The 144,179-nt window shown below is 35.0% G+C and overlaps 1 long non-coding RNA gene across 3 annotated transcripts; it reads right to left on the reverse strand.

Moving 5' to 3' along the window:
- Nucleotides 1-38,978: 38,978 nt before the first annotated feature.
- Nucleotides 38,979-88,430, reverse strand: LOC134471197 (uncharacterized). 3 transcript variants are annotated; one of them, XR_010040506.1, is made up of 5 exons: nucleotides 88,200-88,430; nucleotides 88,000-88,077; nucleotides 86,419-86,663; nucleotides 60,953-61,102; nucleotides 38,979-40,511 (listed from the first exon to the last, which is right to left on the reverse strand). It is a non-coding gene; the product is annotated as an uncharacterized LOC134471197 (long non-coding RNA). The 3 variants fall into 3 exon arrangements; XR_010040509.1 differs by lacking the exons at nucleotides 38,979-40,511; nucleotides 60,953-61,102 and adding an exon at nucleotides 84,508-85,206 and having other exon boundaries at nucleotides 88,200-88,426; XR_010040508.1 differs by lacking the exons at nucleotides 38,979-40,511; nucleotides 60,953-61,102 and having other exon boundaries at nucleotides 86,361-86,663; nucleotides 88,200-88,421.
- Nucleotides 88,431-144,179: the final 55,749 nt, after the last annotated feature.

The raw sequence follows: 144,179 nt of genomic DNA on the forward strand, positions 1-144,179 counted from the left end.
GAAGTAATAGCAGAAAATTTATCAAGCATTGCAAGAGAATCCGACATGCCAGTAAGTGAGGCATATTGTTTTGGTTACTTTTCTTTCATAGCTGAGACAAAATACCTGACATCCAAACTTAGGAAATCAAAGGTTTATTTAGCTTACAGTTTTTGGAGATTTCAGTGCATACTCAGTTGGCTGTAAGGAAGGATTATGTGGCTGATGGGCAACCTATTCATAGCAGCAACAAGCATCAAGAGTGAACAGGGTGAAAGGGAGAAAGTCACACCTTCTTTCCTCCCTTATATTGTATGTGAGTTACCTACCCCTCGGTGGGTGAAGCACTCACACCACCAATCCCAATGCTAGACACCAAACCAATCAGAAACACTAGAATCAGAACCCTAGAAAGGCCCACATCCTGTGACTGCATGAAATTTGGGGAAGACATTTAAGCAAATCATAACACATATAGAACTCCAATTAGCAATAATCAAAATAAATCTACACCCAGACATATAATAAAGATCCCAGAAATTCAGCAAAAGAACAGAATATTAAAAGCAATTATAGAAAAAAAATCACCTATAAAGGAAAGCCCATCAGAATCACAGCACACTTTTCAACACAGATCCTCAACTGAAAAAGAGTTTTAAGTGAATTATTTCAAGTCTTGAAAGAAAACAACTTCCACCCAGAGGGATGTGCTCTATCTTTCAAAATTAATGGAGAAATAAGACACTTTCATAACAAAAAACAACTGAAGAAACTAATGTCAACCAAACTAACACTACAAAGGATACTGAAAGATATTCTAGACAGAGATAAAAATGACCACAACTTCAAGAACAACAACAAAATGAAACCACCAAGCAGAGCAAGCAATAGAGGTAATTAGTAGGGAAACAACATGATAAAGATAAGCCAATACGTATCAGCTATAACCATCCATGTAAATGGCCTCAAATCACCAGAATGGATCAAAAACAAGATCCAATAGTATGCTGTCTACAAAAACATATTTAACTCAAAAAAAAATACATACACTAAAAGTCAAAGGAGGGAAAACAGTACTCCTTATAATAGGAATCAAAAAAAAAAAAAAAAACAGGCATAGCTATTCTGTTTTCAGACAATGTGAACTTCAAACCAAGAATGACCAAAAGAGATAAATGAGGTCACTACATTCTTATTAGGGAAAAAACTCTGAGAAAAGGAGATAACAATCATAAATATATATATGCACCAAATATTGGAGTACTCTAATATATAGGCAAATATTAATAGACATGAAAAATCAAATGAATGGTACACAGTTTTAATTGGGGAACTTTACACCACATTTTCACATATAAATAGATCAACTAGAAAAAAAATCAGCAAATAAATATCAGAACTAAATCAAACATGTGGATAAATGGACTTAATAGATGCTTAAAGAGTGTTCCATGCAATAATATCAGGATATACATTCTTCTTAGCTGCACATGGACATTTTCTAAAATAGAGCATATACAAGACCATGGAACCTGCTTAAGTAAGTACAAAATAATTGAAATTATCACATGTATATTTTCTGACCATGGTGCAATGAAATTAGAAACTAATGGCAAAAGAAACAACAAAATCTCCATAAACACATGAAAATTAAATAATACTTTCCTGAAAAACCAATGGGTCACAGATGAATTTGAAGAAGAAATTAAGCAATATCTACAGCTAAATGAAAATGCAGATACAACATATCAGAACTTGCAGGACACAATGTAAGCAGTCCTCAGAGGGAAATTTATAGCTGTGAATTTTTACATCAGGGAACAGAATAAGCACAAATAAATAAACCTAATGTTGCGTCTCAAGCTTCTAGAAAAAGAAGAGGAAGTCAAGCCCAAAGCCATTAGAAGGAAAGAAATTATAAATATCAGAGCAGAAGTTAATTTAGACTAAGAAAACAAAACAAAGAATTAGTGAATCAAAGTGCTGGTTTTTGAAAGAATAAATAAAATTGAAAAGCCATTAGCCAAATTATCAAAAAAGGAAACAAAAGACTCAAATTCATGCAAAGAGGAGTGTAAAAGGTGAAATCACTACAGATCCTGTGAAAATTCAGAAGACCATCAACATGTACTTTGAAAATCATTATTCTCATAAGATGGGAAGCATAGAAGAAATAGATTCTTAGATGTATGTGAATTACCAAAGCTGAATCAAGAGGTTATAAAAATTCTGAATAACCCAATATCAATCAATGAAATTAAAAATATAATTAAAAACCTATGAACAAAAAGGACCAGATGCAGGCAGATTCTCTGCTGAATTCTAGAAGAAATTTTGAGAAGATTTAATATCAACACTACTCAAACTCTTTAATGAAACTTAAAGAGAAGCAATACTCCCCAACTTATTCCTAGAGGTAACAATTACCTTGATACCAAAATCAGATAAAGACCCAAACAAAAATCTCCTTAATGAACATAGATGCAAACATTTTCGATAAATTACTAGCAAACAGAATGCATCAAATCATGAAGAAAATTATACACCATGACCAAGTGTAGTTCACCTCAGGAATGCAGAGATGTTTCAACATACACAGGTCAATAAATGTAATACACCATATCAACTGAGCCAAGGACTAAAATGACATGTTCATTTCAATAGATGCAAAAAGGCTTTTCACAAAGTTCAATACTCATTCATAATAAAAGCCTTGCAGAAAATCAGAATAGATGATCCTTATCTGAATACAATAAAAGCCATCTATAACAAACCAACAAACACTAAATGGAGGAAAATTCAAAGCTTTTACTCTAAAGTCAGGAAAAAAACAAGGAGGTTCACTATCACCACTCCTATTCAATATATTTCTGGAAACACTAGGCAGAGTAATTAGACAAGAGAGAAAAAGCTTTTATGCTGTCTTTGCTTCTCGCTGGTGACTCTGTCTCTGGTGGTACACATCCATGCCATCTGAGCACATCATGGCCATGCCTTGAAAAATTGAGGAAATCAATTTCCTGCTCACAGCTGGCAGAAGGATGCCAAATCTGTCAAGATAAAGAAGAACAAAGATAATGTGAAATTTAAAGTTCAGTGCCCCTGATGTCTTTATAACTTGGTCATCGCAGACAAAGAAAAGGCAGAGAAACTTAAGCAGCCTTTGCCCCAGGATTGACGGTACAGGAGTGAAACGAACCAGCTGAACTATGTGAAGTACACACCTTTGACAAAGGGCCAAACATGTTCACTGGAAGAAAGGTAGCTCTTTAATAAATGGTGCTGGAAAAATTGGCTCACCACATGCTGAAGACTAAAACTAGACCTGTGTCTGTAACCATGCACTAAACTAAAGTCAAAATGAATCAAAGATCTAGATATTAAAACAGAAACACTAAATCCAGTGATAAAGAAAATAGGTGGGAATATGGGAGACATAGATGTAAGTAGATAATTATTGAACAAAACCCAGACTACACAGAAAACACTTCAATGAATCAACAATTGTGATTTAATATTATTAAAAAGTTTTTGCACAGCAGAAGAAACCACCAACAAAGTGAAAAGAAAACCCACAGAGTGCAAAATTAAATTAGTCAGTTGTCCCTCAGACAAAAGACTTCTACCTAGATAGAACACATAAAGGATTGAAAAACTCAGACCTACAAATTTAAAGACCCAATACAAACCTGGGCATCTGAGATGAATACACTTCAGATGAAGAAATACAAATGGCAAATAAATAAATCAAAAATTGTCAGACATCATTGATCATTCAAGAGATGCAATTTAAAACAGCATTGAAATTTCTTTTCAACCCAGAAAGAATGGCGATCATCAAGAAATCAACCAACAACAAATGCTGAAGGAGCTGTGGGGGAAAAGGAACTCTTCGCTGTTGATGGGAGTGTAGACTGGTACAAACAGTGAAAATCAATGTGCATATTCCACACAGAAACTAAGATTAAAGGTCTCAGGCTATTCCCCTACCAGGTATCCTGCCAGAAGAATGAAAAACATCACAATATATGTGCAGGAATGTGTATAAGCAGCACAATTTGTTATAACTGAATCTAGGAAACCACTCAAATGTCTATCAAACAAGGAATGGATTTAAAAGATGTGGCATTTTTAAACAATGGAGTACTGTTCAGCCTTAAAGAAGGACAAACTTCAGACTTTCACAAATAAATGAATGCAACTTAAGACCATATTCACATGTGTAAACATTGAGAACATACTCACATGTGTAAACATTGTGTTGTCTCCCTGGTGTAAGAAACTGAAAGAGTGAATAAGGTCTAAAATCTGCAGTAGATACTGTGAAATGGGAAGGAATTATTAAAAGTAAAAAGGAACTAGGATGAATAACAGGGCGAAGGACAGTAAGGAAAAATGAAGTTATATTATTAGTATTAGTAAGGAAGTTATACTATTAGTGTCTCTTAGTTCATCAAAAAGGAAGTTTTGCAGATATAGACATGTAAAATTATTCTGATTATATGAGTATTAACTGTTCTTTTTCAAGAACCAATGCAATTAGTAGTACATCTGAGCAATGCTTTTGAAAGTAATATACAATGTTACAACCACTGTTAAATTCCTATCATCTTGTTTTGCAAACTTCTACTGCTATTGTTTTGGGTTTGTTGTTGTTTTTTTTTTTTTGTTCCTTGCTGTTTGTTTTTCTTTTTCTGTGTCTTATTTTCTATTAAATAAATAAAAATTAGTAGAACCAATAAATAAATAAAATACAATAAAACAATGCGATTTGCTAATAGTCTTTTGCCAAAATCAATTGAAGACATTATTATGCTTCTGTCTTGTATCCTGAGCAACTACTTTTAATGATAACATCATGTAACATATTAACTACCATGGTTCTATTATTTTGTGAAATTCTATTCTACTTTTCCCCATAAAAAGTATTGTAGTAAAATATTAATCATTAGTCATTAACCCCCCACAAAATGTTGTCTATCGCTTATTCCAGCGTTCTTGCTGTTTTCTTTTTTAAATTTTTTTATTAGTATATGCTTGTGAAGCATAGTAATTGCATTCATGCTGGGGAATGGGTACATATGCATATTGCAATTCGATCACTGTTATTCTGTCTTTTTTGAGTCCCTTTCTCAGGTCTGCAGAGTCAGTCTCTCTATTTCGTACCATCTCTCTTATTTTGTGCTTGATGTTATTTATAGTTTGGGGTCCCTTCTATTAAATTGTGAAGCAGTGGTAGAAGTCATCTTTTGTGAGTTTCTTTAGTTGCACTGTCATGGCTGCCTGGGTGTCCTGACTCTATTTAAAACATTGACCTCTCAGGATCATTTTGACTTCGCAGAAAAGCCAGAAGTGACAAGGTGCCAGATTCAGTGAATAAGGTGGTTGGAGACCTCACTCTCCTATTTGGACTTGCAGAAATTGTCAGAATGCTCTACATTGATTCAGACATGAGATAACCACAAAAACACACTCATACATGAAGACTTCCAGAACTGCTTTAGAAAGTGGAAAGAATAATTATATAAGAAAGTTCAAAGCAACAGGGAGTATTTTAAATGAGTTAATGACAGCACTTCTTAGACCTCTAATATTCTTATTCTTAATTTAAGCATTTATTTTGTTTGGTTGACAATAAAATTGAGGTCCAGTTAATATAAAGTGCTCTGAGTGACAGCAAATTACTATACACATGACTTGTACTTTTCTAAGAATTTGAAAGTTTTAACCAATTGAATATTTACAATATCCATAGCATATTTACTATTAGTATCCCATTTTATGTCCCATTGATTGAGGTCACATAGCTAATAAGTGAAAGAGATGAAACTTAAATTAGGTGGTCTATATCTAATATCCAGGGTTTTAACCACTAAGCCATGCTGCTTTTTAAGCAAACAAAATGTTAGCTTTAAGCCTGTTAAACATTTAGAGAATTGGCATCTTGTAAATGACATTTTAGCAAGCAGTCATCTAAGAGTTACAAATTAAGACTAAGAACTAGAAGAAGGGTAGCACAGGAGAGCAGGAAATCACCTAATCACTCCGTTCCTGCTCTGTACCTGTGAACCTCTACAGAAAAAAACTACCTGCAATTCCAACTTGTACTGAAAGTTACTCAGGTTTGATTAATTAGGCTTATTTTATTAGGTTGGTCTATTATGTTTTAGGTGTATTAGCTATTGCATTAATAAGCAAGCATCAAACAAAAGTAAATTAATTCCTTTGAATCTGCTGAAGTAGTAGGTCTTGGAAAGTAAGAGCAGGAAAGACCAGAAATCAATTTCCCTGAAATAATGTAGTCATAATACCTGAACTCACTATGAATTTTTAAAATTACACTGTCTTTCAATTACTCCTAAATGTTCTCAGGGCAAAAGAATACTTTTGTTGTGATTAAATTAAGTTGCCTCACTTTTCTGTGTGTTAGCTCAGATTACAGTGTACAACGATCGTCTAAGATCTGATGAAAACAGCTCCTTTTCTGAAAATTAGCACTTATTTTTGCTTAGGTCTATTAGCAGGGACTAAGCAATGCTGCGGTGACTAGATATCCCCAAATTTCAGGGCCCTAACACACTGCAAATGTATTTATTTCTTACACGTGGTCTTCACAGTTTCACTGGAGTTCTCATCTGCTTGGAATCTAAACGGATAGAGGATCCACTAGCCCATAGTTGATCTCTCTACAAATGAACCTGTGTTATCCCCTGCCACAAAGGAAGGGAGAATTGGAGGGCCACTTACTAACCCTTTTGTACTTTGGCCTATATATGAAACACAATTTTATGTACAGTTTACTGACCCAAATTAGTACTTTTCTCATCTTAATATTACTCCAGGTGTGCAGCAGGAAAAGAACAAAGTTTGCCTGCATTTTAGAAATCCGTATCATGGTGAACTTGTACAGATCCATATTATGCAGACCAGGATATAGAAGGTCTGATATCAAATATCCCAGTGTGATGCACCTACTACTGCCCTTGCTGTAATGATAGACCACAAAATGAGGATGCTAAGTATTATGTTGGCAACTATATGTAAGAATCTAACTGTGAAAGACAACAGTGTAACCAAAGTATTATCAGTTGCAGTTTGTAATTAAGAAATCTGAAATTCAGATAATTTAGCAATTCATTTAAGATCTTCCAATTAAGAAGTGATGGATGCTTTACTTAGAGTTCATTCTTGCTTCAAAGTTTTGTGAAATACTAGCTGTGGTAACACACTACAGTGAATGTTCAAATATAATATATGTACATATTTGAATCTATATCTATATCTATATCTATATATATATATGACAATAACAGATATATTTCCATTGACTCCCCACAAAATATACACCTTTTCTTTAAATTCTCATTCTATTGTTCCTGCCACTTTCCAAAAACAGTTCTGAAAGTCTTCTTTTGTGATTATCTTTCACTGTATTATTGTGGCTGCCTAGACTGTTTTCACAAAAATTGCCTTAAACATTTTGGGTCAATTCAGGACATTAAGGCAGCCATGAAAACACAATCACCAAAAAGGACTTCCAAATCTGTTTCAGAAAAATGCCAAGAACTAGGGGACACATGGGTTCAAAAAGAGGGGTAATGATTTTTAGTGGACTATGGGCAGTATTTTTTACAATGATATTTTAAAATCGGTTTCTGCATACATTCACTATTTGTTGATCACACACTGTACTGCATTTCTTTCTCTAAACCTAAGAGACCTGTCTGGAAATTCAAAGCAATGCAAATTAGACACAATTACTATGTGCAAATAGAAGTCTGGAAAGATCTCTTAAAGAACTTACTGCTGGAATAGTTAATGGGTACACAAAAGTTACTCAACTACATTTTCTTAGCATTTTCCTGTTGATGATAATTATATTGCTACTCCATTTGGAGTTTATGACAGTTAAGCTTCATTGTAAACTTCATGCACTGCAGAACTGTCTAGATATTTAGTAAAGTACAGTTCTGGTACTGTTGCCCTTATCATTCTACTGTGAGGCTTCTGTTTTGGGGCCAGAACCCCTGAAAAATGTAAGCCAACTAACTTCTCCTCCTTTACAGTGTGGGAATAAGGTATGGAAATGCTGACCAGTGCAGAGCTTATACTTCACACAAAGGTATAGAGCTTATGCATCCATCATCTTAACACTGACTTAACCTTGGAGAATACACATTTTAATATTCTGCGACAGATGAGGAAGCTGAGGTTCAATGGAATTGAACTGCTTTGAAATAGAGTACAGTTCACAATGGAAAAATATCTAAGGTTTTCATTTACTTCATTACTAAAAATAGAACTCAGATCATTTGCACTGGGCTATCCCTCTGGTTACTTTATTTTAATTTTAAGACAGGGTCTTATTAAGTCACTAACTTACCCAGGTTGGACCTGAACTTGTGATCCTCCTCCTCAGCCTCCCAGAGTGCTGGGATGGCAGGCATTTGCCACAACACCTGGCTTGAATTTGCACATTTTTAGAATAGAATCCACAAGTTTTGAACTATATTTGACAACTCTTTCTTGAAGTTTCTTAGCAGTCTAGAGTAAGCTAAGGGGACACCATGATAGACTCCCCACTTAGTAAAGATGTGTTATATATGTATGCAAATCCCCACAAGGAATGTAACATTATGTCATGCAAACATCTACTAATAAAAAACAAAAACAGAAGAAATAATGGTAACAATCCAGCCTCACCTCTAGCCAGATAACACTATTTAAAAAGCTGAATCGCTGAATCTCTCTGAAAGTTGGTGCTTTTTTTTTTTTTTTTTTTTTTAATTCAGTGACTCAAGCACTTGCCTGGCAAGCATGAAGTTGTGAATTCAATCCCCTATACCAAAAGAAAAAAAAAAAGATTGGTGCATTTATCTCTTGTAAACTTACTGTCCAACCTCACTGATTATTAAAGTTTTAAAGGAAATTAGATACAAGAAGGAATCTGGGCCACAGAAGGATTTTTTATTTTTCTACAGCCAGTGAAATACCAGTGAGAGCCACTTTTTTTTTTATTTAAGGAGAAAAAGGAGAAAAAAAAAAAAACAGGGTACAAGTAATACAAAATTTAAAAAATAAACAGTAAGAAATCACTAGTTAATAGATTATATATTCTCATCTTAGAAATAGTTGTTCAAGTTACAAAATTGAAGCATATAAAGTGGATTTTCAAACAGAGAGAGTACAAACACTTTTGTTCAATGATCCAGAAAACACTCATTAATATGGTTATCTATCTTATATACTTAAACATATATGCAGTTATAACCTTTAGAGCACCTTCTTTTCTTTTCTTTTCTTTTCTTTTCTTTTCTTTTCTTTTCTTTTCTTTTCTTTTCTTTTCTTTTGTACAATGACAAATACACATTTTTGGGTCACTTTAACCATGGAGCACATAAGGAGCAAAGCACCACAGTTGAGGTGCTTACTTCGTGACTGTACCCCATCTCTGCTGACAAAATAGAGAAGGGATTGTTTTACCTCACTGTAACCACTGGACATCATGAATATAAGAAGGCAAATTAGTGACAATGTTTTATGACAATATTTGTGTTAGACCTTTCTCCCACCCAGTCTAGAGGCTGTTTCATAGAAACACAATACAAAGGAATTTGAGCTGATCAGTTCTGATAACCAGGGAGCCCAGTTACTAGTCTGCTAGATTCTCATAGCAGTGACTTCTTTAGGGTTCCAATAAACATGCCAAATCACATTCTCGCTCTGTAACAATTTCCTTACATGGAGCTGAGTGCCAAGGGTCTCTTTGGGGCTACAAGGTAACAGATTTGCAGGTTACAATGGTCACATTTTCAAATGGTGGATGCAAAAGTTTGTTACACAACTTTAGGAGGAAACATTTTTTAAAAAGCCAATTGAAAGAGATTGTAGAAAATATACGGTGCTTTCACAATTCATTCTCTTAACAAGCATTAAATTTACTTATGTGTAAAATCCTGTCATGTCTGCTTCGGCAATGATGAAAAATGGTTCAGTTGGACAGATACAAATGTTTATTGGACAGTAAATGTCTGTCAGGATTAACAGGTGTTGCCACTGTCTTTGTCCAGAGAAGATGTAATCATCCTGCTTTTCATCATCTGTTGTTTTTTTAATTTCCTCTTGCACTGAGAATCCCATACTACATACACAATTGTATTACTGTATTACTGTCATATATATATATATATATATATATATATATATATATATATACATATATATATATATACACACACACACACACACACACACACACACACACACACACACATTAACAGCAGTTTGGATGCTAGGGCGAGTCATACTTTTAAAATAAAGGGAAAAGATCATACTTTCCAAAGAATTGTTTGGAAGTACTGAAGAAAATGTATACATCCATTCGCATACAGTGAAAATCATGACACAAACAATATTTCCATTTCAAATTAAAAATACTCAATAATTCTCATTATTTTGTAACTTCTAATGGATTATTACAAAGAACTGTGTGACTGCAGGTTCATGAAGGCTTAAAAGGGCCTGGGTATGCGATGAAAGGAGTTAACCACAAAACTCCTACCTGGAATTGAGTAGGCTGCCTGGTTTCTGCGAGCCTCGGTTTCTTCATCTAAAGAAGAGGTTGGAAATACTTGTTCACAAGGAGCAGGGAATAAAACATGAAGTCACTATGGTGCAGAGTCTGTGTAAATTATAGATTAGAATGTAAAACATTAGTTATTAGTATATATTATATAAAATGACATATCTGTCCAAATCCTCCATTCTAACCCTCTCCTCCTTTCTGGAGCTTGGACAGCAGATATTTTGGAGGATATAAGTATATACTGGGGATCTCCTGTGGAGAAGAGCATGATGCCACACTTACAAGGTTAAATTTTTTGAAATGTAGTATCAGCCTATGCAAAGGACTCAGTTTAGGAAACATAGCCTATCTGACATGATTCTCTAACCATTGGTGCATAAGGCTATCAAGCACCATGACCATGGATTGCGTTTTGAATTCCTGTCCCTCAAAATCAGGCAACAAATTCTCAAGAGATCTTTTCCTAACCTCTGCTCTCCCCAGCCTCCCTTGGGTTAGGTAACCTTTCTCTAGTCCACACCTAAGTTAAAGTTTTATTTATATTTATGTCTCTCTCTACAGACCACTGGTTCATTGACAGCAGAATTATAATCTCAGTTCTTTTTTTATCGTATTGCCTACGCTCTTGCTGGTATAGATAAAGCATTTCAGTAAATGTTCGGGAAGGATTAAAAACTTAAAAGGATTTGTTGGAAATAATAATTTTTAGTCTTTAGAAATGTGTCCTTTCTGTTATTGAACACATAAAAGACATTGTTAGATATTCTTTTCCTATCAAAAACCAAATAATGAAAATTATAATAAAAATTTCCTGTTATTTTGTTAGAAAAAGAATTAGATACAACCAATTAAGTTCTGACACCTATAATGTCAGTCTGATATCATTAACAACAACCATCTCAATTTTGTTGCTTTTATCACACGACCTCCCTAAAGTGTTGACTAACAGTATCTGTCTCAATGAGGAAATCTGTAGGTTCATGCTTATAGTATGGTGCATGAAAAAATGTGATGCATATTAAAACTTTTATCACTGTCAAAGTAGAGTGGAAAAGATAACATTTCCTTATATAGTAAGTGAATGGATGCATAGGTAAATGAATGAGAATAGTGATAGCAAAAACAGAAGAAAAATTGCAATAAATATGTAGTAAAATGACACCTATATATACCCATATCTACATACACATATTCTATAATTTATATATGATTATTTTATCTCACTCTGGAAATAAATAATTATAAAAATGTGTATTAATACACAAGAAGGAACCAGTTTGCTTTGGAGACAGATTAAGATGTAAGAACAACACTTTTCACCATGTAATTCATCAGTTCGCATCAGTTAACAAATCTTGTTATTTGTTAACATCTTGTGATGCTTTCCCATTTATTTGCCTTTTTGTGGTTTCTTTCCCAACTCTGAGTTCTTAGGAAAGGAGGATGAAAGTTTACTTGAGCTCGGCGGTAGACACACCTGTGTGATGTCTTCCTGTTTTCATATTTTCACATGGGGTACTTATTGTTCTGATTCTGTTTCACATTGTTCACGTGGACTTCACTACTCACCTCATGATACTGCTTTAAAGATTAAATAGAATTTTCAAACACTTCATGAGGCTAACAGGACACAAGCTACGGGGTAGATGTTCACAGCAGCTCCTTTCTCAAAGTAGACACTAATGAATGCATGTGAAATAATATGAAATTGTGTTGGGCTACTTGTGCACAAAAGATATTTCCACCTATATGAAGGGATAAACACTTATTGAGTATTAATTATGTAAACGTTATAGAACTCTTTCCTTTTCTAACCTTCATCCCTTACTAACCGTCAGTAAGGTTAGTAGCATAAACCTCTGCAGTCAGAGAAAGATGTGATTAACGTATTACAAATATTTGTTTTTCTTCTTAAATTCCATAAAAGCATAATTTTTCAAAATGTGGTTAGTTAGTATACAATCTCTGTATCAATATTAGTCTAAACATCAGCCAGGATGTTAACATGTTTTCTATGTCAGTCACAGAAATATCCACATGGAAAAATATCAAAAGCAATAGATGTATACCATTCTTATAAAAGGCAGAGATCACTGATCTCCCTTTCTCTTCCTCTCTCTCTCTCTTTTTTTTTCTTTCTTTCCTGCTGATGTTCACACATGCCAAGACATTTGGTTAGAACACATGTAAAAACACTGGTATAGTGTCTATATGGTGGCCTAAGACTTAAAGTTTTTAGAAAATAGAGAAACACGTACCTCTGAAATGTTTCTTAGGATACTCATCAAGGCCAACAATCATCAGAACTACACATTAAGCAGCATGTATTTTCAACAGTCTCACATCTTCCTTCTGGGAACTTCCCTGTTATCATTTCACGTATTCCCAACGATGGTCAACATTCTTTGTGTAAAATACAAGTTCTGAAGTTAAAAAACTTAGGTTTGGCATCAGTCACTACTACATACTAGTGTATGAGCATGCACATGGAGAAGCCAACTCCTTAAGCCTTGGTTTCACATCTGTTAAATTAGGTAAGTTAGCTCTATATTGTTTACTTCCTATCAAATTTTCGAATAGTGAAAAATATACCTCTCATTCAAGCATGCAGTAAGACAACAAAGCTTTATCTAACTTGATAATGATGAAAGAAGCATGGATAGTGCTGGTCTAAAGAAGGCTTAAAGAAACTGAGTAGGCAAAGCTTTGAAAGAAAAGGACAAAGGTTGAAGTAAGATTACTACATAACTTTTACAGTCATCGTTTCCACTGAATGCAAGGCCTATATATGTCTACTGTAAAAAATACATCTCAAAATGTATAATTTTATAGGATCATGGTGCTAGTCAGTAGTATGACAATCAGAAGTACTTTCACCTAGAGAAGTGAATAATTCTTAGGCAAACTTATCAGACAAGGCTCCAGTAAAGCTTTGCATATACGTGAAATAATTCTATTGTTATATCCTTTCCAAATTTGGCACAATATTTAACAAATATTCTTAAATGTGAATTTCACATTTCATTATTATTATAATTGCTATTATTTGTATCAAAACAATCATTTTTATTTTTAAGGAGTTTAGAAGTCTGTGTGCATGACTTTCATTTAAAAAAAAAAATCCATGATGAAAATCGTTCAGCTAGAGATGAGGAAAGAGTTTCAAAGCTGTAAGAAGATTGAACATATAATGAAAATACACAGAAACACAAATTATTTTCTGAAGAAGTTTTGAACAATACAAGGACAAATTGAAGTCAGCAACTTCATACAATTCTGCCCAGGAAGAAATAAAAGACATGGATAAAATCTTGCTTCCTGTATGTAGCCAGCAAACCAATAATCAGAAAAAAATGGACTCTTTGAACAGAAGAATTAGACATAGACAATTAGTACTCAAGTAACTCATCATGCTTGGAGAATTAAAAGAGTTTATTGTAAGAAAAAAACAGTACAGAGAAAACCAATGAAAGATGACAGTGGGGAAGTGAGATACAGTGAACTTGTGAAATATTCTCCCTCATATTCACAGAAATTGCAAATAAATTGTCACATGGCATTAGAGGGAAAGGTAACTAACTAGAAGCCAAGACACCTAATTTCTAGAATTCATTCAGTAAATGACTAACAGCAATTATTTCAAGCAGTACCTAAGTGGCCACAATTTTCTACCTGTAAAATGAGTGTCTCTGGGCTTCATGAAGTTCATGCACTATATAGTACATTGAAATGCTGGAAAAGTAGATTTTGAGACAGAGTTTTTAAGTGTACATCCGGGGAAAACAGTTGGGATGTGAAGTGAAAATATCAAGGGCCTGACAGAATGGTTGAGCCATGATGCAAGGCCAGAGGAAGCCTTGGTGAGCTCCATTGAAAGTTCTAAAAGCCCAAAAGTCCCTCAGAGTAGTTCTAAGTTAGGCTGCCATGGACAAGCTCTTACTCTACACTGACCAACCATGGGTTTCTTCAGAACAGGATGTAACTTTGAGCAAAGTGGCTTTATGGGTGGCACGCTGCCTTGAGGGCTGGCAGTAAAGGCCCCTGGCTAATATCAACTTTCAACAATAAGGAAAAGAAGTCTTTGGAGGGAATCTTGGATGGCTCCTCAGAGACCATCATAAGGAACCTGATAGTTATTCATATTCTGTCAGGGTCCTGTCTTCAACCCTTTCCCTACTCTGATTCAACTACATGAAATTACATACAGATTCTCGAATTGCATTAAAAATATGCTTTCTTACCAACCCCTAGCTCTAATAACGCTGTGGTCTTAGCAGCTATTATGTCTTCTAGATGCTTTCTAGAACATTCCAGTTGTGGTCTAAGTTGCCTATTGTGTACTCACTATGTTGATATTCATCATTCTATTTTAATGAATCAGACTGTCCTTAAATTATATCAACCAGGACTTTACTCATCTTCCTAGAGCGTGAGGTGGACATACAAATAATAAATGTTTCTTTGTTTAAGATCAATAGATAAATATGAGAATTTCAGAGACAATGACTCAGAATGAGATTGCAAATATCTCAACGTGTAAGTTAAAGAACCTATCCTGAAAAGTGAAAAGATTTTTTAAAAAAATAAGGGGGAAGAGAAAATACCAGTTTAGCAAGCACACTTTCACCACTGAATGGTCTCCATAAAATCATGGATTGGTGCTACCTTACCAGAACCCTGGCAGAGTCAGTCACAGTGGAGGTAGGGGTTCGATTGGTAGGTGTGGGGCTATCTAGCACTCAAGATTTTTTTTCCATTACTCTGCCTCTTAGTGCTATAGTCTAATCTTGAACTTTGATTTCTTTTCCTCTATTGGTCTCCTTTGGCTTTAGAATTCAAAAAAAAAAAAAAAAAAAAAAGAACAAACACAAAAAGTTTTATGCATGTCTTCACTATTGCCTAACCCATAAGCAGAAACCTAGAATTAATGTTTTGCACAAAGTTATTAAAATGCCCCTGCTCCTGATCTTTCAAGAATTCTAACCATACAAGTTTATTTGAGAAATATTTTCTAATGGATTTTCATAGTACTTTTTCCTTTACTCAAGTGTTTTCAAATGTTTAATCCTTTTTATCATTAAAATATCTCAGTGTGGGTCCACTAATGTCTACATTTTTCATACAGAACAGCATACTTGGACAAATAGCAAAAAATGTGCTTAAGGTCACACACAGCTGGGTTTAACCTAGTTCTAAACAGAGTTGTTTGAATTCAAAGTCCATTATCTTTCCATTTTACCTATCTTGGATAAGAGTCCTGCCATATTTCTTTTTGTTGTTTGTTTTGTTTTTGTTTTTTCATTTTATTTTGTTTGGTTTCATGGGTTTTTTTTTGTTTTGTTTTTGTTTTTTTGAGGCAGGGTCTTACTAAGCAGCTTGGGCCTATCTTGAGCTCACTTTGTAGCCCAGGCTGGTCTTGAACTTGCAATGATCCCCCTGCCTCAGCCTTCTAAGTGCCTCAGCCTCCTAAGGGATTACAGGTGTGAGCCACCATGCCTGGGCTCCTGTTCTATGTCATTTTAAATCCACTATTAGACATATTTATTTGTTATTTGTAGATTTTGATGCTCAAATAATTACAAGATAAATATTCTGAATGCAATATGAGTTTGATGACTTAAAAGTAGAAAAAATAGCAGTAGCTATAATGCCACAACATTCACTGGTTTAAATTCTTATCTTTTCTACTTTTTTTCAAAAACCTCAAAGCAATATTATGAAAAAATCAGATGAAAAAATCAAGGCTCTGAAGATCAAGCTCTTTTCTGAAGACCAATTATGGAAAAAACACAATTTGAACTCAATTCTTTCTGTCTCCAAAGCTTCTCATCCTTAAATGATACCCACTGTTATATTTATGTACCTTCTAGGTTTCAAACTTTCATCCTCCTTCACACTTAGAAAATAGCATCAACAAGTTTATATCTGTCCAAATTGCTCTGGTCCCTTGTGGGAACTGAAGTCAGGTCCCCACCTGCCATTCTAAGTGAGATTGCTAGATTCAGAGCTATGCATCATTTAAGATCATTAGTGTAAAATCAATAGCTGCAGGAAATAATTGTAGCTATTCCTGCGACCTTGCCCCCTGTGGTACTTCATCCTTGAAGGTTATTTAATTAAAGTCCAAGCATGATGGGTTAGCCGTGGGGTGGTGTATAAAGTGGAATTGACACAACAACACAGGGAAACAACTTTCACTGCTAGAATAATTTGGGAATAGAAGGACTCATAATACTTGAAACCAGACTCTCTAGGATTCTGTGCTTCTGATGGTTAGATTCTCTCCAGCATTTGTAAGAAAGGATGCCTACATCACAAATAGGAAGTTGTTATTTAGAAATGTCATTTGGAATGGTCCTGCATCCTAAACTCTCAGCCTATAACAAAATCAAATGAGATTGATTGACTTCCAGGAGTTCGTATTTGAATAACGACAAATGACCCAATAGTTAAGCAGTAGGTTTAGGCTGCTGAAACAAAATAAATAAGGTGAAGTGTTTTAAACAACAGAAGCATATTTTGCACCGTTCTGGAGGGTGAGAGTTTAAAGTCAGGATATCAGCATGGTGAGTTTCTTGGGAAGGTTCACTAATGAGTGTGAGACTGCTGACATTTCTATCCTCACATAAAGTTTAGGGAGCCGAAGAGGTCGCCGGAGTCTTTACCTAAAGGCACTAAAATTCCAGTGAGAATTCACCCTTACAGACCCACTGTCTCTCAAAAGCTCTACATTTAGCATCATCATATTGGAGTTAGATTCCCAACATACATGTTACCATGAGACACAGAATTCAGTCCTCTGGATAACACAAGTCAGGTATCTTGTGATTTGACAGCTCCATAAGCATCATAGCAGCATATATCTTCCAACTATCTCAGTTCTGTCAAATCTGGTCAATTTTGAAGCATTAGTAAATTTGAGGATTTGTCCCACAACAACTCCCTCCTAAATTCAGGTAACAGCCTATCTTCTATTCCAGAGTCACTGGTTTCCAGTACCATGGTTCACACTTCCTTTGGCAATGTTTGCTTGGCTTCCAAAGGGATTATGTTGCATCTTTCCGTTAATATCGCTGCCATTCTGTCCTTGCATAACACTTTTAATTGCTTAGTTCCAAGCATAAACTCAGTACTCACTTTATTAAAATTCACAACAGAGTAAAAACATCCAGTAAAAACATCCATTTATTCAATTGTTACTTCAATAAACACTTATTGAGAGTGTAGTAAGAAGTGGCACAGTCAGTTGTAGCTTTTTACTACTACCTAAATAATTAAATATAAAGCATGTTTCACTATCAGAATGAATTCTGGTTTCATTTAATTAATATAGCAGACAATTTCAATATTCCCTCCCTGTCTTGTATTATTTAAAATACTATGGATATAATAAGAAGCAAAACAGATGAAGTTATGTTTCCTGAGAGATCTACATTCCTACCACGGAGACAGACAACAAACTGGAGAAATAAAATGAGAAAATAAATAAATAAATAAATAAATAAATAAATAATTGACAGTATTTAAAAGTTCCACTAAAAACAATGCTAATTAATATAATCAGTGATTGTAATTAGTGTGGAGTGTCTTACTGCTGGGGTGGTCAAGGAAAAGCACAGTAAAAAAGTGAGTGCAGATCAAACCTTTTATAGGATATTGAAGGCACAGCAAAAACAAACATTAACCTGCGGGAGTCTCTTCAAGTGTAAGGCCCGGTCTCATCTCAAAGCCTGCACCTCTGCCATAGGGCCTTGCATGTATCTTTTGCAGTGTCAACTTGACAAAGAGATACATGTCCTAAAACTCACTTCCCTGTGTGAACCAGGTTACAATTTCCTGGATAAAATTTGTGCATTCAAATGCAAAGTGGGGAGGTTCCATTTCCTCTTAAATGTCATTGAGCAGGCTAGGAATCAGAGATGAATTGTCTCCTTACCTCTACTCCCTCTGTGACATTGTTTTTGTTTTTGTTTTTTGCTGATTGCTGGCTTGCTTACCACCAACTTCCTCTGCAGGCTACCATGACAGATTTGGGAGGAATTTTCATAGACATCTCCTTGAACCTCTCCTTGATGATCCTACCTGGCAGATGGATCTGGTTGATAGCCAAGATACCCCTATACCCCTTGATGTGTCTAAATATGGCTACATTGAAAAGAAATCTGCAGAAACCTCTTGAGTCCTCCGTGTTCTCCACGCAAAATATTAATTTCTCATTCTTTTCCAATAATATGCTATCACACTTATTGTAACTCTGCTTCTCCTACAGATGTTAATACTGATCTTAGAAGCAGTCCTAAAGTATCATAGTCTTAAGGGTAAAATAAAAGATTTATTTGCTAATGAGTAAAATTTAAAGCCACTCACACTGCAAGTACTGGTAGCCGAGTGTGGGGAATTCAGGGCAGGCAACAGAGAAAAACAGCTATTTGAATTATTTACCAGTTATCTGGAATCAAATATCTAGCAAAAAGCTTGAGAGACCATAAACAATTTAGGGGAATTAAAATGTATAAAACTATAAAGCTGGTTGGTTGTTAGAAAGTACATCCAAGCACGTATAAAAAGGAAAATGAGCAAAAGTTGAAATGGTTAGAGAAAGATTTTGTTTTAATGTTTTCAAAAACTAGAAAAGTTTTGGCAATATTTTCCCCCCATATAGGCAACTAAATACTAGCAAAATTGTTCAAATCAACCTTTCCAGTCTCTGGAAATAAACCAAAGAATTTTAACAATATGAGAAGCATTCATATAAAAACAAACAAATACACCAAAAACTAACAATAAAACAAACCAAACAAGAAAACAACAGCAACAGTAAAAGCCCAGCTGCTCAAATTCACCAAGAAGAGTAAAGATCCGTGATATCTTATCATAGTGTGCTTTCACTCTGGCTCACCAGCACCACAGCAATTTCATAAACCAAGTCTTGGAACCACAGGACAGACAAGGTTTGGGGCACTTTTTAAAAACTTCATTCCCAGACCACTGTTACTATTTGATGGATTGCAATTTCCTGGTAGAGCCCTATTCAAAGACTTGGATATTATTTGAACTGACTCAAAACTGATCCAATGGGAAAAAGCATATTCACAACATTTATGGAAACCAATCATTAATAATCATGCAAAATACACGTCATCTAAATTTATGAAGAAGTTGAGGGCAAACAAGAGCTGTGATAAAAACTTACAAGTGATGCCCAGGAAAAAAGATGTTCATGAGAAGTCATGAAAATTCTAACGTGTTCTTTAAAAGTTGATAGGCCAAATTCATGTACAGGAACATGCCTGTGCTTAGAAGAATCTCAAGGAGCATCAGCTTCTAATCTCAAAATATCACTGATGCAGAAAAGGAAGGATAAGACAGGTTAGCAAATGGCTAAAGCATGTCTCATAACACAGAGCCTTTCAGCAGACAGTGCAAGACTTGTGGACCTCAGACTCTAGGGGAGTCTCCGACCAGTCCTTAACTGATTACTAAGCTAACTAAGCATAGGCCTTATGGCAACTACAGACTCGATAAAATTTGTTCAAGAAAGTCATTGAACAAATAGTGGCAACAATAATAATAGAACAGCAATAACAAACCCTGGGAAGGAGTGACATCTGATTTCAAGAATTGCTGTATTATGTAAAATGTCCAGTTTTCAGTGAAAACTTTTAAGCATACAAAGGAATAAAAAAGGATGTTTCATACAAAGGAAAATAGTCGTTTAATACTGGCACTGAAAATTACCAATTCTGGAACTTGGTAAACAAATGGTTTAAATCAGTTGCTGTCCACATGTTCAAAGAATGCAACGGATAAGAGTATGCAAAATGTTTGAAAGGCATAAAAATGGTACCAAAACTGAACATTATCAGAATTATAAATACTTTTAAAATAAGCAAATAAAGATTCTTAAATTTAAAAGTACAAAAATTGAAATAAAATATTATATAGAAAGATCTAAGAACAAATTTGAGGTGGGAAAAGCATCAACACATCTTAAGGCAAGTCATTTGAGATTATCCGTATTGGGAAATAGAAATCAAAGAATGAAAACAGTACACAGAGGTTCTTTGGAGAGTCTTCTCTTGACTATGTCCCCTCTGAGTTAATTCATCATCTGAGAAGACAGATGAGAATGAGAAAAATCAAGCTATTATACAAACTGACCTGAAGTCTTAGTGGCAAAAGAAAAAAGGGCTCATTCTACTGGTCAAGAAGACTTGGCAAGATTTGTGCATTCAAGGTCTTCTGCTCTGCAACATATATTCATAACCCTTATCCCAGTTCTCAGGGTTGATGAAGCAAGAAGGTCAAGGTGGGTAGAAATTAACTGGAGAGCAAAAGTCCCGTAGAACTGCAGCCTTAACTCAGTCAGGCTAAAATTTGACACCTGCCCATGTTTCAGTCAGGCCACACTTACGGATTCTTGTAGATCTAACAGTCCAGAAACATAAAATGATGGGTTTTCTCTTCCTCTAGTAATCTGTTTTTCAAAGTTGCTACAATTTGAAGGTCTCTAGACAAACATATGTGTCATTCCAATATGGAACTATGATGGAACCAAGTGGAACTTTTAAAACATGCTCAGGTCATGGGATTCTGCTTTATTGAATGGATCAATGAGCAAATTCATATCTCAAGAGTACATTTCAGCTCACTCTCGTGTATGTGTCTCTCTCACTATGTGATGTCTTGAAGCCTCATGAAACTCAACAGAATCCCTCCAAGTGAGAAGGTCCTCACTAAAAGCTAAACGTATACCAACATCAGATTTTGGAATCACCAGCCTCCAGAACCATGAGCTAACTAAATTTCGGTTCATTATAAATTGCCTAGTCTCAGGAGTTTTGATTCAGCAACAGAAAATAGACTAAGCTAAATATAACACGGGAAACAAAACTTTATTTAGCTAAAAATCTCCTTGTTGCCATAGAAATGACTTTGCTTTTGCCACTGCTCAGGCTGTCAAAATACCCCTTGCTAAATAAAGAAAGGACTAGATTGGGTAGAAAGAAAGCTTTGAACAAGCAACACTGCAGAACGTAAAGCCAGAGTCCTGGGATGAGGATCATTTGTCTGGTTGTTATTAAATTTTATTTAAGTTGGGCATTTAGGAGATTTCTTAACACAGGTAATGTAAACTTCAGAAGTGCTTACCTAGATGGAAATTTAAATGAAGGAGAGTATCCAGAAACAGAAATCTAAGTGGAAAGATGTAGGTGAAGATGGAAATTAAAGAGTCCTGGCACACACACAATGTTAGGGTTTGGGATTTAAGACTGTAGCTCCCTACAAGTACAGTCTCGGTAGAACTGAGATTTCCACTCAGGAAAATGAGGACCAAAGGGAGAAATGCCAGGTTTCTGAACAGAAAGGAGAGCAGGAAATTATTGAGAGAGTGTTGTGGTCCTCTCTAATGTTTGTCATTTTGTCCTGTAAAGAAGAAAAGGATGATTTTCAAATCCCTGTGGAGAATGGGGTTCAGGTTATGACTATTTCCTGAAAGGGGATTTGCCCTTCCCATGCTGGAGATATTTATGTGAAAATTACCTCAGTCATTCTCAAAATAGCTACCAGGGCCTGGACATCCTTTATAAATGGCTAGAATGGGAGACAAACTAACCTAAGAATTACTGTTCAGCAAATGAGAGATAAAGATGTGAGATCACCAGAGGAGATTGTTGAAACCTTATGTTAGTGCTTCTGTTTGGGACTTTTACTGTGGCTAAACAAAATGTACATTAATCAATCAATGTGCTCTGTAAAGCTAAATAGTTACGGCTAGGTTTCATTTTTACCGCTCCTTATGTCTTCCATAAGAAGTGAGCTATACATTTTCAGTGACCTTGGATTTATGTCTGGTTAGGTCAATAAACTCTGCCAGGAAATTTTCCTCTGAGATTTAAATTGACAATAAAATTTGCTGTCACTTCCAATGCTAATGGGACTTGGCTGCAACTTTAGGGTTTCATTTAACCACATTCAAAAACTAGGTTTAGTAATGAACAGGATAGTGCTAATATTCTCATTTTAGCCTTTGCTTTTGTCATTTTCCACTGTAAAATTAATTGTCATGATTCATAGAAGGATACCAAGTTCAGAGGCAAGGATTTTAAGCCACATCCATGCTTGGCAATCAGAACCAGAATAACTTCTTCATGGTTGCAGGGATTGTCTTATCCCCTCTCTTACATTCACAAAGATATATTTATCATAGTCTAAAGTCTGTTTTAAATATCAGTTTTATGAGTGAACAGATAAGACAATTATGGCTAAATTACAGGGGAATGAGTTAATGTTTAGTATGTTTTATTTCATACAGATTCTTCATATAATATAGCAAATACTCATACATAGTGTTGCTTCCAAAAACAATTAACATGTAGTTGTTAGTAATAAAATGGCATATTAAATGTCTGTATAATGCTCTATTACATAATTAATTTAACTCATCACTTTACATATTGGGAGGCTTTATATTATTTCTTATTATTCCAGCAACATTAGGTATAACTTTGTTCACAAAAATAAACATCATTGTTAACATGTGAATAACAATACAGTAAATATATTCCTATCCTCACGTAATACCAGAACAATCTTCTTACAAAAATACATTTTTCTAGTTTTTTAAAAAAATATTTTTTTATGGAAAATGTTTTCAGGCTTAAATTTTACTCCACTGAAGAGTTTGTTTCGTTTTTTATTTTTCTTAGGAAAATTTGCAATTCTTTTCACATTATTAATGTATACATTGTATTTCTCAGAAATTGTTAGAGATCATTACAAACTCTGGAAGTTGTTTATAAGATTGAAATTCAGACAAATAGCTTTTCCGTATTCCTGGCTGATTTACAGAGAGAAAATTACTTGACTAGGGGAGATACACGTTAGAAGGTTGGTATTATTTGAGTTGACACATTTTATACATGTATCAGTTTACTAATTTGCCAAAGAAGGAATACATTTTGGGCACCTTCTCCCTAATAAACCTTCAGAAATTTTTCTTTACTCCTAGATTTTAATGTCATTTACAATAAAATACTCACCATTACAGAGAAACTTCTTTATTGTCTGAACTGATTGTATAACCTAGCGGTTTCTACGACAGCAGTGAATACCATGACTACGTGTTCTTTGTTCAGATATGGACTTAATATCTGAATCCAAAACTAAGCACAAGGAAACTGAACTTAAATATGTTGGATTAGTTATAAGCTACATGTCTCCCATTTTATTCTATTTTTACATAACAACTTCAGGATGTATAAACCAATTTTAGTTGTATAATACATAGACTGGTATTGGAAATTCAATTTATGAATGGTATAATGACTATTTTATCAGTCAAAACCATTAAGTTTGTAGGTGTCGTCAAAGGTGGGGTACAAACTGAAGAATGAAGAATGTTAGTGGTTATGCAACTTTTCAGATAATTTTCAATTGTACCAATTTTCAATGGTAACACGTTACATGATATGCCAAACACTTCATTTTATTCATCTCTTTATCTCCTTTGCCAGTCTTCTTCTTTGGAAGAGTAACTTCATTTTACTATTATGTCATTTTATATTTATCATCCTCTATGCCAAGTGTCATAAAGTACACATGAAAATTTAAGCCAATCAAATGAATCTAACAATGACTGGTATTCATGGTGTGAGACAGTCCACAGAGCAAACGGCAGGTTACCCTTCAGGTGCTCCAAAGTCACTGCTGGATAATCAGGCAGCGGAAGGGAGTTATGTTAGGCAAACTAACCCAAGACGACGAACCACATTCTATCATTTTAATTTCAAAAGTTAAATAGAAAACCAAATCTAGCCACATATAGTAATTATTATATCAACAGTGAAACGTTAAACTACCACTAAATCAAGAAGTACAGAAATTGGTAACCCATTCATATTAAACAAATGCTAGGTTTTAATTAGTAATCAAGAATCAAGAATGCATTCTTCAGTTAAACAAAAAATTATATTAATTCCAAATTAAATTTACAAGGTTAAGGACTTAAAATTAAAGGGAAAAAACTAAATATAGGCTTCTTCCAGGATCAAAAAATACTTGCTAAACCATAAAACAGTAGCATCTTCTGTTACATATGTGTAATGTTAAGCAAATATTATTTCAACAGCTTAGTGCCTCTCTCCACTTATCTTAAATCCCATTCACAGCTAATGCTTCCTTATTGCGATTATTTAATTCTGCTTTCTTTTGTGGGGAATTGAAGGGAAAGTAGTTAAGGTTGACTGTGATTTATCAGAGGTAGAGTTTGGAAATGTTAAGGAACTCCAGCTTCAGTTTGGTATGGTTTTAACAATGAAGTCAGGCCATTCAACGTTGCTGACTTCCAAAGAGTATTTGTGTATTCTACCTCTGTTCTTCACAAACATCTGAGTTCTTCATATTTTGAGTCACTTTGTTCCTCACTAGCTCTCATTTCTCTGTCTCAGATAAATGTGCTCTTTGAACTTAGTCTTTTAGTCTTTAATCTTCTATCCCACAGACCTCATGTGGGACATCAGTCTTCGTCCCCAGAATCTCCTTTGAGGATTTCTTGTATTTCAACAGATGGGGATCAGTGATAAACTACATGATTACACATATTTCGGTTTAAAAGTGTGCTCATTTTTAATTTTTAACGCTACCTAAGTTCACAGAAAACTCCAAATTCTCAAATGTATAGCATTCAACTTTTGAAACTTTTACATTTTAAAAAGAAAAACAATGATTGCTAACATAGATCATTATATCTGAAATCACACAAGGATTACAAAACTGAAAAAGCATCACTAGACAATTGTTTTGTGCAATTTCTTAAACAGATGTGTGGATACTCAGCAATGAATTTGGTTTCATCTGACTAGAATATTTAATAAATGCTGACATCAACAACATAAAAATAAGATTCTAGAAGGCTCAGATATAGATAACAAATAAATACATGCTTTCTGATTATTACAGAATATGCAGTCAGAATCCAGTCCTACCCAAATATAACCCATCACTGACTCAAGTTCCTTTAAATTGCTGTTTGTGAATGCCTTTCCTGAGAATTGTCTTTATTCTAAGTATATCTTTCAATTAGTTAAGAGTTGCAAGGAAAAAAATCTCTTACCTTAGCAAAGTTAATTTTAGCTATTACAAGCCATGTTCAGAATGCAAAATTTTAATGAAGGCTGCTGCTGTGGCAACCAGAAAGGACTTCATAGGGAGAGAAGAGCACATGAATTAAATTCTCCTTCATGACCTTGGGAAGTCAGTTCACCACTTATAATCTCACAATCTTCATTCAGCTCTAAGGCGGACATAATGATATTCCCAGCCTTGATTATGTGAACCAAATTTACGATTTAAATAAATGTGCATATTAAGACATAATAGCTGATGCTCACTAGAGTCTTTAAAATGGTAAAATAGTAGCTATTTTTTTATCCCTGTTAATATTTATAACAGCAGCTGTATAACAGAACTATATTTTGGTCAAAAAGAAAGCACCATATTTATTCACTCTGTAAAATTAAGTTGTTTGAATAGGTTTTTATAATGTATAAGCTTCTTTCCTACATGTTTATTTTCCTGAAACATTGAGTACATGCTACTTTTCTTCAAGGAAATAGTTTAATAGAACTAAAAATACTGTACCTAGATGAAGAAAGCAATCTTAATTCAAACTTCTCTGATGTGATCACCTATACTAAATGGTTTATTTTTAATCCTATTAATTTGATTCTTTTCTCTGAGAAAGGTAATTTAGTAGAGCAGTGAGAATTATAAAATCTTGACTCACACTACCTTCAGAGTTTACTAGCCCCAAGATCTTAGATCACCTATCCTATCTCACTTTATGGTCATCTCAGGCAATGTGGAGATTATAGTAGTGTCTTAATTACCCTCCCTGTTGCAGAGACAAACTACTCAACACTGCAATTTAAAGAAAGAAAGATTTATTTAGCTTGCAGTTTGCAGAGGTTTCAGTCCATAATCAGCTGGCTCCAAGGTAGAGTAGCTTTGCAAAGGGGCATTACAGAAGAGAACCATTTCACGCCAATCAGAAAACACCAAAAGCAGCAAAAGACAAGACAAGACTGTTCCAAATATTGTATCAAGGCTACAGGGATTAGGGCAGTGCCAAACCAATCAGTCAACTGACTGAGTGATCATTACCCTTAATATTAACACCCTTAATCCTCTCATTACACCATGAATCAGTCACACATTCTAGACTCATTCACCTCTGAAAAGCCCCACCTATGATTGCATGAAGTTTCAAGGGAACATCTATACAGAAACCATAACAAGCAATCTCTCTTCATAGGGATTTTGCTATAGCTAGATTAATCAATATTTTAAAGAGGCTAAAACAAAACTCGCTTGAAATAGCTAACCAAGAATTAAATGATTGCTTCAATTTTTAAGAATTATATCACGACTTTCTATCCTGTATTGCCTGTGTACAACTGAGATTCTCAAGCAGAAAAATGTGGAGAAAGAAATCAGAGAGTACAGCCTTCTGTAGTTTCCAACCAACGCTATTTCAAATAAGAATTTCAGCAATGTGTATCTGAGACACAGACAAATGAAATTCTATCTTCAGTCAGCTCAAAGGCAGAATGGAAGATCTGAAGTCACATTGATTGGAAACTCTCATATTACTTGGTAGGCTTTATCACACTGTTATGTGTCCCAATTGACATTTCTGTCAAGAAGTTCAAAAGTTAATTTCTTTGTGGGGTGAGTGTAGATGTGAACCAGAAGTACAGGGTGTTATACTCTGTACATATCTAGGGAGAAAACGTTGTAAATGTAATTAACCCAGAGTGATATTTCTCAGGTTTGCACCAATGACAGATGAGCCCAGATAACATCTCACTGTAGGCGCTGGTCTTTTGCCTTGTGAGATAGCAACATGCCTGATCTCCACCTACTATTAGTGATAGCATCTTTCTCTCTCCCAGTTATGGCAACAAAAAATTTCTCCAGATGCTGTCAAGTGTAACCTGGGAGCCAAATTTCCACCGAGTGGAGATCAGCTGATCTAGATATATAAAAAATGGTCTAGTAAGTTAACATTTGAATAAACTACAAGAAACTATAAATATGTTCAATATAATTAGTCGCAAGCTCTCTATACAAAAACCTTAAATGAAAATCACCAATTAGAATAAACCAAGCAATTAAAATATTAACACAACCTAAACAAGTAATAGAAACATTAATGATGAAGGATGGTTGGATATGAAGACATCATTTATACAAAACATAATGCTGGTATGTCAAATCAAGATACAAAGGCTTAACATGCTGCAGATATTAGAATATTTTTACAATATGTCAAGATAACTATTTTTATAATATATAAAAATGACTTTCTAATTTATTGATGAAAAGTACTTGTTAAATGTTTAGATCAGTTTATGTAATAATGTAAGTGAGAACTAAAGCAAGTTCTATGTGGTAAACAACCACAAGGAAAAGGTTAGAAAAAACCAAAATGAGAATGATTTCAAAATGCTAAATTATGTTTACTTAATTAGCTGATATATTAAGTATCAGACAGAGGCTGTTTTGATTGATCACATCAAGGTCACTGGTGACCCTAACATGAAAAATTCTAGTAAAGTGACACAATAGGGGACCAGACTGACATGGACTGCATACTGCAGAAGATGAGATGTTGTTAAGACAACTCATAAGAAATTCCAAGAAATTTCACCACGAAAGCTATTAAAGACCAATCATTAGATATTTTCTCAAAGATGATTTTGCTGTTTCTAAAATAGATTAATAATACAATAAATTCTTTTGCTGATGGTAGTAATTCAGCACAAAGTGAGCAAGGCAAAGGAAAAATAAGGAAGTGAAAGAATATGAATAAATAAATTTTTAACAGAGATGAAATACTCAAGAGAAAAATCACGCTGGGATGTAGTGCACCAACAGGGCTAGAGACCTTTGAGATGAGCCCAGGTCTGCCATTTTAATAAGAAAATATGATCATAGAGGCATTTACATTTGTAAATTTGGGTAGAAATGAGGAAATACTTTTCACGTTGTGCAAATTGTTAGGAAGGTAGAGTGTGAGCTGGAACAAGAGGGTAGAAGGTTTCTAAAAGATTTAAAGAAAAACAAAAGATAATGAGGCAAAATTAGAAATTACTTTGTGCTGAAAAACCTGGAGATTTTAAATCAGGTACTAACAAAGAATGATTTAATGTTAGGCATATTGAGAAGAAGAAATGAGTAAGGCGGTCTTGCAGATTCAAATGTTTATATATTCAGGCATGAGAAATGGACAGTTAGTATCCTTTCGTCTTGATCTGTATTTGGTGTTATGCCTGGTATATATTTCAAAACATTGATCTGTGTGCTCTTGATGTCATTTCTGTACTCCTGATCCTTCAGTGGTGGCCCAATGGTCCCTTTTTCCTCTTTCTTCAACCAAAAAAATAACCTAAAAGACCACAGATCCAAGAGCCAAGTAGAAAGATTCAGATGATAAGAAATGACATGAGTTGTGAACTGCTTGTAACTTCCCACCAGCAGAAAGGCCTGCATTGATTGGAAGGGTGGGAGGCTTGTACTCCCTGGGGTAAAGAATGAGAAACTGTATACAAAATTCTTGTTCTTTGCCCAATAAGAACTGAATTTAACTACCTAGGAATGTCCTTATCATTTAGAAAGCATAAAAATACTGCCCTGTTATGCACACTTATTTGATTATTGTCATTTTGATTATTTAATGATTGTCAATATTTGTACTCATAGGTTTTGATAACACTGTACAAGGTAAATTTTTTTTATACCAGGAATTGAACTCACGACCTTGTGCTTGTCAGACAGGTGCTTATGCCACTGAGCTAAATCCCCATCCCTGTGCAAAGTAAGTTTTGCATGTGCTTCTGACTTTACATATAATGTGTCCCTTTGTTTCATCCTAAAAATATAAACTCCAATATATATATATATATATATATATATATATATATATATATTTTTTTTTCCAGCAGTGAACGTGACAGCTGTTTCCTAATTGACAGAATTATTTTGAGTAGTTTCTCATAAATATTGAGCAAGGATATATGGCTTGTGTGGGACTGCTATATTTTGTAATTAATTTACATTTCTTTCTATTTGTGGTCTATTAGTTCCCAATTTATTTAAGAAAATCAAAAGATACTTAAAGTGCATTACTGCAATCATTCCATTACAATCTACTTGAATCTACTCTGAGGGTGATTCAACCACTCACTTTAGAGACACATAGAGGTTAGGACAGGGTAGATGCCCAGGTTGCATTTTGCTTCCTTTGCTATCGGGTTGTTTTAGCCCAGATAGTGTTAACAGTCATTTGAAGAGAGACACATAGGAAGCACTTTCATCTTCCATAGGAAATGAGCCCTCTTTTAAAACTTGTGGCTAAATGCTGACACAAATTTCAAGGAGCACCCAAGGAAAAGCTGTTTTTCTCTCCAAATTATCTTGTCCCATAACTGGTGGCTTCTCTGCATCGGTTTGTCCAATCTGATTCCTCCTGCTGTCTGTGTTCCACACATTCTTCAATTAGTCCTAAGTAAAATTTCTCACTTTCTAATGGTGTTTAATTATGCTCATTCTAGTTTCAGCTTAATATATTGTTTACATATATTAAGATCACATTTGGATCAACTCTTTTTAATGTTGATCATATCCACTTTATTTTAATTTATAATGTTTCTACTATTTCTGTTTCATAAACTTCTGCTCCCACTTCATGTGAACTTTCTCTATTAAAAAATAATCTAGTGACATGTAGTTTCTCATAGTTTACTCTATGAACCGTTTCACTGAAAAACAGCTCTGACTGTTTATTTTTTGGCATTGTTCTTCTTCATCCATTGTTCTTCCTCACTCAGTGTGCAAAGTTTTGGGTGTCTATTTTTTTTTTTTACTGTGGTCAAAATGAGTAAAACTCCTCTTTGCTTGCTGAGAATAGATGTTCTAGGCATTCAGAAGCTGTTGAAAAACTGGGATGGGCAAGGAGAAAAGTCACTTCTGAGACTATCACCTGCTTTCCTAGCTCCAGGTTTCACTATGGAATAGCTTCATTTGCAGATCTAACCGGAAGCCAGAAGTTTGCATCTCTTTTTCTTCTCACTTGTTCTGCTACATGTGTGGTGGTTCAGTGATTCTGATTTTTTCTTCATCCCAGCAGTCATGCTGAGGGTTCTCCCTAGGAAGTCAGGTCACCAGTGTCTCGATCATTGGGATCAACTCATAGAAGGGAGAAAACTGCAGAAAAGAAAATATACCTAGTAGATTAATTTTCATTATGCACATTTCATTCTAAACTTTTTACTCATTTCATTTGGTCCCCAATGAACTGTTAAGAATTATTATTTAAGCCATTTTGCAGGTAAGGAAAAGAATTTCTTTCTTGGTGCCTCTAGAGTGCTACAGCAGTCTATGACAAACTCAACAGATTTTTATATTTTCTCAAAGGGAGACTGGCACTTCCAACATCAAGGTACAGGCAGATTGTGTATCTAGTGAAGGCCCACTTCCTGGGTCACAGGTGGCACCATCTCTGCATTTGCCAATAGTCCATGAAATGATCAAGAGTCCTGTACTAATTTTATATTAAAGGTCTTAATTCTAGTCCTGAGGGTGGAGTTGCTCCAAATTGCCTCCCAAAAGCCTTATTCCTAAATACTATGGCATTTGGGGTCAGGATTTCAATGTGAATCGACAAGGCATAATATTCAGTCCATTGCACACACATAGATTTACTATATTGCCAAGTTCGAAAGATCAACTTTTAGCATTTTAATTTACTATTTATTCTAAGCCAAATCTTGTCCCCAAGGAAAAAGCAAAAGAATGACCTTTGGGCAGATTTTTCCCAGACTTAGGTAACATTCTTTGTATTCCTCTGTGTTTGTGAGATTCTACAAAATTCTCTCCAGGCAGCTTGAATTGTGGACAGGAAACAGTTTTCCAGTGAAGAAAGGTGTCATTCAGGCAGGTATATCAAATAGGTCATGTTTCCAACGCAAGCGATAGCTACTCACTTTGCAAACTTGAAGGTATATATCTGCCTAGATTAGTAATTTTTACTCAGGTCCCTTCCCCATCAGCTTCTTGTGAGTGATGTGATGGTGATATTTGGTAGTGCCAGACACTGTCACACTTTACTCTCTGGTAGAACTGGTCAACCTATTTTTTTCTTAATCTCTCACTATGCCTTATATATCCTTTCTCAATTCATTCTGTGGACAAAAAAATGATATCAATATTTAATCAAATGTGACCTGAAAGATTTTGAAAGTTCCTTGAAGATAGAAAAAAGTGTTTATGAGAAACAGGTATCTAAGACAAGATATTGGGGAGTTGGAACGATTTGAAGGTTCCTGAATTAGAGAATCACTTGATGAGTTCAAGTCTAGGAACCATGTGGGTAAAAGGTATCAGTGTTTTTAGTGATATTTGCTAATAAATATTCATAGATTATTATCATATATATATATATATATATATATATATAACAAGATAGTATAAGGTCAAAAAGAATGAGTCTGCAGATTTGCTTCTATCGTTAGCTAATTTATTGTTCCTAAAGTCACTTCCATTCCTTTTGTAAAGCAAGACCTGCACTAATTTGTAAGACTCCTCCAATCTCTATAACAATATGAATCTGAGATAAGTATCACTCAAGCTAGAGTGCACTAAAAGAGTAGTACAAGCTGACAGAATCTCTAAGTGGCAAAAGGATAAGAGAATAAATGATTCATGAGTCAAAGAAAGGAAAGAAGCCAATTTACCTTGTTTGCTGAGTTTTAAGAAAATTTCTGAAATCCTTTTTTCCAGTTAAAAATTGTATGTGAGAGCTAATTTTCATTTTGTAGACATTTACCCATCGTGAAACTTGTTTCAGTAATTATTTTAGGCATTAAAATGCTAAAATGCCTTGTACAGAGCTTTTACTGTTATACGCTGGGATCAAGGGAGACATTTATGGAGATTTCACTGGGCCGAGGGTTTAAAGAACAAGTCATATGGAACTGCTGTCTTGGGGTAGATGAACTGATAGCTATAACTGGGGAGTAGCCTAAGAACTAAGCATGAAGGTTCCGTGTAGTAAACAGAATTAAAGACTCTTCCAAGTATTTTGTTCTATCTCCATAACAGAATAATGAACCAGGGGACAGAATAGGAATGAGGGGAGGGATCATTAAGCATATAAAGGACAAGGAAAAGACACCAAACAAATAATATCAACTAGAAATTCATGTGGTCCATTTGTGCTAAGTATTCTAAACAACTAGAAAATAGTGTCACTATAGAGTTGAACAATAAAGTTGAAGAATAAATCTAATTTAAGTTGGGTAGCCAACCTGAAAACTCGAGATATAAGCTGAGTCAGGAATGGTGAGTCATGGCAGCTGGCTGCAGTGCTGGGAGCCCAGATCAGCAAGTCTGAAGGACAGTGCCAGAGGAAGGAGCCTGGGCTGGAATCAACCTTGCACATTTAAAGCAACTGTATCTCCAGAACTCACTTCCTTGCCCTGAGAATGCCAGACATCACTTTAAAAGTCTTAGTAAGATTCATTTACTTTTAAACTACTTCCTTATCTAAAGACTTTGTATATTGACCAACTCATTATAAAAGCAAATGTAACAAAACAACGCCTGGATCCTCCAGAAATCTGAAGACAAACAAAACAAAACAAAACACTATTATAAGTTTAATGTTTCAAGTGTTGGGTCTGGTTGCCTATTTACAGAAATACTCTAAATATCCATTTTTTAAATATTGTTGACTAATAAAATATTCAGTCTTTTCATAGATTTTTTTTCCCAAAAAATATTTCCAGGAATTAAAAAATGCTTACCATTCTGTGGATCTGAGCTGAGATTGCTTTCATCTGTAGCGCCCCCTGGCGACATAGTAGATTCCCCACACTAGTTTCTACTGCCTTTGTCATCCATCTTTCTGGATGCTTCCTCCTGTTTCCTAGGATGGTTATAGAAAATTATCTGAAACTTGATGGCTTAAAATATCAGAAACTCATTTTCCTAAGGTTATAGAGAAATCCACACACTGTGCCATAGCAAGTTGTCTGTGGGGTCCTATTTCCTGGAGATTCTAGAGACATTTAGAAGACGATTACACCATGGGAAATGTCTTGTTCATCTTTAACTGTGCACATTTCCTTGCTTCTTTTTGCTTCTATTGGCTTTCACTAGACTCATGGTTGCAACACTCTTACCTCCCTTCAGTGGTCACAATGCATTGTCTTCTCACACGTGGAATCAAGTTTAAGGTCAACCCAAGTAATCCAGTGTTAAATTTAATGGAATCTGCAAGGAATCTTTTTCCATATAAGGTAGCATTTACAATTTCTAGTAACTAAATTCTGATATTGCAATGGCAAGCAGAAACACAAAAATGACACCTAGGATTTGGAAGCAGATTGAGATTTACATTATTTACATTAATGGGTACGGGTCTGGATCATTCCCAAAATATCAGGCCCTGATCGTTGGTGATCTGGGGCTTAAATGGGATAAGCAAGTAGGAAGTAAGGAGGCAGGATGGCTTGTCAATTGCGGATTGGTTTTTACAATGTGCATCATAGTGAATTTCTATTCATCAGTAACTAGCCATATCTAAGACACAGAAGCAACCAGAACTGGAACAGGAATTATTTCCTGGGCAACTAAGAAATTGAAATATACTGGCTGATGAAGGGGGCAGTGCTTTTTCTGCTACAGTGTTTGAGTATCTTTTTGCATATGAGATCTTCTCTCTCATATTCCTCTATTGATCTGCTATCCAAAGTGAATTACCTTGTTTCTTTTATATTTCTTACAAGTAGTTTCCTGCAGAATAGCTGTCACTAATTACAGAGTTTTCCCCCCTTATATCAAAGACTTACAGATATAAACTGAATCACAAGGAGAGAATGGGATCCAAGTTGAATTTAAAGCCAATATTTCCTCTACTACTCTTCTTCTAAGTTAAAAGAAGAAGAATAAGAAGGGTTCGCTCCATTACATAATATTTACTTCTTATTCACAGTTTCAGTTCCCTACTACTTCAGCTAGCTGAGATCAACCATGGTACAAAAATATCAAATGGGAAATTGTAGGAATAAATTCATAAATTTCCAATAACTTTTAGTGCACTGTTTGTTGTATTTGTTCTATTTTATTATCTGCTACTCTTGTTCATCTTTAACTGTGCCTAACCTAAACTTCATTATGAGTATATGTGCATAGAAAAAAGTATAATAAATATAGGCTTTGGTATGTCTGTTGATTCAGACATTGATGGGGGTCTTGGCATGTAACCACACAGTTAGCAAAAACAATTCTAATGCTTTGTCATATAAAGGCTTTTTGTCTTCTTTTGTCTTTCCCAGTACTGGGCTTTGCTACATCCTTCTACTCATCAGAAACACTATAGGAGAGAGATTATTTTTATTAATAGGAACATATATTTTATTGCAGTAGAGAGAGAGTATTCCTGTTAGCAGAATATGCAAAATAGAGTTCTGAATGACAGAACACCCCATTGATACTCCATAGAAAAGACTCTTTGGAGACACCAAGTATGTTTGCTTTAACTATGGCTTCCCACATATTTTTATTTCTGCTGTTAGTTACAGTATTTTGTTTATAAAAACTTGAAAAGTCACTCAAGTTACGCAGGCACTGAGTATTCACTGTACGAGTAAAAATATTTTAGAGTACAATGATTGCAAACATCCTGCAAAAATATTAAGGCAGGGCCTTCTCTGTGTTTCAGAGTATCATTAAAAAGGAAAGATGACCACATAGTTATGAGCTTACAAGATCTTGAGAAAAGATGCATAGTAAGAGCATAAAAATACAAGAAAATCTATGCAGTCACGACTCAGAGAGATATAACCTTGATTAGCAACCAAAGTATCAGCTCACACCAAGTATATATCTTATTTTGTTTACAGAAGCTTTTCTATGCCTTCACAGCAAAAAGATCTAAATGTACATCAGACCTGTTGGTCAGAATTTTTATTACAATTTACCCCATGAACATCCAGCTTGACTTCCTTTGAGGCAAGTGCCCGTTTAAAGACCTATCTACTGTGGAAAATAGATTCACATACCACTAGACAGCCCTCACAGATGCTTAAAGACCTAGTGGTAAAGAGTTAGAGCTGGAAATCTCATAGAAGGTAGAAAGGGCATTCCACATATTTAGAGCTTAGGCTACGCAGAGCACCTACTTACTCAGAGATCATGTAAATCAGCCCCATATTGCATTGGTGTGAGTTTAGTTTATAGATCTCATTCCCTCTTGGCATGACAGCCTGAGCTCAGCTGTATAACGTATGCTTGGGAAGTGGGAGCTGTGCACACAGTCTGCTCCTGACTGGAATGAGGTACCCTTAGAGAGAATGAGGCAACGTGTTAAACCTTTAACATGAGCCGAATGCTGCGTCAGCACTGAGTTAGGAGCTCTCCTTGGTGCTGTTAGATACACATGGCAAGGTTTCATTCTCATCATGTTTATTGCTCTAGCATTGCCTAAGGGGGTTATAAAAACTAGTAGGGGCCTGTGTAATTTTTCTGGCATGGCTAAGAGAATAGCCTTGAACTTGGAGACCGATCTCTGAGCACCAAGTGGTAATGGGCTATCATTCACGCCATTCCTTCTTGGCTGCATTAAATAACACTTTGGTATTTAGCCATAATTCACCATCTGCAGAGGCTGTGTCAGAGGGGAGGGGGGAGTTCACTCAGTCTGACTGCAATTTCAAACACAAATGTGGTGAAGAACAGTCTTGCTGAGCCTACAAAAATTATTATTCTAAACACAGCTTTTTTTCATTTGTGTAAATGTTGGATCCTGCACTTAAAGAAGAAAGGGAAAAAAAAGTGACTGAGACCAGGGAGATGGATGTGTCTCAGAATAGTGGGAGTGAGGCACATTTATTTTTTCCTTTAGTAAGATGATTTTTCCTGCTGGAGAAAACCATATTTGAATATAGAAACAGAATGTGGATGTAATGTCCTGAGAGAGGCTTTGAAAGGCAGTCATTCCATTTCAGAGAGACATAACATTAGAATTCATAATTTTAAAGTGGGCCAAGGCTCTATAGGTGGAAGGGTTTCCTGTCCCTGTGGAACATCTACTCTGCCCTTGAGCTCCAGGCCTAGGACTGCCAGACATCCCCTCTCTATACTGACAGAGCAGCTTATTCTGATGAGCTATATAAGATAAAAGAAGAGAAACTAGATGTGCTGTGAGATCAAAATATAAAGAATATTTTTTGCTTGTCAGGATTTGTAAAAAAATAAAAAATCATTATTAATATATGTTTTACATGCAGGCAATATAATAGTTTAACAATAATAATAATTATTATAATCACAATTTTACAATTGATTTGAATCCAAGTAATACTTCTACCTGAAAAAAAAATCCCAAAGATAATTATATTAGCTTTCCTGATTTTGGTTCCTTCAACTGTCACAGAAAGATATTAATGTGTACAAGCTACTGTGATAATTAAATTGAGTGCTGTCCATAAAGTACTTAGCACAGGAACTGAGAAAAAATGAACATGACTTAGCTCAGCTTGATTTGCTTCCTGCCTTTTCTGCTGTCCTCATTTTGAACCAACGTACCATTTTCATTACTCTGCTGACAAAAGAGCCCTTAAAAAAAAGAAAGAAAAAACTCATCCGATATTTTCCAGACATTTGACTATGGCTTCTTATGCTTCCACCAACCAATCTCTCGACCTCAACACTCACTTTACCTGAGTAATGTTTTTCACATTTAGATCTCACCTTTTAAGGATTCCTCAAATAAGCACCTTTGATATTTCTCTAACTATAGAACAGATGAGATTCTATGTTTCATTTTTTTCTTAATACCTTTCAATGATCTGCTACTGTACCTTTTAAAGTATTGCTTAATATAGACTTCACAATATTTTTTAAAGTACTAGTCTCTTAAGCTATACTAAAAGCTTTATGAAGGACAAAAAAAATTCATGGACGTTTTTCATGAGTTGTACATGAGTAAACCCCATAACTAGGATTTAAGAGTTACTTGCTAAATGCTAAGGAGTTAGATTATAGTTCCATTTTTGTATGTTATTCATAGGAAGAGCATCAGTAAGCATTACTCACCTCGAGCGATATGGTACCTACATAGCAAATGATTTTTTGGGGTCACCACAAGCAGTTAGGAGCCCCCAAAATCAGAACTGTCTCTTTCCTATGGTCATTTTGAAATGTGCACTGTCTGATCTGTAACAAATTGTCACAGACTGAGCATTTAAATAGCAGAAATATATTTTTTACAGTTGTAGAAGGTGCAAATCTAACATCAAAGCCTGGGAGGTCCAAGATCTAGAAATTTTTTTTTTTTTTTTTGGTTTTCAGGTGGTGTTTCCTCAGTATATTGTCACATGGTATAAAACAAAACAAAACAAAACAAAAAAAAAAACAGCCATCTCTCATCTCTTCTCATAAGGGAGCTAATCTTACTTATAAAGGCTCCACTTCCAGACAAAACCACCTTCTGAAGATTCCCACTTGCCAGTGGTAACACACCATGGGGTTTCACAATGGAATATTCAGTGCATAACATGTGTAACACACTAAAGAGCCCATGGTGGAGAAAGTATCTGTGAGTCCATTAGGGCCACACTAGTTCTCCTGGCAGGAAGGACTCTTACATGTTTTCTCAGCTCAGCTTTGATTAGTTTTATGCACTTGGTAAAACATAGTCAAAAGGTTCCCATCAAGATTCAGCCTTCCTGGTAATGTGGATTTGTTCTTAACTAGCTCTCTGCATTTCAAGCTCATATTTAACCATGAGCATTAGCTTCCTGAGTAACAAAAGTAACACAGAATTTGACAATGTTAATCATGAAACATCATGTACCTGATACATAAACTATCTATTTTATATGCCTTTTAAATAAGACCTGTGTATTTTTGTTTCTGTATGTCCAGTGTCTGCAAGAGTAACTAGCACGTGGTAACAATTCAAATAGTTTTGAATTAATGAATGCATGAATTAAGTGCTCAGCATAAACTGATAACACATTTTGTAATGATATGAGAAATGAATTTATTAGGTGTCGATTACAGATATGATTCATTTAATAACGTTTAATTTATACAACAATTTGATAAAGAACTATCTCGAATTTACAAATAATAATACCGATCAAGTCCATACTTCCTTTAACACAAGATAGAGCTGACCTGAAATTTCATGACTCCAAGAAAGACACTGACTGAACTTTTCAGTAAATTCCAGTGTAGATGATAACACACCCAGCAACTATATTTACAAAGTGATATAAAAGCACATTTAATGATCACTAAAATTTTCTTGAACAGGAGAAAAATTTCCAAAGAAGTGATTTTATTCTGATCCTGAAAAACTAAAAAGCAGGTAAACAGACAACAAGCACCAGAGGACATTTCCAGGAAAAAGAAAATTTCTAATATGAAAGTTTGTTTCAGTCATTTGTCACATCTGAGCAAGCTGTGGAAGTTTCACATGGCTGGCAGGCAGAACTTAGGTGAGGAATCATAGGAGATGAAGTTATCAGGAAGCAGATGAGAAGGGGTTTCATACATTTAAGTACTGGGTGATCCACTATAAACATTTAAGCTCCTGATGGTACACAGATGCTTTTAATTAATTTTTATAATTATATTCAGTTATAGCATAGAAATGAGTTTAGAAAGAACACCATGGAAGTGACTGAAGACTAGGAAAAAAGATTCATTCCTCAATGAGGGATGAGTGATTATTCTAGTGAGGCTGAGTAGCTGGGGTGGGACATGGATTCATTTTTAAATGTTCAGGAAAAAAAATCAACACAGTGTAGTTGGTATCATTTTGTCTAAATTATACATGGATCACTTCAGAGTTAAAAAAAAGGAAGTGTTTTATCTAGGTGCAGAGGAACATCAGACCAGATGGACCCCAAAGCTTGAGTCCTACCCAAAACCAGTTTAGCCACCCAGGCAATTGGAAATTGTAATCTCTGATGGAGACCACCATTCTCCGCAAAGCCACCAGAATCTTCTCCAGATGGCAAGCAGATTTCCCTGTTTCTAATACCAGATGCTGTGCAAGACACTTCAAATTAATAAATGAGAATTATCTTAGCAAATCAATTTCCAGATACTTCGTTAAGTAACCATTAAGAGTCGTAATATCAACATTTAAATCAAATCCCGATTACCTGTTTCTTTATATATCATATCATTTTATGACATTACAGACAGGGTTTTACTGTGGTTAAATGAGTTTTAAAAATCTTCTTCATTGGCTCCTCAAAGACAATCACTTCTTTTTGTATATTTTCCATTGACAAGAATAAACAAATCTTTAAAAACATAATGAGTCAGGATTTTCTATCTGTGGTGTGTAAGTGGCTCCAAAGGACTCCAGAAGGTCTCATTTGAGGGTTATTACTTCTTTCAGCCCCTCGGGGAAGCATTCTGTAAATAATTGTTTCCCTACTTTATACGAATACCCTGGTGTTCCAGGCATGGGCCAAGACCAGGGAATAACTTCTGAACTGGGAGGATTTGGCTGATTAACTTTCCATTAAATGCTTCCTGACTCCATGCTGAAACCTCAGGAATCAAGCTGAGAGCTCAGAAAAAAGGAAACAACCCGAATGCTTCTCTGGTAATTAACATCACCAGGTGACAAATTAATACTACCTGGTTGTTCCCATAAACAATGATAACAGGGAGAACTAGCTTCCAGCTCTTAGCCTCCTGGTTATTTTTCTACAACTACTATTTCTTTAAAGACAGAAAGATGAAGGAGGGGCTGGCTGGTTTTTCCTCTAGCTGTAGGCAATTGTGATGCCTGAAAGGTGCAAAAAGTTCTTTTAGAGAAAACGCTGGCCTCAGATGAAGATAAATACATTATCGCCTGTGGAAAAAAAGGTGAATGTGAGATACATATATAGATGATACAGATATAGATACTTATCTATATATATATATATATATATATATATATATATATGTATTTTTTCCAACTATAGAATTGTTAGGAATGCAGATCCAGAAATTCTGTTTTTACAGTATTCATGAGAAATCCCTGTAACAGACTCTGGCACATCCTTGAAGAATCAGAGCTCAGTACAAAACAGTTATATTTATCAGGTAGTTAGATCCAAACAATTTAGGAAGCGGTTACGTTCTAACAACTTAGTAACTCTTTCCTAAGAAATGATACTACTGAGAAAGAATGTACAGTGATAGAGGGAAATTTGAATTTCTTCAAGTTAGTAATTCATCCAAAGTTTAACATGCCAAATATAGTTACATTTTTCTAACCGTTTGGAATGCCCTGATATACCTCCCAGAGTTTGGTGTAGTATGCCTCCACACACTGTTTGGGAATTAAGGATATAAGCAGCAATAAAGTCAGAAACATCAAACTGACTTAGATTCCCAGTCTGTTTACTGCCAGAAAAAGGTTGGATGCTTAAGAATGAGGAATTGCCAACCCTTAAGAATGAGAGATTACACAATCCACAGGGACTTCTCAAGGCAGGTATTATCATCTCCATTTCATGAAGAAAGTTTTGAAGTTCTAAAAATAACCAGATTCTGGTTACAGAAGTAAGAAATGTTGAACTCATAACTTGGATTTAGGTCTTTTTTACTCAAAAATCCATTGTTTTTCAAAGAATGCCTATACATGCACAGTGAATATTCAGAACTAATTACTATTTGTCTTTGATATTTTTTCAACATAGATAATTGCAATAAATAAAGATTCTCCCCGGGAAACTGGTGGTGATTTTTAACTTTAAATATATGCTAAAATATATATGGTAATGATGATCACTGACTGCAGGAACCATAAAAGTCCATCTACATATTCAGAACAAAATATTGTTAACATCATTAGTGTAACAAAAGGAAAAACATGTTCCATTGATTGCAGTTTCAAAGTGCAGTATATATGAAACTATCCAGAGTTCCTTTCCAAATTTCAGTTCTGTGATAGTTAATTTTGATTGTCAATTTCACTGGCTTGACAGATACCTAAGAGATTAACGGGGGTGGGGGGAGGGACACAAACACACACACACACACACACACACACACACACACACACACACACACACACCTGAGTTTTATTCACTTAACAGTTTACCCTGAGTGTTAATTCAGGCCCACATTTGTTTAACTACTGACTATCCCATGTTGTTGGGCAGGTTGATCATTTCAGCTAGGCAATTCTTGTATGGAATGAATTTCTGAAAATTACCCTGTTTATATTTCCTGTTATAAAATGAATGAAAAACTGTGCAATTTTGGGCCATCTTGTGTTTAAATTATTAGACTGGTCAGTGGTTGCTGGGTGAGGTCATAGGGTTAGGAACGTTAGGTCATAGGGTTAGGACATCTGCTCCCTGTTCTCTTCCTCTCTGGCTTGTCCCTTCATTCTGCTGCTCAGCTGGCGTGATGTGAGCTGCTCCCTGCTCCCCTGGAAGCCTCTCTGCCAGGACACTGCTGCCCTGGAGCCAGACAATCATTTACCTATTAAAACTCTGAAAACATAAGGTGCCATAAATCTTTTTCTCCTTTAAATTGTTTATGTCAAGTATTTTGTCCTAGCGATGGAAAAGGTGTTTAATAATTGTAATAATGAAAGGAAAAGAAAGTGTTCAAAAGGGCAGAACTACTGAGATAGGAGAAGGGAAAAAAGGAAGAAAGGAAAAGATTACATGTGTGTGGGTAAACATACAAGTGTATGTACACATATGTATGCTAGGTAGATAGCTATACTATTAATCTTAGTTCGTCAAAAAGAACAGTTTGTGCTGTTGTTTGATTGATCACTTCTGTGTCTAGATTTTGTAAGCTGAACAACTAGTTCTGAGATAAAAGTATCTTAGTTAATTCCCTATTTTTTCTTTTTTGAAATTCTGCATCATTTCTATAGTTTCATTCTGTTTTGCTTAAAGAAAAAAAAAAAAAAAAAAAAAAGAACCTTTGTATCAGAGAAGGTAAGTTGTTGCTGTGACTGTGATTGACCATGGCGTGCAGAAGCCTTTGGAACTAGTTTGCAAGGAGACGTGCAGAAAGGTTTGCAGATGCATATGCAAGAAAGAGGTCCTAGAACCCACCGAGCAGAGCCTAGGGGGTGATTTTGGTGAGAGCTCAGAGACCAGAATGGGGATAGGAATACAAGCAATAAAGTTTGTGCGCAAGAGGTTTCAGATCAGAATGAGAATTCATGAGGATTAAACTACAGGACATACGTGTTACATTTTGGCAAATATTTTGTCTGGATTTTCTCTATATCCTAAAGATTTGTGGGAGGTCATCAACTAAGTATGTGCTAGAAAAAATTTCAAGGCAATACGATATTCAAGCCATGGCACCAGTACAGCCGGCTGCTTTTAACTAAATTAATAGAATCACAGTATGACTACTAAAAATTGATGTTTGTGTTAAACTAGAACGATTGGACATTAAGGAGAAGTAACTGAAATCATTTAATGTTGAACACACGGCAGTCTGATTAACAGCTTGTCTCAGATCTTGACCTTCAGCTCAACCATTTCCTCAGAGCTTCCTACAAGTTACTCCAATATGACTTCCCCACTCTCCCTTCAATTTCAAAAATAGAGCCTTTCATTCCCTTCCCCAAGAAAGAGGGTTGGATGGTTGTCATTGAGACAACAAACCCTGGACCAAAATTCTCCTGTTTTAAAAATGTTTCTGGCTTCTCCCCACCTCTCTGACCTCTCTCAGGAAATTTCATTTTTTAGCCCTTATCGTGAAAGTCTGATTATACTACTTTTCTTTGTCAATAGAGCTTGATTGGCTTTCAAAAAGTCAAGACTTGAAAATTATAAAAGACTCTATTTCCTGAGAGGGCTATTCTGGCAATCTCACATGTCCCTCCTTCTTCCTAAGACCACCAAATGAATCTTTCTGTACTGCTAAAAATAATAAAGCTAACACATGTATTACCGTCAGAATTTTACCACATGTATAAATACATACCTTATTTATTGTTGATATTGCATCCACTTATTTTAAATATTTTGGTCATTATGTAAAAATGAGATGAGTTTTTTAAACAGCTGTGATTTAAGGATATGAAGCAAGTCCTTAGTAAACCCTTGCCTTAAAATAGCAAGAGAAATATTGGCTTTCTCAGCTGGAGACTTTAGAAAGGGCAGGCCCACATTATTCTAGTTTCTGTTAGTGGCCTAAATTAATTTCTGTCTATGCCATGAAACACATATTCTAGGAGATAATAATGAGCCTTACAACAAAGTTTCTTTCATCAAACATTAGAAATAACAGTGAATAAAATCCTTTACCGTGGATGCCACAAAACAATGTGAATATGAAAAAAAAAATATTAAAGTGCTTTTTCTGGAAATACTCATGGAATTACTTTCCCACAAAGTATCTTGAATGACTGACCTTCTACATAAAAGTAAACAAGAAATAAAGAAATAATACTTTCTATTTCTTATACACTCTGATATAATAACCTTAACAACTAAAACTGCATTGTGTACTTTTTCATTGAATCCTTTCAAATATTTTAAACATCTCCATGTGTGTAGAACACAAGGAAAGCATAGCAAAAATATGAAGTATTTGGTCAATTTTCTTTCTTACATTAAAAACTCCTTTCAAAATTTTATCTATGAATACATAAGTATAATGTAATAGCAACAGAGAAGACTGTGTTATATCATACGTTTGGTGACTACATTTTTAATTACATTATTGCTTTCTTCTTGATATGCCTGCTTCTCTATCCACATCATGTACCAGCACGGGTGTAGATATTACAAATCTTTACAGTGTGTAACAGCTTCCTGTGCACCCGACCACAGTTTTCTCCAGACATAGATATATAGATATATACATAAACATAGACATAGATATATACATAGATATATAGATGTAGATGTAGGCATAATCATAGGTGTAGGCACAGGCATAGGTGTAGCTGAGGTGTGAGCATATACATAGATACAAACAAAGATGTCTTAAAAACAATACTGGAATCCTCATTTAAGAAAAACCAGTGCTGTAATTCCAAGTAGGAGTGCCGCCATAAGTTCAAAACTAGGCTAAACTATACAATGAAATCCTGTATCAAAAATAAAAAGAAGAAAAAGATGATAAAGAATATGATGATGATGATGACAGAGAAGGAAGCTGACGAGGGAGGAAGAGGAGAAAGAGAAGAGGAGGAGAAAGAAAAGAAAATCTAGTGCTCTTGATTTCAGATAAAACAATTCAACAAAAATCCAAAATATCTATGCTTTAAAATTGAAAATCGACACAGTAAAGCCTTTAGCTAAGTTTCTAAAAGAGAATAATATTTTCTGTTCTATATTAATGTCAAGATATATTTTGGACAAAGGATATAACTCACTGGCACAAGCATCTGCCTGGCAAGTATAAGGTACTAAGTTCAATTCCTATATCAGTGAAACAGATATTTTATTTTCTGTATTATATTAAATGACAGGTTGTTTTACAAATAAATGTTTCTTTAGGTAAAATAAAATATGGCACATAATCACAAATACATGCATAAAATTAGTTCTTAGTTTATAAAAAATGAAATCATATTTTTATAGTTTATGTTTATTTTGTTAGTCACACTATTGATATCCTATGGAAATTCCTCCAAATCTAATTGACATATCTCAGATTCAGTTATTGGAAGCTCATTATTCCCCTGCTGATAGACATTCACTGTATTATTGCTTTGTTTCCACTATAAATGTATGGTAATAAGTGTATTTACAAGCAGTTGTTATATACTTCAGATTTATCTATTTGGGGTAAATTTCCAGAAGTGAGATTTCTGGGGCAAGAAACAAATTGCTGTGGTTTCATTGGGGCCCCTTCCTTTCGTGTTTTGGCAGTAAGATGGCATTAAGAATTGAGATCATTAAATCTGACTGGGGTATGAGAGCTTCTCACAATCAGTGGGTTAAAGCTTTGAAAAGGCTTCACACCGCAACTAGCTCTCACCTGCCCTTCCACCTTCTTCCAGGTGAGGATCAAGTGTCACTGCCCTCAGAGGATGCAGAATAGAAGGGAGCATCTCAAAAGTAGACAATGGACAACTAGACAGCAAAACTTGTTGATGCCTTCATCTGGGACTTCATAGTCACAACAATATAAGAAAATCAATTCTGTCATTTATCAATTTCCATGTATGACATTCTATGTTATAGCATCATACATGAATTAAGATATACGTACAGTACACAAGTTAATATATCTCACTGGTTTGCTTTTCTGAAAGAATGAAACAATTCTAATTCCTGCAATCAATACAAAACAATAGCCATTTTTCTGCAGTCATTACATTAGTTGATAATTTAACTCTTTAGTGAAGTCTTCTATATTTTAAAATACAAACGCTTATTGCTTAGTATTTCTCTGAGTTTTAAAAACATTTTTCTATCTCTATATTCTAGGGCATTATGAATATTTTAAAAATCATCCATTAATATGTGCTGTCCAATTTTCTCTTTGTCTTTTCAAAAGGCTGTAAAGGCTAATTATATATGAAAGAATCACATTTTGACAACAGGGACATATTTGTACCAAAACTTTGTCCACTGTCACTACATACGACAACTTTTCCACACATCAAGTGTTTTTTAGCTTTAATTTTATGACTCCAGGTTATCCAAATATGATTACTTTTTACTACACATTCAATTTTGTAGTTATTTTTATTTTATTAAAGTTTTATTCCATTTGACCTTCATTTGGTATATATTAAAGCACAAATTGAAGTTTATTTTCATCCAGTATGTCAACACCATTCACTAAACTTGTTATTCTTCACACTGTTTTGACTGAACTCTCAGTTACAGGTACACCACTTTCTTATATACAAAGAGATACAATCTGAACTATCCGTGAGGTTCTAGAAAGGTGCCAGCTGACCCCTCTAACATCAGTCTGTTCACTTTACCCCCAATTGCATATTGTGTGGAGAGGGGAAGTAACTCTCAGTGAGTTTTCATATTTTTACTAACTAATCTACCTCTTCTCAGATATTTGTTCTGCTATATAAATATTATGACATTTTTGACTAGCTTTTAAAAAGAACCTCACTATGTAAAAAAAATAAAGGCTTCAACATATATTTGTTACTGTGAATAAAGTAACTTGTGATTGGTAAAACAATCCCAGCTCAATCACACTGATGCAATTGCAAAACCAAAACGCTATACCTTTCTATTACCATGAACAGTCTTCTGTGATGCTTACAAATTTAATAGTAGCTACTATCATTTTTCAGAAACAAAGAAGTGAGACTAGAAGCAGGGTTATTTTGTATAAGATCATGTATGTCATTTGGGGAAATATCCTTTCATTCTTTATTCATTGTAAGTATCTCCAAATGGCTTTTATAGTTCCATCCTTAAGCCAGCAAATAGCTTTTCCTTAACTATGTACTAAGAATTTTCCAGAATCAGCATGAAAACACTCATGCACCTTCAGAAAAACAAGGTCAGGCAGCTTTGAAACATGAAAGTGATGCAGAGTCTATTTTCCAGGAAGAAAAGAAATTAATTTTGGGTAAAATATTACCTTTAGCAGGACACTCACTCTGGTTACCATTATCTGTATACTGACCGACCATGGTAATAAATTTTCATAACTCCTGAGATACAGTATGTATCAAAAATCTTTTGCATGAAAAACAGAATCCAATTATTAAAATTAAGAATTGTTTACCTCAAAATGGGAAGTATAAATTCGGAACTACTGGCTTCCAAAAATTGGTCAACAAAAACCTTAGTATACGTGTCCACATTATCAAAACCAAGAGACTTACATGGTATGATTTGGGAAGTGAATGCCTGTCCAAGTGAATGCCTCTTATCCCAACATAATCAATAAAGAAATCTCTCTTCACTTGCAGTGAAATTTCAGTCAAGATGAAAAATCAATCATGCTATTCAGAGAGACAGTTGAGGTATGGCATGCCTTTTAGGCATACAGAGTTGATCTAGGTTCTCACTGTGAAGAGTTACGGTATTATTAGCAGAATACTAAAGGAGAAATACTCCAAAAAAAGAATCACATATTAAATGTCATTATCATTGGTAGAAACATTTCCTCTGAAAACAAAAGCTATTCTAATATTCTAGCAAAATGGCCTAGTGCTAAAGAGGAGAGAAGAAAAATATGGAGATTGGTCTACAATTTCTGTCCCTGAAAATAAATACCTGAGTATTTAAGCTTCTTCTACAAGTAAATATTTTAAAAGTACCACAGTAATGAGACCACTTATATCCAACTTTCAATACAAAGATCTGATAGTTCTTATAAGAAAACTCAAAATGATTCATATTTGCTCCTTTTCGTTTGTTTTTTCATGATATTATCACATTCATGGAATAGAAATAGTATCTCATAATAGTACAGCAAATATGCCACTGCTTGAGGTCATTTAAACATTTTTTCATTAGAAAAAGTCATATAGCATATAGTTAGATATTATAACATGCATAATCTTAGTAGTACTTTTTACTGTTTCATTATCACAACAGTAACTTCTAAGGTGCAAAATATTTCATCATCCTCAAGGGGGACCCTGAACCCATTAATCAGTTACTCCTTGTGTTTCTCAGAAAATACATAACCAGCAGAATTCACTGTAAGAAACTGGCCCACATTCTTATAAAACCTGGAAAGTTCTGTGGTCTGCAGTTTGCAAGCACCATCCCAGTTCCAGTGGGAGTCCCAAAGGCTAAGATCCAGGAGGGCTGATAGTATCCATTCCAGTCTGAGTCAGAAGACTTGGAATAGACAGTCAGAGAAAAGTGTGCTTTGCTGAATCTGTCATCCTATTCCAGCCTTCCACAGATTGTATCAGGGCTGTCAAATACTGTGCATTGCTTTTACATGGCCCACTATTTTAAATGTCATCCTTATGAACACACAGAATAATGTTTAACAACGTATCAGGTTACTCCATGTTCTGGTAAATTTGACAAGGGAAATAAACTCCCATATTTCCACTTCTTTGAAAAATCATTAAATGTTTTTCCACAAAAATAAAATAAAGTATATGTATTTGTGACTAGCTGCTTAATTTTCTTCAAGTGTTTATTTCTTTTTAAAGTGAGAAATATTTCAGGATATTTTATTTATTCACTTTTCCATTAGTAGACAGTAATTTTCTGTCTTCTGGTGGTGTTGAAAAATACCTTTATGAATATTTCTTTGTGCACTTTGGAGAGTATATACCAAAAAGTTGAATTATTTTAGGTTGTATACTTATTCTAGATTTAAACTTCTGAAATTCTACTAAACTATATTCCAGAGAGTATATAACATTATATATTCCCATCAGCAACATATAGCAATTCCAATTTTACCCTTTGCTTGTCCACACATATTCTTCATTTTAAATAAAGACGAAGTTTTTATATCAGACATGAAATATGTACATTTTCCTTCTATAAGATCATGTTATCTGGGAAAAGAGACTCACTTCTCATTTTTCAATATAGTTGTAATTTACTTTTAATTAGCAAATTAATTGATTGGCTAATTATTTAACACAAGTGTTCTGCCTACCACTTGCAATAAACTTTCATACACAGGTACCAAATTGTTAAGCAGAAGTATCATTTGGTGTTTGTCTTAAACCTAAGAAAGATTTCATGTTTACTAGTATGTATTATGGGAGCCATGAGCTTTTCATAAATTCCTTTCATTGGTTTGAGAAAGTTTCATTTTATTTCTAGTTTGAGCAATTTTGTTTTAAAAAATGTATTTGGTTCAGGCAAACATTTTTCTCATAATAAGATTTTGGGTAGCAAAGAAAAGTTGATTCTAAGACTCATGAATAATAAAAAATAGTGAATCCATTTAATGGCTGGATTAATCATGAATGCAAAATTAAGATAGATTTACATTTAGAACGACAAGAGAATTATAGTTGTGAAAGATTAAACTCTCCTAGGTATATGTGAGCATAATTTAAGTACAACATAGTATTTTTCTCCAGTTTTTACTAACTCCCTACATTATGCATAAAAATAATCATATGTAGGTGTTCTAGGAACACCCCAGCTGCAGTCTCGCTGACAGCCAGCATCAACTGCTGAGGAGGTGAAGAAGCTTTCATGACAATTTCCACCCAAACCATCATCTGTTGCTAACTGTGTGAAACTGATTAAGGCTGTGCTCAGTAAATTTCCAGAGGGATAAATAAATGATTATAGTCACTTGAAGCCATTGAGTTTCAGGATAACCTGTTACACAATAGTAGATAAATGGTAAAGAAAAACAATAAAAATATTCTCCCTATGCACAGTTGATAAGGAGTGTGTTAGCAAAACTACCATATGAAGAAGGAAGGACATCATGTCAGGATAGGGGAAAGTTGTTTTCTTTCAGTAGGCATTCAATCTAACATGCACAAGCCAGATCAAACAAACAAAAGAGATAGACTTGAGTGCAAAATAGTCCCCAGTCTGCAAAGCCCAAGCTGAGAAAAATAGACTTACAGGGAGCAAGCAGTGGTACAGTGGTAGGGTACAAGAGCAGTGTTAGGAGCACAGAAAAGGAAGCGAGAAATTCTGCATAAAGACAAGGGAAGGAAAAATATTCAAAATTTTTAAAAAAGGTTTGCATTTGAAAAACTGTAAAACGGATTACTAAAATCACTACTATCCAGTTCAAAAGAACAACAGGTATATATTAAAAATTTAAATATTAACATATGTGGTTCTAAGACCTTTAAAAAGCCAGATACAGTGTCAGTGTTGGGGATATGTAAGGACAGCAAGAAATAGCAAGGGATGACATTTGTTGCCTTTTAAAGGAATTTCGATAGTATAATGTGACAGAAGAAATCACTGAGATGAATATTAGAATAACATATTAAATGAACATCAAGATAATCCTAAAAGTGATGGATATGTGCAGAACAGGACGATTATTTGCTCAGGTATCGTTTCAGGTCACACTCTCTTTCCCACCAAGTGATAAGGGAGACAGTCATTGTAAGAGATTTTTGGAAAGAGACTGTTCACTCACATGTATTTATAATAGGAAACTTAAGTTAGGTTAGGTGAAAACAACCCCAATTTTCTATCAAGTGATACTCTTTCTAATTCTTTTTCCTGTCTCTATACTCTTCTCTTTACTACTTTACGCATATTACTTCTAATTTTAAAAAACAAAAATATTAGTATTTGTTTATCCACACAAAATAAAGTTTACTTCAAAGCAGGATGGAATGGTGCCCACAAATCAACGTACTCACAAACAAATGCAATAGTAAATGTCTATGATGAAGTCACCATGCTGAAACTTGGAGGCACACTTCCCAAAATGATCTTGTTTCTATTCCTATGAAAGTACTCTTGTTCACCTGTCCTGGAAATCTTATTAAACCAAAAGTCAAAAATTATCTTCACACTTGTGAATTCCACTGTTCCATTCTTTCCATGTCAAAATCCTCCACTAATGCTCATGTGCTGGTAGCGAAAAATAGGGATATGATTTTCAAATAAACAACAGATTCGCTAGAATGCTACACAAAAGAGCTGACAAACAGCCTCTTCTTGTGAGGCACTAGAACTCAGAGGCCTGTATAAAATATTATTACCAACGTACTTCTGTATATATTTGCTACCAATAACACAATTAGCAATAACAGCCATCTTCATCAGGCACTGCATGCTGGAAAATGATCTTAGCTTATGATCTTATTTCATGCTGATAATTCATTGAATGCACCAGTAAGGTATTTCTCTTTCTCTTAGGCTGCTCCCTCTTGGAATCTGGCCCTACGAAGTAAAGAAGCTCAGACCACATTGCAGTCACATGTGAGGATACTGGTCAATACTCAGCAGAGTCCCAGTGAGCAAAAGAGTGTCAACCTCCAGGCCTGTGTGCCAATGAGCCTTCAGATGGTATTAACCTCTCATCCTGTAGTCTTCCAATAAGGCCTTAAAAATCATGGTCCACAGTTTAATATCTCTGTTACTCCCTCTCTAAATTCCCGATTCACAGAAACAAGAGAATGTTTTTGACAACTTTCCAATTGAGTAATAAAAAAGTAATGAATATTATCACTGTAGGATAAGGGCATTTTATTTTCATTATTTGCTGAATATTCTGCTTCCTCCGGTACGTTTCTTTAGGTCCAACTCCAAATCTTATCATGGTTTGCCTGTTCTGCTCTAAGGACTCGCGTTGGCATTAATCTCAAGAGATGACCATTTGCTCAGTGAAGGAGACAAAGAACCACATGGAAAGTAGAGAAAGTCATTCTCTTAAGTGTGTGTTTCCTCTCTTTATCCAAGTCCCTTTACAGAAGTCAGTGCTCACACAAGCAAGCGAGCTAAGTTGTTCATTTATTACTGAAAATGAGGACTATAAAAATTACATAAAGAAAGTGAACCACAGTCTGGAGCTGATTTAAGAGATATTTTTAGAAGAAGAATATTGAGCCAAAAGTACTTTTACAACAACTACTAAGACAAAAGAATGTTCTGTTTTTCCCTGACATTATTTTTAGCAATGGCAGTCTCTTAAACCAATGCTTTCTAGCAATGAAAAAGCCCAGAACCCAGAATGTTTCCTATTCTTAAACTTCATGGTCTGTGCATGAGCACCTTCTGAATTACTGTGAGCTCCTGCTTGGTTCTATGTACAGAAAGCACAGAAGCAAGCATTTCTGAGACAGCAGAAATTCTTTCCCTTCCCTACTGCTGTGTATTGCTGGTGTCTTAGTTACTTTCCTCTCATTGTTGAGACAAAATGTTCAGTGCTTAAAATTAAGGGAGGAAAGGTTTATTTAGCTCACAGTTTGTGGAGGTTTCAGTTGTAATCAACTGCCTCCAGCTGGCACTTCGTGGCAGTTAAGACAGCAAAAGTAGCAAGGGGAGAGACCGAGTCTCTTCCTTGTTAGGGTTGGCATAGCACTCAACCATCTCAGTGTCCTGTTTTTGCACTCACTGAGGATGTTTACAAAGTGAGGACTCTGACTCCCTGCTGAGTCCCTTAGTTAAGCTTATAAATTTCTCATATTAACACACTGAATCAATCATTACAACATTCTAGGGCATGAACACCCATCCTAAGGCATATTCCTCCAATGAAGAACTGCCCAGTCCCTTAGTTAAGCTTCTAAACTACTCAAGTTGAAACAACGTATCAAGGATTACATCAGATTTCTTCTCTGCACTTTGAACTTGGTGAGGAGCCACTGAAATGCTGTGCAATACAAGTCTGTCCTTTCTCTCTTAGAACTATTGAGATAAAATTACTGAGTGATTATGAGATCATGGTCCACCGGCATCATTTACAGACAAATGGCAAAAGAGTATAGGCTCATAGGAGCCTTCAGGATAGGGAAGCTCAGCTCCCTCTCTTTAAGTTAGGATGAATTCTTAATGTCATTTATATTCCATAACTTCAGGATTCATCCGAGTTCCTCTTTCATATACTGATTCCCATACTGTCTTAAAAACCTTTTAGTGGTGCATGTTTTTAATAAATCTATTGTCAAAAATATTAACCAAAAGGACTACTTCTTCCTAGGGTAAAGCGTATCAGCAGCTTTGCTGAAGAAGAGACATAAAGCAAAGGCACTATTTTAATGCTTCAAACTAATATTCTTTCAAAATATGTTCTAATTCCTCTAGGGTGTTACAACGATGTAGCAGAAACAGAGCCCCATCAGGCACACAGAATATGAGTCCAACAATGAAAAAGCATAGTGAAAAATAACAAGGTAATTGCCTTTTCTCAAACAACTGTGTTTTTTTCCTTTAAGTTGTTTATAGCAATAAGAAGACAGATAATCCTACCCTTGTGAGCACTGTAATATATTTGAATGATCATAAGTTTTGAGGTCAGTTTGTGATGTTAATTTTGATTCATAATTTAATATCTGGAGCATTCTGTTCAACTTTTACCTTTAAGAGACACAGTTTCTTCACTTGCAAAATGGATCCAATGACAGCTACTGTCTTGCGCACTTTTTGTTATTGTGACAAATACCTGAGATAAATATCTCAAAGGAAGAAATGTTTCTTTGAGCTCAAAGCTTTAGAAATTTCACTCTATGGTTGGATGGTTCCAAAGTAAACACATTAGGGAAGAAGGTGGAGAGAAACTGCTTACCTCATGATAGTTGGGCAATCTGGAGAGCAAGGGACAGCTCTAGAGGACAGCACAGGGACCAGGAATTCCCTTAAAAGCCAACCTTTAGTGACCTAATTCCTCCAGTTGGATTATTACATTGAGAAGGTTAATGCCCTCATGATCTAATGGCTTTCAGGCCTCACCTTTGAGTATCGGTGTATTGGAGATCAATTCTTCAGCACATGAGTACTAGGGGACACTTTATATTTAAACCACAGCAGCTTCCTTATAGATTCACTCTAAGAAAATGTACTGATTTCTAAGTTAGTGCATCATCTGAAAAACCATAAAAATTAAGCAGCAAATATTAGTGATATTTTCTTTTCTCCTAACTTAACTTTTCCCAAAATAAATTCATTCTACAAGTTATTCAACTCCAATAAAAATGAGCATTTATCACAAGTCAGTTTGTGAATACTCACTAAATCATGTGAAGTCATTATGCTACAAAGTTCAGCAAAATACCTGGAAGATCAGTAAGTTAACAATGTCAGATATATGAATGGAAATGATCTGATAACTTCCATCAAAAAGCAATTAATAATGCTTCTAAAAATTTTAAGAGTGTTTATATCATAAATTGTTTCAAGAAGAGTGGCTGAAATATGGTGGCCAGTGAAGGCAGCATGTCAGATGAGGAATCTCCAAAGAGTAGCACAAACTATAAACAGCAAATGTGACAAATGGAAGAACTTTAATACTTATATGAATTAATATAGTAGCAAATGAGGGCATTAATCATTACTAAAATATCTAAGCTCTGAAAGATTACAGAAGTAAATAAAGAATGATGTATAATTCACATATTAACAATGTTGTAAGTATTTATTCCATCTGAGACACGGTAACAGAGACAGATGAGGAATCAAAAGGTAATTTTAAACCACTACTGGGTTCAGAAAACAGTGAAAGATCAGAACTAGGACAAACTTAGCATCATAAACTGTTTCAGGGTATGATATGCTTATATGTGGCCTTAATAGAAATGTTTGACCATAATAGAAAAAATAGAGTGATTCTATCTGAATGTCAATCTATTTTGTTGAGTGAAGTAATAACAAGTTTATAAGCTTTTTATGAGTTTCTATTCTTTAGATTGAAATTCATCCTCACAATTATGTTTTATATTTTTTAATTACTCAACAGAGTCAGAACAGGACTGTTGGAGGGAAAAGTGGATTAAAGATGATCAAGGTGTGATACATATGTATAATGGTTCCTCAAAATTAGTGTGATTCTTATGTATTGCAAACATATGCTAATACAATTTTTAAAATATCATTTAAATATCTTTCACTGATTAGAGCCAAAAAAAATCAGTAAAATTCATAGTAAAAGTTTTAGTTTCCAGAATGGCCTGGTTTTAAAGCAAAGTAGTAGATTTTATCAGCATTTCCTAAACTATATTTTTTGAGGATCAAAGAAAAGTATACTAGCATAAAATATAAACTAAGTCTATGCAACCATTCGTGTGTGTGTATGTGTGTGTGTGTGTTTGTGTGTGTGTGTGTGTGTGTGTATACATCTACAATTTACTTTAAACACAGTGTCTTATGAGAGAAAAACTCACTGTAACATCATAGAACTCAGGAAAGAAGTCTATTCCTAGATTAGGGAAGAATTCCAAACTTTTTAATGTTATAACAATAAATTCTGAAAAAAATGCATTGTTTTCATATATGACAGATCATAAGTGCTAGACATACATATACGTATTTGACATACGTATTTCATTTGGTGACTATGTAAATGAAATTCATTTAAAACTTCTCATTTGTGATTCTTCTCAAATATTGAAGAATTATAAATTTAACTTGTATTCATAGGCAAATTATGCAAAGTTTAATTTTCATTAATAAAAACAATACAGCATGTAGACAACATCCAACAGCATTTAATTGCATGTGATTCAGTTCCTAAAATTAATCCAAAATAAGTGGTAATTTAATATGCACAGTATTAATTCAGAACTAAAATGATGTACTAATTAAAGGCTTTTTAGACAGCTAATTACTCCAGTTTGAATCGCAGAATTACTTTCACTTTTGGACACTTGTTTAACTTAGATAACGATACATTTTAAATGTGTCTATTTCTTCATTCATGGAATGATTCTTAGTGGTTACATAGTTCCAAACCATGAATTAATATAGATGCTGCAGTTGTAAGTACTTAGCATGATTCACAGAAAAATGGCTAGTGAAACAGAATCGATAAGCCCCCTGGCTTTCAACCACACTTCTGTAATCCATAAAATATAAAAATTACTTTTTCTTTCATTCTTCACTTCCAAAGGTTCTGATGTCACTTAAAACTTAGACAAAATAAATTTCTATGCTTATTTCTTGATAATATGCTTTTACTGTAGGAATCTCAGCTGTAGATGTTATGTTGATTGAGAAATCTTTTCTCCCTCACATATATTTTCTTTCTCATTTGGGAACAAACGTGACCAGAACTCTTATTATCTTCTACTTGATACAATTTAAAAGTAAAATGTATATGCGTACCAATATTTTATTTCATTTTATGTATTGGTAAGTTTTTCTCTTGATTATAAGTTTTATTTTTATTTGTACATATTTTCAGTATATAATGTTTACACTCATCATGGGAAGTAAGTACATGCATTGTACTTAACAAAATTTACTGAATGAAAGAAGCCTTATACCAAAGATTACACATAGTTAGCACCCATTCCTATAAAGTATGTAGTGGAGTGGCTGTTTAAGCTCATTGTCTCTGAGTCTCTTGCATTTCTGCAGAGTCAGGGGCAAACAAAATATAATAGGCACATGTAAGATGTTCCTAACATGTAGTACTATGAAAGATTAGGTCTTTTGTCTCTTATCTAAGCATTTTAACATTTTTAATTAATATCTCTGAATCTCTGACATGAAAGTTGTTAGTTTATCTGTAATACAAAAAACTCAAACTCTTACAAATGTTGACAATAGCAACTAGCTGCCTTTGCTTATTAAAGTTCCAATTAATTTGAATTAAATGCAATTGGAAATTGTTTCTCATTTATATTTCATCTGCTCAATAGTCACTTTTGTTAATGACTGCCGTGCAGCAGAGCACACAATATTTCTACAAAACACACAGTGTATGCATAGAACCTTTCCATCATCACAGAGACTTATCTTGGACAGAGATATCTTACAAGTGGAAAACTAATCTAAAGTGGAGAAAAGAATCAAGAGAGTGATGTACTTGATGCAAGATTTTGGGTGTTCCTTAGGTATGAAAGGCTTTACTGTGTTGACATTAATAAGATCTCTTGATAAATGTTTAGGTCATACATTCTTTCAGTTGTTAAAATTAGTCAGTGTGTATGTAAAAATGTATATTTATTGAATGCAATTTTTCAGCAATATATTTGCGTATGACAATGTATTAATAAGAGCTAATAATAAGGGTTATGGTTTAGTTCTAAAATGTTCCCCAAATTTGCATGTATTTAAAACTTAGTGAGGGGGCAATATACCCATCAATGGACTGGACCACTACGCAGTCACAACTGACTTGCTTTTAGGAGGTAGGGTCAGGTTGGAGGAAGATCACAGAGGGTGTGATCCATAAGGGTGTATCTGTATCCCCAGCACGTCTCTTCTCTCTCTGCTTCCTGGATGTCAAGGGTAATATGATTTCATCTGCTGTGCCCTTCTACCGTATGTTTCTGTCTTGGCATCAACCAATCACAGACTGAACCCACCAAATGTGACATGAATAAACTTCCCCTCCTTTAAGTAGTGTGTGCTGAATATCTTGTCTCAGCAATAGCAAAATGGCTAAAAGAATATGAAAGCTAGATTTGTGTAGTTATTTTTGTAATTTGTATTAGAAAGGAGTTTAACAATGTCTATAATTCACTGGGATGTTAGTAAAATAATATGGATTGATTCATGTGTCCAGGAATGTGCAGGTATATCTGTGATAAAACCAGTGTGAGAAAATATTGATAAAAAAATCAATAACTTTCCTGTACATGAGTAACAAAGTTGTTGAGAGGGAAATAACATCTTTCACAATAGCATCCCAAAAATAAAACACCTCAGAATCAATTTAATGATGGCCAAGGATATAGCTCAATGGCACAGAACCTACCTGGCAAGCACAAGGTAATAAGTTCTATCCCCAGTACAAAATAATAATAATAATAATAATAATAATAATAATAATAATAATGAAACAAAAGACTTCTACATCATCCCTACTTATAAGAGTATCAGGCATACAGGAACAAAATTTCACCTTTACTAACTTATTTACTTTTTCTATTTTCGGTGGTACATGTTTGTGATACATAATGAATACATTCGTTGTGAGTAGCAATTTGATACATGTACAGTGCATGACATATCTTAATTCCTTTTATATCCATTTCCCCTTCCCTTCTTCCCACCCCAACATCTCTTGGTCCCCTTTCCATTTTCCGAAGTTCTCTATCAGGTTTCCTATGGACTACTTTATATTTCACTTTTTTCTTGTATCAAGGATCAAACTCATGACCTCATGCTTGTCAGGCTGGCATTTATGCTGCTGAGCTAAATCCCCAGCTCATATTTTACTCTTCATTTGTATCATCTATTTTAATGTCCTTATCTCTAAATATATTCATACTGGACGTTAAATCTTCAGCATATGAATTTTAAGAGAATACAATTCAATGCATAGCACATGTTGGTCAAGCCAGCCATCCTCATGGAACAAGAGTTTTCCGTATGTTCCTACGGTCATCTGAGATTGAGACACAGCTCATTTCCAGATTTACTTGATTACTCTAACTTATTTCCAAGATTATTTTTGTATGCCCTTAGTCTATGTCCTTTTCAAAAAGTTAAATGATTGAAACGATTGGATTAAGAAGGAAAAACGCTTTCCTACGTCAAAGGCAGAAAAATATCTTTTGCAAGCTATTATTGATACTGTCCTCTTTAACAAATGTACAGGTTATTTTTACCTTTACAGGGAATTTTTGATGAACATAAAATATTCATAGAGGATGGATAATATTTAAATGACATCATTAAATAATTAAAAATGTGAAGCTCTCCATTGAGAATTAGTACATTAAGTCTGAGAATACATTCTCATTATCTGTTCCCCGTTTCTGAGATTGTGGAATAAAAGATCTTCTGAGTAATTTCTGTATGCTACTATTAAAGGAGTGGAAATCTACCTTTAGAGAGACTTAAACTTTGTAACACATTACAGAAGAATAATTTCTAAAATATTCTGAAATAAATTTACTTAAAAGCAAATTATACCACATAATCAATGGAAAACATAGCAAATATTAATATTTGTTTTGTATTAGTGACATAAATAAGTGCCACTGAGCACCAAAAATACTGAATTTAATTTTAAGGATCCTTGTCAGGCACAGTCTATGTTTCCATATTTCCTTTAAACTAATGCAGTCTGGGTTTATAGTTATATCTGCTTACATGCAGCATAACAATGGAAAGAACATGAAAAATAAGACATCTTACTATTTTATTATGTAATTGACTGAATGAAGTGAGGACAACTCTAACACAGATAAAGAACTCAAACTTGAGTTGAGTAAGAGGATTAAGGTCACACAGATGGTAAATAGCAATGACAATGGATAAACTCAAACCTAATTATAAACACCTTACCTTGTCTTAAAATGAAGGCATCATACCCTGTTCTTTTATGAGGCTGTTGTGGAATTCATTAAAACATCATCATTGGCCATTCAAAAAAAGAAAATTAAAACAACAGACTCCATATCACTCAGAATGGCTATCATCAAAAAATAAAACAGTAAGAAATGCTGGAGAGGTTGTTGGGTAAGAGCCCTTTCTAATTGTCAGTGGGAGTATAAACAGGCACAGCCATTATGGGTATCAGTGTGTAGACTTCTTAAAATTAAAGGTAGGAATTCCATTTGACCCTTCTAGGTACCTTCCCATGGAAGTAAAAGACATCACAGCACAATGACATATTCATATGCATGTTCATAGTTGTGGAATGCATAATAGCAAGCAGCCTGTATGTCCACCAACACATGAATTTATAAGCAAAATGTGATAGTTATGCACAATGGGGTACTAATCTGCCATAAAAAAGCATATGTTAGAGTCATTGTAGGAAAATGGGTACATTTTGAGATCATAATATTAAGTGAAATAAACCAGAGATATAAGTTCAAGTATCATATGGTTTCTCTTGTAAGAGAATATATATGACAGACAATACTAAAAAGATAGAAAATTTATTGTAATCCAACATGGATAATGTACCTAAAAGTACACCTTGATTTAGTATAATTATCTTATGGATATATATATATATATATATATATATATATATATATGTGTGTGTGTGTGTGTATACACATAAGATATACATATATGTATATACATATATGGTCTGTTAGTCTGCCTGTTAATCTATACATGTGATAATTAACTTTATAAGAACTTAAAACACAAAAGAAGAATGAGGGAAGGGGAAAAATAAATTGAAATGTGTTATGTACATATGTCAATTTCTCATAATGAATGTAACCATTATGTACTGCCAATATGTTCGTATTTATTTAAGAGAAAAAAGACACAGAAAAGGAAAACAAAAAGCAGAAAAGATAAACAAACAACAACAAACCCAAAACACTAGTAATATAGGCTTTCAAAACAAGATGATAGGAATTTAACAATGTTTGTAACAATAAAAGTTTAAAAAATTAAAACTGAAAGGTACTTTGTACATGCACAGGGTTTCAAAAATGAGTCTACTACTGTTGGCTATCAATTTGTTATTTATGTACATTAAAGTGTAACTTATTTATTTTATTTTGCAAAAGAAGAAAGATTACCTTGACTGTCAAGAAAAGAATTGGCCAGCACTCTAGGAGACTGAAGCAGGGAGATCTCAAGTTTGAGTCCCTTCTGGTTGTCTAAGTCATTTCCTAATCATTGAGACACAATACTCAACACTCACAAATTTTAAAAAAGCGATTTATTTTGTTTGTGTTTTCAGCTCATGTTAGGTTGACTCAAAGGTAGATATGGCATTGTGGAAGGTCCTGAGCAGAGGAAACCTGCTCACATGGTGGTGGTCAGGAAGCTGAGAGGGAAAGGAAGAGACAGGAAGGCAAATAGACCCTTGTAGGTCCTATGCCGAGAGACCTACCTCCTCAGAGCAGGGCCCCCTCCTAGTGGCCAGCCAGCTACAGCACCCCCATGACCTCAGCTTCCAAAGGCACCACCACTGAGCCCACCAGGCTTTGAGGGCACATTCTTGATCTGAATCGTAACAACAGGAAACTCAGTATGGTCCTGTCTTAAAATTAAAAACAAAAATTAAATTAATCAAGTTATAAATGCAGTTCAGTAAAAAGGCAGTAGTAGTCCAATCCTTAGTACTGCAGAGAGGTGGGTATGGAGGGAGGAAAGCAAAAAAAGATAAAAATAGGAATTGGAATATAGAATCCTTGCTATGACATTTGAAGAGAATGATGTCCATTGAAAGTGGGATGTGTATTTTGCATTATGATCAAGGCTAAAAGAGATTACAGAGTAACTTGAACAATATAGAATCTTATTGCTGACATTAAATTCAAAACATTCTGGAAAGAAATTATTATAGTATGTTTGCAAAAAAACCAGTAAAATATTTGCATGCTTGGAAACATTTTAATTATAGCACATGTGACAATATATAGATGGATAGGTGGATATATATATATATATATATATATATATATATATATATATGCGTATTACCAGGAAGTAATAAAAAATGCTTATTCACTCCCTCAATTTCATACTAAGCACACTAATGGACATATTGGAATCTACGTGATTTATTCCTGCCATTCAAGCCCTTTCTCAGGATTTAACATTTGCTTCCACACCAACCACTCTTGCAGTTGTTCTCCATTGCTCTCTGAAACATTTACTATTGAGAACTTCATTTAAAGAAAAACTGGTCTCCCACAAAACCTCAAAACTGTATCATCTTAGGTCTCCCTCATCTCTCGGATACTCGTTCCACTTTGCCATGAATTCTTTATCATTTACCCCAAAATGTCATGGTACATCGAGAGTCTTTTTTTAACTTAACAATTCCAGCTTCCTCCATCACTCCAATTAATATATCCAAGTAGGAGGAAAATTTTTAGAGGCGAATGCAGATAGTACAGCAGTGCAACCACTTATGAAATATTTACTGAGCATCTATCCTGAGCACGCACTGTTTCAAAAATGAACCAAAATTCATGTCCTTGTAGACCTTTGATTTTCAAAGTGAGGGTGAAAGCAGCCCTCTTCGCCTGCAGAAGATACTTCTACTGAAACAGAATAAAAGAAAGGCAGGAAGATTTTGTGTTAAAGGAAGATGTGCTAAAAATTATACTTTTAACATGTTCAAAAATGACTCTTTATAGCTCATACTTTTTGAGTCACACTCATAAAAAGACAAAAGGAAAGCTTTCAGTAATGTGTTAAGCTAAAAGCGAGATGAAACTCAATAGAGAAGTGAATAATTAATTCCAAATTAGTGGCATATTTTTCTTATTTAAAAAATTTGCTGATATAAGAATATAAAGGAATTACTGGCTGTCTAACAGAGTCAAGAACTTAAAATTTATTCATATTTAAATTATATCAAAAGTTCATGCACTCAACATACTTCATGACACTTTTTGTTAACCTTGAGCATTGGCTGAAAAATGGTGTCATTTCTGCTCTAAAAAACTACTTTTGTTTTTTCTTTATCCACACTATCATGATTTTGAGAATACCAAGATGTACAAATCATATTTAAAGAGTAGGGATTCATGCATCCTCTTATTGAGGGCAGATAATCTACATAATATATTCAGCATTTTTCCACACACATTTATCTCTTCTTTGGAATTTGCTAATATATTTTGTCATTTGTTTATATCAATATGAGCTCATGGATATTTATGACCATTGGAATCTCTTTCAAATGGCTTCTGTGCCCCTTTCCTATCAAAATGTTTAGCTTCTGTTTGTTCGGTTTGTTCCATTTTTTTCTGTCACTAAAAGATTGCCCAACTTGACTTTTGCTTACTCTGGTATAAAACAAGACAGTTTTCCAAGAAATCTTAGTCTTTTAATCTGTGAATGATAATAAAAACCAATATCTGCATGTTTACAAGGGGCTAATATATAAAATATATAAAGAATTCCAAAAACCCAATAACAAAAATACTAACATATCAATTAAAATGAGCAGTAAGTATGAGCATGGATTTCTTTAAAGAATACATACAAATTGCCAAGAGGTACATGGAAAACATGCCCGAAATGACTAATCTTCAGAGTACCAAATTTGAACCCATAGTGAGCTATCATCACATCCCACCCAGTAAGAATGGCTATTTAACCAAAAGAAAGATTAAAAGTGGTGACAGGGAATACTTGCATATTGGTGCTGGAAATGTGAATTAGTACAGCCATTATGGAAAATCATATACAGCTTTCTCAAAAATTTAGAAAGAGAATTATTGTACGATTCAATAGTTTCACTCCTAGGGATATGTCCAAAAGAAATTAAGTTACTACAGCATGTCAGAGAAACGTCTGAATTCTCACTTTTCATTGCAACACTATTTGCAGGATCCAGGAAGTGGAAACAAATTTAAGTGTCAGTCATCTGACAGGGGGTCAAAACGCGGTACATGTACATATTGGAATACTATTCAGCCATAAAAGGTGAAAGCCTGCCGTTTCAACAATATGGGCAGAACTCTAGATTATTGCATTAACTGAAATACTACATGCACAGGAGGACAAGGACCTGTGACATACTTGTGATGCCATTCGTATGTAAAAACCTAAAAGCTTTGATCTCATAAAAGTTGACAGGAGAAAGGTGACTATCAAAAAAAAAAAAAAAAAAAAGAGGATGAGAAGAGACAGGAATGATGGGGACTTGTTGATCAAAGGTACTAAGGTACATTTAAACACTTAAGTTAGTTTAGTGTGATCAAACAAATACTAATTAACTGGTGAAAATTAAAGTAAATAAAATTATTTATTTTCTGTACCTGTTATGGGACCTTAAGCTCTGTTTTCGTGACATTCCACATATCTTGATAAATCTATTTTGCTTTTCATTTGGTTTAACTTCTCTCACATTTTTTTCAGTCCTTTTGAGCCAGGTGTGATTAAACAATGTGTTTCTAATCTCCAGTTTTCAACTTCTATATATCATTTATTATTGGCATCTTCTTTAATTGTCTGATAATCATACGAGCTATTTTGCATGACTATCATTTTAAAAACATTGTTAACCTGTACCAAATGTGATCATTATGAGCATTCCATGTGGGTGCATGCTGGTGTCAAGTGGCCTATTCTTTAAATGTCAGGCGCATCAAACTTCTTTATAGCGCTATTCAGATCATGAAATGTTTAATTCCTATCTGCATGGTAAGTCTACCAGTTATAGAAAGAAAAATGTTGACATCACCAACCCTAATAGTGGGTTTGGTATGTGGTTCTCTTAGTAGTTAGCACTTTTTTTGAAAAATTACTTTACTGAGACAGAATCTCGTATTTTTCCCAGAGTGGCCCTAAATTTCTAGGCTGAGGTGCTTCTTCTCTCTCCGTCTCTCAGGACCATGGACATGCGTCACTACACGAGTACATTGAGAATTTTTCATGTCTTATTAAAAGGTACATCTCTTCTAAGTATTGCCATGTTTTCTTGGAAATTTGACCCTTATGATAATCTAAAGCCTTATTTATCTCTGATTAAGTTCTATACTCATTTTTTGTTTTGTTTTGTTTTTTATCTCAAATAATATAAGAACTACAGTTTTCTTTTGACTTACTTGGAATACAATTCTTTCTTACTTTTAAGTAATGTCCTTATATTTAAAATTGATCTCTTGTAGAACACATATAATGAAGTCTATATGCATCTCGTTTCTATTTTTAAATGTTTTATTTAAACCACTCACAAAAGCACTGATGTATTTAAACTAATCATCTGTATTAGTAACACTCTTCAATTCTATGCATTGGTTTTATGTTTCTTTTTCTTTCTTTTTTATTTTATTATTTTGAATTTTATTTAAAGGTAAAAAACAGTAAAACAGAACAAGTAATACAGAATTTCATAAAAATAAACAGTAATAAATCACTGGTTAATAGATTACATATTGTCATCTTAGAAATAGTTGTTCAAGTTACAAAATTAAAGCATACAAAGTGGACATTCAAACAGTGAGACTGCAAAGAATTGTGTTCAATGATCCAACAAAACTTAGTAATATGGTCATCTATCTAACACACCTAAACACACTTGCAGTTGTGTCCTTTAGAGCACTTTGATTTTTACGATAACATTTACACATACTGGATTTTATTACTCCCACAGTTCTTACTACTTTTTTTTCGAAGAGAATAAAACCAAATGTGACAAAACAAAGCAGTCAATCAAAACAAATGATGGACATAGTACATGATATAAAAACAGAATACTAGGTTAGCAACAATGGTTACCATAATGCCTCTTGCTACCTTAAAAGGAATTGTCTATATCATCAGGTATAATGAAATTGAACAAAGCAGCACAGAACAAAACAAATAAATCCTAAACATTGGAGACATTACTGAACTTGTAAAGAAGATAATAGTCAAACCAGAATGGTCATCATAGTGAATCTTATTGCCTTCAAAGTAGTTGCCTATACCCTCAAACTTGATACCATGAAACAGAACAGAATATAGTAAAATCAGTCAAAAAATATGGTGAGAGCAATACAGAACTTCAAATCAAGTTAATAAGAATTCAAAAAAGTTACTGTAATATATCCTGCAAATTTTTTAAAGTTTTCCCTTAATTAAAAATAATAATAATAAATAAATTTTTAAAATGGGGGAGATTGAGATAAAAGAGTACATAACCTAACAATGCAGGTCAGAACAGAATAATTTAAGCAAAATAGTGTTTCACCACAAGATAACCCGACTTACTAGTAGTTACCATAGTGTCTCTTTCCTTGAAATATTTGAGTATAACTTTGTATACTATAGCATCAAACATACCAAGACAGTGTGAAACGATTCAAGAGGATGAAAGTATTACAGGGTATATAGAATAAGCTAACAGAAAACAAACAATGGTTTCTATATTATCTCTGTGCCTATAAGAATTTTATTTATACTATCACATATAATAAAATCCAATAAGGTATAACATGATAAAAACCAATGGAGACAGAAGAGGAACAGTTTTATGGGACTTCAAAACAAGATAATATTAAATCAGCACTAGCTGTTATGATGTCTTATTTTCTTCCAAATAGCTGTTCATTTCATCACAGACAATACAATCAAACAGCCCATAATAAAATCATTCCAATTAATGAATGAAAACATTATAAAAATTTAAAGCAATATAATGGGGAATCATGATTACCACATACTTTTATGTATTTATATCATTTCTTACACTAAGGAAACTATTCAATATTCATATATATGTGAGTTTGATTTATTCCACTTATGAGTATGGTCTCAAGCTGCACCCATTTATTTATAAATATCTCAATGTGATCCTTCTTTATAGCTGAGTAGAACTCCATTGTACATAGATACCACAACATTTTTATCCATTTCTAAGTTGATGGACACTTGGGTTGTTTCCAAGATCTGGAGATTACAAATTGTGCTGCTATAAACATAGGTGCACATATATCACTGTGGCATGATGCTTTCAGTTCTTCTGGGAATATGCCTAGAAGTGGAATAGCTGGAACAAATGGGACTTCCAATTCCAGCTTTTTGAGAAATCTCCAGACTGACCTCCACAATGGTTGCACCAGTCTACACTCCCACCAACAGTGCAGGAGAGTTCTTTTTTTCCCCACAGTCTCTCCAGCATTTATTGTTGGTGGTTTTCTTGATCCTGGCCATTCTTTCAGGAGTGAAATGAAATCTCAGTGCGGTTTTAGTTTGCATTTCTCTAATGAGTAATGATGATGAACATTTTTTCATGCATTTATTTGCCATTTGTATAGCCTCATCTGAGAAGTGTGTATTCATCTCGGATGGCCATTTTTGGTTTGCATCTTTGAATTTTGGGGGTCTGATTTTTTTTTAATTCTTTATATATTTTAGACAGAGGTCCTTTGTCTGAGGGAGAGTTCACTAAGAATTTTTCCCAGTTTGTGGGTTTTCTTTTCACTATGCTGGAGATTTCTTTTGGCATGCAGAAACTTTTAATAAGAGGTGATCCCAGTTATTGATTCTGGGAAGTATTTCCTGTGCGGTTTGAGTCCTGTTCATGAATTCTCTACCTACTCCTCTGTCTTCAAGGTTTTTACCCAATTTGTCTTCCAATAGATTTACTGTTTCTGTTTTAATATTCAGATCTTTGATCCATTTAGATTTTAATTTAGTACATGGTGTTAGGCATGGGTCTAGTTTTAGCTTTCAGCATTTGGAGAGCCAGTTTTTCCAACATCTTTTGTTAAAAGAAACTATCATTCTTCCAGTGAACTTGTTTGGCCCCTTTATCAAAGATAAGATGGGTGACTGTGTTTGTAGTTATTGTTTTATCTTCTAATCTATTCCACTGATCTTCAGCTCTGTTTTGACTCCAGTACCATGTTGATTTTACTACAGTTGCTTTGTAGTATAACTTCAATTCAGGGATTGTGATACCTCCTGTCTTGCCTTTGCTGCATAGATCTGTCTTTGCTATTCTAAGTCTCTTTTCATTCCAGATGAATTTTAGGAGTGATTTCTCAAGATCTATGAGGTATGTTGCTGGTATTTTTTATCGCTATTGCATTGAATCTGTATAACAGTTTTGGGAGAATGGCCATTTTCACAATATTTATTCTTCCTATCCATGAACAATGGATGTCTTTCCATTTTCTGAGATTGTCTTCAATTCCTTTTTTCAGTGTATTATAATTTTCCCTGTATAGGTCTTTCACTTCTTTCATGAGAGTAATTCCTAAATATTTCATTTTATTGGGTGCTAGTGTGAAGGGTGTGGCTTCTCTTATTTCTCTGTCAGTGATTTTGTTGTTAGTGTATAGGAATGCTATTGATTTTTGAATATTGATTTTGTATCTAGCTACATTGCTGAATTTATTATATCTAAGTGTCTTTCAATGGAGTTTGGGGGGTCTTCTAATGTAGAGTACCATGTCATCTGCAAACAATGATAATTTAACTTCTTCTTTTCCTATCTTTTCCCCTTTTATTTCTCTCTCTTGTCTAATTGTTCTGGCTAGTATTTTCGGTACTATATTAAATAGGTGCAGTGATAAGGGACATCCTTGTCTTGTGCCTGATTTTAAGGTAAATGCCTTGAATTCTTGGCCATTTAGTATGATACTGGCTGTTGGTTTGTCATAGATGGCCTTTATTATATTGAGGTAAAGACCATCTATTACAATTTTCTGCAAGATTCTTACCATAAATGAATGTTGAACATTATCAAAAGCTTTTTCTGCATCTATAGAAATGATTATGTGATTCTTACTTTTGGCTTTATTGATATGGTGGATTACATTTATTGATTTACGTATATTGCACCATCCCTGCATACCTGGGATGAATCCCACTTGGTCATGGTGTATGATCATCTTGATGATTTGCTGCATCCTATTTGCCAATATTTTATTGAGGATTTTTGCATCTGTGTTCATTAGGGAGATTGCCTGTAGTTCTCTTTTTTAGTTGGGTGTGTCTCACGTTTTGGTACTAGAGTAACATTTGCTTTCAGGAATGACTTAGGAAGGAATGCTTCCCTTTCAATTTCATTGAAGAGTTTGAAGAGTGTCGGTGTTAAGTTCTTTGTATTTCTTGTAGAATTCTGCAGTGAATCCATCTGGGCCTGGGTTCTTCTTTGTATGTAAGGACTTAATTACATTTTCAATTTCATTAATAGAAATTGGGTTATTCAGCAGTTTCACATCTTATTGACCTAGCTTTGGTACTTCATATGTTTTTAGGAATCTGTTTCTTCTGTGTTATCAAACATTTGAGAGTAGAGGTTTGAAATAGGTGTTGAGGATCTTCTGTATTTCTATAGAATATGCAGTGATTTCACCTTTTTCATTCCTTATTGCATGAATTTGAGCTTTTTCTTCCCTTTTTAAAATAAGGTTGGCTAGGGTTTTATCAATTTTATTTATTCTTTCAAAGAACCAACTCTTTGATTCATTGATTCTTTGGATTGTTTTCTCAATCTCTATTGCATTTATTTCTGCTCTAATTTTTATAATTTCCTCTCTTCTTTTGGCTTTAGCTTGACTTGCTCTTCTTGTTCTAGATGTTTGAGGTATAACATCAAACATGTTATTTATTTGTATTCGTACTTTTTTCCTGATGTGGGAACTCAGTGCAATAAACTTTCCTCAGAGGATGGCTTTCATTGCATCCCACTGATTCCAGTAAGTTGTATTTGTTTAATTTCCCCTTGACCCACTGATTACTCAACAGTGTGTTATTCAATTTCCATGTGTTTGTGGGATTTTTGCAATACCTTTTAGCATTAATTTCTAATTTCATAAGGCTATGATCCAATAACATGCAAGGGATAATTTAAACTCCTTTGCATTTATTTAAATATGTTCTGTGTCTAATATATGCTCTATTTTAGAGAATGACCCATGTACTGCTGAAAACAGTGTGTATTCTGATGTTGTTGGATGGAACACTCTGTAGATGTCTATTAAGTCCATTTGTTCACAGGTGTGATTCAGGTTTGTTATTTCTTTGCTGATTTTCTGTCTGGTTGATCTGTCCCTTGGTGTCAATGATGTGTTTAGGTTTCCTGTTATAATTGTGTTACTGCTAATTTGATTGTTCATTTCTGTTAATACTTGTTTTATATAGCTGGGTGCTCTGGAATTAGGTGCAGGTATATTTAAGATAGTTACTTCTTCCTCTTGAAGTTTTCCCCTAACCAGTATGTAGTGACCTTCTTTATCTCTTCTGATCATTATTGGTTTTCTTTGTCTGCAAACAGAATAGCTACTCCCACTTTTTGAGGGGGTTACTGTTGTAAGTATTGTTTTCTATCCTTCGGCTTTCACTCTGTGAGTATTCTTTTGGGTTAGATGGGTTTCTTGTAGACAGCATATGGTTGAATTTTGTTTCTTGATTCATTCTACGAGTCTGTTTCTTTTAATTGGTGCATTGAGACCTTTACATTAATGGTTATAACTGTTATATGTTGATTTATTATTGACATGTTATCTTTCTGTTGTTGCATCTTTATCTTTCTGTGCTGTTTAATTGTCAGCTTTGCTTCGTGTTTTTTTCCTAAGTGTATCTAAACTGTCAATATTCTTTGCAGGGTTGGCTTGTTTATCATGAAATTCTTCAGCTGTTCTTTGTCATGGAAGTATCTTATTTCTCCATTGATTTTGAAGGACTGTTTTTCAGGGTCCATCAGTCTAGGTTGGAAATCATTTTCCTTAAGGATCTGGAATAGTTCACTCGATGCTCTTCTTGACTTTATTGTTTGTGCTGAGAAGTCTGCTGTGATTCTGATAAGTTTTCCTGTATAAGTGGTCTGTCTTTTCTCTCTGACAGCTTTCAATATTCTATTCTTATGTTGGATTTCTGTGATGGTGATTGTTATATGTCCGGGTGTAGTTTTATTTTGGTTATGACTGTTTGGAGTTCTATATGCTTCACTGATCCTGATGTCAGTTTCCAATCTCATATATGGGAAATTTTCAGCTATTCTCTAAATATCTTCTTGACATCCTTTATGTTGTCCCCTTCTTTTTTATTTATCTCTATCAATCTTATGTTTTTTCTTTGTGTCATCTTGCAGTTTTTGAATTGTTATTTCCTGATTCCTTTTTGTTTTTAAAAGATCTTTCCTTTCCTGTTCACTAGTTGCTATCTTGTCTTCAAGGTCTGAAATTCTGTCTTCACTTTCATTGAAGTGGTTTTTACAGCTTTCAATGGAATTTTTGATTTCCTGTATACCTCTTTGCATCTGATTTATGAATTCTGTTTGTTTCTTATATTGTTCATCCAGGGATTCTATCTTTTTGTTTAGTTCCTCCAATTTTTAACTGTGTCTTTGTTATGGTTTGATAACTAGTGGTCAACTTAACGCCAGCTGGATTACATCAGCATGCACTGAGAGAAGATGCTCCACCTGAGAAGGGTTGCCAGGATAAATAGGTGGAGAAGAAGAGAAGTGTGGAGAGGGATTGAGGCGTTATAGAGGCATTGTTGGTTCTCCTACGAGTTGCTGTCTGAGCTGTTGGTTCTCCTGGAGAAGCTTGGATCTTCACATCGAGCATTGCTTCCTGGCTCTGGAGGGGAAGACATGTGCTGCCTGGTCTCTAGGATGAACTCCTCATGCTGCTTTCTGGCACGTTCCCGACTGTGCTTGTCGTTGGAGGAGCTCGGGGCCTCCATGTCGCTGAGGACAGCTGTGGTTCCTTTCAGGACAGCCCCACTCTTTGTTGTGAGTGTGACTTCTTAGCTCCAGTGTAGAACCCTCATCCCACTAGCACAGCTCCTTCATCCTGCTGGCATGGACTTTCTGGCTTCTACCACTGACCCTTGGGTCTTCCCGGCACGAATCCGTAAAAGAGACTGGCGTGAGTCCTTGTGGGCCCTGGACTTCCAGTTGGACTCGTGGAGGCATTGTTCTGAGCTCTGGGTTTTTATCTGGACTCATGTGGGACATTGCCATGGGGTTTAGGCTCTTGACTTAAATAATCTATGTCGTTGATGTTGCGGATAGATTTCCTGCATTTTCCTGTGTTAACTTTCAGTGACCATTATAAAAATATTATAAACTCCATGTCCTGACCTGAATTGTTCTCTGTGTACAACCCCTGACTACAACAGTCTTCTTTAGATATGTTCAGCATCTTCTTCATCTCTTCATTTCTTCTTTTAACTGGGGGATTATTTCTAGTTTGAATTCCTTTTAAGCTTCCTGGAGTTGCTTCTTTATTTCAGTTGCTATTATGTCCAATATTTCAGGTGTATGGCATATATTTTCTTCTATTTACATAGTTTCTTAGGTTTCTTTGGATGGGCTGGAAGTTTGAGATTATATTTTGGACAACTGCAGAGTCCACGTAGCATGGCCAGGAGGTGGGGAGGCTGTTGCAAGCCTGCTCAAGACCCATCCCACTGGGAAGCCATGAAGTTCCCTGTCCAGGGCCAAGCAAGGGTCCCAAGCTAACTTGCTTGGGGTAAGTTGTGGGGGACACTCACCCCAGGCTTCCCTGCCTCTGAAACTGACGGCATCTTTTTATTTTCTTCCATCTATTTTTCTGTCTTGTTTGGTTTCAACTGAAAATTTTTACTATATCTGTGATATATAATTAGATTTGCTTCAAAGAATTGTTGTATATATGCATATATATACAATGTGTGGTATATGTGTATATATGCATATATACATTATATGCATATATGTGTATCAATACGCATATTTGTACATACATATTATTATACAAATATACATAAACATTGATCACTTTATTCCCCTTTATCCTCTTACCTACATTCTATCCCTTTCCCAGAATGAGTTTTCCATTTAAAAGAAAAAAACCTTACTTTTTCTATTTTGCACCATTTCTCCTTTTTCTGCTACTTAAATGACTTATTCTCATATGAGACACCAGATGATATTTAACCTCTTAACACTGTTCTCAATATCAATTCATTTTCCTACAAAGGACTATAATTTAACTTTCTTTTTGGCTGATTGATATCTTCATTATTCATTCATCTGTTTATGGGCATCTGTGCTGTTTTCATAATTTAGCTACTATGAATTGTTGTGCCACAAACATAGGTATGCATGTACCACTGTAATAAGGTGTCTAACTCCTCAGGAAAATAGCCAGGTGAAGCTTAGCTAAGTCAGATGAAATTTCTGTTTCAGGCTTTTTGACCAAACTGCATGCTGATTTTATATTGGTTTTATTACTTTACATTGTCAAAAGTAATGTATAGTAATTCGTTTTGCCCAATACCCTCACCAACATATGTTTTTCTTTGAATCTTTAATAGCTATTTTTACTGAAGTAGGCTGCAATCAGTGTTGGTTTGATTTGCACTTCCCTAATGGTCCAAGGGGCTGGATATTTTTTTCATGTCATTGTTGGCCATTTGGAATTTTTCTTCTGAGAACTAAATACTTACATAGAGCTTTTTCCTGCCCTTGCAATGGTCCAAGGAAATTTATATTTGTAATCCCATGGAAACGTTATTGGAACTCTAGCATGTTAATTCCAACCTACCACTTATAGTGCAATTCATAGCAAGAATAAAGACACTAACATGTATTTATAATTATGGAGAGCCAAGGGAGTCCTGAGTCCAGCATAGATAGCTCTTTAGAACAAAGACTCCAACCCAGAGCTCAGCCCAGATTTTATTAATTTGTGAAGAAGGGATGAGTGACTGTGATAATGGAGGAAAATATATGAGGTCCATAAGCTGGGCTAGCTAGGAGGCCTGAAATCACCTCTGCAATGTGCAGACAAGGATATGCAGAAAGACCAATCTGCATTACACAATTGAGGTAGCATTTAATGTTTTAGGGCTGATACTTCAGCTCTGAAGTGCAAACTTTTCTTTTCTCGGAACTCATGCCTCTTATCTCAAGATTCAAACCCAGTTGACAGCTCTGGAGTTGCCCTATTTACATTGCTTAAAGCCAATTGAAGGGAAAGGGAAATGGCATAGCTAGCTCTGTACATATCAGTACATGGAGATCTGGCCAGGTTTAGCCAAAGTGGAGGGAATTGTTCTTTGTTCAGAGAGGTCATTCAGGTGTACTCCACATCTACTCAGTTGTCTCATTTTTAAGTAGGTTTTTTTTCTTTTGAGAGATTTGATATTGATTTTTTTATATATTCTAAATGCTATTTTCTAACCAGAGGAATAGAGTGCCAAAATTTTTCTTGATCTGTAAGTTCCTTTTTCACTCCTTTGGTTGTTTTCTTTGCTGTGCAGCAGTTTTTCAATTTGCTCTGATCCTATTTCTTGGTTGTTCAAATTATTTCTTGTGCAATTTGTGATTTGTTCAAAGTGTCATCACCTATGCCTATGTTTCAAGTGTTTTACCTATTCTTTCTTCTTCAAGATTCATTATCTCTGTCTCTAGTTCCTTGGTCCATTTTGATTTGTTTTCAGTACAGAGCAAGACAGATGGATCTAGAATTCACTTTTCTGTATGTGTTCAATCCGTTTCTTCACAACCATTTGTTAAGGAGGCTACCTTATCCTAGTATTTGTTTTTCCTTCCTTTATCAAAGATCACATAATTAAAGATTATGGGACCTCTCTGTGCCTTCCACCCACTGATAGATGTATTTGTTTTTGTGTCAGTACTATGTCATGTTTATTACTGTAGTATGACTTGAATGTCCCCCAACTTTGCTTTTTTGGCTCATAATTGTTTTGATTATTCTGGATCTCTTTTATTTCAATATAAACTTTAAAACTGCCTTTTTCTAGATCTTTGAGTAATGACTTTCACATTTTCATTGCAACCATATTAAATATATATGTCATTTTTAGTAAATGGTCATTTTGACAATGTCAGTTCTGCCTACCCAGAAGGGCATGTCTTTCCATTTCTTGATGCATCTTTTAATTTCTTTTATCAGAATATTGTAGGTTTTTTTCTATAGAGGTATTTCACCTCCTTTGTTATATTTACTGCTAAGTATTATTTTGACATTATAGCAAATAGGAATGTTTTCATAATTCTTTGTTCAGTATACTCTACATGGTATATAATAATGTTACGGGCCAGGGATATATCTCAGTGGCATAGCATCTGCCTGGCAAGCACAAGGTCCTAAGTTCAATGCCTGGTTTTTAAAAAAAAAGATGTAGTTTTGTGTGTGTTGACTTTGAATCCTCACATTGATCAATCTTCAGTTTGTTTATTAGTTCTAAATATTTTCTGGTAGAGTTTTTGGATAATATGTGTAAAATATCCTATCACTTGAAAACAAGATATTTTGACTTCCTTTCTTATTTTTATCCCTTTTATTTCTTTTTCTCATAATTACTCTAATTTTTTCAGGACTAATGAAATTGGAGTGGTAAGAATAGACATCCTTGTCTTGTTCCTGATTTTAAAAGAAATGCTTTAAATTTTCCTTGATTTAGTACGATGTTGGTAAGAATTTCTCATAAATTTCTTTCATAAGTTTGAGAAAAAGTGTTTTCATTACCTATTTTCCTCAGTGTTTTCTCTTTCTCATGCACAGATGTTACATTTTGTCAAAGCCTTCCTCTGAGTTTATCAAGATGATCATGCAATTTTTAATATTACTTGTATTTATGCAGTATATTATATTTGTTGACTTATTTATACTGTACCACTCTTGAACCCCTGGGACAAAGTCCACTTGCTCATGATATATGATCTTTGACGTTTTGATATATGCTTTGTGCAATTCTTTTGTTGTGGATTTTGCAACTATATTCAATAATGGTATTGCCCTATAGTTTTATTTTTTGAAATTAGAAGCACCCATATCTGCTGCATGTTTATTTAAAAGCATTATCTCCTCCTATTAATATTTTCCCTTGAATAGTATACTGTACCTTATTTTCTCTTCTAAATCAATTTTGGCTTAAAGTGCACTTTGTTTGGAAATAAGATATCGTATCCTGCTTACTTTCAGGCTCCTGCTATGTTGAGTGTTGCTTTCTATACTTTTTATTTTTTTCAGAGAATAAAATCAAACAAAATAAAACTAATCAAAATGAAACAGTGAAAGTGATACAGGACTTCAAAACAAGATAACAAGAAATCAACAATTACTGCCATAATGCCTCTCATTATCTTCAAAATAGCTGCCCATACCATCAGACATAATAAAATCAAACAAAACAGGATGTATGTGTTTCCAATTGATGAGGTATGTTTCTTATAGGCAGTAAATAATTGTTTCTCTTAATACAATCTGCCAATCTGCATTTTGATTGCAGAGGTAAGTTTATTTATATTTAGTGTTATCATTGAAGAAAATATACTCATTTCTGTCATTGCGTTTTTTTCCAGTATTGGTTCCTTTCCATTTTTCTCTCATTTACTCTACTTCATTTAATCTATCCTGCTAGATTTCTTCTTTCCTATAGGCTCATAGATGACATTGCCTCATTCTCTGTGTTTAGAATCCCCTCAAGGAAAATTGCCTTAGTGAATTTGTTTAGATTTTCTTCACTATTAAATTTTTCCCTCCACTACTTTTAAAGATACTTTTGGAGTATATAATAATCTAGTCTGGCACTGTTTTTTTTGTTTTTGTTTTTTGTTTTTGTCTGTTTGTTTGTTTGTTGGTTGGTTGGTTGGTTTTTTTGATAGAGTGTCTTAGAACTTCACTTGAAGGTCTCCTAGTTTTGGGATTTGTGTTAAGAAATCTGCCATTACTCCAATAGGCTTGTCTTCTTAAGTTACCATTTTTCTCTCACATTTTTTGTTTTCTCTTTGCTTTGCAGTTTTGGAATTTTGACCATCATGTGACAACTAAATGTTCTTTTCTGGTTGTGTATTTGGGGATACAAGTGCCTTATTTATCTGGCTAATTATCATTTTAATCTCTGAACTGGAAATCTTTTTGCAGTAATTTCGGTAAATATTTTTATGCCCTTAATTTTCCTCTGCAGCTCTTCCTTGAAACACATGATTCATAGGTTTGTTGTTTTAGAGTCATTTAGGAGCTCTTGAATCTACTTTTTCAGGTTATTGTTTCTTTCTTTAGTATCACTGAGTAACTGATCTGCTATATCATCCCTGTTCTCAACTCCTGATATTCTTACATTAGATTGTCAGTGTCTACTGGAATGGCTTCCAATAGAATTCTAATTTGCAGACTTCTTACCTGATTCTTTTTTATAACCTTGTTTTTTTTTTACCAAAATTGTCATTAATATCCTTTATTATCTTTTTAATTCAATCACCTGGTTTTTATGCTTCTTCTTTAATCTGTTTAAATATCTTATTATTAAGTTCTTTACCTGCTTATGAACATCCTATTTGACATTGCTGAATACCTGAGTAATTTCTTCATATATTTCCTTTTTAATATCTTCAAACATTTTCATTCTTTGGTGTTTCTTTTCTTTTCCTAAAACTTGCTCTGCTTTAGTAATTATCAGATCAACTTTTGGAGAGTTGTTACATTTTGTTGCATCTTATTATCATCTTTCTCATGAGTCGTATATTTGTGTCTTGAAAGGTAGAGATCATTTGTGTTAGAAAAATGTGCTACTATAGTAGAGAACTTTTTTAATAAATGGTTTTCTCTTTATGGTGTTCCCATGGCTTTGGGTGTAACTGAGTTCACAGGTACCTACTCAATTTATACAAATCACAGAGTGAACCCTAGAATTAAACTAAATTGCAAGGAGAGAGCAATTACTGGTAATACTAGCATCCAAAGAACTAATCATATGTATGTATATATGTATATATATATATATATACATATATATATATATATATTCTTTACAGTTTCTTTAGCAAGTTTCCCACTATTTAAATAAGCCGGGAATACAAAAGATTAGTAACAATAGAGGAAATATGGGGAGATATGAGAAGATAAAAAAAGAGACAGACTATATACAAATAAAAGAAGATAAAATGAGAAACACAGAAGGAAACTAAAAATGAAATGAAAGATGAGATTTTTGATGAATGACATTACTTTTGTAATAGAAAGATGGGGAAGTAAAAGAAGTTTTATAATGTATGTGAAAGGTAGAAGGACAGAAGAAAAAGGAGGAATTTATAAGTAGGAAGAAGGAAAGACTTTACAGAGATTGCACCTTGTTTATAAACTAGCAGAATCCCATAGTTAGGAAGAAGATATAAACAATGACCTTTGGTGATGTAGAACCTGACAAAACAATGTGAGACACTGTAGAAATGTGAAATATAAATGAACACTCACGTACAGTTACTCATAAACTTATGTACCTCTCATGCATGCTAAAATAAAAAGGAAATTATGTTTTATAATAGCTTTATATTATAAGAATAGAAGACCAAGGGTGGTAACAATTGTAATTTGTAAGAGGGGAAGAAAAGAAAAGGAATCAAGGGAAGGACTTCATATGCTTAGGAAAGAGAATGATAACAGAAACCCTAATTTTAGAAACCCTACGGAAAAATGCTTGGTGAATGGAAACATAATGTAAGATGTGAAGGTATGGCGGTATTTATATTAATATAGTTCACTTATGTATAAAGGTATAAATATAAAGGAAGAAAAAGCTGGAAAAAATATCAGGAGGTGGATCCAAGAGAAAGTACACAGGGGAGAGAAGAAAACACAAGAATGAAACATGGAAGGTAAGAGAAGGGATGACAGATTCCATGCAAATGTAAGTCAACTTACAGTCTTAACTGACTGACAGTCAAGCAAAGTGAAGCAGCACCAAGAAACACCTTGAAAGTGGATGAATGTGACCTAAATGACTTGTGGTGTTTTACAAGCCATTGTATAATATGTATATACATAGCTATCAATATACACACATCTATGCAAATATTTGCTACTCAGGAAATTCACACAACAAAAGGAAGAAACACACACACACACACACACACACACACACACACACACACACCATACAGAACAAAAGCACAAACTGTGCTCCGTATAGAAGCCTTTTGTGTTCCCAGAATGCTAGAGGATCTTGCAGTCCTTCCACTGACAAGTAGCAACCTCAGATTCCCAACCAAAGTTTTGCCATAGTCTCTGCCATCTTTTGTCTCCCGTTCACTTATTTTAGCTTCCCAGGCTTGCTGTTTGCAGTTATGTCCCAGTTCCTTCTGACCAGCAACTTCACTGGTCTCCTGTGGTCAGGCAGGAGGCAGAATCATTCATGTCGTTTCAACATTCTTGCTTTGTCCCTTTTACATGCTGCTGCTTACCGGGTTTCAGTCTGACATGAGATTTTAGTGGTTTCTGTAGGCCAGCAGGAAGTAGTCTGCATGGCTACTGATCTGGACAGTTTTCTCCAGCCCTAGTGATTCTGCAACCCATTTGTTTAGCTTCATAGAGGGTCTATTTCCAGCCCACAATCTCAGGCACACAGCGTAGGGCAGAAACAAGCCCTTCTGCATGTAACTCAGCAGTGTGTGGAGTCAGTGGAAGAGATCCCACACGGGTACGCAGCTCAGAGGCAACTGAGGCTTTGTAGAGTGTCTGCTCTGGAGCTGCTCCAGTGTCTTTTCTCCACCCTGGATCCCCCAGGTTCCAGCTACTACAAATCCCTGTGATTTTCACCATCTCAAAGATCCCTCAATAGCTGGTTTACAATGGACACTGTCTCTCTTCCCCAAGGATTCTCCAGTCCTAACTGATTGACTGATTTTTTGGCTGTGTGTTTCTTTTTTTAGTACCCCAATCTGAAAAATGCTGTTCTTGCCAACCTCTCATGCCCTGGGTTCCATCTCCCACTGGGAATAAAGTTGACCCAGGTGGGCACTGGGTGGTGGTAGCTAGGCCAGGTGCCATAGCACTTTCCGCCAGCAGCATCTGAGCTTCTCCCAAGAAAGCATGTATACTGGACCTGTGCTGTTAAGTATTGTTAAAATTAGGAAGCCCCTCTGTGTCTTATTTTAAACAACCTTGTGTCTTAGTTACTTTTCTCTTGTTGAGACAAAATATCAGATGGCCAAAATGAAGCCAGGAAAAGTTTATTTCTTACACTTTTGGGGGTTTCAGGCTACATTCAGCTAGCTCCAAGGCAGGATGGCATGGCGGGACAGCCATTCATGGCCACTGCAAACAGCAAGAGCCATTGAGCATAAAAGCAAAGACATGCCTTCTTCCTACCCTTACACTGAATGCAGGCTCCATTCCTGAATGGGTGCAGCACTCACACCACCATCCCAGCGCCAGACAACAAACCAATCATGAACGCCAGACTCCCCCTACTACTATATTTTTATCCAATAGTTTCTCTTTCACGTTGCTTTCCCCTGGTTGGGATTTTATTCTTTCTCTATATTCAAGTACTTATGGTTCTTGGTCAGCATCTTCAGAACCTCTTGTAAACCTTGTTGCCCTAGCCAGCCTATGCTTGTCTCTATGCATTTTAAAGAACATATGAAACTCTGTAATTTGAGAACTGTGAGAGGCTGACACAAGAGGGTCCAGCTTCCCTCAAGAAGGTCCACAAATTTGAGTCCAGCCTGGGCTACTGAGTGACTTAAGCACTCTGTCTCTACTACAAGTTGAAAAGTAAAAAAAAAAAAAAAAATTAAAAGCTGAGATTTTAGCCTAGTGCAGACATTTTTGTTTCTTTCTTCAGTACCACAAAAAAAGTAAAAATAAAACTTATCTGTGGTTACATTAGAGCTTCAATAGTTATTGAAAACTTACTTCCATTTTAAAGAATGTTAAGTGACTTTGCAATTAGTGCAGCCTTTGTAATCTTTCCTTAGATACGATCTTGGCCAGAATTCAAGACCTGTTTCCACATCTTTAGTCTTCCACTTGTACTCCACTTAATCAGTTGGTTCTTTCATCTATTAAATAGCTTTCATACTTCACATCAAAATAGAAAGTTCCAAAGGAACAAATAAATGGCAAAAGAAAGGAGAGAATGAGTGCATATTTTTAGATTAAAATAAATCTGGAATTGGACTGGGGATTTGGGTCAGTGGCACAGGCACCTGCTTGGCAAATGCAAGGCTATGAGTTCACTACCCGGGATGAAAGAAAGAAAGAAAGAAAGAAAGAAAGAAAGAAAGAAAGAAAGAAAGAAAGAAAGAAGAAAGAAAGAAAGAAAGAAAGAAAGAAAGAAATCTTGTTAACATAAAGTTTTGAATGAAGCCTGACGATATAAATATTTATATATTGTAGCCAAACAAAGCACATGGTGATTTAGAATGCATTTGTGTATGAAATAGAAGAAAAACAACAGCATATTTTGATAAAAATGCCTTGAACTATTCAAACAGTAGAATAGAGTATCCAAAGTCATTAGAATAAAATATGTAAATGGTACTGTTATTGGTTGGATTATCAGAAAATATATATGAGAATCCTAACTTCCAGTATCTATAAATATGGGCATATTTGGAAATATGACCTTTACAGTTAGAAGTGTGTTTATGTGTATCTAAGCAAATATATAAGAATTATTAACATTACTAATGGCCTCGATTTCCAAATATCAATATTTAGAAAAGAATCTACATTTCTAAATAGGTCAAGGTCCTTTGATTATTATAGTCTGATATCTAAAAACTGCCTTCTGATTTCAATCTAAGCATGCAAAATCTACCCTTTTACATTTCTTGATCTCAGTATCAAGTCATTACTGATTGTGATAGAATAATAAAATTTTCTTTTTTATTAGCAAACTTTTATTGAATGCCTACTGTGTGCTCATTGTTGATATATACTTTGGATGAGAAGTATACTCTGTTATCCTTGTGGGTTTAAATTTTACCAGGAGTGATATTCATTCAGTAGTTAGCATCTATTAAGTGTGAAACATCAATATGGATAGGTGGGCAAAATCACAAGTGGGATAATATCTGAGACCACCTGTGTTTATCACTATTATAATGGTTTTAACAGTGAAAATGCAAAGAATAACATAAAGCGTGTGTGCAGTTTACATTTTATCTCCTTATGTTTGTTTCAGAGAAACAAAGGGTTCAGAAATAGATATGTAATTAGGCCTCTCCAAAAAGAAAAAAGCAGCTGCTGTTGACTATGTCTACTGACATAAGAAACTGAGCAAACACAACAACGAATGAGCAGTCTTCCCTGTGGATGCTTTTAGTAGTACATACCTTGCTCTATATGGTGATTTTTGTTTGCAATAAATGATGCTAGAATGTGTAAATTATGCATTAGTCTCCCTGGAAAATATGACAAAAGCTACTTAACTCAGTTTAACATGGAAGAGTTTCATGTCTCACATGATTCTCCTCTGAGTAAGCAATATCAACCATTCACGTTGCTTTTACATTGTTCAAGAATCTCATGTTAATCTGGTCCCATGTGCCTCTGAAGGAGAATTCAAGAATCTTAAAACCTGGTGATAGTCCTAGAAATTTTCTGATTTTATAACTAAAGTGTAATAATGTGAGGAATCTTATTATACTTTATAGTGTTATTTTTCTAATTTTTCAAAGTCTGGTTTGACTGATTCTTTGTGTGTCTTGCTTTCTAAGTAGAAATTAAATTAACGTTATAGGCATAAATTTTTTTGTATTCCCTGTAGCATGATGAGTAAATTTGAACGAATGTTTTCAATTACCCAATGTGTATCTAAATTGACTATGTTTGTCTCATTCTTTAATGTTATTATCACTATGATTTTATTAAAGCTCAGAGATTAATAAAATTTCTTAAACTTATTAAAGTTTCAGAAGCCAAATGTGGATGCACTTGTATTTCTTCAAGGCTGTATTATTTTATCATCCCACGATAACTTCTGTTTCTCTGTGCAAGTGGGCAGGTTCTCCATAAATAAATTTAGTATTCATTGGCTAACAACACCAGGACCAAATACACCTACAATTTAATAAATAAAGCAACCCAGATGGCTTCAGAATATATATGGATTGACCTTTTGCCCATCTTGCCTTAGAAAACTTGTTATTACTTACAATAGAATACATGGTGGGCTATAAAGAGCACTGTAAAAACTTAAAATTTATGGAACCTTCTGTACTTCTTTATCATGTACATTTTTCTATTTCACTTCCTGTTTTCAAACTGCTTTATCTGCTCGCTGTAAGAATCAAGAATAGTAACCATTCTCCTTTTACCTAGACAATCTGAATTGGTTTTATTTAATATGGAAAAAATTACCTATCTAGATTGAAAGTCTGAAACTGATTTTCCATCTCTTGCAAAAATTTTAATTAATGCTTTCCATCACAAACTCACATTCCATGCTAGTTAAATCAGGAGAACTTATTATCTTCTTACAATTCAACCTATTACATATAAATTATCCTTATTTGGGACTTTGGTATTATTACTTTTGCCAATTATCTTCTCTTTCTTCACATCTGGAATGGAACCAGTCAAAACAAAGTGATTCTGACAAATACAAAAGGGTACGTAAGGGTTGGAGGTTTAGCTCAGCGGCATAAGCGCCTGCCTTGAAAGCAGACAGTCATGAGTTTGAATACCGGTGCCGATAAAAAGCAAGAAGACAAAAAAAAAAAAAAAAAAGTGTAGGTAAAGGTTGGTGTTGAAGAGAGAACAGTCTAACACTGGGTACATGCATCCTAAAATAATTTTAAGGTATTTCTAATTCTGTAGTTCACATTGCAGACTGTTTATGCTATAGCTCTTACAGATGCTGATTGCAAGAAGCAAAAGTCTACTCCCAACATGGAAAAGATATATGAAATAGCAACAGAAAATCAAGGACATAGCCTATAAGAACACTTGTAGTTTTATGACTGCCCAGAACGTACTCTACCAATTTGTAGGGGTTCTCTTTTTCTGTATTTGACAGTCTAGTGCAACTGCTAATCAACATGTCCAGAACAGAGCTGTAGAAAAAGCAAACGCTTCTTCCATAAAAGAACAACAAGATATTCATCCATGAACGTTATATCTTTAGAAATAAAGACAGACTTGTATGAGCCCCCAAATCAGAGCAATAATACTTCCAGTGACAGAGAATATAACAGGAGATATGAAGATAATTCATGAAACCAAAGTGGTGTCTTCATTGCCATTATTTTAGTTTGAGTGGGTAGACTGCAAAATCACAATTAAGACCCACAATGCAATGTCAAAAGCTTGTAAGGCTGAGTAATTAAAACTTGTTTCAGTGGCTTAAAAATATAGAACAAAATGATACTGCTATAATATTTCTAATGAGGAGCTAGAGTATGATCAGCATTTTCTGTGGATGTTTTTGTCACCAAACAACCAGAATCTTGCTCTTATCATGTTATGAGTTTGTCATTTAAAAAAAGAGATTTCTGCTTGGACTTTGTCTATCATTAAAATCCTAACAAGCAGCAAAGGTAATGATCTACACTGTTTGTATTCCAAATGCATGGAAAGTTGGGAATTTTTCACACTAGGCTTCTGATCTAATTAGAGCCTGTTATTCATGGGTGGCAGGCAACTTTATGTTTCTCCATTAGGATATTCTTGGAAGGGTTTTACTGTTGTCACTAACGCCCAATGAATTTAGCAGTTTTGATGAGAAAACCCACATTTATGTCACTTCTTCTGGATGCTCCCACTTCTCATTTGATATTTACAAGCATCACCTCACTCACCCCATGAAACATCCCTGTGAGTTTCATGTAATTGCAGCTATTTTCCTAGGGAAACTGTGCTGTAACATCACACGAGAGATCCTTTTATGCAATCATAAATGTACAAACTGCATTTTGACACTAATTATTGATAGACGATGGGCTATAATGTGACCCCACACATACTCCGGAAGGTAAAACCGCCTATCAAGGTTTCCCCAGCAATGATCACTGTGAACAGATGAGACTTATATTACACTCATGGGAAGAGGTTGACCATTAACTGCAGAAATGTGTTTAATAAAAATACAATTCTCTGCCACCATTTATAAAAATAACATGTTGCTTATAAATATAAAATTTTAAATGTTAAATCATATTTATACTACATAAATAAACTGATGCTATGCTCAGAATACTAATAATAAAACTGAAAAAATATAAAGCACAGTGCAAATATAAATTAATTTAGTTATTAATTTGAAATATTCATTTATTAAAAGTCTACTATGCTGCAAAAAGCTGTAGAATACACTGGGTAACAAGATACATTTCCCTATATGCAAAGAATTTGGACAGTACTATTGCAGTTACTATTGTTAGATTTCCACTAATTTGCTCTTGATCCTTCACAGCACTAAATGCAAAGTTCCCTTGCAAGCAGCAGTGTACTTTCGTTACATTTTTCATCACACTCATGATCACCTCAACCACATTTATATCACCGATTCCCAAATCTACAGTCCCAGGTTATCTCCCAGCTCCAGTCTTATGGTCTCAAATTTCCCATTGAACTTCAAAAGAACCTGCTGATGTCTCAAGTTTAAAGTACTCTAAAAGGGGACCTTTTTTCCTTCATTATGAGCACCTATTATTCGACCATAAACTGCCGGTTACTTTTTGACTCATTACTGTCACACAAACTAACTGGAGAAACAGTGAATGGTGCCCTTTCCACAGTCCTCTCAGGCGTTCCTCACTCCAGCCTGTTCTACAGCTCCTTGCCTTCACATTCTCTGCAGGTACGAATCTGATTATAAAATCTGTGCTGGAAAATATTGGCTCTCAGCAGAAAGTGTCCAGACTCTTCAGCTTGCTGTTGGAAGTCTTCTTTCCTTAAGCACTTAACTTTCTTCTGGCTTGCATTTAACAACTCAAGACTTATGCTAAAATCAGATAAGAAATTTGTGTAGAATTTGCCAACACATTTTCCCATCTGCTCTTCCTCCCAAACTATTCCAGTCCCCACACACATGCAAGCCCAGGATGATCTTAAAAATTTAAATTTTGTTATTTCCATTAAACATCTCTGATTCATCTCAGGTAGAAGAGCACTTCTCTTCCATTTTTAATTCTGGGATTCACTGCCTGTCTTATGTTAATTATTTTTAATAATTTTTATGTGAAATGTATGGAGCATTTTTGTGCCATACTTCCATTATCAAATATAAGCCTCTCAAAACACACACGTCTAATTTATTTTTACATACACAGGCATATCTAAATCTCATGTATATATAAGAAAGTGTGCAATGCTGAAGTGTTCAATAAGTAAATATTCAAAAAGCTAGCATTCCCACGTAGCCAGCACTCAGCTCAAGAAATGAGGAAATGACTAGTGCTCAGAAAGCATTTCCTTTTTAAGTTACGAGTATATGCAAGAAAATCTACATTTTGATTTGTATCATAGACTGTTTTTAAACTCTATGTAAATAGGAATAAAAGGATACAAAATATGGTTTGGTTTCTCTTGATCTAACAACATTTACGAGATTGCATTCATTTGATTTCATGTGCTTGTACATTGCATGTCCCTGATTCTCTAATGTACTCTACCTTGCTCATCTATTCTTCTGTAGATATAAATGTGGCTTGTTCCTCCAAGTATCAAAAAGCTACCCATGTCATTTGTATAATATCCATTTTCTCTGTCTCCTTCTTTTCTTCTTCCTCATCTTTTCTCTCTTATCCTCCTCCCTCCTTCCTCCTCCTTCCCCACTCCTCCCTCTCTCTCTCTCTCTCTCTCTCTCTCTCTCTCTCTCTCTCTCTCTCTGTCTCTCTCTCTCTCTCTCTCTCTCTCTCTCTCTCTCTCTCTCTCCCTTCTCACTCTCTTTTGTCTTTATCTCTATTAGTTGGATCTCTTTAAAAGTAGACCTGACAAAAGATTTATTATGCAGGGACATCTTCAGGAAGTGAATAGTGATTGGAGAATGAAAAACTGACAATGGAAGAAATGTCAGCTCAGTAACAGAGCTTGAGTCAGTGGACACAAAGCAGGAAATTGTATAAAACAACTCATTAAGTTACCACAACTAAGGAGTGAGTAAGCTGAAATATTTTTATGTTAACATGAAAGTCATTGACAAAGAAATATTCACCGGGAGAGGATTACTTCTCTGGTATTTTCATCTTCTATGCACATATGCATGGTGGTCCCAGGCACATCCAGGAAACTATCTCAGTATTGACGCAGATACTAGTATTTAGAAGTCACTCAGGTCCCACTAATGTTGGATGATTGGGGAAATACGGTCAGAAGACTGGCAATAAGTGTTTCTCTTTCTGTCTCTCAGTCTCTGTCTCTGTCTCTGCCTCTGCCTCTGTCATTTAAAACTGAAGAAATCTAGAAAAATAAATATTAAGAGAAAAAATATGAACTAGAAGGGAAACTAGTTTGAAAACCATTTCTCATGCAACCGATGAGCAACATTTTCACATTAAGACTCTATACCCACCAAACCATGAGGCAAAGGCCATATGACTTACATTATCTGTAACAGCATAACTGAAATTAATTTTTTCAGAAAAACATAGTGATATCAAGGTTAGAGAGATTTTTCTACCACAGGTCTTCAAAAAAAAAAAAAAAAAACAACAACAAAAAAAAAAAAAAACAGAAAAAGGACCATGTAGTGTAGCAAACAATGCCATTCTCAAACCTCTCAGATAAAATGAAAGTGTTAATAGCTAAAGGAAAAACGAAAACTTAAGGACCTTAGAGCTAAATAATTCCAAAGGAACCACGTCTCTTTTGGAAACTCTTCTCCGGCTTTGCAATATCATAAACAATCTCTTCAGGAAACACTTGTCAGAACCAGGAAGTTTGAATGACATCATAAAGAGGTTTACTCTTTCCCTGAAGGTCCTTCAAGAAGGCAGTGACCATCTCAATGACACACTGACCTTTCAACAGCTTCAGGAGAATAAGAAACAGGCAGTCTAAGAATTTCAAAATGTAGAGCACAAGGGCAGAGATTTTTGTCACTGTCATACACTGCCACTCAGGCATGAATGTTGTGGGGATGGTCACCATCCTGGGCTCAGAGACATTGAGAAATAATCATCTGGCAGTGTCCACCCCAGACAGAGCAGCACAAATCCTGCAGCAATCAGAACCAGGTCCCTCAAGGAAGCCCTGTGTTAAGGAAGCCCTGTGTTTCCTTAATTCTAACCAGGCACCCAATATGCTCATCCTAAACTTTTCACCATCCTGTGTTGAAATGCTGCAATAAACAAGCCTGTTTTTATTTTCAATCGCTATTCTTCCCTTTTAACACACTTTTTAGCTTCAAATAAAAGATTCCTGTCTCCTGAAGATGCAGTTTTTGTCACAGTTGTGTCTTCTCTAAGATTTCATAGTCATAATTCATAAGTGTGCTTCCTCATCTTGACACACACAGAGCAAAAATCTCCTCTATGTCTCAGGATAAGCTAGAGTAAACCACAGTAGTGTAGCGATTCTGAAATAGAAGTGTAACGAAAAACATATTTTTCACGTATGAAATAGACTGTTGGGAAGTTTAGGTGACTTTCTCAAACCAGCTGCTTTTTTTGTGGCTGCTTCATTATCTTTTGCCATTAAAAGCATCTTGACATTCATAAGTCGACAAAGAAAAAGATGAAACTAATATGCCACATGCATATGCACTTCTACCAAAAGGCAACATAGAATCCCTTACCTTGTATCTGGAATAACGCAGTTGTGTATTCCCAGTCTAACCGAAAGAGCATTTTAGAAATGCAGACTTCCAGGGCTCCTTGGAAGAGAAAATAAGACAGATTTAGGATGTGTCAACACTTTCTGGTGCACAAATAATCAATTTTCTTTCCCCTCAGCACATGAGATACACTCTCCCTCTCCTAAAGAGGGATGACCCACATCAGCAGCTGCTCGCTATTTCCAGCTCAAAATCAAGTTCTCTAGGTGATTCTCAGTTCTCTGTACGAGGTCCACATGCAGGTCTTTGTGGCATAGATAAAATAGATGCTCCTACTCAGAATGCAGTGTTCAATATTAAAAAAAAGGCTCTATAGCTGACAGGCTTTTGAAGAAAGACTCATAGAGAAAGAACAGAGGCATACAGCAGCCAATCAACACAGTGAATTTGAAATCCACTAGCCAGATGCTGAGAAATTCCTCTGCTTTAGAGCCTGAGTGGAGTTTCCATGAATTTGGCTCTATTCTTTGAAAGGATACATTTTTTTAATCATACAGTAGTTCTCCAAGAGCACAGTTCAATGTCTTTTCTTTGAAAATATTTTTTTCCATTATCATACATGCCTACGTGTCAAACAAAGGTTAATTTATATGCCTTCCTTTAAACAATGCCACCTTGAAGACTGCCTCTTGACTGTGGAAATCTAGAGGATGAAAATTCGTTAATATCCAGAATAGGACAAGTTAGTTTTAATCTGGTCTTGAGGACTTTAATATTTTTCTCATTAGTTCAGGAACAATAACCATACCCAAATTCTTTTTAGAATTAATTCCTTGAACTGTGACTTTTCATATTTAATGATAATTATTGTATCTTCATATGTCTTGAAAAAAATATACTGACCATAACTTGAAAAGCTGAACTGGATTTTTTTCCCAGAGAAAGAAAACTAGACTTTCCAGGTGAACCAAATAAGTCATCTGCACCCAAAATATCAACCAGGTGACAATTTCCAAATCTTTTGTCCCAGTATAACCTGAGTCACTTTCATCCAAGCTTCTAATATTCTGCTTCCCTAGTGTTAATCTAGTGCCATATTTGTAGAATTTTTTTATACCTGCTGAAGGTAAATCTACCGAGTGCTAAGTAAGGATTCAAAATTTCAGTAACTTGACGTAATCACTTTAGTTTTCCTATGTCAAATTCAGCTGTGAAAGGTTAATGAATTTCTTTGTAGCTTTCCTCTGGTTGATAACTCATTTATATCTGTGTCTTCTATCACATGACTCTATCACCTCAGAGTCTTTCCTTTCACCATTTATTAAATGGGAAAAAGAATATAGGCCAAGGAGTTTTCAGACGGATTGAAATTTCAAGCTTGACAGCAAACTTGATCACTTCTACCCGTATTTACTTGTCATAATTAAAGAAACAAGTCCTATTTAATGTTAAATGAGATCAGGAAATTTAGTTTTCTAATATTCTTGAGGAGAGGAAGTAATATAATCTGCCCAACTCCTGGCATGGTTCACCAAAACTTGTCTTAATTATTTTTCTTTTTATTGTCTCTGGTTAAAATCTGGCACCAACAGATCACTTCCACCCATAACAGTTCTCTTTAGATATTTTGCATCTGGGTCTTGTAATGTCTAGACTAAAATGAAAGTTATCTTTTCCTCTGCCTATACAGATGCATATGCACATACCATGTAACAACAGCAGCAAATGCTCCTGTTTGGTAGAGAACAGAATGAACTCACCAGTCACTGCTCTGAACAGACCTGACACATTTCTATTGTTTATAAGTCCACCTTGCTGGGGGAAATCTCTTGTCTCCTTTTGGCTCTGGGCTTTTCTTTTGGAAGGCTTCCTCATCTCACATCACTGCCCAGCCCAATAAAAAGCAGAATGAAATATCCTCTCTGACAAGTGACTCAAAGAATAATCTGTTTCCAGTTTATAATCTATTTCATGGTTTCATGTATACTCTGGAAATCACCAACTCTTACTATCTAGCCATCTTGTTAAAAGATTGACAATATCACGTCTCTTTGCCTCCCAATAACCAGAACTCAGGCACATGGCCCATGCATCACAAGGTTGGATAAGAATTGTTTTCCTACATGATCAAGAAAATTAAGAAAAAAATTCATGAGTCAATCGCTGTAACTTGTTGTTTTTTTTTTTTTAAAAAAAAAAACTTTTGCTCTAAAACTATGGTAATTTTACTACCATATTCCTCCTCTCCTAGTGCTATCCTGTTCTGTAGTCCAGCACATTTTTCTGACACCTTAAAAACTCTTTCTTTCTGCCTTCCTTATTATATGGTAAACTCATCCAGATAGTCAGCATCAACTTTATACATGTTTTCAATTCCAAAGATTTTTTTTTAACTAGGACACATGGGCCATTCTGAGAGTCAAATCATTCATGACTTGCCTGAAACAATCAGTTTGCTAAAATCTCTACCTCACTTCTCCTGTGTTCCCATCCCACCCTACCCAATGCTGAGACCAAAAAATATCCTTTTTTCTCTGCTGACTACAGAAACTCCTTAGTTACTCACTTCTAACCCCTTACTCTGGTGTCCATGCTAATAACACTCTAATGCTCCAGCTTGCTGTGTCTATTCCTTTCTATTTTAGCTTTCTTCTCTTTGTACCAACACTACAAACTCCTTTTATTTTTTTTTTTTTCAAATTGAAGAAACTTTTCCTTTAGCTGCTTCTTTCATTACCAATTATGGATTCTTTCATTCATCATTTAATAAACAGTCTTCCCAAACATTCCTTACTGTGTATGTTTCATTTAATCCATTTTGAAAAACTTTAATATTAAATAATACTATATCTTTCCTTCTAATTTCACCTTGTTAATTGAATACTACTTGAGAAAACCACATAAAAAGAATGCTGTTGACTTTTGAATACTGACTTTGTATCCAGATGCATTGCTGAATTTACTTATTAAATCTAAAGTCTGTTAGTGGAGATTGGGGGTCGTCTGGGTAGAGTATCATGTCATCTGTGAATAACAATAATTTAACTTCTTTATTTCATATACTTAATCTTTTATTTGTCTCATCTAATTGCTCCAGCTAATATTTCCAGAACTATATTGAATAGGAGTGGTGATAGTGGACATCTTTGTCATGTTCCTGATTTTAGAGTAAAAGCTTTCAGTTTTTGTCCTTTTGTTATGATGTTGACTGTTGATTTGTCATAGATGACTTTTATCAGATTGAGATAAAGACTATCTATTCTGATTTTCTGTAGGATTTTTGCCATGATTTAGAAATGATTTAGAAAATGACTTTTAAATTTAATCAAAAGCTTTTCCTGCATTTATTGAGATGATCATGTGATTTTTCTCTTTGGTTTTGTTAATATGGTATATTACTTTTATTGATTTTCATATGTTGAACCATCCCTGCATTCCTGGGATAAAGCCCATACGGTCATGGTGTAAAATCTTTTTTGAAGATTTGATGAATTATGTTTGCTAATATTTTATTGAGGATTTTTACATCTATGTTCATTAGGGAGAAGGTCTGTAAGGTCTGTAATTCTCTTTTTTGCGAGGAGGGAGTCTTCCACTGATTTTGGTATCAGAGTAATACTTGCCTCCAGAAATGACTTAGGAAAAATTGCTTCCCTTTCGATTTTATGAAAAAACTTGAGAAGTATTGGTGGTAAATCTTCTATCAACTTCTTGTAGAATTCAGCTGTGAATCCATCAAGACTTGGGCTTTTCTTTCTTGGTAGGTTTTTAATTAGATTTTCAATTTCATAAACTGCTATTAGGTTATTTAGGACATTTATATCTTTTGATTCAGTTTTGGTAATTCATATATTTCCAAGAATCTGTTGATTTCTTCTGTTTTCCATCCTATGAGAGTGTAGATTTTCAAAATAGGTATAGATAGCCTTCTGAATTTCCTCAGACTCTAGTGATTTCACCTTTTTCATATTGCATGGATTTGAGTTTTTTCTGTCTTGTTTTTGATAAGAGTGGCTACAGGTTTATCAATTTGATTTATTCTTTCAAAAAAAAACTAACTCTTCAATTCATTAATTCTTGTATTTTTTTATTTTTTTTATGAGTATCAGGGATCGAACTCACAACCACACGCTTACAAGGCAGGTGCTTATGCCACTGAACTAAATCCCCAGCCCCATCTTTGTATTTTTTTTAATTCTCCATTGCATTAATCTCTGCTCTAATCTTTATAATTTCCTCCATTATTTGGACTTGGGCTTGACTTGCTCTTCTTTTTTGTAGAATTTTGAGGCGCAGCATTAGGTTGTTTGTCTTTGTTTCATTTTTCTGATGTGAGTGTTCATTGTTATAAACTTCCTTCTGAGAACTGCTTTCATTGTGTTCCAGAGGTTCTAGTAACTTGTAGTTGCTGACAGAGAAATTAGAGAAACCACACCCTTCAAAATAACATCCAAAAAACGAAATACTTAGCAATCAATCTAACACGGGAAGTAAATTATTTATACATTGAAAATTATAGTACTCTGAAAAAAAGGAATCAAAAAGGGCATCAGAAAAAGGAAACATAGCCCTTGCTCATGGATAGAAAAAACCAACATCCTGAAAATGGCTATACTCGCAAAACTGTTATACAGATTTAATGCAACCCTGATCAAAATACTATTAGCATAGCAAATCTACACAAAACATTCCTAAAATTCATCTGAAACCAGAAAAGACTTGGAATAGCAAAGGCAATCCTGGGCAACAAAGGCAAGACAGGAGGCATCACAGTCCCTGACCTGAAATTGTACTACAAAATTGCTACAATTAAATCAACATGGTACTGGCGAAAACAGGTCTAAGGATCAATGGAATAGATTAGAAGATACAGACAGAACTACAAACACTCTAGGCACTTTATCACTGATGGAGAGGTCAAATATGTTCACTAGAAGAAATATAAAACCTCTTTAATAAATGATGCTGGAAAAATTAGCTTTCTACATGTCAAACATTTAAAAGATCGTGTCTATCACCATACACTAAACTAAAGTAAAAATGGATCAAAGATCTAAATATTAAGAAAGAAGCATAAATTTACTGCAAGACAAAGAAAGCTGAAATCTCAAGGACATAGAGATAGATAAACATTTCATGAACAAAAACCAAACTTCACAGGAAGTACTTCAAAGAATCAACAAATGGGATTTCATCTTAACAAGAACACTTTTGCACATCCAAAGAAATCACCAACAGAGTGAAAAACAAAACCCATGAGTCAGGAAAAGATTTTGCCAACTGTTATTTTAACAAAGGACTTCTGTCCTTTGTTAACATATAAAGAATTAGTAAAAATAAGGTCTCCCAAGTCCAAAGGCCCAATCCAAAAATGGGCATCTAAGATGAAGAAATTCTCAGATGAAGAAATTCAAATGGCAAATAAATATACTCACTCCAAAAAGAGTGAGTAACATCAAGGAATCAACATATCACAAATGCTGGAGGGCTTGTCAAGAAAAAGGAATGAGCTGTCTTGTTGCTAGGAATGGAGACTGGTAAAACCACTGGGGAAATCAATATGAAGATTCCTCAAAAACCTAGTATTAGGGGTTCCATTTGACCTAACTGTTTCCCTTCTACATATTTTCCCAGAAGAATTAAAAGCATCATATCACAGCAATGTATGTGCACCCATGTTTGCAGCTACAAAATTTATAATAACTGAATCCTGGAAACAACCCAAATTAACTGGGGCTTGGTTTTTAAAAATGTGGTACTTTTATACACTGGAGTACTACTCAGCTATAAATAATGACAAACTAGAGGCTTTTAAAGGTAAATGGATGTAACTAGAGACGATAATCAAAGGTTAAATAAATCAGACTCACATGTGTAAACACCGTATTGTCTCACTGGTATAAGAAACTGAAAATAAGCTCCAAAAGTTACAATAGACATAGTGAAAGGGAAAGAAATTGCTCAAAGGGAATTATACTGTTTGATCAATTTTGCATACCTGATTCTGGTTACCTGAGAAACTATTTTGAAGATAATCATATGTAGTTTTACAACCACTGCCAAATTCCTATCATATTATTTTAAAACCTTGTATCATTATTGATTTTTGTTGTTATTATTGATGTTGTTGTCATTTGGCTTTTGTTTTATTTTCTTTGTTTGATTTTTGTTTTTTTTTTTTCTCTTTAAAATAAAAAACCCACATAACAGAAGACTTTGATGCTACAATTTATTGATGATCTTCAAATCAGAACCTGCACAAAACTTGCTTTCAAGCAATCATTTCCTAGTCACCAAACCTTATCCAGTTTCTACAGCACTTTTGTTAAACTGTGAGCTCCTCAGAGAAATCCGTCCAAGCAGCTTCTTACCTAATTTTCAGTATTGACAAATACAAAGGAAAATTGTGAGCCACCAAAAAAAGACTCCTTCACTCTCCCACAAACCTACTTCCTTCTTCCTCTAATTCCTTACCCTCATTTGTTATAATTATAGAGGTATCCTTTGCATATAACATAATAGGCTGCAGTACCCATTCTCCTCTAACTTCAAAGGAAATTAATCTGCTCATCTCCATGAATTCCTTTCACTCTCTCGGTATTATAGTTTCTCAGCATCATTTAAATCCTCTTAAGCCTGTCTCATCTGAATATACAGTAAATAAATTAAAACTAATTTAGACCAGGGCTTCCATTCCCATGTTTATACTCATGACTGCTAATTCTCTTCTGAGGTTTCAATAAGAACATTCTTGAACTACTGTTTTCATAGACAGTATTTCAAATAGCTTCATTTGAATACTTTTACAACTGAAATTTTGGCCATCCCACAATCAAAAAGAATTTCTGCTTGTCTCTTTTTCAATGAATGGTGCTACTGTCCATCTTTTGCCTCATGTTAGATGGCTGGGGGCCATCTTTGACACCTTCTTCTTTTCCACCTCTGTGAACAAATCCTGAATGCCACATCTAATAAATGCGCCTTGCATATATCCACTTTTATGTCTACCACTGCCATCAACCTGCTCTAAATAACTATACTTCTTTCTAAATTATCAAAATATTCTGCCATTCATCATTTTATGTTTCCATTTAGCTTCCTTTAACTACTCTCCTCTCTGCAACCAGATTTGCATTACCATTTACTAGCTTCAAATTTGGTGATATGTCACATGTCTGCTTAAAATCTTTCAGTTTATTCTCTTTGCTTGTTACTCTTATGATGATATTAAAATAATTAATATGGCCTTGCAAAAGTTCTCTAATTTCATCTCATACTATGACTACCTCACCAGTTCTGTAAGCTCTGAGCATATTGACAAATTTTAATCTTCAAATAAAGCATACTTCTTCACCACAGGACTTTACATATGCTGCCCTAATTTTAATATCCTCTTATAACAATTTTCTACCTACTCAATTATTGCTTTTCACTTTAGTTCTGAAATAAATTGTCATTTCCTCAGGTGAGCCTTCTCTGATATGCCATATTAGGTTACCTTTTCATCCAAATATTACATTGTTCAAACCCTTCATAAGATTTGTGGTATCTTATTTCTGTATATATTTTAAATTTGTTTGTGCTATTATTTGATTTCAGCCTGTCTTATCCTATTCCTAAAAGAACCATGCTTAACTCTCTGATAGATACTCCTAACACAGAAGTTGTATAGAAGGTATTAAGCAAATATTTGATGTACCAAATATACCCAATAATTTTTGAATGGTCCAATAAAGAGAAAAACATTGTTTTTAAACATTTAAGTTACTTAATAAGGGATGTATTATGGAGGGTCTAATGGAGATAATGCAATTATATACTATTCAACTCTCTATTAATATTTCTGTCAATTTATTTTGTCTGTGTAGTGATGTCAGAAAGTTCAGGGTTATCATTTCTAAATAGGAACTAGAGAGAAAGCATTGGATGCGATTATTTTGATACAGCTCTTTCCAGGCGAGAGTTTTGCTGGCATTTGCACAATTACTCTCCAGAGCTCAGTTGTTAAAGGGTTAGACCATGGTGACACTACTGGGACATGGTGAGAGGTTTAGGAGGTGAGGTACCACAAGGGAGGTCACTAGGTCAGCAGGGAGCCTTTGATGGATATTGTGGGATTCCACCTCCTTCCTCTGTCTTTGCTTCCATGCTGATGATATGAGAGGGTTGTTCCTTCATGGACTTACAACATAATATTCTGCCTGACATGCTCCCTCTCTAGAGGTCCAAAGAAATGAGGCCACAAGATCATGAACTAAAACCTTCAGAACCATAGCAAAAATAAAATAAAATTTTTCTCCTTATAATTTTCTCAGGCATTTTGTTATAATGACACAAAGATGACTAATACAGGAATAACTAACATTCTACACATGTGAAAAAGCGTAAAATAATAATAGAATTTGTGTAAAACAGTGAATCAGCAAGCAGCAAAATAGGGAGCCTCTCTGAGAGAAACAGCTAGGACGCTGGAATAAAACATCCTGGAGAAGACCAGATAGAGCAAGATGGATCCTCTTGACCCAGGTCAAAACTAAAGGGAAAGAAAGAAAGAGAAAAGAAAAGAAAATCATGGATGTCAGGCTGTAGCTAGACTTGCTCTCACCTGAGCTGATACCATTGTGTATGAAAAGCCACTGGCATCTGGAGACACACAGTCACAGTGAAGATGAGAGTTGGCGAGCCTCAGGTCCTCAGTGGGAGGAAGTGCTCACAGAGGGGAGCGGGGGAGCAGAGAGCGGCACTAGGCTCAGAGATCTGTACCAGCTTGCAGTGAGTGTGAGGAACTTAGTCCTCCTACAAGAGTGGGCAACTGATCAGGCAGCATTTTGGAGTCAGGCAGGACAAACCTGGACTCAGAACTGCAGAGGCTTCAGTCAGCCACTCCTAGCCAAGAGCAGATTAGTGAAAATTGCTTGGACTGAGTCCCACCTCTGTGCGTGACCCAATAGCAAAGGGTGAGGTCTCCATGAAACTGTTCCTAACTTTCCCCATCTGTGACACACACACTAACATAGTGAAGCTTCCCATAGCTTGACCAGATCATAAGCAAGGGGCCAGCCTGTCCCGTCCTTACTTGTATTTCAGTGGTCATCAGCAGACTAGGGAAGGCAGCAATCCTTAGCCAGCACACTTCAGAGTAATCATGGCTAACACAAGAAGTGCCAGGGGCCCCCAATGTCCACTTGTTTGGAGGAAACCAGAAACATGACAACAGGAAGAAACAAAAGGAAATCTCCAGCCCCAACCATGAGCAATACTGGCTCAGGGAAAGTAAACACAGAAGATATCAGGAGTCATACAACTGTGATTTCAGAAAAAGCAGCATCTGACATAAAGAATTATCTTTGTGACATTATAAAAGAACTAAAAACAGAAATTCTAATGCAAGTAAAGGAATATATAAGAAAAATAATTAATAAAAGAAATGCTAAGAACCTTTCAAGATGACAAAGATAAAAGATTAGAGGGGCATAGGAAAAGGAGGGAAACCTTCAATGAAGAATTCTAAAAAATTTAGAATGCATGAAATAGATTCAAAGCAATTACCAGAAAATTTAAAACTCCATTGAAAGCTGGGCAAAACTGCTTGAAAGAGACTAAAGATAGACTATCAAATCTTGAAGACAGTTTTGCAACTTGTGATCATGAAAGGAAACATCTCTTAACAATAACAAAGAACCAAGAAATAACAATACAAAGGCTAAAAGATGACAAGAAGATCTGTAACTTAAGAATAAAAAATCTGAGTGAAGAATCTGGGGTAAACACAAATGAAATACAAATCTATTTACAGAAATAATTAAGGAAAACTTCCCAATCATAGGAAAAGGAAATGATATTCACATATATGAGGCATACAGAACACTAGCCAGCTATAAACAAAATAGATCTATACCCAGACATATAATAATCAAGTTCCCAGAAATTCACCACAAGAACAGAATATTAAAAGCTGTCAGAGAACAGAAAGAGATCACCTATAAAAGAAAATCCATCAGAATCATGACAGACTTCTTAACACAAACTAACAAATGAAGAAGAGCTTAGAGTGAAGTATTCCAAGTCCTGAAAGAAAACAACCTCCAATCCAGATCAATATATTCTGCAAAACTATCTCTCAAAATTAATGCAGAAACAAGATGCTTCCATGACAAAGACGAACTGGAGGAGTTCATGACCACCAATCCAATTCTACGAGAAACACTGAAGGACATTCTAGAGAGAGAAAAAAAAAAAAGACCATGGTTTCAAGAACAGTGACAGGAGAGGCTCACTGAATGGGGCAGATAGTGGAGTGAAGGAGAAAAGTAGACAACCAATGGCAGAAAAATAAAATGGTGGGAGATGAGGTAGAGAAGACTGGCCATAATCACTAACATGAATAGCCTTGATACACTAATAAAAAAACAGGCATAATGGATCAGGAGATAGGGTCAATCAGGATGCTCTAAATAAGAAATATATTTAACCTGAAAGAGGGTTTATGGACTGAAAATCAAAGATCAGAAAATAATGCTCTGTGTGACAGGGAACCAGAAAAAAGTGGGAGTAGCTCACCTATCAGATGCACATTGGCTGGAAAGACATAATACTATTTTACTATGGAGAACTACTCAGCTATAAGGGAGGAAAACCTTGAGGCCCTTGTAGGTAAATGGATACAACTTGAGACGAAACTCTGGGGCAAAAAGTTCAGAACCACTTAGGTAAATAGCAGGTTGCCTCCATAATCTAAAAACTAAAGGAGTGAGTGGGATGCAAAATGTACAATGTGAGCTGGCAGAGGCCTGAATTCGGTCTTGGGCCCTGAGCATACACAGATGGAACCCTGGCACACAAGGAAGCCTTGGAACATCGCTCCCTGGTGGTAAGACCATGCCCCACATCTCAAACCACAAGAGAACACACAGGAGTCCCCAAGCACCTAATTGGCCCATGCAGAGCAAACTTCAAGTGGCTAGCAGTTGCCTGTTGTGTGCCCTGGGAACCAAAAGTGGGACAGGTGGTTCCCAGCACACTGAGGAAGCTTTGAAACATCACTTGAGACACAGAAACATAGGAAAATGACAAAATGAAAGAGCAAAATGCAATCTCAAACTTCAGCTCAACCCAAGCAAACCTAGGAGACATGGACACCAAAGAAAATACAAGCCATACACCTGAAATTCCTGAAATGATAACAACTGAAGTAAAGAAACAACTCTGGGAAGCTATAAAAGAACTCAAATCAGAAATAGTCTCCCAGGTTTAAAAAAATGATAAATGTAATGAAAGAAATGCTGAACACATCTAAAGAAGACATAGTTAAAAATTAGAGGTAAAATGACAAAAGATGCAAACTCTAAATGAACAATACAAGAAACAAACAGAATGCTTGAAGCAAATTCAAAGAGATACACATGAAATAAAAAATTCCATCCAAAGTTGGCAAAACTGCCTCAATGAAAGTGAAGATAGAATTTCAGACCTCAAATACAAGATTGCAACTAGTGAACAGGAAAGGAAAGATCTTTTAAAAATAACAAGAATTAGGAAATAACAATATAACACCTGCAAGATAATGCAAAGAAAAACAACATAATATTGTTCGGGATAAATGAAAAGGAAGGTGACAACACAAATGATATCAAGAGGCTATTTACAGAACTAATAGCTGAAAATTTCCCAAACATGAGAATGGAAACTGACATACAGATCACTGAAGCATAGAGAACTCCAAATAACATTAACCAAAATAAAACTACACCAAGACATATAATAATCAACATCCCAGAAATCCAAAATAAGAACAGAATATTTAAAGCTGCTAGAGAGAAGAGACAGATCACTATAAAGGAAAGCCAATCAGAATCACAGCAGACTTTGCAACAAAAAGAACATGGAGCAAAGTATTTCAGATCCTAAAAGAAAATTACTTCCAACCCACACTGAGGTAACCTGAAAATTTGTCCTTCAAACTGGATGGAGAAATAAGGTACTTCCACAACAAAGAACAACTGAAGAAATTCATAACTACCAAACCAACCCTGCAAAGAATATTGAAAGACGTTCTAGACAGAAGAGGAAAAAAAAAAAAACACTAAGCAAGGCAAACAATTAAACAGAGTAGAAAGATGAGGAATCAAGAGCAGAAAGATAACATGTCAAAAATAAACCAATATATATCAGTTATAACAATTAATGTAAATGTCTTAAACTCAGCAATTAAAAGAAATGGACTGGCAGAAAAGATCAAGAAGCAACATCCAAACATATGCTGTATGCAGGAAATACATCTAACCCAAAAGGAAGCTCATAGACTGAAAGTCAAGGAAGGGAAAACAATACTCCATGCAACAGGATCCCCTCCCCCCCAAAAAGCAAGGGTAGCTATTCTGTTTGCAGACAATATGAAATTCAAACCCAAGATTTATCCAAAGAGATAAAGAAGGTCATTACATACTAGTTTGGGGAAAACTTCAAGAGGAAGAGATAACAATCTTAAATAATGCATGAAATTTTGGAGCACCCAGCTATACAAAACATATATTAACAGAAATGAAAAGTCAAGTAAGCAATAACACAATGATAACAGGAGACCTTAACATACCATTGACACAAAGGGACAGATCAACTAGACACAAAATCAGCAAAAACATAACAGAACTAAATCACATCTGAGAAAAAATGGACTTAGTAGACATATACAGAGTGTTCCAGTCAACAATATCAGAATATACATTCTTCTCAGCAGCACATAGAACATTCTCTAAAATAGATCATATACTGGCACAGAGAATATGCTTAAGTAAATGCAAAAGAATTGAAATTATACCATGAATGCCATGAATGTTATCGGATCATAGCACCATGAAACTAGATATAAATAACACAAGAAACCGCAAAAACCCCACAAAAATATGAGAATTGAATAACACAATCCTGAGCAAACAGTGGGTCACATAGAAAATTAAAGAAGAAATTAAATGATATTTACAGGCAAACAAAATTACAAATACATCTTAACAGAACCTATGAGATGCAATGAAAGCAATCCTCTGAGGAAAATTTATTCTGGTGAACTCCCAAATCAGGGTAACAGAATGAACACAATAAGAAACCTGACACTGCACCTCAAACATCTAGAAAAAGGAGAGCAAGTCAATATCAAAGCCCAAAGAAGAGAGGAAATTAAGAAAATCAGACAAGAAATCAGTGCAATAGAGACTAAGAAAACAATCCAAAGAATCAACGAGTCAAAGAGTTGGTTCTTTGAAAGAATGAGTAAAATTGATAAGCCACTAGCCAACCTTATTAAAAAGAGGGAAGAAAAAGCTCAAATTCATGTAATAAGGAATGAAAAAGGTGAAATGACAACAGACTCTATAGAAATACAGAAGATCATCAACACCTATTTCAAAACCTCTACTCTCAAAGGTTTGATAACACAGAAGAAATAGACAGATTCCTAGAAACATATGAAGTACGAAAGCTAGATCAAGAGGATGTAAAACTGCTGAATAACCCAATCTCTGTTAATGAAATTGAAATTTAATTAAGCCCTTACATACAAAGAAGAGCCCAGGCCCAGACGGATTCACTGCAAAATTCTACAAGAAATACAAAGAACTTAATGCCAACACTCCTCAAACTCTTCAGTGAAATTGAAAGGGAAGCAATCCTTCCTAAGTCATTCCAGGAAGCAAATATTACTCTACTACCAAAACCTGAGAAAGACCCAACTAAAAAAGGGAATTACAGACCAGTCTCCCTAATGAACACAAATGCAAAAATCCTCAATAAAATATTGGCAAATAGGATGTAGCAAATCATCAAGATGATCATACACCATGACTAAGTTGGATTCACCCCAGGTATGCAGGGATGGTTCAACATACGTAAATTAATAAATGTAATCCACCATATCAATAAAGCCAAAAGTAAGAATCACATAACCATTTCTATAGATGCAGAAAAAGCTTTTGATAATGTCCAACATTCATTTATGATAAAAACCTTGCAGAAAATTGGAATAGATGGTCTTTACCTCAATAAAATAAAGGCCATTTACAACAAACCAACAGCCAATACCATGCTAAATGGCCAAAAATTGAAGGCCTTTACCTTAAAATCAGGCACAAGACAAGGATGTCCTTTATCACTACACCTATTTAATATACTACCAGAAATACTAGCCAGAACAATTAGACAAAGGAAAGCAATAAAAGGGGAAAGATAACAAAAGAAGAATTTAAATTATCATTATTTGCAGATGACGATACTCTACATAGATTACTCCCTAAACTCCATTGAAAGACTCTTAGACAAAATAAATAAATTCAGCAATGTAGCTAGATACAAAATCAATATTCAAAAATCAATAGCATTCCTATACACTAACAACAAAATCACTGACAGAAAAATAAGGAAGCCACATCCTTCACACTAGCAACCAATAAAATGAAATATTTAGGAATTACTCTCATGAAAGAAGTGAAAGACATATACAGGGAAAATTACAATACAATGAAAAACTGAATTGAAGACAATCTCAGAAAATGGAAAGACATGCTTTGTTCATGGATAGGAAGAATAAATATTGTGAATATGGTCATTCTCCCAAAACTGTTATACAGATTCAATGCAATCCCAATAAAAAATACCAGTAACATACCTCATAGATCTTGAGAAATCACTCCTAAAATTCATCTGGAGCAAAAAGAGACCTACAATAGCAAAGACAGTCCTAAGCAGCAAACGCAAGGCAGAAAGTTATCACAATCCCTGAATTGAAGTTATACTACAAAGCAACTGTAGTAAAATCAATATGGTACTGGAACCAAAACAGAGCCAAAGATCAATGGAATAGATTAGAAGATACAACCACTACTACAAACACACTCAACCACCTTATCTTTGATAAAGGAGCCAAACAGGTTCACTGGAAGAACATCAGTCTCTTTAATAAATGGTGTTGGAAAAACTGGCTCTCCATTTGCTGAAAACTAAAACTACACCCATGTACTAAATTAAAATCTAATTGGATCAAAGATCTGAATATTAAAACAGAAACACTAAAACTATTGGAAGACAAATTGGGTAAAAACCTTGAAGATATAGTGGTAGGTAGAGAATTCATGAACAGGACTCAAACCGCACGGAAATAACTCCCGGAATCAATAACTAGGATCAGCTCTTATTAAAAAGTTTCTGCATGTCAAAGAAATCTCCAGCATAGTGAAAAGAAAACCCACAAACTGGGAAAAAATCTTAGTGCACTCTCCCTCAGACAAAGGACTTCTGTCTAAAACATATAAAGAATTTTTAAAAATCAGACCCCAAAATTCAAAGATCCAATCCAAAAATGGGCATCCGAGATGAATACTCTCTTCTCAGATGAAGAAATACAAACGACAAATAAATACATGAAAAAATGTTCATCATCATTAGTCATTAGGGAAATGCAAATTAAAATCAAACTGAGATCCCATGTCATTCCTAAAAGAATGCCCAGGATCAAGAAAACCATCAACAATAAATGCTGGAGAGTCTGTGGGGGGAAAAGGAACTCTCCTGCACTGTTGTTGGGAGCGTAGTGTGCAACCATTGTGGAGGTCATCCTGGAGATTTCTCAAAAAGCTGGAATTGGAAGTCCCATTTGTTCCAGCTATTCCACTTCTAGGCATATTCCCAGAAGAACTGAAAGTATCATACCACAGTGATATATGTGCACCCATGTTTATAGCAGCACAATTTGTAATAGCCAGATCTTGGAAACAACCTAAGTGTCCATCAACTGAGGAATGGATAAAAAAGTTGTGGTATTTTTATACAATGGAGTTCTACTCAGGTATAAAGAAGGATCACATTGAGGTATTTATAAATAAATGGGCGCAGCTTGAGACCATACTCATAATTGAAATAAATCAAACTCACATGTATGAATGCTGAATAGTTTCCCTAGTGTAAGAAATGATACAAATACATACAAGTATGTGGTAATCATGATTCCTCATTATATGGCTTTGAAGCCTTATAAAGTTTCACTCATTAATTGGAATGGTTTTATTCTAGGCTGTTTGATATTATTGTCTGTGATGATATAAACAGCTATTTTGAAGAAAATAAGACATCATAATAGCTAGTGCTGATTTAATGTCATCTTGTTTTGAAATCCCATCAAACTGTTGTTTTTCTGTCTCCGTTGCTTTTATCATGTTTTATCTTATTGGATCTTATTATATATGATAGTATAAACAAAATTTTTATAGGCAGAGATAATTTAGAATCCATTATGTTTTTTTTTTCTGTTAGCTGGTTCTAAATACCCTGTACTACTGTCATTGTCTTGAATGGTTTTACATTGTATTGACATGTTTGATGCTACAGTATACAAAGTTATACTCAAATATACTCAAGAAAAGAGACACTATGATAACTACTCTTAAGTGGGGTTGTCTTGTGGTGAAACACTATGTTGCTTAAATTGTTCTGTTCTGACCTATATTGTTACGTTGTTATGTCCTCTTTTATCTCAATCTCCCCCTCTTTTTAAATTTATATATTTTTTATTATTATGTTTAAATTAAGGGAAAAATTTTAATAATTAGCAGAATATATTATCGTAACATTTTTGATTTCCTGTTAACTCAATTTGAAGCCCTCTATTGCTCTCACCATCTTGTTTTGACTGATTTTACTCTATTCTGTTCTGTTTGATAGTGTCAGGTTTGAGGGTATAGGCAACTACTTCGAAGGCAGTAAGATTCACTATGATTCCCATTCCGGTTTGACTATTATTTTCTTTTGAAGTGCAGTAATGTCTCCAATGTTTAGATTTTATTGGTTTCGTTCTGTAATGCTTTGTTCAGTTTTATTATACCTGGTGATATAGGCAATTCTTTTTTTAGGTAGCAAGAGGCATTATGGTAACCATTGTTGATTGCCTTGTATTCTGTTTTTACATCATGTACTATGTCCATCTTTGTTTTGATTGACTGCTTTGTTTTGTCACATTTTGTTTTATTCTCTTCCAAAAAATAATAAGAACTGTGGGAGTAATAAAACCCAAAATGTGTAAATGTTATTGTAAAAAAGAGAGGAAAAGAATGTGCTTTAAAAGACACAATTGCAAGTGTGTTTAGGTGTGTAAGATAGATGCCCACATTACTAAGTTTTTGTTTGATCATTGAACACAACTGTTTGCAGTCTCACTGTTTGAATGTCCACTTTGTATGCTTTATTTTTGTAACTTGAAGAACTATTTCTAAGATGACAATATGTAATCTATTAACTAGTGATTTCTTACTGTTTATTTTTTTTTGAAATTCTGTATTACTTATACCCTTTTACTGTTTTGTTTTTTCTTTAAATAAGTAAAAAGATGCAAGATAAGATTTGGAGAAGAGATGCATACACAAGCTTTTGAAAATGAACAGGGACTCTGCTGGTATGGGTGACTTTATTTCAAAGTCCATCAGAAAGTGCTACCTCAGATGAAATGCTGAATAAGTGATGGACAGAGGGGCTCATGCAGCAGTGGTTATCCAGCTCTTTCCATGAACACTGTAATGTTTTTACAGTAGGCACATAAACAAAGCAGCCCAAAGGCGATGTCAAATGGAAACAAATTCATTGCTCGTTTGTTCGGACTTTCGACTTTTGCTCAGTAACACTGATCCCATTTAATTACCTCGTAATTAAATGGGATTTTTTTGCTGAAATGGCAGTAGCAAAATCACACTCTGGTCTTTTGCATGGTAGGATCCATTGAAGACAACCAGCCCTGAGCAAAGTTCTTTGGTTTAAGCTCCATCAATCCTAGAGTTTCCTTCATTCATCCCAATAGAAACTGTTACACATTTTAAATATGAACCTTTTTCCTTACCTATGTTTCCTCAACCACCATGATCACCCAATGATTCACAGAGTATTTGAGTTGCTGACATTAAAATAGCGCTCACATTGTCTCAGATTAAAAGTATCGTTTATGATTCAGAAAATTCAATAATGGATTTGGGGATTTTACTACCCTCTTCTCAGCATTATCTTGAGTGAATTTTGGAATGTCCTTTTAAAGGCTCAGCGAAAGGATTACCCAGAGGCTAGTACTTTTAATGACTGGAGAAATGTTCTCTAGGATGTAACATATTCTTTAGACTAATGGGCTGTAGACAACCCACAAGAAGTTAGATACTTAGAGCTACGTTTTAAGAGGGGAAAAGAACATCTAGTATTGGCTTCATTTATTGTCATTTCAAAGGTTAACTCAGGGAACTTTTGTTTCTTTTACAGGTTAAATTTCCTCCTCTCAAAATATATTGAAGGCTTAAACCCCAGTGCTTGTGAATGTTTCCTCATTTAGTAGGATCTTTGCAATCAACTTAAGATGAAGACATTGGAATGAACCTTAAACTAGTAAGTTCTTTTCCTTACAAAAAGAATATATAGACACAGGAGGGGAAAACACCATGTGACAAGGGACACAAAGATTAATATTAGGCAGGTAAAGTCAAGAAATGTTAGCAATGCCATTTGCCAAGGGAAAGGTGATGTTGTCTCTCCTAGAGCCTTCAAAGGAACATATGTCCCTGCTAATAACTTGATTTTAGACTTACAGCTTCCATTACACTATGATAGAATAATTTCTAGCGTTATGAACTACTTAGTGTTATGACAGTCTTAAAAGTTTAGTGCACCTACAAAGTTAATTTTCACTGAATTAAAGATCATTTACTCTGGTTGTGGATACTTTGATTGGGAGAGAAATTTATAGTCCACTAACCCATATTGCTTTCTGATTGTTTTAGAATTCACATGTCAACAGAATTAAAAATGATATTGTATGATAGATTTTACAAGATATTGTACTTCCACAAAAAAGCTTTATCTTCATGAATAGCTCAGTAACTGTTACATAATAATGACACAAAAGAGCTATGACTAAGGCAGCCTCTGGACATTTCTTAGTGTTTCTGTGTTCCCTGATAACTTTAAATAGGAATGTAGCAACTATGATCTGATAAGAACATGATAAACTGAAGATCTAGTGCTCAGATGTGAAGGTACTTCTATCCCTAGAGCGATACAGACTGGTGGAACAGCGGCCCTAGGTGAGAAAAATGTGCAATAGATGGTGATGGAGATGGTTGATGAATGCAAACTATGACCTTCAGTAGCTGCAGCTTGAAGGAGTTTAATCTCTGTTACAGCCATCCATATGGATATTTCTTTTCTGGCTACCATATTGAACCTTCAGTGAAAAAAATGGACCAAATATGAGTATAAGAAGATCGCTGTGGTCTAAGTGCCCACATCAGGCACTGCTGTTCAACTGCTCTATCCTCTTCCTCCACCTGTGCATTGTTTATTTGTATCTCCAATAAACAATTTCTAGAATGAAGACACTGCCCTATGTCAAGTGCATGCCTACATCTCTAGAATTTTTTCTGGAGAGTTTTAATGGTATCATCAGGAGCTTGTTTATGTCAGAAAGTTCAAACTCAAATAGAAGAAGAGTTAAAATTCTGGAGTTAAATTTGCTGGAGAAAATAAAAATGTGCAAAAGTACACTGATCTTTTCTCTTCTACTGGGGAATTTCTGAAATGTTTTCAAGGGTTTTCTGTGAAAGTCCAAAGCAACTGAGTCCCAGTTGCCCATACTGTAACACACAATTTACTTTTTACAACAATTCTCCCAGGTCATGTCCATAATTTCTCCTGTGCATTCACAAAGATCACACTCAAGTTTTGCTAGATCATCTGCAAATATTAGTGAATACAATTATCTTTTAAAAGTTTCCCAAGGGAAGTGCAATTATTCACATTTCTGGATTTGGAAAATAAGACTCAAAGTGATTAGCCTCCGAAATACCACATAGAAGCTGTTGGGAGACAACTCAAACTCTTACTAAATTCTGGTTCTTCACATAACATCTGCATAATTTTTGACTTGTTCATATGTCATTGATAGTATAGTTTAAATAAATATATGCTTAAAAGGAAAAATCATTATAGTATATAGAAAGACATCAGCACGTGCTATAGATGGTAATCACAAAAACTAGTATGATAAGCAAATCAGTGTGTAATGTCCCTAGATTTTAATATGTTCAATATACTATAATGATCTAAGGTGATTCTAAAAAGACATTTCACCTTGTCTCTGAAATCCTGTGTTCCCCTTTCTTTTTCATATTCTGTTTTGCTTGAGTTGAGTTCCTTAGAACTCAGAACAACATTCATTTAGCTTCTCTCGTCATACCACGAACATTCCATTTCCATAATCTACTACATTTCTGCAAACTCCATTGCAGTATAAAGGCACAGTGTGTGGAAATCCCCCCTTTGAACGTGTTTTGTAGAACGCTTATTCATTTTTAATGTTTACCTTTTTACGATACACTTATCTCTAGACGCAATATCTTTTTCAGTGGATGTGACTAGAAAAAATGCATGCCTATTGTTCTATTTCTAAATGCATTTTTAAAAAATACATAGTAAAAAGAAGTTAATAGTAACAATTATAAGTTATATTCCAGGAAAAAATTGATTGAAAGTTAGAATCACTGATGGCTCTTTGGAAAATTACTTTGACCATCCACCAAAACATATGCATCAGTGTCCTAGTACAAGGGAGAAAGAAATTCTATCTGCCCACTGGGTAAGCCATTTTCCACCATTATGAGCTTGCCCATACTGCATTTTATGTTTAGTCTTGTTTTTACTTAATGCTACTTAATGACTCTCACAAAAGTGAAAGCAAATTACGGAGCAAGTATCAAGTGAAGGAGAAAAGCAGTTAGCATAGAAGTAAACAATGTTACTGTATAAAAGCAATTTTTAACATCAGCTCACTTGAGAAATACAAAATGATGTTGTTTTTTGTTTTTTTGTTTTTGGTTTTTTGGTTTTTTGGTTTTTTGGTTTTTTGTTTTTTTTTTTTTTTGTTTTGTTTTTTGTTTTTTGTTTTTTGGTTTTTTTTTGTTTGTTTGTTTGTTTTTTTTTTTTTTTTTTTTTTTGTCTTTTTCCTTTTTATCGGTACCGGGGATCGAACTCACCACTGCCTGCTTGTAAGGCAGGTGCTTATGCCACTGAGCTAAATCTCCAGTCCCTACAAAATGATGTTTTAACAATAATCTTAACAATACACTTTGAGACTTATATGCAGGTAGGTGTTTGGTCTTGTTGTTGTAATTATTCTTATTACATCTTAGGTAAATTATATTGGATTTGGGGTTGATGAGTATTTCATTATAATTTTTCCCATTTCAACTAAGGGCTATTGATTCCCTTTAGCTGTTTGCATACAAAATGTCTGATATACAGAAATGGATTTTTGATCCCAGCAATCAGGTGATTTCCTAATGATATAAGGAAAGAAACATTCAGCCTACTAAATGTCCAGTATGAGTTTGTGTTCTCTAAAACTGAAATGAATTTTATGAACAACAGAGGTTAAGAGCAGAATATATTTATCAAAAGAAAAGAAGTTTCTATCTGAGAGGGAGACAGAAAGGGTCCCCAGTGAGTTGCTGAGGACACTGTCTTTTCTAGGGACTTTTATAGAGCAAAGCCTTTAGGTGAGACAAGCCCAAGGTGGGGAAAAAATGGAAACCTGCAAGGTGGGCACGAGGTGGGATACAACTATGGCCAACCAATAAGATCACAAGTATAATTGCTCCAGTAAAATCAGGGACTAATGGGGAAGCCAATAATAGCAAGCAAGCATGCGTAAAGAGCAGAGGCTTTTCATGGGAGGTGGGGTGGGAGAGAGACCTATTTAGAATATTAATCCCTGATGTTTATCCTTGGGGTGTGGGTGCATTTGTTTGATCTTTTGTCTTCAGGTCTGGCTCACAATGGAGGTATCTGTCTCCCCCACAGCTATAAGGTATCTGGTCTTCTACACTGGTTACTTTGAGGGCCCAGCCCTAACTGACTGCCTATTAATATTTCTATCTAACTCCGCTGGCTGTAACACTACCTATCTAGCTGTATATTGATCTATCTTGTCATTACGAAAATAACCAGATATATCTAATAACACAGATTATATAGTATATTTAAAAAATATATCGAAACAAAACTTTTGAAAATAATAAAAAGTAAATATGTCAAACATAAAGGTCAGTATAGTGTCATCAGTTGTATCCAAATTTTCCAATAGAAAAATTAGCTGCAAAAGAGTCATTTTTTTACCAATTTCAGAGGCAGAAAAATAGAAATCCCAGGAGTAAATTTTATTGTTTTTTAATTTGTTGTTTTAATTTGTTTATTTAGTCAGGTATTATTGTAGTCCTAGGAATCAAATTCAATGCATTGCATGTGTTAGAAAAGTAACTTTGCACAGATCTCTGCCTCAGTCTTCAGTATTAAATTTGCATGTTATATTTCTTATGAACATTTATATAAAAATCATTTGCAAAAACATGTAGAAATTACATACCTAGTTTTTATTATGAAACTACTAGGGTAGCCAAGAGTGTACTGTAAATGCCCAGCTCCAAAATATCAGTTTAGTAATTGATTAAATTAATGTGGATTTACTTAAAAAATAACAGGAAAAATGTAAAAGAAGTGTACAGTCTTTGCCTTTACCATGTTTTCCATCTTTCTTCCTTTCTTTCTTTCTTTCTTTCTTTCTTTCTTTCTTTCTTTCTTTCTTTCTTTTCCTTCTTCCTTCCTTCCTTCCTTCCCTCACTCCTTTCTCCTCTCTTCTTTCTCATTTTTCATGTGTATCTCCTTTTCTAATTAGTATTTCTTCTCATAAATAAAATTTTAGTAAAAGACCGTCATCAGTTAATAAAGATATAAATATTTTGATAAAAGCAAACACAAAAATGTTGCTATCACACGTTGGTGACTGAGGCAAAAATCTAGACTGAGGAAGATTGACATTACTGGCTCTTAACTCAATCCTATCTTTCCTACACACTTTTCCATTGAAGAATTTCTGTCTCATACTTCTTGAATGATCTTGCCTAGGTTTGCCATTTAATTAGCAACAAATAATTACTTCTTGACTACACACAAAGGAATCTTTCTCCCAGTGGAAGAATGGCTGAAATAACATTTAGTTGATGATAGTGTTTCAAAAACAAACTGAAGTACTCCTGAACACCTAGCTAAGGTGGCTAAGGCTTATGTGGGAAAGAAGAAAACATAGTGAATAGGATCATTCAAAGGCTTTTTTATCTACTGAGCATCACTGCACACAAACACATCATACACATTGTATGGCTGAAATAGCGATAAGCCTGTCTTTGCTTTTGAGCACAGAGACAATTATACATGCTTCACATACTTCTTATTTGCATCAAATTTTTGTTGCGATTTAAATAATTCTCTCTAAGTTGTTATTGGGTACAATTATATAAATTATACATGCATGCATGCTCACACTCATGCACACAAGCAACTAAGTGTCTAGCCTACTTAAGAGCCATTGATTGAACAAGCAGTTTTTTCTCCAACCTGTGTAATTGCTTCATTGAAGAAACAGCAAACATCTTCCCAAGGCTGGATTCTATAAGGTCGAAAGCAAAATAACAAAAAACCGATTTATTGAAAATGCATTACAGCAGTATCTCAGACGAGTGCATCACACAGTTCTATTTTGTTCTCCTGACAGTAAAGGTTACGTGATGCAATGAAGTGAATGTCTGACTCCTTTCAAAATTCATGTGTTGAAATCCTCCCGCCTAGTGTAGTAGTACTAGAGCTGGAATCTTTAAGAGGAAATTAGGTTTTGAGGTTGGAGTCCTAATGAATGGCATCAGTGCCTTCAAAAAAAGACACAACTGACCTGGTTTCCTGTCACTCTGTTCTCTTCCATGTGAGGAAACAATGAAAAACACTCACCCACAACCCAGAAAACAGACCTACGCTAGACACAAAAACTGCAGGCAATTTGATCTCAAATCTCCACACTCCTGAAATCTGTTCAATAAATATTGGCTGCTCTGTCCACTTATTCCATTGTGTTTTGGCATGGTGTTCTAAACTGATGAACATGCATACTCTGAATGGCCTTTCCAGATTAGGTAAATAAGTTAAAAACCATCCAAAAATGAGATAAACAAATTTAAAACCATCTATAACCTCCAGTTATGTTACAAAACTACAGTGATAAAAACATCATAGTATAAGCAAAACATAAAAACAGATTTGTAGATCAATGGAAAAGAATAGAAGATGTAGAAACAACTTCAGGCATACTCATTTATGCAATTTTGAAGAAAAGGCCTAATCCCTTTACTTGGAAAGATAGTGTCTTTAACAAATGGTCCTGGGGAAACTGGCTCTCCACATGCCAATGGTTGAATTTAGACCACTCATCATACACTAAAATAGATTAAAATAGAAATGGATCAAAGATCTCAACAGTAGAACAGAAACTCTCACAAGACAAAATAGGGAAAATTTTTGAATATAATAGGGTCAAGCAAAGACTTGCTTAATAAAACCCTAGTTGTACAAGAAATAATACCATGAATCAACAAAGGAGATTGCACTAAATTAAATGGTTGTGCACATCAAAGGAAGCCACCAACAAAATGCAGAAAAAACCTGCAGAATGGGAAATAACTTGCCAATTAGTCTTCAAACAAAGGACAAATATCTATAATATATAAAGAAGTGAAAAATTTAAACCTTCAAAATTTACAGATCCTATAAAAATGGATATCTGAAATAAATAGACATTTCTTAGATGAAGAAATGTTCGACATCATTAGCCTTTAAGAAATGTAAACTAAAGCAACATTAAGATTCCATATCACCCTAGAATGAATGGATCTAATGAAGAAATCAACCAATAACAAACGCTGGTGAGGTTGTGGGGAAGAACAAATCTCTCTTCACTGTTGGTAGGAGTGTAAACTGATGTAACAACTATGGAAACAATATGGAACATCCTCAGAAAACTAAATATAGAATTTCATTTGGTCCAGTCAGTTCCATTTTGAATATCTTCCCCAAAGATTTAAAAACATTATACTACATAGAAGAATGTGTTTTCATGTTTATAATTACACAATTCATAATAGCTAAATCTTGGAAGCGGCCTATATGTCCATCAACAGATGAAGGGTAGAAAAAACATGATACCTATATGCAATAGAGTATTACTCTGGTAAACATTAGGAATTTGTAGGCAAAAGAATATACTTTGAGACCATAATATTAAGTGAGTAAATCAGACACACGAGTTTGTACATTGTATGGTTTTCTTGATGTTAAAAATTTAGTAAGAAAAAGAATTTAAACAAGAGTAACCATACACTAATTACATTACTCTGTTGTGATTTCATTCTAAAATGGTATGAGAGCTCACTTTGCAGGATTTATATTTCTTCAGATAGATTTTCTTGTCATTGTTATGAGTATGGTCTATTTTGAAGAAAAAGAAAAGAACATAAATCCCCAGAATGGAGGAGTTTATGGGGATGGAGACTGACTTAGTGGTTGCCTTGATTTGGGGCAAAGGGACATAAAGATGATGGTTAGTGGCTAGAGTGCCCTGATTTGGGATAATAAAAATGACCTAAGTTTAATTACGGATACAGGTATACAGTTCTGTTAATGTGCTGAAATGTATTACATTTTCCATTTTAGGTTTTGTGGTTTGTGTGGTGTGCAAGTTTTTAGTTCAATAAAGTTGTAAAAAGCCATGAAGAAATAATTCACTATAGTTCCAGAAATTGAATACATCTTACAACGGAGAATCCAAACTAGGCGTATTGAATTAGCTATAGTTACAGACTGACACCCACTGAAACAGAGATAAAGTGAAGAATCTACACTGGGCTCACAACAGAAGTGCCAAAGATGAGAGGATAAGATAATTTCATGTTCCTGAGCAGAAGCTGGTATCCAAATACCAGGACATAACCTCTCACCAGGGTACACACAAGCACACACATTACACACACATGCACATTCATCTCCAAGTATTTGGAATTGGGAGGGAGCAAGATAGAATAGGTGAACAGCAAATAAAAAGAAGTAAAACATATATTCCTAGAACAGAAATAAATGTTTACACTTAAACAATCATTGGATTGTATCTCATGTAATCAGCTAAGCAGCTCTTATAACCAGAAAAGGGAAAGTAAATAATTCTTTTATACTTTTAGCACCAAATCCCACTAATTATATTTTTCTACCTCAACTCCTTCAACCAGGAGTACAAAAAGAATATCAAAGAATGGAAAACATAAACAAAGTGGCCTTCTTTCCAACAAAATGCCTGTCAGAGGTGTCCCTATGTGCAGTCTCCACTACATGGTCTGGGCTTCTTTACTTCCCTACTGCCCTGTGACCTCTCCTCTTCTCCCGTGAGCAGTATAAAAATATCCACCTGGATTCAAGGCAAAAGATTGATAAGTATACGCCTCCTTTGTCCACTGCTCTCTTCTCATAATTTCCTCTAAACTGGGCTCTTAACCTCTACCAAAATGAAAAGAAGAGACAGAGCCCACCATTGAGTTCTGTGTTTCATAAATCTTGTAACCGAGGCTAGGTTCCTCTTGCTGCTTCTGATTATTCAAGCCCTCTTCACTCTATGAATGAAACATCACTTGCTCTCTTTGGAATCCCTGAGGACTACCCAATGGGAAGCCCTTTGCTTCCCAAAGCATTGCACACAAAGGAGTGTTACACAGATAAAGGCTCTTTGTGACACACTTGTCACCTTCTACCACAAGCAGGGATTTCAAAGACACAAAGCCACATGTTTAGTTATTTGATATTTTTTAAGAGATCTGGAAAATATTTGCATGTGTTGTGTGAAAAATACCTTACAAAGAAAAAGGATTCTATATCCATTACTGTACTGGTCATAGAAATATTAATCCCCCTGTGGTAAATTGGTCTGGAACAAAATGGACCATAGGGTTGTGTCTATAGAGCATGTTGGCAAACCTCTCAGCAGAAAGAATGGTACCACATCTCCAACCCTGGTACTTATTTTGCTATACTACACTGCCCACATTGTCAAACAGAAATTTGGAATTTTTCTGTGTGCTTGTGTGAACAATTTCTTTGGCTGACATTCACTCTGCTTCCACTGTCATTTTATGAAACAAAATTGACAATCAAGAAGGAAGTGAACAGTATCAGAATTGTTTTTTTCCTTGCCACTTTCTGCAACCTTGCGACAACTACCTTTTCTTCTTATTTCACAAGAAGGAAACCAACAGGATCAAGTTAATGAGGAATTTATTTTCCAATCATGAGGAACAGTTTTCCTCAGGACACCCAGCGTGCAAATATCATACAAAGTGTGTATGAATAGAATGGCTTTCTATTCATCTTGACAAGCATGTTCTACCCTCCTGCCCTACTCTCAGACTAATTAAATTGTTAATGAGCACAGAATTACCTCCGTACCATAATGACAGGCTTTAGACAATTATTCTTGTGACACATTTAGGAGGGAGGCAGTAGAGATAGGTACTGATAGGCTGGAAATGCAGTACCTAAACTCAAACAATGAAATGCATGCCATATATAGTCTTTGAAGTTTTCAAACTCAGGGTCCCAGGAGATAGCGGTCTCAGCAAGAGGGTCCCATATTTGTCAGTTCTTCTCCAAACCCATCAATCCTATTTTTCAGTCCCATTCTGTGTCTGGTGGGCTGCCTGTATGGCTTTTCAACATGTTTTCTTCATAGTTTTGCTTTTGAATACATTTGTCCATCAAGAAGCATTAGCAAGATATCATAGGAGAAAAGAGAAATTATGGCATTCATTTCTGCAGCTGATTTCCTGAGCTTGTCATTCTACCAGTCACTAATCCCTGAAACCAGATAACTGTTTCTGTCTCTGTGTGCCTCTGTCTCTGTTTTTGTCTCTCTGTCTCTCTCTCTGTCTCTCTCTCTCTCTCTCTCTCTCTCTCTCTCTCTCTCTCTCTCTGTCTCTCTCTATCTCTCTCTGTCTCTCTCTCTCTCTGTCTCTCTGTCTCTCTCTCTCTCTCTCTCTCTCTCTCTCTCTCTCTCTCTCTCTCTCCCTCTCCTGTGCAGTATTTTTCCTCTCTTCAGTCGTAAGAATATTAACAAAAATCCATGTTAAAACCAACTCTTAGATAATTTAGCACCCTATTAATCATGCCTTTGGAAATAGCTCTGGTACAAAGTTCTTCTCAATTTAAACTTACTTGCATATATCATAAGCACTGTCATTTACTTTACTTTATTATTTTCTTTTTATCTAAAAAATGAAAATAGCAACATTTACCACGTGCAGTTCTTGTAAGAAGCTAATTCTATAGTCAATAAATAAAAACTGGAGTACTAATTAGGCATCAGGCAATTAACTGGGTTCTAGAAATAGAAAAAATATACAAGGATAATTTAGATCAGTTCTACACAATGATGTAGCAAAGCAGCACTATAGCTTTACAGTTTGAAGGAATCGTATTACTTACTCATGTATCAATGGGATATCAGTTTGAGCTTGACATATCTAGATAGTCTTTCTACTTAAGTGGTTATCAACTGGCTGGGGACTGAACCTAACCTGAATGTTTTAAGACAGTCTCACTCTCATGTGGTTACTGCTCTTCAAGGAAACTACACTGGGCTTCTGACTGTCATTCTTAGAAACTAACAGCAAAAGAGACAAGACAGCTGGAGGCCTATACTGAGAACTCTTAAATTGTTACATTCACTGTACCCCATTAGGCAAGCCACGTCAAAAGAGCAGCCTAGATTCAAGCAGCTATAGAAGCAGACTTCATCTTTTCTCAGTAGGAGCAAAAAACTGTCTTGCAAAAGGTCATGCATCCTGGGTTGGGAGGAATTGACATATTTTGCAGTTTAGCCCACAAAATTCTTGACATCATAGAAGTTATAATCTAGCATGGGGATTTTCTGTGCAGTCTTTTTCATTCAATCAATTAAAAGTGCACTGAAGAAAGGCATTGGGTACTTGGGATGTATTAAACCAAAATAGTTCCCCACAATAAAAAACAATCAGAAACACTCATTAGCAACCTGCTACATTATTTCCAGCTGCAGTCAGAAATTATTGGTCAGGAAAAAAATCCTTGTAGAGCTGGGAGTACTCCAGTAGGATGGCACCTGCCTAGCTGGCACAGGATCCTGAGTTCAATTTCTGGTTCTGAAAAAGAAAAATTTATCGATGAAATCCAAAGGCCCTGTCTTGTAAGAAATTTATTCCATTATGGAAATAATTTTATCTGCTATTTCTGCTGTTAACAATACTGCTGTCCCTGTAAGCTAAGAAGCAATGCCTTGATCCCAAATTTCTGCGTGTCTGGAAAGTCTGGGTGGGGACCAGGCATTGTGCTCTCTTGACCTGACTTCAGTTTCACAGGTTACGTGTTCAACTTGCCACTGTCCCCAAAGGCACATTTTGTTCTACTATATCCTTTCTTCTAAGGAGAGATTCACACAGTGACAAAATCATTTAAGGAGTTCTTGAGCACCACTGATCAGATACCTTAGTAGGACATAATTAGAGACTTTTTAGAAAGACATCTATATCTTTAGTTCACATATGAGAGACTAAGAAAGCCAGGAAGAAACTGGGTTCTATCCTAAGTAATGGAATGGATGCTTAATGGATGATATTATTGGCTTTTATGACCAGCACCATGTTACCCCTTAACTCCCAGAAAACAATGGTACCTATCATTTTGGTCCGCTGGATGCCTTCTGAGATTAACTGATTCCAAATAGTTGTGGGGAATGGACACAAGCCACACATTCAGGAGTAAAAGGTCACATCTGTGTCACACATCTCATGTACAAATCATTCCAGAGGACTGGCTTTTGCTTAACTGCATGGTACACTCCAGGCCTTTGTGATTTTTACCCTTCCATTTCTTCTGTGTGGCAATATTTTGTGGTGCCCAGTAAACTACTTCTTGTTCTTAACATCACAAAACACACATAAACTGAAGCTGTGCTCCTGTCACCTGATTTAAACTGATCTATTTAATATTTGGAATATGGAGTGTCCATCTCAAGCACCGCCAGCTCGTGTTAATTTTATTTTTTATAAATTTGCCTGTTCCTTATTGGGAACTCATCACACAAAGCAAGAGATTTTGATTTCATGGTTTCTTTCTATATTAGTTCCTGGCTCAACATGCATGTCCTTTCTATGTTGAAAGGGATTAGAATTCATTTTGAGCTTGCTTTTAGCTTGGTACCTAATTTACCAAGGTCTCTACTCCAATATCTCCATAATGACTACTGGCTAGAAATAGTCAGTTCTCCACTTGCTCTCCATCAGCTCGTTCCATTAAACCCTAAACCAACCTAGAATAGCTGCTCTAAAAAGTGAAACTCTACTTTTCCTTATTCAAATAAAAAGAATTCATGGAACATCCCCAGGAGTCAGGGAGGCTTTCTTAATGAAAAACAAATAAATAAATACATCCCCTAATGGATCCACATAGTCAAGGATGTCACTGCTAAGTGCACGACTATGCTGCTTCACTGCTTGAGTAAAAGAAATGGGATCTCTGAGTTACTATTCTATCTTTTTGGTAAGGAGAAAGGTTACATTTCTTAAAAGGCAACCAATTGAAGTATTTAAAACAGAAGATTTACTATTAGGGTTCTAAATTTCTTCCTATGAAGTCATTATGATTTGAAAGCAGATTAATAGTTTAAGAAAAATTCTTTACTGGATATTAGAGGTCTGTACAGTCCTTCTTTCAGTTTTTCTCATTGTTGAGTCTTGCCATTGTAAAATATAACTAATTGGAAACAAAAGGGAGAGATATGCATTAAGAGGAAAACGAAAGAGGGGAAGTAGATATTAAATGAGCAAAAACCCAAATGATTGTGGTTCATCCAGAAATGCATTCGATCAACAGTTTCCTGAAAATACGCTACTTAGGAAGAAAAGAGAGCAAATTTATCAAAATATGCAAAACTCCCTAAAATGTATTTTAACTTACAACTACTATACAGATTTACTTTTAAAAATCTAAAACCTGTTGTTAGATTGGACTTGTCCTTTTGCTATTTCACCATCTTATTATTTCATCTTTACTCACATTGATTATAAATTACTCTCAATTATTTAACAAAAACTAAAATTGCATGGAATTATCAAAATGACACACCACTGAATAAATCACTGATATTATGTTGTCTTCTGGTTGTCTTAATGACTGCCCAAGATACTATTCGTGCAAACATTTGGAAAAAAAAAAGAAACTAGAATCTTTCAATATAGTCTGTTTGGGGCTTGTTATAAACACTGTTGAGAATACCGAATTTTCTATTTGCTGTTATAAACAGCAAAGAAAAAAATTGATAAAGAATAATACATCCAAGTTATTAAACAAATCAAATGAAGTCCAAGAAACAGCATCACTGTGCGGTGTAATTATGGTAGTGAAATTGATTGCATAGGTGAAATTTCAGACCTTAAGTTTCAGTTGACAGTATTTTAGATTAACCTGTCAAATTCAAGATTTGGTAAACAAGCAATATATTTCTGAAGGTAAAAAGGGTAACAGTCATTCAGCACTTGACATGTAATATTCTGTGCCAAGCACTAGACTATATCTTCTTCCTAAAAGGCCACGCAATAGCATTAAGAAGTTTGCTCTATTTAAATTCTTATTAATACTTTTAATAATGTTATTTTCTTTTGTTATTCTCAATTCTAAAAATTATTTGTAAAATTGTTTAAAAATATTAAGTTGAGGCATGGTGATATATTCCTGTAATTCTAGCACTCAAGAGGCTGAGGCTAGCCAAGGCTTTATAGTGAGTTCAAAACCAATTGAAACTATGTAGTAGAACTTTGTCTAAAAAAATGAAGATTTGAAATGCTACAGGATACTCAAATGACAGTTGGAGACATATTTATTGGAGTACCAAGTTAAGTCTTTTTTTATTTGTAGTCTTATAGTTTCTCCAATTATATTTTCCCAGAGAGAATTACATACAAGTCACTTATATATTTATTTATGTTATCTCAAATAGCTTCACCAGGCAAGAAATTTAAGTTGCTTTCATATTTATTTTAGTTAACATTTTTTTTAAATTTTTAATGTGATTCTACATTCAAGTCAACAAACAAAAAAGTCTAGATTCTCTCCTCATTCCCTTTACTTTATTACCTCTGACTTTATAAACACTTTAAAATATGTTTCTCTCCTCTTACAAAATACAAGCAGACTATTAAGTATGATGTGCTGTATAGTTTAAGAGAAGTGTGCAGGTTGATAATCCCTCTTATCAAATGATCAGATCTACCGTTTGCATACCAATTATCTATTTCTGTATAGGAAACTTCTCAAAAAAAAAAAAAAAACAGTGCCTTGAAATGACAATCACAGATTTATTTGTTCATGCCCATTGCTAACCTGACCCTTTTTTGTATCTCATGGTCAAGGTTAGCCCAGGCTTCGTTACATGACAGTAAACCAAGAGAAAGTCAATTATACGTTTTGAGGGTTAAGTTAAAAATCCTTGCATTTTTGGTTTGGCAATTTATTGTTTTAAGCAACAATCAAAGGAAGCTGAGACTTACAAGGATGAGAGACCAGTTCTGCCTCTTAAAAGGAGAGTAGCAGCAACAACAGTGTAACAAAGATGCATACACAAGGAAAATAAGTGGATGACCATCTTTATAGATAACGCGACACACATTGGGGACATAAATTAAAGCAAACAAAAATTTATGTCTGCATGACCTGTTCTCAGGTTCAGACACTCTATCTCTGTAAAAGGTACATTAAGAGGAACTCATTACTAAAAGGGACAAAACGAATATCCTGGACTCTAGTCAAGGATCATGAGCAGTAAGTTTGTTTTGGAGAAGAAGGAACACAGAAGACATATGGAAGTGAAGCACAGTATTGTGACAGTGGCTTTAGACACAGAATCTGTGTTCCGTCAGACAGAATTCTGGCTTTATTCATGTGACTCCTGTGTCTATGAGGCTTAGGGGAAGTGGCCCTAATTGTGCTTGTTCCAAGAGAATCATGTTCTTAAAGTAACATTTTGTCTTTCAATTGTGCTTTTGAGACATAAGTTGGGCCAATCAAACTAATGGAATATGTCTAGATACAGTTCCTTTTTAAAAATTTTAAAATGGATAAAGAATAGAAATGATATACCTAATTTCAAAACAAAATAATAGGAGATCAAAAATGGTTAAAGTATTGTGTATTTTTATTGTCAAAGTAGATGCTCAGATTACAAGATATAGGCATGACAAAATGATCAAACAGTGAAAGCACAAACCATTCTTTTTGATGAACTAATAGAAATTAGCAATGTAATCATCTATCTTATATGTGTGTGTATATAAAATATTTTCTTTCTTTTCCCCATCCCAGTTGTTCTTTCCTTTGAGCAGTTTCTTCCCTTTTTACTTTCAAAATATCCAATTTTGTATCTTATTTACTCTTTCAGACTTTTATGCTAGAGAGACAATATTATTAACAGAAAAGTGCCTCACTGTTTTTTACCATGATGGATATGCACCAAAAAGAAGAAAAAGGAGGCGGAGGGGGAGGAATGCTCTTAGGCACAATTTCTTTTACAAATTACTTTAACATCATAAATTAAATTCTTTAGATCAAGCTAATGATAAAAACAGAAGTTGGAAAAGGCAGAATCCACCTCTTTGATGACATTCTGAACTCTGTGCTATGTCATGCCTGCAGCCTACCTACCCTGTTGGAATTCCTGCTTCATAAGCTTGTGTATTACTTACATCTGTTAATGTAATCTTTACCATTTAGCTTTGGGTATTGCAATCACTTGTGTAGTGATTTGCCTTTAGAAAATTATTTTCCTGTTCAAGATGCCATCCCACACTGGTGCCATCTCAACTGCTATCATCAGAAAGGTACTGTTATTCACAATACTATTCTAAAAGTAAAGAGGCCCAGAGAATGTCAGTGGAACACAATGGGAAAATGAATGGGCCCCTGCGCTAGCTGTAGTGTGGAGCTTAATATACCAATATTTTGATAAATATTAGTTTCAGGAAAACTTGTTCTGTAGGAGGGTCATCCTACATCATACGCACAAGTTTGCCCTGAAAATTTTGCAGAGTCAGGACTCAAATTCAATTTCACATCATCTACAATATCCTTGTAGTCCAAGGAATTTTTCAGTGAGCTCAAGCTTCTGCACAATTCAGTGCACTGAGATAAGGAAAACAAATTGAACATAAGAATATTCTTCTAAAAGCTTATTGCATAGCATTAAGACAATAGCTATGTAACAGGTGTCTGAAATACTGTAATATAATAAATAAATAAAAGCAAATAAATAAATTCTGATCCTTATCAGCAGTTTCTGGCAAAGACCTCCCGAAACCTTTAGAATTTCCAGAGGGATAGAGTTAATGGGAACACTTACGTTGCACATACGGAGCCTTTTTAAATCATATCTGAATTTATTCTAGCAATGTGACCCTGCTGAACCTTTTGATGGTCTTGATAATTTTATCAAGAGATGATGCAAAGGTAAAGCAAAAGACATAAATCTGAGATAATATACAGATAAGTTGCACAGAATAATGTAGTTTATTTATTGTTCAAGTATTCAAGGCCTTCATAGTGTGCTACAATCCTCAGTCAGAAAAAGAGACAGAGAGAGACAGAGACAGAGAGACAGAGAGAGAGACAGAGAGAGACAGAGGGAGACAGAGAGAGACACAGAAAGAAAGAGAGACAGAGGGAGACAGAGAGAGATTCGAGACAGGGCCATTAAGTTGCTACTAGGCTGGCCTCTAATTTGGAAGTTCCCAGTCCCTCCCAGAGTGCTAGGATTACATGTGTCCACTGCTCTGCTGGGCTCCAATCACTGAGTTCTTAAAAGTGCAATAGGAAGACAAGAGTAGTTCAGATTCCTAACCAGAAGAACTGGTTGTTGTCTTAGAAGATGGAGGGAAAGGATCACAGGCAGAGAATGCTGGTGGCCTTGGGTGACATCCAGCAAGAAACTGCAGATATCTGCTCCTCAATAACAAGAAGTGAATTTTGCCAACAACCCTATTGAGAAGAAAAATAATTCTCTAGAGACCCTAGGAGAGAACAGCCTGACTGAGAACCTGATTTTTGTTTGGTAAGATCTGTACCTGGGTTCTGACCTCCAGAACTGTAAGATAGTAAACGTGTGCTGTTTTAAGCAGCCAAGTTGACAGTAATTGACTAGAGCAGCAACAGGAAATCATTGTGTATATGAAGATAAGAGCATCCTATTTTACAGACTGCAGGGATTGTATATGCACAAGCCCTCCTAAGGCACACCTAGGCTAGTGTGGACAGTGATAATTAGGACAGTTTTGCATCGGGTAAGCATTCTCCAGAATTCTTAGTGATACAAGTAGATGGGAAATTGGTGAAGATATCTAATGCCTCACGATCATCACAGGTATAGATTTAGACTTTTGTAAGTTAGGGGAAAAGAATAACCATCCAAATTGGTGAAATTTGGATACTTGATTGTTATTTAGAATACTTTGTACCTGAAATGACAGAGACTGTTTCAGATAAAAGGTTGCTGTCCAGCAAGCTCAAGAGTTCTGGGAAAGAGATCTTAGCAATAATACGGAAGCAAGTTGAAGAATTCATTTGCAAAAGCATTTACTAAAAAGAAATGAACCAAAGCACCACTGCATCAGTATATGAACCCTGGAAGGGGCAAGCATCTTATGATAAATGAGGGAAGGACCAGAATGGGTAAGCCTGGTGGAGAAGAAAAGGGCGGTTTATGGTCCTAAAAGGACTTTTTTATTGGGAGAAAGGGAACAACATTTCTCAGGGAATATGCCATTAGCTCTTCCATAGAGGACGCTGACCCAGGCAATTTAACTATCTTTAAGAAGCAATCTCTCTGCTTTTCTATTTTACTGTGTGCCATTTCAACTCTTCTCTTTTACTCCAAATTGCCTAAACAACTAACTACAAAGCCTTAGGAGAAAAAAAATGGCTTCTGTCCATGTGCTACCTCTTGACTCTTTTTACAAAACATAAACTTCACCCTGAGAAATGTCTAAAGAGAAGTTCTATTCGCAGTGGGGAAGCTCAACTCTCTTTATTAGTGGGTAGAAAAATTCAACAGGACCTGTAGAGGAGAGCAGGGAGCAGAATAAGGAGATGCATGGAGACAGATGGGGACACAGAAAGAGAGAGAGCTGGGATGAGAAGATAAACATGGAGACAGCAGTGCTGCATGCAGTCTCAGGTGCAGGCCCAGGAAACCATGTGGAATGGCACAGGGGTCCTAGAGTCGTGGGACCTGATTGTGAATGCTGGCACTGGCAATTTTTAATTGTGCGACCTCAACAATTAATATAACTTAATACATCTTAGCTTTAGTAATCTGGCACTTACTATAGTACTTTGATGACTAGATAACATTGTACGTTAAGTTCCAGGGACTTAACCACACTCAGTAAACCACAGCACTTGCTACTATTCTTTCTATTATGTATCAAGGTGGGTAAACACTGAAAGAGTTTCATATACTTTGCTACAGCCAAGAAATGCATAAAAACATATGACTCTACTCAGAGGAGACATGACAAAATTTGCATATGTTAAAGCAATGTTATCAGACTATGTTATGATCCTTGTAGTAGGAACCCAAACAATTCATCTATTTCAGTGACACATAAAACTTAAATGCTAAATATTTTGGGATATGTTCATGTTTGCAAAACAAATAAATAACAAGGCAGGCACTGACTACACCCCATTTCATTCTAATTCCATAATTTGATTTGCATACTTGATTTGAAGTCAAGTCATACTTAATTTGAAACACTAATTTGAAGTCATTTTACAATTTCTAAGACTGAGACCGTGGAAATCAAGGACCTGGTTTCCCTTGCCACCTTAACATATTGAGTTTATACACACCCAAATTACAACTTTTCTATGGCAAATAAACACTTTCCTATTTCTCCATGCTGCCCACGTTGCCAGATCAAAGGTTACCATGGATCACCTGGGTCACCAATCCCAATGGAATTGTCAGATCCCAATAGTATCAATACTTTCAGGGAAAAGAAAAGAAGAAATGTTCTTTTTAAAAATTACAGAGTATCAGCAGCCAACCTACAGATCATTTGGAGTTTTCCTAGCATGATGCTGTAAGACTTTTGAACTTGATCACCTACTCCAGTTCTTCTGTGGCCCTGCCACTTCTATTATTCCCCTCAACTTTCTTCTCCTTTATAGTTTCTGGCTGACTGGTGTAGGTCTTATGCAGTGACTTCTGTGTGCAGATTTCTCTAACAGAAAAATGATATACTTTCAGAGAAGCCTTCAGGTGAGACATTTCAACTAAATTATTAGAAGCTCTCCTGTAATTCCAAGAATGTCTGCTTTTAAATAAAGAGGGCTTCCGAAACTAGGATGGGATCATTAATTCAATGCATTATTCGTCCAGACTCTACTGCCTACTCATTCAATCAAACACTGATCTAGAAGTTGCTGTGAGTATATGCTACAGATGAAATTTAACACCTGTAATCAGCTGAACTTAAGTAAAGGAGATTACTTCAATTGTGTGAGAGAGCCTTATACAATCAGGTGAAAGACCTTAAGTGCACAGTGAGATTTCCCTAGAGGAGAAATTCTGCTTTAAGGCTGTGGCAGGACCTCATGCCTGATAATCTCCAACCTGCAGAACTGCCTCATGGATTTTGTCTCACCAGTCTCCACAATTTTTTAATCCAACCACTTAAAAAGAAATACATATATGTACATATATATACACATATATGCACACATATAAGTGTACATGTGTACATGCAGACCATAAACATATATGCACAAAAATACACAGATATACACACATATAGGCTATATCACTTGTTGGAAAATGTCACTTAATACAACAGTATACCATAACACTTGCCAATGGCCATGGTCTTTGTCATGGGAGATGTTATCAAATATTCGAGATAAAGCAATAACTTCTATAACAAATGGAACTCACATCTCTACAGCTTGTCTTTCATTCCTATAATGAAAACCCAATAGGGCCAAGAGGAATAAACACAGCCATGGCAGAGGTGTGGAAAGACACAATTTTCAGCACCACTTGGCCATCTCCATCCAGTTAACAAATAGAGGAAACAATAGAATGGAGAGCCTGCAAAAGACTGTATAGGCCGGCTGAGCTACTAGTCACAATTGTCATGACTAGTACTCAGTCACGTGACTATAGCTAATTGCCTGGAATCATGGGTTAACTGTTTCCTGGGAAAAGCTGAAACTGTAGTAGAGAAGTAGGCCACCATTTTCAGTCACATCAAATTCACGTTTAATGAAGTTTCTTGGGAAACCTCTTGATTACTTGTTAGGACTATATTGTTTATTAAAAGTTTTGTGGTTATCTTGCTAGGGATTATAGTCTTGATACCAGAATGAAAATAGAAAATGGGGGGGGGGAAACAGAATGAAATGGCAAAGAAAGCAAAGTCTGAGGGAGGAGACAATTTAAAACTGTAATTAGAGTCTAATTAAATCCAAAGTTTAGTATCATCATTAGAAGTGAGGGCATAGCTAATTACACAGAAAGCAGGTTTCAGTTCAGGTTATGGTCATTCAGTAAGGGAATCTATTCTTCCCAATAGAAAACCCTAATTTTGGAAAACACTTAAAAGTTTCTCAGTAGTGGATGGTATATATGGGTATATATGTGCGTGATTTTAATCCTTTTATCCATTTTGTCTATGTGGTATTTAGTCTTTGTACTTAAATCAACAGTAATTGTTTGTGGTAGCATGAGAAACTTTCACCTCATTGATTTTCCATGGCATTGAAATGTCACATTAGCTCAAGGTGAAAAGCTAATACAATGTGAATGATGATAATAATAATTAAAATGTTAATAGAAAGAATCACCTGAATGTACTTTAAAATCCTCTATTGCATCTCAGGACTAGGGTGACATTTCAAATCCTAGGGGAAGAAAGAAGAAATGGTTTGTTAACAATGCTTCCCACTACAATCTTGACTGCACATTTTGATGTGAATGGCAATTTTCAGAATGAATGAATTGGGGCCAAGATCATAGGTCCCATCTGATGTGTGCTCCTCCTCCGGTTTTATTGTTTTCAGGTGCAGTTCATTAGTGCTCAGTCTTCCATATTCATGTACAGGACACTAAAAAGTAGAGAAATTTCAAAGTGAGCATTAGGAATCAGTGACAAGCCCTGGATCATTGACTAAATGCATTTGAGTTAGGTATAGTCAGGATTCCCAAGGAGATCATCACTCAGACTCCTCTGAACATTTCCTGAGTCTCAGAAATGTTTGTCAAGGACATCAACTTATGCTGTTGGAATTAAAGTAAATAAAGCTAAAAGGAAAACTCTCTGCAATTGTGCATACAGTAAACAACTAATATCTTAGCTTTTCCATCATTCCAATCCTCCCTGTTGATAGCTGCAGATTCATAATTAAAAGCAAATTAATGTTTGATTCTATTATACCATGAAATTGCTTCTAAGTCCAGTACCCCATGGATTCTGTTTAATTCCACAATGAGACTCCCCTTGGAGTGCTGACCTTCTATTTTATAATACCTTGACACTTATGATTATTAAATAAATACTTTCAAAATGTTTGATATCTGTATTCTCTTCTAATTTGTATGACAGAAACCTTTCTTCTGCTATTCAGATCTGTGTGCCTGAGAACTAGAGTGGATCTGAAAATATGATCAGTACTCATGACATGCTGTAGGACCTTAAAAAGACTATTTCACTCTTATCTTTAGAAGAGCTTACCAAACTTCTGCTTGCCAGGTTGAGTCTTACATTGTTATTTTCATTTTAAACTCTGCAACTGCTTACCTCTAGTTGATCTTTCCCTGGTGTTCATCCAATTAGTCTGTATAACTCTTGATTACATTTTAAATTTTTGTTTCAGGTCAATCTTCTTAAAGTCTTCAGTCACATTATTTTTTAGTACCTAAAGTTCTCTTTTATGATATTGTATTTATTTTGAAATTTATTGGGAAACTTTGAAAGGAATCTCAACTTTTCCATCTATTTCTATTGACTCCAATCATTCCTAAAGATTTCCAAGAATTGAATGAAACAATAAGATTTTCATATAATGTTTTTAACATGAAAATAAGTATAATTTCTCAAAAATTATAAAATAATTCTAATGAATCACAACTGTGATGTAACACTAATCATGATATAAAAGTGATTAAATGATATAAAAGTGACAAAGAAAAAATTTAGATCAAGACTCAATGTTAAATAAAATTAAAAGCATTAAGTAGTATAAAAATTTACCCACTTTAAAAGAAAACTCAAGTTTTAATCAAGAAAAAGTTATAAATTAATTAATTAGTATCCTAGTTCTCAAAAAATGTAGCACAGAAAATAAGTATTAAATTTTCTGCTCATATAATTAACCTTTATTATTTTCTAACACTGATAAATCATGGAGGATTCCAACACTGATATAACACCATCTTATTTATACAAAAATTAACGAGTTTTCATTTTAGTATAATGTAGTCTCTTGTGGCCTCATTCAACATGAATGAATCTCCCTGAATCAACAAAACTCAGGTGCATGGACAGATTCAGGTTTCTAGATTGACAAAACTGAAGGACATTATTTAGACTTCTAATTGATTAGACTTCTACTTTGATAGTCATACCAGGCTAGTATCAGGCAATTTGCCTTGAAAGACACCATCATCTCAAACCCTATTTTTCCTCACTACCAGAGTCATATAAATTATAGTGTCCTATGGAGGTGTCTATGCTTGATCTTAGCCCACAGCATGTTATGTCATTTTGTATTCATCAATATTTTGTGCTAAAGTACTGATACATGTGCCATAGAGAGAGTGCATAATGATGAATTCTTTGTCATGTAAAATGAAAACCTTTAGGGCTGGGTAATTCTAACGTGGCATAGTTGTCAACTGTAAACTCTAATAGTTTCCTGACTACTACCATGCAGTCTAATTGCCATGACTTATCATCTATCCAGATCTTAGCAAAGTGGAATGTGTCATCTTCATGAGGTTTTCATAAGTCAGAGATGACTCCAAAATTCTAAAATCACCTCTATGGTACAGTGAATTTGGCTTAGGAATATATAAACCACAGGTAGACCTCTGCAGGGACTGGTGGAATCCAATGATACATTTGGGATCGTCAGTCAATAGAGCAGCAGAGCAAATGAGCAAATTATAAATGTCAGACATTGGCTATATATGCTAACTACCAAGTAACACGTGTAATACTCAATTGCATGTGAGCATAATGATTATCTATCACATACTAAAAATCACTTCCTTCCTGCAGAAGGCTCTTCTCCCCATGATATTTCTGGCAAATACTTGGGGCCCACATCTAACATTTACCAAACAGGATAGCATCTCAAATAAGTCTTAAATTAGCCAATCAAAATAAAAAATTGTACATCCTTTGGGTGCTACATACCTTATTACATCAATGAGGCATGTTCTCAGTTTTCAAGTCAAAATTTGAAAACTGTTAATTAAATAATTCTTAGCATGCAGCGAACAGTAACAATTGAGGTGAAAATATTTTGATTTATCTTAGAGGATCTTCTTCCTTTTTACTGCAGCTTTTTAACCACCTGTGAACCTTAAGCCTATGATTTGTGCATTCAAGTTTCTTTGCATTTCTGTTATCTGTAAAACAGAAATGATTCCATCTACTTAATTTGTCTTAAGCTGTATTGAAAAACAAATAACGTGAATATTTTTAAATAACAAAGACCTGCAGAACTTTAAATTCTTATCAATTTATAGGTTTTATATGTAAATATAGAACTATTAATTGAAAACTGATTTAAAAAGACCTCACTGGGGGCTGGGGATTTAGCTCAGCGGCATAAGCGCCTGCCTTGCAAGCAGGCAGTCGTGAGTTCGATCCCTGGTACCGATAAAAAACGAAAAACGAAAAAGACAAAAAAAAAAAAAAAAAAAAAAAAGACCTCACTGCGGGCTGGGGATTTACCTCAGCGTCATAAGCACCTACCTTGCAAGCACGTGGTTGTGAGTTCAATCCCCGGTACCGATTTAAAAAAAAAAAAAAAAAAAAAAAAAAGACTTCATTGAACTGAAAATTGAATTAATTCTTGGTTTCATTTTTTTCCTTCTTTGGCCCTAAATACTATCATGATAAAACGAAAGAAAAAGCACAGAGGGAGGAAAAATTGGCCATTATAATCTAAAGAAAATGTATTCAGACTTTGAGTTAGAACTTCTCCTGTTTCTGATTCTCTTGTATGACATTTTGGCCTCATTTTTTTTCAACTTTCAAAAACATACTTCTTATTTATTTAAGGAAGTTAATGTGTGAAAAACTGTTTTATACATATATGGATGCCATGGAAGGCCAAGGCAATCTCATTATTTAAAGAGTGGTAAGAAGACAGTAGAAAAGACAAATTAACTATCAGTAGCAGCATTTATTTACAAAAGGCTTTAGCATTCAAATGCCATATAATCTTCAAAACTACCTGCAAGGTGAACAGAATTACCTTGCCTTAGGCAAAGACAACTCAAGCAAAGAAAGTTTAAGTGAGTAGCTCCAGGACACACGAGGCTTTGGATGGAATGATTCTTGCTTTAGTACTCTTAAATGGATAAAAATTAAAACCTCTAAGCTGTGTTACTTTTAAAGATGAAATAAATCTGGCAGCAAAAGACAATTAATCATCTTCCCCAAAATAAAAATAACAAACAAGGTGTGTGTGTGTGTGTGTGTGTGTGTGTGTGTGTGTGTGAATTTAAGTAGACAAGTCAGAACAGGAACACACTGTAGTATTCTGTTTTTAACTCTTTTAGGAAGTTACCTAGAAGGGGAATAGTCGGGCCAAATGGAATTTATAGTTTTACTTTTTGGAAGAATCTTCATAGTAATTTCCACAGCTCGACGTACCTCAGTGTACATGCATACTCCTCTTAACAGCCACTCAACTGGTAACGGCTAAATCTTGAAAGAAGCTGACAACTATTTTAAATATTATGCACAAACATATCCATTAAAAATAAAATAGGGGACATTTCCCTCTTAGATCAGATTATCACTTAAATTGGGCGGTTTTCAAAAACCACTGCTTGAAAAAAAGAGGCTAGATCCCAAAGTTAGAGCATGAAAGTTACTATTTTAAGTTAATGTTACTGTTTAGAACTAGAATGTCCTCCAAAAGCCTCAAATGTTCAGAGGAGAGGCTTTGTGAAGGCGACTGGAATGTGGGGGTACCATGCTCATAGTGAATTAAGTCACTGATAATTTGATACTGAATGTGCTGCTAACAGGTGGGCCCATTGGAACAGGTGAGCCATGGAGGACATGGTTTTGAAGGGTGCAGCTCTCTCCAGCTCTTTACCTGCTTTCTGTTTCCCAGCAGTCCTGGTTTGAGCATCTTTTCTCCCCTACACACATCCACCATGCTAGTTCTGCCTTGGGGCCAGATAGCCAATGACTAAACTCTCTGAAAATGAGAGCCAAAAGAAACCTCATCTCCTTAAATTGTAGGTGATATTTTGTCCCAGTGACCAGAAAGCATCAGGTACATGTAACAATCAAAATCCTCTCCAGGTGGGCTGAGGGTTTAGCTCAGCGGCATAAGCACCTGCCTGACATGCATATGAGTTCAATCCCCGGTACAAAAAAAGAAAAAAAAATTCTCTCCAAGAGTCAAAATTTCTGTGTTTAAATCTTATCTTTATAACTTACCATTTTGTGAAAAGTAAGTGAGTTAATCCTTCTCTGTCTCAGTTTTTGTTCCTTTTAATTGGAAAAATAATAATTCCTAGCTCATATTATCCTTGCTAGTATTAAAATAATACAGCACTTGTAAAGGTTTTAATGCCTAAAATGTAGTAAGCACTCAAAAAATAAGAATGCATAATCTTAAAAAAAAAAGTATAAGAACACCTCAAAATGTCCAATTCAGGTAAGGCTGGCTTCACTGGGTGTCAGAGCTATAGGTAGCTGGATTGATTGAAAAAAGAAATCGCTTTAAAGAATCGTTTTAAATTGCTGTAGAGTTGCTTCCTCTTCCACCAAAAAATTCTTTGAAATACTCTTCTACTTTCATCCATGATTAATCAACTTATTTATTCTTCTATTTATTTAGTTCTGAGTCTTTATTACTACCTTGCAAAGTGGCTAGGACCAGGTGGGCTAAAACAGAAAGGAATGTGTCATAGAATTCTATATAAGATCACATATACCTCTACACCTGGACTAGAGTTCCAGAGTAAAATTTGTGTTTACTAATACAGACTGTATCATTTGATAACAATACAATTACTTTATAGCTTACCTTGGTAATAACACACAGTTTTTTTCATTCTTCTTAATAACCTGTGAGCATTAAGGGGCACGTTTCAGTCACTTTTGCAAACTAAAAGAACTCTATGAAGAGTAGGCAGGAACAATAGATGTAGTGTTGCATGAGAGTAGCAAATTACTGCAAAATTTCCTGCTCAGCTTGGAGATTATCTATAAAATATATTTAGATATGTATGTATGCAAATATATATTTTCTTGCTCTTTCCACTGAGAGCCTAAATCAGTGATACTTCTGTTATGACTGGCACATTTACCAACTAGAGCTTGGTTTTTAATGCCTTAAAAAGAAGAATCAGAGCTACTCAGTGAAATGGTTGCCTCACAGCATAGAACACAAAATACACAAGATGAACCAGAGCATCTTGAATTGTCAGTAGATAAGTGCAAAAACAGACAGTAGCAGCAAGAGTAAAAGCTATTTTGATGGGTATATGTCAAATACGCAGAAGCACACAGAAACAGCCTCTAAGTCTAACTGGAAAAATTTGAGCAACAAAATGAGGAAGCAATGGATTACAACCTATCATATAAAATAAATACCCAGGAGCCCATATCCACATAAAGAAATGACTGGATTATTAAATGCCTGGAAGAAACAAAGTTCGTGTGTAGAATAATTCCAAATAACTTGTGTGTTTTCTCAGCTTTTATGGAAAGTGGTCAAACCTTGAACTTCCTACATATAGGAATAGTATAGTGAGCTTTATCCAAGGATAACAGCATGGAGAAATCTGAAAAACACCAGCTCTGGTACCCAAAATATCAGAAAGTTTGATGGAATAACTGTCTGATAGCCCTCTTAAGTGCCAAGGACACAAAGTAAAGAAGGCTGAAAAATATGACAAGAAGTAACCCACCCAATGTGAATTAGGACACTGGACAGGATTGTGGATTGAGAAAGGACCTCAGTGGCAAAATTAGTGAAATAGAAATATGAATATATCTTGTAACTTAGTTAATAGTGCCAGTCAAGGTTAATTTTCTGGTCTTGGATTTTACTAAAGCTGTATAAAATACTAACAAAGTGAAAGGAGGGACAAATGGAGCCTCTATAATTTCATAACCCTTCTGGAAGTCTAAAGTTAGTTCAAAATGGAGAAGTTAAAAAGAAAGCAAATACCTTGGTTGAAAATATTAGATATGACTGTGCACACAAAACATTCAAGGCAAAGCTTCATATAATTACACACAAGAATGTTGAATGTTATTACCACCATCATCATCCTCATCATTATCATGTTTATTAATGTAAACAGAAGATGTTGGGAGACTAAACTGATTTTTCTTTTATTTAAAAAAAATAAAGAAAGAAAGAAAAAATTAAATAAAAAACAAAATAGAAAAATGAGAAGAAAGTATAATACAGAATTTAAAAAAGATTAACAAAAAATCACTAGTTGATACATAATGTCATTTTAACAATAGTTGTTAAAGCTACAAAATCAAAGCACAAAGTGTGGCTAGACACTCAAACATTAGCAGTGCAAATCCTTCTGTTCAATGATCTAACAGAAGTTCAGTAATATGAACATCAATCTTATACATCATACATACCGTTATATCCTTTAGATCACTTTCCTTCCATTTCACTTTCACAATATCTATTACATCTATTATACTTTTATATCTATTAAACTTTTTATACAATTATTCTGCCAGTTCTTATTATTTTTTGCACTAGAGAGACAATGTGATATTTACTAATGTGAGTCTTATTTCACTAATGAGGATATTCTCAAGTTGCCTCCATTTACCAATAAAGGCCTCAGGATCATCCTTTTTATAGCTAAATAGTATCCCATTGTATAAAAATATCACAATTTTTATCCACTCTGTGGTTGATGGGCATTTTGGTTGTTTCCAAGATTTAGCTATCACAAATTGTACTACTATGAACATGGGTGCACATATATCACTGTGACATGACCTTTTTAATTTTTCTGGGAAAATACCCAGGAGGGGAATAGTTGGGTTGAATGGAACTTCCAATACTAGTTTTTTGAGGACTCTCCATACTGATTTCCACAGTGGTTGCACCAGTCTGCACTCCCACCAACAGTGGAAAAGTGTTTCTTTTACCCCACAGCCTCGCCAACATTTTTTATCAGTTGTTTTTTGATGGCAGCCATTCTTTCTGCAGTAAGATGAAATCTCAATGCTGTTTTAATTTTCATTTCTCGAATGACCAGTGATGGTGAACATTTATTTGCTATTGGTATACCTTTGTCTGAGAACTGTGTTGTCATCTCCGATGCCCATTTTTGGAGAGGGTCTTTGAATTGGGAGGGCTTGAAGTTTTTTTTTTTTTTTTTTTTTTTTTTTAATATGTTCTGGATATAAGTCCTTTGTCTGAGGGATTGTTGGCTAAAATTCTTTCCCATTCTGTATGTTTTCTTTTTACTTTGTTGGTGATTTCTTTTGAAATGCAAAAACTTTTTAGTAATATGCGATCTCAGCTGTTGATTCTTTGATGTGTTTCTGGTGCAGTTTGCATTTTATTCATGAATTTTCTCCCTACTCTTATGTCCCCAAGATTTTTACCTACTTTGTCTTCTAGTAGATTTAGTGTTTCTGTTTTAATATTTAGATCTTTGATCCATTTTTACTTTAGTCTAGTGTATGGTGATAGGCATGGATCTATTTTCAGTCTTCGGCATGTGGAAAGTCAGTTTTTCCAACACCATTTATTAAAGAGGCTATCCTTCTTCCAGTGAACATGTTTAGCGCCTTTTTCAAATATAAGGTGGTTGAGTATCTTTGTAGTGGTGTTTGAATCTTCTAATCTGTTCTATTGATCCTCAGGTCTATGTCCTTGCCAGTATCATGCTGATTGTATTACTGTAGCTTTGTGGTATATAAACTGATTTTTTTTGTTTGCTTAGATTGACTAATAAAGCCCACATTGGAGAATAAAAATTATAAAAATAAAACAGAAAAAAGCCAGATTTACTGATTTTTGAGCCAACCAAGTCATCCTATATATTGAAGCAAGGCAATATTTCAACAGGTGTAGTTACCAATTTTCTTACCCCAAGATTGTGTTTTGTCATTGTTGGTGTTGTTTTTTCACTAGGAAGGGGTAAAAAGCTACCATTCATGGTTAACATGATGTTCATGATGAAATTCTACCTCTTTTGTTCACATTTCATTTAAGAAAGGCTACAATTATGCTTCTGAAAATCAAAGGGGTCACTTGTCAAATGTGGGTTGCCTGGAAGGAAGCATATGATAGGTTGAACCATGTTTCCTCTAAAAAGTATGGTGAAGTCTTAAATTCTGGTATCTCAGAATGTGATCTTATTAAGAAGCAAATGCTTATGCTAATTCAATATAGTAATTAAGTTAGATGAGTCATGGTGAAGTTGGATGGGCTCTAAATCCAAAATGTCCTTACCAGAGGTCAATAGGAAACAGTGAGAAGGCCATGTGATCCCAGAGGAAGATTGCAGAGGTAAAACTACACATCAAGGAATGCCAAGTACCAACACTCATCCTCAGATGCTAAGAACAGATAGGCAGGAAAGGATAGACTCAGAGAGAGTGGAGCCCTACCAAAACCTTGAGCACTGTGAGGAAAAATTTTCTGTTATTTGAAGTGCCCTGTTAGTAGTTTATTGCTAGGAAGCTCATATAAAGATGGGCTGGTATTTCTATCCCAAGAGGCCACCAATCTGGCTGAACTCCCAGAACAAAAGAAAGAGATGTGAGGAATAATAACTCAGTAGAATAGGAAGGTACAGAAGATGGAGTATAAGAGCGCTCCTGGTTACAGAAATGAGACTAGAGGAAAGAAGAAATTGGGATTCCAGGGTTTTAGAGGGCCATGGACTCTGGACTCCCCGCACAACAGAAAAAGATTGCTTGACAACATAAGCAGGATTTAAAGCCTAAGCCTTGCAACAGACTCAGTATCCAGTGTGACTGATTAGACTTCAGCTTCCGGTGGTTATCACTCAGAGACTTACAACCTACAGTCCTCAAAGAGTCCATAATCAACAAGGTGAGAAAGAAATCCCAAGTAGCCAGAGAAAAAGTCTTAAATATTGCCTCTGGCTGTTTGATCTCTCAGTACCCAAGAGGCTCCGATAATGAAGCAGAGCCAAAGAAGAGTGCACAGTGGCATCCTGTGGGTCTGCATCTTGCCCGTGTGGAGTAGAAGGAGGGGCAGCTGCTCCAGAGCAAGAAAGAAAAATGAGAACTTTTGCTCTGATAAGAGATGGAGCCTTAAAACTAAAAGGTCTCTTTTGCAACTGGGCTGGAAACCAAGAGATGAAAGGAAAAAAGAAGAGGAGGAGGGGAAAAATAAAAAGAATTAAGATGTGTTATGTATGTGGACCTAGTTCCCATAATGAATGTAATCGTTGCAAATATATACTTATTCAAACTTTTAAACATTTAAGAATCAATCACCCTCTGTGTTTATAAAAAAAGTCAAAGGTCTGAACATTAAGAATTAAAATTAAACAATGTTCAAAACCTAGAAAAAAATACATTAAACTGAATTATGAAAAGAGTTATCATGAAAAGTATCTTCTCTTCTGTAAGAAAGAGAGAGATCAATTGTCTATTGTTTTGATTAGAAAAAGAATTGTTTTTTGCTCTGAGTCACAGCATCAAACTGAATTATAATTATACTAGTAACAATAAAAATGATATCATTATACTTTTCTTTTCATCTCCATAGTATTCCTTATCTGTAAGTCAAAGAAGCCTTCCTTTTCTATTATCTGAGGTAAATTTATTTTGATCATAATATAAAGCAAAGAGCTATTGGTAAGCAAATGATTCAATGAGGTCGATCCAGTGAATTTGGCAAGGCTTACGGGTTTTTACATGATGAATCCTTTGGACGTGGAGGGTGGAGGTGGGGAGGTCTCCAAGGAGTCTTTTGCCTTGAAATTTAATGAATTTCTTTGAGTGGTAGTTCATTAGGAAATGAGAAAGCAAATGCTCTGTCAAGAGGAAGCGTTTGAAACTATTACTGTGTTTTAATCAGCAGGCTTATTTTTCCTCTCAGAAACAAGAGAAAATATTTTCACTGGCCAGACAACTCTTTCAGCAAGAGACTTTGTGGATTTTAATAAGGTAGAGCATTTAGAAGGCTAGTAATTGGTCCACCTCTAGAGGTTTAGAGAATTTCTGAGTCAGAAAAATAAGAAACCTTATTATTACCGGAGAAAAAGTTACTGACCTTCTTCTAGCAGTTGCATTGTCTTACATTTTAGAGCTAAGTGTACGACCTTGGGAAAATCTCTCCCCCATTCTGAGCTTCAATTTTCTCCTCTACACCTGAAAACTTAAGTTTACTTACACCCACAGAGGTGTTTGTGTAAAGTTGTGCGCATGCCAAACTTTTAAGGATAAGCATATTCCTATATTTAAAATTACATATTTAAAGAACTGAGCCAAAGAAGTGCTAATAAACAGCAAAACCAGGGTTTAAAACTCAGTCTGACAAGATCAGTTCTTTTTTTTTTTTTTTTTTTTTATTTAAGAGGAAAAAGAGAAAAACACAAAACAAACCAAAGCGGCGTAAGGGTACACGCAATACAGAACTACAAAACAAAACAAAACAAAACAAAACAAAAGACCATAACAGTAAGAAATTACCTGCTAGTAGATTACACACTATTTTCTTGAAAATAGTTCCTCAAATCACAGTATCAAAGAACACAAGGTGGACATTCAAACAGGGAGACTGCAAACAGCTGTGTTCAATGTTCCAAAAACATTGATAAAGTCAGCTATTTAACACCCCCAAACACACTTGCTGTTATATCCGTTAGAGCACTTTTCCTTTTTTTTTTTTCCCTCTCTTTTTTACAACAAAATTTACACATCTTGGATTTTATTACTCCTTAGTGCTTATTACTTTCTTTGGGGGGGGGGGAAGAATACAGTCAAATATGGCAAAACAAAGCTGTCAGTCAATACCAAGGATAGACATAGCACATGGTGTAGAACAGAGTACAAGCTTATCAACAATGGTTATCAACGTTGTCCCTTGTTTCCTTAAAAAGAATTGTCTATCTTATTAGATATTGTAAAGTTGGACAAAACAGTAGAGAACAAGACCAATAAAACTTAGGCATTGTAAACATTACAGGACTTCCAAAGAAGACAATAGTCAAACCAGAATGGGTATCTTAGTGAATCTTATTGTCTTCAAAGTAGTTGCCTATGTCTTCAAATTTGATACTATCATATAGAATGGAACAGAGTCTAATCAGTCAAAACAAGATCATGGGAGTACTACAGGACTTCAAAACAAGTTAATAGGAAATCGAAAAGAGTTACTATTTATATATCCTAATTTTTTTGAATTTTTTCTTTAATTAAGACAAACATAAGAAATGACTAAAATAATTTTTTTGAAACAATAAGGGGGAGATTGAGATAAAACAGGACATAACAATATAACAATAGAGGTCACAGCATGACTGTTTCAACAACCTAGTACTTCACCACCTTATAACCTGACTTAATAGTAGTTACCATAGTGTCTTTTTCCTTGAAATATTTGGATAAAACTTCATATACTCTAGCTTCAAATATTTTCATATCAAGAAGCCCAGAATAAAGCCTTTCTAATTAATGAGTGAAAACTTTATAAGGCTTCAAGGCCACCTAATGGGGAATCATGATTACCACATATTTTTATATATTTGAATCATTATTTACATTAGAGAAACTATTCGGTATTCACACATGCGAGATTGATTTATTTCACTAATGAGTATGGTCTCAAGCTGCGCCCATTTATTGATAAATATCTCAATGTGATCCTTCTTTATAGCTGAATAATACTCCATTGTATAGAAATACCACAACTTTTTTATCCATTCCTCAGTTGATGGGCACTTGGGTTGTTTCCAAGATCTGGCGATTACAAATTGTGCTGCTATAAACATAGGTGCACATATATCACTGTGGTATGATGCTTTCAGTTCTTCTGGGAATATGCCTAGAAGTGGAATAGCTGGAATAAATGGGATTTCCAGTCCCAACTTTTTGAGAAATCTACAGACAGATCTCCACAAAGGCTGTACCAGTCTACACTCCCACCAGCAGTGCAGGAGAGTTCCTTTTTCCCCACAGCCTCTCCAGCATTTGTTGTCGGTTTTCTTGATCCTGGCCATTCTTTCAGGAGTGAGATGGTATCTCAGTGTGGTTTTAATTTGCATTTCTCTAATGACCAATGATGATGAGCATTTTTTCATGTATTTATTTGCCATTTGCATTTCTTCATCTGAGAATTGCATATTCATCTCAGATGCCCATTTTTGGATTGGATCTTTGAATTTCGGAGGTCTGAGTTTCTTTAATTCTTTGTATGTTTTAGACAAGAGGCCCTTGTCTGAGAGAGAGTTCACTAAAATCTTTTCCCAGTTTGTGGGTTTTCTTTTCACTATGCTGGAGATTTCTTTTGACATGCAGAAACTTTTTAATAAGAAGTGGTCCCAGTTATTGATTCTGGGAAGTATTTCCCGTGCGGTTTGAGTCCTGTTCATGAATTCTTTACCTACTCCTATGTCTCCAAGGTTTCTACCTATTTTGTCTTCCAATAGATTTAGTGTTTCTGTTTTAATATTCAGATCTTTGACCCATTTAGATTTTAATTTAGTACATGGTGATAGACATGGGTCTAGCTTTAGTTTTCGGCAAATGGAGAGCCAGTTTTTCCAGCACCATTTATTAAAGAGACTGTCGTTCTTCCAGTGAACCTGCTTGGCTCCTTTATCAAAAATAAGGTGGTTGAGTGTGTTCGTAGTTGTGGTTGTATCTTCTAATCTATTCCACTGATCTTCAGCTCTGTTTTGATTCCAATACCATGTTGATTTTACTACTGTTGCTTTGTAGTATAACTTCAAGTCAGGGATTGTGATGCCTCCTGCTTTGTCTTTGCTGCTTAGAATTGCCTTTGCGATTCTAGGTCTCTTCTGGTTCCAGATGAAATTTAGGAGTGATTTCTCTAGATCTCTAAGGTATGTTGATGGTATTTCTATTGGGATTGCATTGAATCTGTATAACAGTTTTGGGAGAATGGCCATTTTCACAATGTTTGTTCTTCCTATCCATGAGCAAGGGATGTCTTTCCATTTTCTGAGATCATCTTCAATTTCCTTTTTCAGTGTATTATAATTTTCACTGTATAAGTCTTTCACTTCTTTCGTAAGAGTAATTCCTAAATATTTCATTTTTTTGCTTGCTAATGTGAATAGTCCAGTTTCTCTTATTTCCCTCTCTGTAATTTTGTTGTTCGTGTATAAGAATGCTATTGATTTCTGAGTATTGATTTTGTATCCGGCCACATTACTGAATTTATTTATTGTATCTAAGAGTATTTCAATGGAGTTTAGGGGGTCTTCTATGTAGAGTATCATGTCATCTGCAAACAGTGATAATTTAACTTCTTCTTTTCCTATTTTTACCCCTTTTATTTCTCTTTCTTGCCTAATTGCTCTGGCTAGTACTTCCAGTACTATATTAAATAGGAGTGGTGATAAAGGACATCCTTGTCTTGTACCCGATTTTAAAGTAAAGGCTTTCAATTTTTGGCCATTTAGTATGATGCTGGCTGTTGGCTTGTCATAAATGGCCTTTATTATATTGAGGTAAAGACCATTTATTCCAATTTTCTGTAAAGTTCTTATCATGAATAAGTGTTGGACCTTATCGAAGGCTTTTTCTGCATCTATAGAGATGATCATGTGATTCTTATTTTTGGCTTTATTGATATGGTGGATTACATTTATTGATTTGCGTATGTTGAACCATCCTTGCATTCCTGGGATGAATCCCACCTGGTCATGGTGTATAATCTTCTTGATGATTTGCTGGATCCTATTTGCCAATATTTTATTGAGGATTTTTGCATCTGTGTTCATTAGGGAGATCGGTCTATAGTTCTCTTTTATAGTTGGGTCTTTCTCAGGTTTTGGTACTAGAGTAATATTTGCTTCCAGGAATGACTTAGGAAGGATTGCTTCCCTTTCAATTTCATTGAATAGTTTGAGGAGTGTCGGCATTAGGTCTTCTTTATATTTCTTGTAGAATTCTGCAGTGAATCCATCTGGGCCTGGGCTCTTCTTGGTGGGCAAGGACCCAATTACATTCTCAATTTCATTAGCAGAGATTGGGTTATTCAACAGTTTTATATCCTCTTGATCTAGCTTTGGTACTTCATATGCTTCTAAGAATCTGTCTATTTCTTCTGTGTTATCAAACTTTTGAGAGTAGAGGTTTTCGAAATAGGTGTTGATGATCCTCTGTATTTCTATTGGGTCTGTAGTGATTTCTCCTTTTTCATTTCTTATTGCATGAATTTGAGCTTTTTCTTTCCTTTTTTTAATAAGGTTGGCTAGGGGCTTATCGATTTTATTTATTCTTCCAAAGAACCAACTCTTTGATTCGTTGATTCTTTGGATTGTTTTCTTAGTCTCTATTGCATTGATTTCTGCTCTGATTTTTATAATTTCCTCTCTTCTTTTGGCTTTGGGCTTGACTTGCTCTTCTTTTTCTAGCTGTTTGAGGTGTAGCATCAAGTTATTTATTTGTATTCGTTCTGTTTTCCTGATGTGGGAACTCAGTGCATTAAATTTTCCTCTCAGAATGGCTTTCATTGCATCCCACAGATTCCGGTAAGTTGTATCTGCATTTTCATTTTCTTTTAGGTATTGTTTAATTTCTTCTTTAATTTCTTCTGTGACCCACTGATTACTCAAGAGTGTGTTATTTAGTTTCCATGTGTTTGCGGAATTTTTGTAGTATCCTTTGTCATTAATTTCTAATTTCAGAGCGCTATGATCCGATAATATGCAAGGGATGATTTCAACTCTTTTGCATTTGCTTAAATATGTTCTGTGAGCTAATATATGGTCTATTTTAGAAAATGATCCATGTACTGCTGAGAAGAATGTGTATTCTGATGTTGTTGGGTGGAACATTCTGTATATGTCTATCAAACCCATTTGTTCACAGGTGTGATTCAGTTCTGTTATTTCTTTGCTCATTTTCTGTCTGGTTGATCTGTCCCTTGGTGTCAGTGGTGTATTAAGGTTTCCTGTTACAATTGTGTTGCTGATAATTTGAGTTTTCATTTCTGTTAATAATTGTTTTATATAACTGGGTGCTCTGGAGTTTGGTGCGTATATATTTAAGATAGTTATCTCTTCCTCTTGGAGTTTTCCCCTTACGAGTATGTAGTGACCTTCTTTGTCCTTTATGGTCATTGTTGGTTTAAAGTTCACGTTGTCTGCAAACAGAATGGCTACTCCTGCCTTTTTTTGGATTCCTGCTGCATGAAGAATTGTTTTCCATCCTTTGACTTTCAGTCTGTGAGTATCTTTCTGGGTTAGATGGGTTTCCTGTAAACAGCATATGGTTGGATTTTGTTTCTTGATCCATTCTGCTAGTCTGTTTCTTTTGATTGGTGCATTGAGACCATTTACATTAATGGTTATTACTGTTAAATGCTGGTTAATTGTAGGAATGTTATCTCTCTGCTGTTGCATCTTTATCTTTCGGTTCTGTTTAATTATTTGCTTTGCTTAGTGTTTTTTTCCTTTGTGTATCTAAACTGTCTTTCAATATTTTTTGCAGGGTTGGTTTGGTGTTCATGAAGTTCTTCAGCTGTTCTTTGTCATGGAAGTATCGTATTGCACCATCTATTTTGAATGATAGTTTTGCAGGATATATCAGTCTTGGTTGGAAATCATTTTGCTTTAGGATCTGGAATACTTCACTCCATGCTCTTCTTGACTTTATCGTTTGTGCTGAGAAGTCTGCTGTGATTCTGATAGGTTTTCCTTTATAAGTGATTTGTCTTTTCTCTCTGACAGCTTTTAATAATCTATTCTTGTGTTGGATTTCTGGGATGGTGATTATTATATGTCTGGGTGTAGTTTTATTTTGGTTATGACTGTTTGGAGTTCTATATGCTTCACTGATCCTGATGTCAGTTTCTGATCTCATGCTTGGGAAATTTTCAGCTATTACTTCTCTAAATATCTTCCTGACATCCTTCATGTTGTCTCCCTCTCTTTCATTAATCCCTATCATTCTTATGTTATTCTTCTTTGCATCGTCTTGCAGTTGTTGAATTGTTGTTTCCTGGTTCCTTGTTATTTTCAAAAGATCTTTCCTTTCCTGTTCACTAGCTGCAATCCTGTCTTCAAGGTCTGAAATTCTATCTTCACTTTCATTAAGGCGGTTTTTACAACTTTCAGTGGAGTTTTTTATTTCCTGTATATCTCTGTGCATCTGCATTATGTATTCTGTTTGTTTCTTATATTGCTCGTCTAGGGATTCTATCTTTTTGTTTAGTTCCTCCAATTTTTTATCTGTGTTTTCTTTAGATATATTTAGAATCTCTTTCATTTCTTTTATCATTTCTTCTTTTATCTGGGAGATTATTTCGAGTTTGAATTTCTTTAAAGCTTCCTGGAGTTGTTTGTCAACTTCAGTAGCTATTATGTCCGATATATGAGGTGGATGGGATATATTTTCTTCTATATACATCACTCCTAGGGTTTCTTGAGATGGGCTGGAGATTTGAGGTTGTAATTTGGTCTTTCGTTTTGTCATTTTCCTATATTTCTGTGTTTCAAGTGTTATTTGAAAGCTTCCTCAGGATCTGTTGAAAATCCCCTTCTATGTTTGGAGCTACTGGGACTCTGGCGCCGCGCTACTCCAAGCCATTAGGCCTACAGATCCAGTGGCCCTCCTCTGCCTGCTCAGAACTCCGCAGTTCCAGACAAGCTGGGCCTCAGGGACACTGCGCGACAAGATCAGTTCTACAGTTTTACATTTTTGGTCTCTATTTTCATAGAACATTTTCAAGAAGATCACATATGAATGCAAGAACAGAAGTATGAGTTTGAA

Source organism: Cavia porcellus, unplaced genomic scaffold (assembly GCF_034190915.1).
Source record: "Cavia porcellus strain 051 isolate PalLab524CR breed Dunkin Hartley unplaced genomic scaffold, mCavPor4.1 scaffold_17, whole genome shotgun sequence".
Lineage (NCBI taxonomy): Eukaryota > Metazoa > Chordata > Mammalia > Rodentia > Caviidae > Cavia > Cavia porcellus.